The sequence below is a fragment of the Solenopsis invicta genome, chromosome 14 (assembly GCF_016802725.1).
Source record: "Solenopsis invicta isolate M01_SB chromosome 14, UNIL_Sinv_3.0, whole genome shotgun sequence".
In the NCBI taxonomy this organism is placed as follows: domain Eukaryota; kingdom Metazoa; phylum Arthropoda; class Insecta; order Hymenoptera; family Formicidae; genus Solenopsis; species Solenopsis invicta.
In genome coordinates, this window is record NC_052677.1 from 3,465,646 (window position 1) to 3,609,824 (window position 144,179).

General features: G+C 35.0%; 4 protein-coding genes and 1 pseudogene across 7 annotated transcripts; 3 read left to right on the forward strand and 2 right to left on the reverse strand.

The window, feature by feature from the left end:
* The first annotated feature begins 11,572 nt into the window (after positions 1–11,572).
* Positions 11,573–73,287, forward strand: LOC105199758 (probable serine/threonine-protein kinase DDB_G0282963). Of its 4 annotated transcripts, none has more exons than XM_026139144.2 (7): positions 11,573–12,120; positions 23,878–28,016; positions 32,908–33,009; positions 62,459–62,595; positions 68,462–68,956; positions 71,668–71,922; positions 72,174–73,287. In XM_026139144.2, exons 1-7 carry the CDS (start codon positions 12,041–12,043, stop codon positions 72,378–72,380), a joined length of 5,415 nt encoding a protein of 1,804 aa, XP_025994929.1. In that variant the 5' UTR covers positions 11,573–12,040; the 3' UTR covers positions 72,381–73,287. The 4 variants fall into 4 exon arrangements, with proteins under 4 accessions (XP_025994929.1, XP_039313613.1, XP_025994931.1 ...); XM_039457679.1 differs by having other exon boundaries at positions 23,878–27,998; XM_026139146.2 differs by lacking the exon at positions 32,908–33,009 and having other exon boundaries at positions 11,574–12,120; positions 23,878–27,998.
* Positions 73,288–93,010: 19,723 nt separating this feature from the next.
* Positions 93,011–100,714, forward strand: LOC120359472. The gene is made up of 3 exons (XM_039457050.1): positions 93,011–93,182; positions 93,933–94,190; positions 100,365–100,714. Exons 1-3 carry the CDS (start codon positions 93,011–93,013, stop codon positions 100,712–100,714), a joined length of 780 nt encoding a protein of 259 aa, XP_039312984.1.
* A 15,268-nt stretch (positions 100,715–115,982) lies between these two features.
* On the reverse strand, positions 115,983–117,893 carry LOC120359591 (annotated as a pseudogene).
* A 14,534-nt stretch (positions 117,894–132,427) lies between these two features.
* On the forward strand, positions 132,428–134,507 carry LOC120359473 (mucin-2-like). The gene is made up of 2 exons (XM_039457051.1): positions 132,428–132,434; positions 133,121–134,507. Exons 1-2 carry the CDS (start codon positions 132,428–132,430, stop codon positions 134,182–134,184), a joined length of 1,071 nt encoding a protein of 356 aa, XP_039312985.1. The 3' UTR covers positions 134,185–134,507.
* A 3,292-nt stretch (positions 134,508–137,799) lies between these two features.
* Positions 137,800–140,327, reverse strand: LOC105200644 (myelin transcription factor 1-like protein). Its single transcript, XM_039457052.1, has 6 exons — positions 140,180–140,327; positions 140,082–140,102; positions 139,919–139,996; positions 139,458–139,691; positions 138,302–138,423; positions 137,800–138,249 (listed from the first exon to the last, which is right to left on the reverse strand). The coding sequence occupies exons 1-6, from the start codon at positions 140,325–140,327 to the stop codon at positions 137,800–137,802; spliced, it is 1,053 nt and encodes a 350-aa protein (XP_039312986.1).
* Between the last annotated feature and the right edge of the window lie 3,852 nt (positions 140,328–144,179).

A 144,179-nucleotide genomic window follows, 5' to 3' on the forward strand; every position in this document is an offset into this window, starting at 1 on the left:
ATATTTATAAATGCTCACCGTCTTCACACGATTCTTTACAATGACGCGGATTTCTTTCATCTACTTGTCTACGTAAAAAAAATGTTAAAGGCAAATCAGTACAATAAATATTAAAGTAAAAATTTTACAAGAATAATAGTCAGTTTAGAGGAAAAACGAAGGTCGTGAGATGCGTGTGAGCAAGTGGTAACATATTTAGTATAATTCGTGTTGAAGTCTAACAGCAAACTTTAAAATTACTCCGTTAGAGTCTATTTAGATATTGTAACATGATTACTGCAGGTTTTTAGTTTTCATTGCCCTTTTATAAAAACAGAGAATTTTAGTTTTGCACGTAGTAACGATTTTTACAGGTGTATATTCTTTGTGTCATTTTGAAAAGAAAGTTAGATATTAATTTTTTTTAAATTAAATGAGAGAAGGCTCTGAACACGAAAGTTAAAGTATAAATAGATGCTGTGAGAGCCAACACAAGATGTTTGTGTGTAATTAATATATATATATATATATATATATATATATATATATATATATATATATAGACAATCAATTAATACAAGTATAGACGTTTCGATCCTCAATGTGAGTCATTTTTAATATAATGTTACAAAAATCTTGATAGGTTTATTCAAATTAGGGATGCACCGGCTACCGGATATGTATCCGGTTATCCGGTATTATCCAGTAGAGACTGGATAATACCAGAGAGTCGGATATTTTCTTTTATTTGGCTGGATAATCTGATGTTAACATCAGATTAACACCATTGCTTGTTTCAATCAAAGAGAAGCCTAAGAGTGGCCATCCTGGTCTTTTCCGACCATTAGTATTGTTACGACCGAAGAGGTCGTGACGTGCTATCGCACTCGTACACTACTATTACAAGCGCGTTTGCAAATAAAGAGCAGACTTATATTTTAAGAATGACTTTATTGATTTGACCAGCTGTCAAACCGAAAGTCAGAACACAACAACAACCCGTCGCTAACAAACGACAGTTTCTTTTCTCAATCAATCGTAGCCCCACAACATTCAAATATACACGCGATATTCAAATATATACAGTCGTAACACTGCCCCCCTTTTTCAAGTTGTCGTCTCGACAATCCAGGGAGCTCTCGTAAGGCTTCCATGACTTCTTGCTCTTCCCAAGCTGCTGTATAGGGATTTCTGAGCTGCGTAATTTTGTTTATAAATAGCTCGATCTCACTCTTAATCTTGAGTCTTGAGCACTTTCTTAATTTTTCGGATAAGGGGGGGGGGGGGGATAAACTCTTGAGAACCCAATGCCTGTAAGGTACCCCAAGTCTCCGCCTCGGTATTTGCCTTACGGCCCACGGGAAAACCTCAAATCGAAAACTGGGGCGAGGCGGTCTTCTTAAAATAAATAAAATTACAGCAATCTTCCACACAAAAATTGTCGTCTTAAAACTAAAATAAAAAACAAAATCCGACGAGTATTTCACTCGAACTAATTAAACCCTGTAAGAGAAAAACTTTTTAAATTAAATTTTTTACTCTCTTTTATCCAAAACAAAACTTTTGCACACAAGATTCTAATACAACGACCTCCTGCTCTACCCCGGACCACAGTCTCAAGTTACCGAGCGTCGTCTTCTGTGATTCAGATTAAAATGACGACTTCCAGCTCTACCCTCCTGCCACAGGTTACCGAGCGTCGTCCATTTCTGCAATCACAACCTGCTCAATGACTTTCTGCTCTACCCTGGGCCTCTGCCACAGGTTACCGAGCATCGTCCACTTCTGTAGTCACAATCTACTTAACGACTTTCTGCTCTATCCTGAGTTTCTGCTCACTGAGCGTTCACTTTTACAATTACAATCTACTCGACGACCTTCTACTCTACCCTGGGCTCCTGTCTAAGGTTACTGAGCGTCATCTTGAATAATCTCAAATAAAATGACGACCTTCTATTCTTTTCACAACTTTACTTTTGCTTTCTACGGGCTCTTGATTGTTGGTACAGAAATTCCCTAAAGCGATTATTTTTCAAGAAAAGTAGCTATCTAAATAAATTATCTTATTTTTATGTCTATTAGATTTTCGAATGCAATAAACAACATCATTTAATTTTCTAATGATTTGATAGGGACTTTCCCAATTATTCTAAAGTTTAGGAGCTTTTCCCAGTTTTCTTCGAGAATTAAACCAGATTTTTGTCTAACTTTAAAATTTAATTGCCTAACTTTCCGATCGTATAACATTTTAACTCTCTGAGATTTCATTTCTATACGTTCTTTTGCTAAATTATGAGATAAATTCGTGTTTTTTCTAAGATTATTGTAATAATTTGTAACTGAAAATGTTTTTTGAAAATCCGGAGGACAACCTTGAAGAAGATCTAAAGGTAATCTGAATTCTCGACCTAAACATAATTCTGAAGGAGTGAAACCGGTGGTTTCATGTTTAGAAGATTTATATGCTAATAAACCTAAAAGAACCCAACGATCCAATCTCTTCGATTTTCAGAAACAAATTTTGCTAAATAATCCAACATTGTTTGATGTTGGCGTTCTACTTGACTATTCGATTGTGGATGAAGTGGAGTAGTTCTTGTCTTTCTGATTCCCAACAATTGAGTTAGTTCCAAGAACATTCGTGATTCAAAATTCCTTCCTTGTCTGTATGCAATTCTAATGGAACACCAAGTCAGAACACAACAACAACCCGTCGCTAACGAACGACAGTTCCTTTTCTTAATCAATAACATTCACGCAATATTCAAATATACACGGTCGTAACAGTATCAACAATGTTCATTTTCACGTATAGGATTATAAATCAATTTTGCGACACTGTCGATAAAAAATTTTTATCAGCATTGTTGCAAATTTGATGTGATTTAAGCCTACAGCACATGAAATATTTGGTATTATTTTTATCTGGTATACTTTTAATAAAAAGAACAGACAATCCTATATCGTAGTGGAGAAAACATTATTCCAAATTTCCAAATTTAGAAAATCTTGTTTTAAAATACACTAGGCAACAAAATTATCGTAACACTCATTTATATCAAAATTTCACACAACTTCAAATTATCATAACTTCGTTAAAAATTATAGTATTTAAAATTTTTTTTATTTTAAAGCATAAAGTCTCCACTTTAAGATGCATTTGGCCAATTTTGAATTTCTGCTTTTTTCTTTGCACCGTTTTTTTAAAAGTAAAAATGTGTTTTGTTTCCAAACATTTGCATAGTTTGACGCACTCCACGGGGTAGGATAAATTTTTTTCGCAAATGTCACGATAGCCATTGTAAAATTTAGAGTTTTCTTGCAAATTAAAAAAAAATCAAGTTTATATGATGTTTTTTGAGGAGTTAGAATGTACCAAAATTATGTATGTATTTTTGTCAGTTACCACTACTATTACCCGGATTTTGATTTGTCTCATGATGAAGTAATCTTCTCTAACTGACGTTATGCGAAATTCAACAAAATCTGTCTGTTTCTTGATAACGAGCCCAAACTCGAGGAATAGAGGATCGAACACCTATTTTCCTTGCAACATAACTTTGATTCAATCCTTCTTCCAAAAGAGCAATTATTGGCGCACATTGAATTTTGTTCAAACGAGGCATTGTTACGACTTTATCGTTTGTTTTTTGAATGATACAGTAAAGAATAAGTACGCTTGTATAGAGTTTTGGGGTTTACAGTTTTTGCATGATTCAGAGAAACGCTGTGAAATGTAGTGATTTATATTGATTCCCATAAAAACTGTGAACACCAAAACTCTATATAAGCATAAACTTATTCTTTACTGTACAATTCAAAAAGCAAACAATGAATAATGTCGTAATAATGACTAGTTTGAATGAAATTTAATGTGCGCAAATCATTGTTCTTCTGGAAGAAAGATTGAATCAAAGTTATTTTGCAAGGAGAATAGGTGTTCATCGATCCTCTACCTCTCAAGTTTGAGCTCTTCATCAAGAAATAGGCGGATTTCGTCGAATTTCATATAACGTTAGAGAAGATCGCCTCATCAATGAGACAAATCGAAATTCGGGTAAAGCTGGCGATAACTGACAAAAATGCATACATAACTTTGATACATTCTAACTCCTCGAAAAAAAATCATACAAACTTAATTTTTTTTTATTTGCAGGGAAAACTCTAAATTTTACGATGGTTAACGTTATATGACGAGTTGCAATCTACTGGTAGTTTAATCTCAAAAAATATTTATCATCCATTGAATGTTCTTAAATTCATAAATCGAAACAATCTGCAATCGGTTTTGCCAAATCTTTGAACGGCATTGCGAATATTACTGACTATACCTATCACAGTTGCAAATGGGGAACGCAGCTTTAGCAAAGTAAAATTAATTAAAACCTATTTGCGTACATCCACAAGTGATGACCGTTTAAGTGCACTAGCGATATTATCAATTGAGAACGAGATTACTCAAAAAATAGATCTAGCTAAAGTTATAAAAGTCTATCGGATTTAAAAGCACAAAAAAAATCATTTTGAATATCAACAGATCGAAGCATTCATTTAGATATAAGATATAAATTTACTTTATAAAAATGCATAAAATGAGAGACAAAACATTTGTTAATTAAAAATTGAAAATATAAATAATTCATCCAAAAAAAAAAACAAAATATAAAAAATATAAGAAATATAAATTACAAAAAAAAAGAAAAAAAACCTTCTCATCAACCTTGACGCGGTGAGAGGGTTTTAAACCAATAGATGTAATATATGAAATAAATTGGTTGGTTAGAAGTAAAAACAATAAAAACATATAATGTTAAATTATAATATTAATCATTGTAATAATTACTATAAATATATATATATACAATATATATATATATATATATATATATATATATATATACAGGGTGTTTCAGACCACCCGTACACCCCTTTTCTCTTCGCAGGATTAGGACCAATCAAAAATATGTTCAGACGAAAGTTGTAGGGTTTCAAAAGATCTATTCAACGATCTTATCAGTTTGACCTTGGATGGCGTCGCCAAGGTCAGATCGAAATCACATTAAATTTTTTAAATGAAACACCCTATTTTTGATTCCAGAATCTAATAGCTGGTGTCAAGACCTTTCCAAAACACTACAAGAAAGTTTATTTTCGTTGACTACTTTCCGAGTTGTGCGGCTTGAAAGTTACACTACCGCCAACACCATGTAAATAACAATATAAAATCACGCGTTACGCAGAAAGCCGTGCAGCCGACACAAAGAAAGTAAACACGCGAGCCGGGCCAACAAAAACAGATCATGAAAAATCGTGAAAGTTAGCTGTCGCGACCGTAGATAGTCACATACATATGTATGTCATAATATTATGTAATTACATTATTACTTTAACGGTAGCACACGAGCAATAACGAGCGCGGCTTTCTGCGTAACGATGTCTAACTCGTGATTTTATACATATTGTTATTTGCATAGGATGTAGTAGAGATGTATTCACCACAACGCTATTGTGACTCAACTCAACACGAGTGACAATAACTCTCTCAAACTTGTCACCTACGTCTTCAATAACCGTCATATCAGTATCAATCGCGCAACAAAAATCCGACCCTCTTTATTAGTCTAGGTTTATTTAGCCATATCCTATTCCAATGAAGAAGCATATGATATGCTGCTAATTTTAGGTGAGTGTCGAGGTACATTCATTGCAGCGGAAAGATTGTGGCGGGAACGTTATCCTGATCGGACTCCTCACTCGCGAAATGTTTTTTCACGTTTGGCTAAACGAATCAAAATTAAAGGTGTCGTTCAGCCTCAACATAACAAAGGTACACAAATTCATCGTCCGATTATGGATGAAAGAACAGTGGAAATTCTTGCATCGACAGAATTGAACCCTTATGATTCTTTAAGACGACGAGAACAAGATTCTGGTGTTAGTAAAATCAGTGTTTGGCGCATTCTAAAAAATAACAAATTTCACCCTTACAGAATGTCTGTTCATCAAGCGTTGAATTATAACGATATTAGACAGAGACTTGTATTTTGCAACTTTATAAGACAGCAACCACTTGATTTCCACTTGAAAATTTTATTTTCTGACGAATGTACACTTAAAAGTGATGGATCTGTTAATACTTGGAACTCTCGTTATTGGGCACAAAATAATCCTCACTGGTTGAGAGAAGTAGATCATCAAACCATTTGGAAAGTCAATGTTTGGTGTGGAATTATTGGAAGTCAAATCATAGGTCCTGTTTTCTTTGACGAAAATCTAAACGGTGATAGATATTCCGCCTTGATAATGACAGATCTTCCTGTCTTACTAGAAAATATTCCTCTGCAATTGCGCCTGAACATGTGGTTCCAACAAGATGCATGTCCGTCTCATACATCGAGAGTTGCTCGTGCGGCATTAAATACTATGTTCCCCGACAAGTGGATAGGCAAATACGGTCCAATCAATTATCCACCCCGATCACCAGATCTCACCGTCCTTGATTATTATTTCTGGGGAAGGATAAAAAACTTGGTCTATCATGAACGTCCGACTACGAGGGATAATATGATTCGTAGAATAAGTGAAGCAATTCAATCCTTACGTGCCGAGGAAATTCTTCGAGCAACCAATGATTTTCAAAATAGAGTTGATGCTTGCATCGCAGAGAATGGTGCTCACTTTGAACATTTAGTCGCTTAACAAAACATACACTCATTCATTCCCGAACGTGAGAGGCAAGGGGACTCACGTGAATCAAGCACCCCAAACGTGAGAGGCAAGGGGACTCACGTGAATCAAGGACCCCAAACGTGAGAGGCAAGGGGACTCACGTGAATCAAGCACCTCAAACGAGAGAGGCAAGGGGACTCATGTGAATCAAGCACCCCAAACGTGAGAGGCAAGGGGACTCACGTGAATCAAGCACCCCAAACGTGAGAGGCAAGGGGACTCACGTGAATCAAGCACCCCAAACGTGAGAGGCAAGGGGACTCACGTGAATCAAGCACCCCAAACGTGAGAGGCAAGGGGACTCACGTGAATCAAGCACCCCAATGGGATGAAATTCTCGTCACGTCCACGTCGTTCATTCTGGATAATGCTAAGCACAGGAAAATGCATACAGTCAATCTGGACATGATTGATCATCAAACATAATCAATCCAGTTAATAAACAAAAGCAGAGTACATAAAACTTTGACTCCCCTTTTCCTCCCCCATACACATACGCATGCACGTATGCACACACCCACACACAAGATTAAATCCGACTAAGTAACCACCACATGGTACATCTTGAGTAATGCTGATGCTGGCGGTAGTGTAACTTTCAAGCCGCACAACTCGGAAAGTAGTCAACGAAAATAAACATTCTTATAGTGTTTTGGAAAGGTCTTGACACCAGCTATTAGATTCTGGAATCAAAAATAGGGTGTTCCATTTAAAAAACTTAATGTGATTTCGATCTGACCTTGGCGACGCCATCCAAGGTCAAACTGATCAGATCATTGAATAGATCTTTTGAAACCCTACAACTTTCGTCTGAACATATTTTTGATTGGTCCTAATCCTGCGAAGAGAAAAGGGGTGTACGGGTGGTCTGAAACACCCTGTATATAAGTTACGATTTTAGAATTATATCATACAAAGAATATGTTTGTATTTATAGGACACCATATTTTATTACTTGCCTGGGGCGTTTGCTTAACTCGCACCGGTCCTACGCGTATAGGAAACGACAAATCAATCAAGAAAATTGTAGACTATTGACTTCAACTGCCTTTATATTTATATTTGAATTTTGTGGCGTCCCAAAAGTGTTTGTGTTCAAACCTCGAAAAAATGAATACCGTTGTACATAGCGGGTTGTTGATATAATAATATTGTTGCATATTGAAAAAAACTCTGTAGAGTCAAAACGTTTGTGTTAAATTGATAAATTAAAGAAATACGATTTATATAAACCAAATCCAAATTTTTGCTTGTTTTGTTAGCCTCATTTTACTTTAAAATATTTGTATTATTTTTCAATTTGTTTTAGAGTTTTTTTGGCTGCAAAATTAGATTACTTAGATTAAAATTTTTAAAAACTAACTACACTATTCAACATACACTACTCAACAAAATTAAATCATCATTAAAAGTCAACAATACAAGAGATTAAATTTAAAGTAATGTATCTCTGTGAAAATGGTCGCATAGCAAACATTGACTGTGTTTAAAAACATTTTAAAGTTCATCTTTTGAATACTTGAAATCCCGTTTTTCTACAACGATTTTTCTAGAAACTTTTAAAGTAAAATTTTGAAAAATTAAAGAAAAAAGTTTTACCTTTAATGACGTTCAAAAGGAGAACAAACTTTTTCTCTAAATTTCTTTATCATCATAAAACAATCTTTTTTTTTTAAAATGTTTTATTAATCATTTTGCTACGATTTTTTCTACTGAAAAGGAGAATCTCACTCAGAAGTGATATCCGTATTTTTTTAATGATTTTTGGTGAGCCGAAAGAGATATACATGTGGTAGCGTTTATCAACATGCGGCTTCATTTTTGAGTTATGAATTTTTTAAAATTTGAAAAATTAAACAATCGGTAAATTGAATTCGCATTTGCAGTTTGGCATTTTTTTTTTCTTTAATATGTGTTTTGTAATTTCGTATTCCATTTAAACTCTATAATACAATAGATAACAAATATAATAATATTACAATTGCCTATATTACAATATTCAAAAATTAAAATAAATCTATAAAATCACAAACTTTTCAAATCTACAGTGATTCAACATCAAAATCTGTTTGCAAATAATTTTGTATCATATTATTTTATTTAATGATTATTCATATGGAGCAATGACTCGGATAATAAAGGAGAAGAGGGTAATATAACAACCATTTTCATTTTATTGAATAACTTTGTTTATAATCAATATTTTATGTTGACACTTGAATGATTTTATTCATCAAAGTGTTGTTTAATAGATTCTAGACAAAAGTGTTGTCTAACAGATTCTAGACAAAATAATGAAATATTTATTATTTAGGACGTGATTTATAAAAATGTGACGCACTGCATAATCAGAAAAAAAAGTAGTAATATGGCTAGCCCAAAAGTAATTTCTTTTTAAATTGGTTTAGTTAAAAAAAACTCACAGTGTTTTGTTATAAAATTATAGATTTTTAATTTTCTATCGTTCAGAATTTTCCTGATTTAAAATTTTCCTATATTCAAATACTTTAGAGATATTAGAAATATCATTTTATCCTTATTTTTAACAACAAACATAAAATGACGTCTAATATTTTTAAGCACCGCCCTTTAGAGTAACAATCGATTTATCGAAGAAACATTTTGATATAAAAATTTTGTTTAAAAAATTATATTAATAAAATCCCATGTTGTTTAAATTTGCATCACTCGAAGTATGTAGCCGAATAAAAAGTTAAATAAAAAAAAAAAACACTCGAGTGTACATACATTTATGAGATAATACGCTCAAGTTTAAAAACAATAAGGAAGTATGTATAATTAAGTACTAAAATGTACTTTAAAAAAATTTAAAAATGCTGTATAATAATTATTAGCTATTGGCATATGAGCTAAAAAACGACGAGCTATTAATTGAATAATTTCAAAAGCAATTGTTAGAATTCGTGACCTAATAACGAAAATAATGGGGGTAGCCATAATGCTCACAGTAGCTATAATATCTTCTTTTCTTCTACATGTTGTAAAAACACGGACAAGAGAAAAATTCACGACAATTTGCACATCGAATAAATGATATAAGTACTGCACACACATTTGTTATTTCTGATTTCTTGCGGTAAACATATTTGATTCACATTTGAAAAAATGTGCCTTTTTGGAATTAATTTTGACGTATACCACGCACATTCAATCATGTCTTTGAAAATGTTTGACGGGAACTGTGAGTACATTATTTATTCGATGTCGCAAATTTCTGTTTTTGTGAGATGCATCATTCGAGCCATCACTTCACATGAAAAATTATTAAATAACAAAATATTATGCATCTCTAAATTTTTTGGAGTGGAATTTCATCTAAAAGAGTGGAATTCTATTCCAAAGAATTTAGAGAGCAAAATTATTTGCAAACAGATTTTGATGTTGGAGCACTGTAAATTCGGAAAGTTTATGATTTTATAAGGTTATTTTAATTTTTGAAGGTTTATTGTTGTTAGTATGTATTATAATATAATATTTATTATATATTATAATATTTGTTAAATCATTGCATTATAACGTTTAAATGGAATAAAAAATTATAAAACACGTTAAAGAAAAAGAAAAGTGCCGAACTGTAAATACGAATTCAATTCGTTAGAGTAGTTATTCAATTTTTGAATTTTTAAAAATTTATAACTTAAAAACAAAGTTGCATGTTGATAAACGCTGCGATACGTATATCATTTTTAAGAATCACTAAAAATATTGGCATCGAAAACTACAGGGATCACTTCTGGGGTTTCCCTTGTGAGTTACAACGATTAAAAATGAGTAGTGCATTTTCTGTTGTTTCCTCTAAAAATCTCTTTGTTGTTTTCTCTAAAAATATTTTGTTGCCACGCTAGTATTCTGCTACAATTTGAACTGCACTATGGGGTAAATGCACCGTTGGTGGCCACTGCGCCCGTTTTGGTCATCTTTGTCATTTATTAAGTTCTTCTAGTTTAAGGTCTAGAAGTGTGCAGCAGTCGCGACATATGCGACTACTTTCCTCGGTCACGTAATGCAACAAATTGCTTTACGTTTCTCTTTTTAGATTGAAAAAAAATTGTTTTTTTATGGAAACTTTTACCCACGACAGTTTTCCTATAACAAACGGTAAGAATCTTCAAATTACAACAAGTAGAATTTGTCTGTATTTTCTAATGTAAATGCGAACAGTATATGTATATTGTACATATATAAAGTTAAATTTCTTTTAAAATGAATTCTGTTAATTGCGATTTTATAAAATTAATTTGTTAGAAAGCTATGTCAGGTTATGCCAGTCTGCGGTTCTTAGTGCCAACTAATAATTTTTAATTTTTATAATCTGGATAAGTTGGAACTTATTCAAACTGCGCTTCACATATTCATCGGACTTGAAACACAGTCATGAAGTCGGAATATGTAATATTAATGCTTTAGAAGCGTATATAACCCCCTCCCCCGCCCCCAGGAGCGTTTTAAGTCCAACAAATATGCGGCGTTTGAGTTTGAAATTGCACATTTCAATTTTATGCTATAAAACCATTTGTTATATATAACCATAAAATTGAAAAACTTATTCAAAGCATCTCTATTCGTATTTTATATATATATAAAGATTTTGATACTTTTCTCTTTGATAAATACATTTCCATGTAGCACAAAACATTCCAACAATGTTGTTGCAATGTTACTGAAATGTTGTATTATGTTCCGTATTGTATGGGATGTTTTTTGTATTCTTGATACAGTTAATTATAAATGCAGACACATAAAATATAAATAAACACTGTTTTTATATTAACCATTCACGATTAATTACTTCATTTCTTTCGCTTGTGTTGCTTGTATTTTCTTTCTCTTAAAGAAAATCCTAATAATCTTGTTAGTATGAATGAGTAATATTATATGCATGATGCATCAAGGAAGATGCGGATAATCTTATTCCGCATTCCTGTCGCCGTTGCAACTACCAGCCATAATAGCCGGCTGTATAGGAGCGGGTTATTAGAAGCCGGATAGTATAGTTAGCGCTTGGAAGCTTCATATACTAGAATTCTATTATTATCCTGGGTCGCCGGCTTAAACTCAGTTGGTCTTGGCTCTCTGAACCGTGAGAACAGTTTCGCTTTTCGCACACCTGAGAGCTACCGAGCTGATGCTACGTTTATCGTGATTGATCCACCGCTCCGCTAAGAGCACAACGCAGTTGCTCAGTCGTTCTTGCGACCAGCATGCCGATTGTTTCTTTCGCGAACTCGGTCATTCTTTATCGTTGCTTTCCGTATTATATCATCGTGACTAATATTGTTTAGTGTAAACAGAGAATAAGGTGTAAAAGAAAATGCCATACTATAACGACGTTCCCTACTATTATGGGGGAGCTTACTCTAATCACAGCTCGCTAATGACGGGCACACCACGGTAAGAGCAAAATGATTTTCAGTTAATGCAAAAACATATTTTGTATCCAATATTTACCCAAGTAGCATGCATATCCAAAATATAGAAATAAGATGTTTTAAAGACCTTTTAAAGGTGTTTTTAAAACATTATAATACCATAAAGACGATTTTAAGACATTTTATGTTTCAGTTTTGAATATACTATCTGAATAGTTTAACAAAGAAGTTGGAATTTTTTTATATCTTCATATTTTCGTTGGAACAAAATTTGTTCTTATTTTTTTTATTTGAGCGGACATTTATTGGTGGAAATTTTTCTCAAGGTTTTTAACGTGTATATGTTGCCTAAAATATTTTGAGAAAAATATTTAAACAAAAAAAATTATTTAAAATGGACAATAATTGATATATCTATAGACAAATTATAAAAATTCAAATCAATGATCAATACAAAAAAAATATACATGATTTTATATGGTATTGATTATATTTGATTTAAACTTTTATAGTTTTGAAAAAAGTCATTGTAAAACGTATTTCAAAAAATTTCTAAAACATGATTGTAAAATATATGCGCGAGCACACATTGCTTTATAATTAGCGGGTAAAATTTTGTATTGTTTATCTTTAATAAGACAAATAAATTCGCAATTGGCGCAAATTTATATCGGTTAAATTCATCATATTATGACAGTAATGATGAATTTGAGAATTAACTATAAATCGATTTGATTGTGACATAGAAAATACAAACATTATAGATTGATGTAAGCCTATTTAAATCGTGCGTATCTGTTATAAAACATTAGAAATATGTTTCTAATATTTTTGAATCACGTTCTATTCAATTTTTATTATGTAACAGAAATATACTTATTTTTAACATATGTCAATTAAAAATATTTCTATGCTTTATTGTTTGATGATTTTATTGCACATAAGTATAAAAGAATAACATATAAAATTTATGTCAGAATATATCATTTTTATTTTATCATTTTATTTTAGTATATATGTATATTGAAAATAATGTATCTTTTTTATAGCAACAATTTTTTGAAAGATTTTTTATTTTAATAAAATTTTAAGAAGTATGGGATAGATTTATTTATTTTTTCGATTTTTTTGAAAATTTTATACATATATATACACGTAACTCAAATATATAAATACTTGAACTGAAGACATTTAATCAAGTTAACAACTTTTCTCAGTGTATATAAATAATAAAAATAAAAGTGATAAAATATACGGAACTTCTTTTTTCAATTCTTCCTCTAATAAAAAAAGATTTCTGAAGACATGCGTAATTATACAAAAAATAACACGAATTTACCCACCAATCAATCGGATACGTCAAACAGATCACATTTACTTTTTGCACATGTGTCTAACAAGTGTTCGTAAAACGTTTCCGTTCTGCAACATAACAAGGAACAAAAATAAGCATTTGGAAATGGAGTGAATAATGTGATAGCCGATCAAAGGATTTGTTAATTAATACACATTGCAATGCATTCTTCTCATGATATTACGTTAGATGAATGACACTTAGAATTCTGCTGTATTTCATATTCATCGCTTCATCGCGTAAGAATTGTTTTTGTGCTCTTAAAATGCAAATAAAATCTTAAGAAACTTGTGCAGAGATTTCGTGTATTTTCTAAGCTGATAACATTATCTCACGTGATGATGCTTAGAGGAGTTATAGAAGTAGGATAGACCGGAACTAGTTGAACTTAGGGGCAAGTTGAGACGTGTAAACATTTCGTTAATCATAGCACGTATGAACATGTCGATGCCTGTATAAGAAAGCGCAAAAACGGAGACCACTGCACTGCATACGCTAAATCTGTGCTCGGCCGTGGACCATCAACGGGCGAATGAGATTATTATAGATTTTCATTTTCGGCGGCGAAAGTAAAGTTATCAGGTAATTATTCTTTTTATGAGGTCCATGAAGTCTATGAAGTCTATGAGGTTAATAAAATTATTATATTAATAAAAACGAAATATTTTTTTATATAAGTCATTAGCATAGTTTTTAATTAGAATGCTCAAGTAGCTACTTTATTTATGGCTTTTTAGTTATAAATAAATGTTTCAGTCGACATCGCTTTGTAACTAGTATATTATATATAATATATTTATGTATTTTATATATATATATATATATATATATATATATATATATATGTATATGTATATGTAACTATGTATGTACGTATGTATGCACGTATGTATGTACATATGTGTATTATGTTAACAATTACAGATTTAATTTTTTTCTTATTTGCGTGAAGCTTTCAAATTCTTTTTCATTGTATTAATAAAGTATTTAGAAAAAAAATGTTATAAAATTATTATAAAGAGAGACAAAAACTTTAATAAAAATTTAATCAATCCTTTAGTACTGAGATAAAAATAGTGACATTTTTACTGAGACTGGTCTCTAGAACATGATTAAAAAAAGTGGAATAGAAACACAGGAATCTTATAAATCTATGTTTTAATCATTCAAAGGTATAACGGTTATTATATTTTGATATGCTTGAAAAAAAGATGTATTTTTTAAATTTTCAAAAATTTTGGTGAGTTGTGAGCCATGACTTAAAATGGAAAATAATGACATATTTTGGTAATGACTATTCTTTATTTAAGTTGTAGGAAAAAGAAAATTAAAAGAATTCTGATAAAAAAACAAAGTCCATATAATCTGATTAGTCCGATTCGCAGTGAACATAGGTATAATAGCCGGTTTATAAATTGGAACATTTCAAGTGCACAACTCGATCGCATTCATTGCAATGTATGGAATTATTTTTGTTCAATTTCTTCGGCCAGTTAGCAATGAAACAAAATCGCCCAATTTTTCATTCGAAGCGGTTGATGGATCTACGTTTGCTTCATTTAGTATCGAAATTTAGCAAGTCACTTTGCACCTATCGATGTTATCGATATCGATGCTTGACCAACAGACATCATCGCTTTCTTCTCAATCGTCACCTTTTTGATGGCAGCCAGCATGGCATTAATATCGATCGCTGACTTACTAGATTTACTTGTATACTTATAACGCGGCATGATTACTATCTACAATCAAAACACGACAAAATCACGAAAACTACTAAATTTGCAAAGAAATTGCATGAAACATCCAAATTATGCATGAATATTGCAAAATACACATGAAAGATGCCAACTTAAGTTGAAAAATGTGTGGCTCACAATTCCCCAAATGCTACATTATCAAAATGGCTGTATAGTAATTAACACCTCGAATGTTCATGCAAAATTCCTTTTGTGCATCAAAATGGTAGGTCACCGGTAATATATTTATTTTTACAATCAGTTAAAAAAAAACAAGTAAAATTACGAATACAAATGGTCGAAAAAACTTTTTGAAGAAAATTAAAAATCAAAGTCTGGAGAGACACTTAAATTGTGTGCTGACGCGACAAGTGCTAGTCAAAAAGTAAGATCGCATGAAGAGAAACATTTTATCGTAGTTAGAACATGTTAAAATTTTAAATATGGCCGACTTTGAATGTTAACTCACAACTTCCCATGGCTTACAACTCCTCAAACTCCCTTAAACAAAACGGTGTAATTTATCATAACATTCAATTAAATATCTATAATTTCATCCTAGAATACAATTCATAATAGAAATAGAAAGGAATAAAATCAACTTTTTGCCTGTCACAATTATTAATAATAGTTTTATTGAATTTGATTGGTATTTTATTTGGCATGTATTCTTTCATAGTAAACAAGTACTGTTATCGATTTAGTTGACAACATTTTTGTAATCACATTCAAGATTCCACAAAAAGAACATTGACTTTATAGTTAATACTTTTAGACAATGACTATCCAGCTGAATTCATTTTAAACGCAATAAACACACATCTTAAAATGCTATTTTATAAACGCATGCTTAGACAAAGATATTAATAAAGAACATATCTCATAATTTATTCTACTATATCCCTGTAATATCGAATAAATTTAAGGTCTTCATACATAGTAAAAATTTTAAATGTTGACATTTTTTAATAAACAAATTTAGCAAATACATCAAACTCTACAAGGATATTTTCTCAGGTAATTTACAGAAAAAGTAGTATATAAAATCTCTTGTAAAAAATGTGATACGTTTTATATAAGTCAGACTGGAAAAATTTAAAGTCTAGAATATCTGAGCACCACAACTTGATACTACCAAATTTTCAGCGATTATGGAACACGTGATTAATTTAATCATGATTTTGATTGGAAAAATATTCAGAGATTCTTAATAATGTTTCTTAAGTCGACAATTGATATAAAAAATACACCAAATGCAAAACAATAGTCCATACATTAATTGTTGCGAGAAGCTTTCAGAAAGATTTCAATTTCTCACGTATATAATACAACATTTTTGAAAAGACTCTGCAAAATGTTATCATACTTTTATGTTTTAAATTAATAAAGTAAACATTAAATTTTGTTTCGTTTTGCAATCAAAAATTAAAAAATTGATTAATTTTTATTTTTAAAAGATGTTTGTTTATTTTCCTCATTTCTTCTTATTATTAAAAATACATTTTTAATCAATTTAATTGAAAGTAGAAATAACCTATTTTCTTTTTCTGGATTAAAAGCATTAACAAGTTTAACCTGAGGCCTGAGGATGACATTAAAATATAAAGAAAATATAAAAAATTATAAAGAATTAGAATAAATGATTGAAATATGATTTCAAAAATTTTTTATTAAAATAAAGAATTTTGACGTAAGCTACTCAATGATAAAATCTGGGATAATATTTTTTAGGAAGGAAAAATACAAGGAAAATTCAAGATAGAATGTGAGAAAAAAAGAAAAATTTAAGAAGAAAACAAGGGAAATTTCAGACCACTTTAGTGGAAACATTGGTTATAAATCAATCTTTATGAAAGTACTTTAACAAAAATATATTTTATTTTGCTTTAAGACTAACAGTAACACTAATGGAATACCTTTTATGTATTCATTTAAACAAAAATCTAAATAACTTTGAAAACTACATTTTTTTCAAAACTAAAGATAAAAATTATATAATATGGTTCTACGGACCAATCTTTGTATTATTTGAGGATTGATACATAAGTCATTTACTCTTTTTAGTATTATAATATATGACTTTATTAGATATTTATCTTCGTGGCTTAACTTACCCGTTAGTATGGTTCCATATGCCACATAAGTACATTGAACAACTCTGACTTTGTATTTAACATCAATTTTTCTTATTTATAAAATAAGAATATTTATAAATTAAGAATCTAGTGCTTAATTATTAATCTAGATAAGCATGCAAAGTTTAAAGTAGTTTTACTCTATCATAATTGTCTAAAAAGTTATAACAGTTTAAATAAAAAGTGGTTTATTTAGCCCTAGTTTACTCTATAGCAAAAAATAAGGTATTATTCAACATTATATAAAACTTTTACATTGTTTAAAAAAATAGATTAATAGTATTGTTTTAAATTAAAGGAATTTTTAATGATAAAAGTAAAAGTGTGTTTTTGAGTCTAAAAAAATTGATTATTATACTTTTGATATTTTTTATAGTTTAAACCGAGAGAGAGAAAAAAAGAGATTGATTGATTAAGCTTTATTTGTAACGCGCTCTAGGATACTTCCTCTCATTTCTGTCCTCAAAGGACAAGCAGGTACAGAGTTAGGCACAGTGAGGAATACCATGTATTCTTATAGTCTAATAATACATTGAAATAACAAAGTTAATATACGCAATAGGAAAATGTAAACTTCCTAGCTAATAACAAAAATAAAAATATAAGTAACAGAGTACAGAGTAAACAAAACAGATTGGAAATACATAATAAAAAAAAAAATTAAAGTACACAATGGAAGCCATGCTTTCGCAAATAAAATAAACGTAATATATTAATATAGTAATATAATGATAAGGCAAGCAAAACATGCCGAACAAAAATAAAAATAAGTGCGAAAATAATGGTAAGCGCATGCATGCATATATGTATGAAATAATATAATAAAATAATCTAAGAAAAAAAATAAGCAAAAGAAAGAAAAATGAAAGAGAGAGAGAGAGAGAGAGAGAGAGAGAGAGAGAGAGAGAATAGATTAAAGATAAGGGATTTGGAAAAGTTTTTATTAAGTTTAATATATTTTTTTTAAATAACTTTTGTCTTAAAAAATTTTTTAAATAAAACTTAAAACTTTTAAAATAATTTCTTTGCTTCTAATAAATATTGTACAATGTCTACAATGACATTGTAAAATCCCAATGTTCGTGATGCACATGATGACCGAACATATTTCAAACCACAGTCCATATGTAACATGACTTTATTTGCAGAATTTATACACACATTAAATTTAACAATATTATTTGACATTTACATTTAAGGCCTTCAAGTTAGACCAAAGTTAAAAAATTAATATGGAACTTCTTAAAATTAGGTAGATAATGTTCACCTGTAAAAATTTCTATGATCTGCAAAACTGAAATTAAGCTTTTATAAAAACACAGCGAACACTAATAATCAGTAATCATCTTACAATGTCTAAATAAACTGTAACAAAGTAATTTTCACGGTTGCTCTTAGAATTCAATAATTGTACAAGATATTCCATCATCCTTGATATATTCCACGATCGTCATTTATCCTTTATAAAAAAAAGAATAAAAAAAGTAATAGAAATAGTGATAATCACGTTGTCGCATTTGTCTCTGAATTTAATTGAGAGTAGTCAAATAGGTCGTTTTCATCGTCTAAAACAAACGAAACTTACATCGGTTGTTTAGTATCCATTTCTTCGGAAGATTTTTATTTTGAATTTTTTCTTAATTCTATTTTAGCAATGCACAATCTATTAAATATATTAAATACACTCGTTAACAAAAAATAGGGAACACTTTCCAGACACCAAAAATCAGGCTATTTTCAAATGGCTGTGACTCGGCGAAAAATCATCGCAGATGAAAAATAAAAAAAGCATTTTTAAGCTTGAAGTTTAACGCTGAATCGACAGATTTTTAAAGTTCTTTTAACTTCCTTGTCTTATGCAGTAAAAAAGCTCACCTTGTTTTGTTCCTTAAAATTTTGACACTTTGCAGCTCGATAAAAGAATTTTTTTCGAACAATTTAAACAAAGCTTCATAAACTACAACATTTTACCTACAGAATGCTTTTCTTAAAATTTCTCTACGATTTTTTCTGACCGAGTTACGCAATTTTGAAGCTAAACCTGCATTTTTTACAAATGATATTCGTATTCCGTGAAAAATCATTGTAGATAAAAAATGAAAAAAGCATTTTAAAGCTCAAAGTTTCAGCTTTAACGTGCTATCGATAGTTTTCAAAAATTTTGGTAATTTCTCAGTGCTATGTTTTAAAAAAGATACATTGTTTTTTTTCTTAAAATTACGTATCTTTGACAGCTTATAGCACAATAAAAAAATTTTTTCTTGACAAATGTAATGCAAGTGCCATACAATATGACATTTTCTGCATAAAATGATTTTTTTTTAATTCTATGATTTTTTTTGACCGAGTTACAAAAGTTAGAAGAAATACATTTTATACAGTACATTTTTCCGAAAACTGACGTTTACCGCCGACATTAGCATTACTCAATGTACACCACGTAGGGGTGCCGGTCAAATTTTTACACATCGGGTGTGTGTGTGTGTGTGTGTGTGTGTGTGTGTACGCGTGCGTGCGTGTGTGCGTGCGTGTGTGCGTGCGTGTGTGCGTGTGTGTGTATGCCACAGCGGACATAAGGAACCCGCAGTTCGTCACTTCTACAGTATTTAATGACTCCAAATCCTCTCTGCTGTGTGTACGCGCGCGCGCGCGCGTGTGTGTGCGGATGGGTGTGGGTATGTGTGTGTGTGTGCGCGCGCGCGTGTGTATGTTTTCAGGATAAATACTTGCAATTAGTAATATATAATTTGTGTGCAAATATTAAATGCTACAGAAGTGACAAACTACGGGGTCCTTATGTCTGCTGTGACACACACACATACACGATATGCAAAAATGTACTGTAAAAAACGTGTTTCTTCAAAGTTTTGTAACTCGGTCAAAAAAAAAAAGTCGTAAAAAAATAAAAAAAAAGTATTTTGTAGAGAAAATGTTATACTTTATAGCACTTGCATTGCATTTGTCAAGAAAAAATTTGTTTATTAAGCTACAGGCTGTCAAAGATACGTAACGTTTTAAGTAAAAAAACAGTGTTCCTTTTTTGGAGCATAGCACTGAGAAATTGAGAAAAATTTTGAAAACTATTAATAGCACGTTAAAGCTGAAACTTTGAGCTTTAAAATGCTTTTCTTCATTTTTTGTCTACGATGAATTTTTACAGAATACGAATATTATTTATAAAAAATGCAGGTATAGTTTCAAAATTGCGTAACTTGGTCAAAAAAAAAAATTGTAGAGAAATTTTAAAAAAAGCATTTTGTAAGTAAAATGTTGTAGTTTATAAAGCTTTGTTTGAATTGTTTGAAAAAACTTCTTTTGTCGAGCTGCAAAGTGTTAAAAATACAAAATTTCAAGGAACAAAACAAGGTTTTTTTTTTTACTGCATGAGACAAGGAAGTTAACCCTTAAATACATAAGTGGGTCTGAGAGATCCCATATGAAGTTTTGAACGCTTGTTGTGTGAAGACGGAATGAGATAGAAGGTTCGGACCAGGACGTAAAAAAAGTTTGAAATTTCCTCTTTTGATTGATACGGTTGATCAACTTTTTTGGTCAACTAGAATTTGGACGGCACGGTAGCAAATTTTGTTAGGGTCAATAGGACCCATATAGTGTGTGAGTGAAACGTTTTTGTGTGTAATCTTATGTAAAAAAACTGGACCAAACACGTTCAAATAGATCCGTACGCGTATGTTACTCTGTCTAAAGTTAAAATATTATAGTGCTGTGAAAAAGAGGACTTTTGCATAGGATCCAACATATATTATCAAACACATCAATTTTCAACTTTAGACATCTTGAGTTAATCAAAAATACCTCATATTCGCTTTGTTACGTAAGTATATTTTTCAATAGAAATGGCAATGACATAATTTTTTTTGAAAGTATGATTCTTTGAGCTTTAAAACGCCATATTGTAAAGTTTTTAAAAGTTTTTTTGTTGCAAAGATATGATTTTTAGAAAAAAAGTAGCTTTTTAGACACCCAAAAATACCTCATTTTCTCCTTGTTATATAATTATACTTTTTAAAAGAAATGACAATAACATAATTTTTTTAAAGTATGACTTTTTAGCTTTAAAATGCCGTATTTGAAAGTTCTTAAAAGTTTTTTGTTGCGGAGATATGATTTTTTAAAGGAAAAGTGGATTTTTGAACAATTTTTAATTTTTGCTTAATGGTTTATAACTTAACAACATATCATTTTTTGGCAAAGCCGATTATGTAGTCATATTTCTGAGATTTTGAACTTTCATGTGAAAAAAAAGTTTGTTGAAAAATGTTGATTAGAACCAAAGTTATAACTTTCCAAAGTTGAGAAAGTCTCTCAAACCCGAAAATGTGTTTACATATTTTATGGGATCGGTGTGTTTAAGGATTAAAAGAACTTTAAAAATCTGTCAATTTAGCGTTAAAGTTGAAACCTCAAGCTTCAAAATGCTTTTTTTATTTTTTATGTGCGATGATTTTTCGCCGAGCTACAGCCATTTGAAAATAGCTTAATTTTTGGTGTCTGAAATGTATTCCCTATTTCTTGTTGACGAGTGTATATGACTTTAATCGGGCACAAACATTTTGGATCGACGATTTTGAATCCGTCATCATTGATTTTCCCATTTAATTAATAGATTCGTATTCAGTGTTTTACAATTAGATTAATTTTCATAAAAAGTTTAACTACTATAACCTTATAACTGCGTTTTAAGAGCGCTAATTTGGATTCCCTATTTCCATAATTTGCCATTTTTAATAACAGATTCGTGATTAGCGACTTTTATAACCTGACGTACCAATTATCATAAGATACTTTTACAATATATCTGATTTATAATCAATTTTATTGTGGTATACACGAAAACTCGACTTGCAAAAGAAAATATGATACTTATAACTTTAAAAAAAATATATGTTCTGGTATGTAAAATAGTTTTTACAATTTCGTGTGGCTGCCAAACAATAACTTCTTATCATTCATTAAAATTTCGCAGGAGATCCAAAAGTCGGATTTTTTAACATCCTCCTTGAAAGTACAGAAGTAATATTTAAATTTATTGTATTCAGAGGATTACAATCAGCAATATATCAGAAAGTTTTTAGTAACTTTTTGGTATAATAATATTCAGATTATTTACAGACACATTGAAATCTTTTTGAAATGTTCCTGAGACATTTTTGAAAAATTTCGAAACTGTATGGGTTTGTATTAGCAATGTAAGAAATTCTCTAAAACCGAGATTTTATGATAATTAGATAATTTTTTTTCAAATTTTATCCGTCATATTAGAACTACACATTTTGAATGTTTATTTTTGATATGAAAGTTAAATAAATATCAAATTACTCCATAAGTAAAGGTTGATAAAAATCGAGTAGGAGAAAGGGAGATGAAATGACAAATTGTTAATTTTTCCAATTGAATAATAAATAATGAAAGCCGTGGTGCTTAATTCATTAGAAACTTTAGATGGTAATAAATAATCTGAGGTGGTTTGATAATAAGTAATATGTTTTGGAAGCATCTATATATAATTTTTTAGTGTTTATTCGTAAGAAATAACATAATTATAATAACTATTTGCATTTTCTCTATAAAATCACAATATTGTATAGCTAAAAATGAATACAATAATGTATTTATATTTTTCAATCTTCGTATTGCAATATTTTATATTTCATAAACAAATAAACACGGCGAGTGTGGATAAGATGACGAAAATTATGCATAGGCAAGGTAATGCATTTGTGCATTAGTTTTTTCGGTCTTAACAGCATTCTGATTGTCAGAATGCTATATATAACGCAATTTTAATTGCAATATGTGTCGTAATGTATATCATAATTATAATAATTTTATTTTTACAGATTACATACAAATATTTTTTGTTTTACTTACAATTTTCTTTAACTACGTTGTAATATCAAAATAGTATAAGATTATTATATTATAATAAATCTTATATTCATAAGAGTACATTTTTAACTTTATTTGACCATTTTTCACCTTACTCCGTATTAAAAGTCATCTTACCCGCACATGGGGGCAAGATGATGAAATTTACATGTCCTAAAAAAATTTAATTTAAAAAGGTTGTAATTTATTTAGCAACTTTTAATTTTTACTGATGATAAACAAGATTTTAGTAAATCTAAAAAATAATAGATTGTTATTTTTACATTATCAGAAATTAGTAAAAATCGACAAACTTTAAAATCTTTATCTCTCTATCTCCTCTCCTTCTCTCCTAAGCAGTTTACAAAATAAAAGGAATGACTTCAAAAAAGTCAATTTACATCGGCTTGATTTTTATGATTTCAAATTAATAGAAGATAAAATTTCGTTTTATTTCTTCAAGTTTCTAAAATTCTATAACCTTTGAAGGCACAAGCTTCTAACAATTGATTTCATATGCGACATAAACTAAACGTTTGTATCATTTACGAAAGAATACGTTAAACGCTCCATGAGAAAAATATCCGCCAAAATAAAAGTCAGCTTTTATGAAATCTAGTTTACAACTAATTCTCTAAATGAGATTATAATATTTCGTACAGACCCTTTCATACTCCGCTGTCGCGTTTCTCGCCTCATCTGTCGACGATCTCGGAATCTCCGCTCTGCCATTTGCATCGGTTTTCGCCAATTACTGTGAGATCAACGAGACGAGTAATCGATACGGCAGATATTGATGTTTCGTCGCCGAGAATACTCTCGCACAATGGAAATCCTCCTCGAAATCGGTTGCGTCGCGATCGGCCGACTATTAAAATCAGATCGCAGGCTTTAAAAGATAATCCGGCATTACGCGAGCATCATGAAAAGCATGAGAAATCAGTGGGCGAACTATTAATGGAAAAGTTCTTTATCAAGGACAAGAAATCGGATGGTGACGGGAGTCAACAAGGAATACGTTTATATCATCAAATTAATTTAGATCGTTTAGAAGATTCTCAGGAGCGAGAAGCTATGCAGAAGCGAGTCACTCGCAGATTCACTCGACGAAGATCCTCCGCCGATTTGCAGCTCGATCCCGAGCAGATACAACGAGAGGCTGCGTACGCGCAGGTGGAGGCAAAGGTTCTGGATAGTCTCGTGGCTGAGGAGCAAGCTCAGATTGAGAACGAGGCACGGCGAGGTACTCTTGTGTTTCGAAAAGGATCGACGGCGAGAGGGCCAATCATCCCAGAGCACCCTTATTATACGAGTAATGTTGATTCTGATACGATGACACAGGAGGAGGAAGAAGCAGCCGCGACGAGGATAAGGAAAGCCATGAAGAAAGCTAAAAAGAAAAAAAGACAGTCCGTTGACAAACTGTCATCGACTGACAATATCGATAATAAGCGATCGAGCACTTCCAGTGAGGTTTCCACTGATTCGCAGATTCTTGAGAGTGGTGAATCAAAATCTCAAATGTATAAGATAGAGGCATGTAACAGTGTTGGAGATTTCTCTACGATCTGGGTAAATACAAACGCTGAGAATGAGAGGCGCAAACAATCGACAGTTGAACAGCTCAAAGAGGAGGCGAAGGTCTCCATTCCCAAGAGACTTGAAAATGGCATGGATGTTTCCTTGAACAATACGGATGAGATGGAAACGCAGATTGTATTAGCAGTGCGAAAACCTTACATAAAGGATCAATCAAGAAATAGTGTGTATTTGACGGTGAAAAAGCCTACAGAAAACTTTAATAAAAAGCTCGCGGAAATTAAAAAACTCGAGGTTGATGAAGATCAATCGAGCCTGACGAACAGCTTTGATGACACCAAAAATATTTTTAAAAACAACGCATTAAAAAGTTCAACAAATATAGATTCAACGGAATCGAGTTGTAAGCTTCAAATGACAGATAAAAACTTTAAAACGTCAAAGAAAACAGAGTATAAATCTAAAAATACAAAATCTTCAACGAAAAAAGATATTTATTCTATGTCGAACGATGATTCGTTGAATAAACAAAACAGCATTGTTAACGAGGCAATAAAGAGTGATACACTAGAACTCAATACTAAAGATCTATCATTGTCGAAGAAAGCCGAGACAACTTCAAGTTCCGTACAATCAAATGTTTCAAGTTTTGTGTCGACATACGTACCGGAAAACAATTCACAAATGGATCATTTTCAAGGAACATGTAAAGAAACTTTTATTGCAGATGTAAAGAATGACGAGAGTCAAAAGAACAATCATAATGCAATCGACGCTACTGAGAAGATATTTAACCACTTAGAAGCCGATTCGGTTGTCAAAACACCAGAAGCTCATGTCATAAAAAATTCTGTCATTTCCGTTGAAAATAAGTTTCTAGCAGAGAAAGACAGGCCAAAGATCTCGCACGATGAAAACGCGATAAAGGGAAGTGTTGTCGAGACCGAAGCCAGCGGCAATGTTGGTGAAAACAGTGCCAACGATGCAACGCTCACGACAAATAGCGCGACCTGTCGTTTGCCAAAACTGTCTAAAATTAATACGGATAGAAATAATGCCGTAGAAGTGCCAAAGCTTTCGTTACGAGAGACCACAGAGTATCTGGCGGACTCACCGAAAAGCGATCGAGACGTCGTCAGAGCTACTGCTGTCGCATTACCGGAAAAGAAGGTGAATAAAACGTCAAACTTGGCGCAAGTTTCCGTCGATGCTTCAAAGAGAACCAATGGCGTAGACACGGATAAATCGACTTTCAAAATCAACATGACTCGTTACAATGATACCATCAAATCGGAGGTTAAAGAAACGACCTTGTCCAAGGAAACAAACGACGAAGTGTGTAGTAATGAGTATTTTGAGAAGACAAAATTGACGACGAATATTAAGCCGGCAGAGGATGTGGATCTGGTGAAAATGTTAAGGAAGAATGCCCAAAAAATTGACAGAAATGCGTTAGCCTTGGAAACGACTGATTCATCTAAAACCGATACGAAAGTAATCGTCACCGAAGCAACAGCTGATGCATCAAAAGAAGTTGAAATATTAAAGACTAATACGATCAAAAAAATTAATCATATGGATGTAGGAAAGGATTCCTCGAGAGATTTATCTAGTGTCAAAGTCAAGGTACCGAAATTTAATACCAAAGCGTTGACGCTGTTAAAAAACGACGTGAATGAAAACGGCGTTGCGAATTCGTCAAAAATTGGAAAAGATTCAGGTATATTTAAAATTACAAAAACTAGAGATGACAAATCCCTTTTTCGAAACGATACTGATAGCGAGACAAGAGTTTTGAAGAAAAGTATCTCTGTTGATTCTTCGAAATTAATAAATGATTGTTCAACAAATAATATTTCCAAAGTTTTCCAACAGTCCATGTCTATTGATGGAAATACTACAGACAAGAGTACATCTATTAAGAAGATGTCAGAGCCAAAAAATTCTTCAAGTAAAGTAACAGAAAAGAAACCAACGAAAATCGACTTTTTACCTCAACCTTTTATCTCAATTTTGAGTTGTGATCCTCAAGATGAAAGTGCAGTGTTAGTGAGAAGCGCCTCTACCGAATCCATTGATTTTTGGAGTGAGATCAAAGCGCCGGGTAGTCCCGAAACGACGAGGTCGAAACAACAAATTGAATTTCCTCTTCGCGAAGCAATAGTCACTTCTAAGGTTGAGGAAAAACCCAATTCGATGAATTTAAAATGGAAAGATGTAAAGAAAATTGAGATTGACGTTAAAGCGAGCACCGCAGCGTTCGAAGATTCGACAATTGGATTCAACAATACAGTCCTCGAAGAAGAAAAAGAAAAGGAGAGAACTGTTTCGGAATCTTTAAAAGAGGAAGCAACGGAAATAGAAAAAAATGTGCAAAAGTTACCGCTGAAAAAGAAGAAGAATCTTTCGATAGCGATCGATACTAAGGACACGAACTCGATCGTGAAGAAAGTTTCATTGAAGCGCAACGATTCTGATACATCAATTTCCATAACTACTCCAGTTGAGGCTGCCATACCGGTAATAAATATAGTTGAAGCACCCAATTTATCCGAAGAGTCCGATAATCGAAAAGTCGATGAGGAGTTCGAGGATCCCTGCACTCCGACGAACGAACTTTCACCCGATCCTTCTTTGATCAGAAAGATTTCGAGATGGAGTAATCAAAACGATCTGACAAACACTGATGATGTGCACACTCCGATCGCATCGGAGGATACCAGCCTGACCGCCAGTCCTAGTATCAGTCCTCCGCAATCTTCTAAGACGAAGCGTGTGATTAAGAAAAAGAAATTGGCCAAAAGAACACCGTCGGAAAAAAGCGAGAGAGGGTTGAAGGAAACTCGTAGCAATGAATCGACAGCAACGAATCAACAAAACACCGCTAAATGCATGCCCGGAAAACAGCTTTTGGCAAAAATTTCACCAAAAACGTCTCCTAAGTCCAGTCCTAGGAACACACCCTTACAACGGCCGCTCGATCTTATAAAGATGTTTTACACGACACCGTCCGCATTGCTCACAGCCACGCCGCGAGATCTTTCCAAAGTCAGACGAGCGAAGATCAAGAGAAGACGGCATCATTCACGTACACCGTCCATCAGTAGCGACAGTACCGGAAGTACGACGAGTACCGCCACGATAGGGAGCACAGACGAAAATAGATCGACTCGTGTCGAACTGGACGATGATTCCGAACACAAAAGAACAAATTCGACGAGGAGTAATGATTCCGGATTTGATGGTTCGCCGAGAATCTCGAGTACTTACTTTGCAATTGTTTGTGCATCAGTTTTGGCATCGGGTATCGCATATCAAGACAATTTCCAAATATTTTTTTTAGAAAAAATTTAATAATTTTGACAATGCGACGGATGATAAGATTGATTTTCGTAATAGTTGGAAATACTGCAAATGATGATAAAAATTAAACCAAACATTGATTAATAATTTTCGAATTATTAATAATTAATTTTTAAAAATAGAAGTAGTGGAACGCAAACATCAAATCAAAATTTATATTAATTATTATTCATAATATTAAAATTAAAGGAAAATGATTTTTATCCAAAATCTCAAAATTTTTAAAAATGAATCATGTACGCTTTGTCTAATTGTGAAATTGTGAATTTTTATTTTCGAAAGGAGGAAATTTAATGTCCAGTCCATAATCATTTCCTTATAATTAGGAAATGATTATGGACCGGACATTAAATTCTTTTAAATGTAACATAGTACTTTTTAATTAAAATTGCAGATTCGGATTGCAGTTAAAAAAGAAAAGTTTTGTCTCAAACATTTGTTTTTTGAAAACGATTCTATTAGTTTCGAAATAATTTTAAAAGTGTGATAAAAAAATGAACTTTAATAAAAGGTTAATGAAAAAATTTCTAGTGAAAATGTTTGACAAAAGTTTTTTTTTACTTTTTTTGTGTGTAAAGCGAGTTTACAAAAAAAAGTATGATGTTCCCTTTGTTTTAAAAGAGATGTATCGGTTTTTGATATCCCATAAGTTATAAATAGTTAAGTATAAGTTTGGTTAAATTTGAAATTGAATTTAAAGTTGAAAATTTTTAAATTTGAATCAATAATATATATTGTATGTAATTTTAATGAGTGATACATATTTCTGTGTACAAATAGTTTTTAAATATGTATTTCTAATAATGATCATAGTTAAAGAGTTAGACATAATTCAAAAACAAAAATTTCTCTAGAATACTTTTTGCATTTATTATAAATACATTATGATTTAAAAAAACAATATTAAAATCGCATTGCCAAAGTTATTGCACAAGAGAATTATATATTAACATCATTTTTAATTATATAATTTTTTTAATATCTAAGTTAATATTATTAAAAATATTATTTTATTTTAATGCCTTAGCAAAACAAAAAAAAATATCTGGAAAACGGTAATACTAATTTAATAACATGATATATTAATTAATTAATATTAATTTATTGGTTTATGTTATGTTTGATACGCTTCAAGTGTTTGTTAACACTCTTCATTTTCTAGGAATAATTTTGCATGTAGGAGTGTGTATTTCGGAATTAGACAAAATCTAGGTAAATTATAAATTATAGTCTTGTCCCGTTAATAATTGCATGAGTGTTCTAGCATGAATAGTTTTATAATTTACATTTCTTAATACTAACATTCATCTGCATTTTAATGATGATACTTATTTCAGAATTACCGTCACCTATGTTAACTTTTAAATACAAATAATACGCACAGACAAAGCATTTGTAAAAGAGATGGTTTGTCGAAAGTGCATATCAAAAATATTTATACGCTGAGAAAATAATAAACTTGAATTTTTTAATTTGATAAATTTCTTTAGTTTAAGTATTTATATATTTAAATTAAATATATTAATAAAATTAATATATATATATATATATATATATATATATATATATATATATATATACAGGGTGATTATTAATAAATGTTTCCATTTTTTACCATCGGAGCACGCATTTGTAATTTCTAATATAATAATATGTTAGAAATACATATCCGTCGGTAAATCATGCTCCGATGTTAAAAAGTGGGAACATTCATTAATAATCACCCTGTATATATATATAGAATCTCGGTTTAGGTATTTTATGTATTCAAACTGAATATACAACCCAGTAAACTTATTGTTAGTAATTAAAGTGAATTAAAATGGATTCAAATTTTCAGAAGCACGCATTCGTGAACGTTAAAATGAATTTATTTCAATGCCCAATGCTTTTGTATCCATTTATAGGAATTGAATGACAATTTTACCTTAATCACAATGAAAAAATAAGTTCAGTTTTAAAAAGTAGATTATGAATATTGCTTAAATTAAGTCTGAATAGAGAATGTAGTTTTTTAATCCAATTTAACTTAAATTTTTAATCCAGTTCAATCCAATTGAATCTTAAAATGTTTTTTCTTGCGTATGCGTATGCGTATGCGTGTGCGTGTGCGTGTGTGTGTAATATTGCATATTGTATATATATACATACACGGATATAAAAGCAGTGTATTCATTTTAACGTTCAGGAATGCGTACTTCTGAAAATCTGAAACTATTTTAATCCATTTTAATCAATTTTTGTTTACTGTGAAATATTTTAGTTAACTTCAAATATTATTTATATTAAATATATATTTGAACTAAAGAAAATTGAAATTTAGTCAAGTTAACAATTTTTTTCTCAGTGTACTAAACGCACACTTATGTACATAGATGTACTGTAAGCCCAAAAGACCAAGTCACGTTTTCGTTCGACGCGACATTTTCGAACTCATAAAGCTCGTTCTTTACGGCAGTTGTTTTTTACGGTGCGTTTCGTTAAATTGGTATCGCGTGTTGACGTTCAGGCAAATAGTAGAAACGACAGACGCAAATTTCCGCGCACACTATTAGTGCTGACGTAAAGTCGTTGCTGTGATGTCAACGACACTTGCATCTGGCCTTCTGTTATGTAGGAAGATGTTATATGGGATATTTTTAAAATGTTTGTCCAAACTTTGTCGGTGTATTTTAAATCTAGCTGATAAAAAATATACAAGGTGTCTGAAAAATTGCCCGTAGTACTTCGGGAAATAATTTGGAACCCATCAAAAAAAGGAAAAAGCTATATAAACATTTGGATCGGGAAAAAGTTGTTTCTGAGTTACAGCCATTTTTATGTTAAAAAATCGCAATTTTTTTTTATTATAATCATAATTTATTTTATGTTTTTTAACATAAATAACTTTATTTTAAATTATTTTGGCGACAAATTGCGATTTTTAAATAAAATAAGTTGTGATCTTTTTGATATAAAAGTGGCTATAATGTATGTTTATAAAAAATGATTTATTTAGAGACTTATGTTTATATTTTTGGGTTCCGTACTTCTTGAAGTATTGTAAACGATTTTCTGCACACACTATAAATATAAATCGTAAGTGCATTTTTTTGTATTAAGGGAGGAAATTAAAAGTTATTTAAAAACACTTAATTAAATCAATTAAGTTAGTTACTAAAGTATTTCGACGAGATACAATAATACGAAAAATTGCATTTTAATTAAAAACATGAAAAACTATACATTTATTAATATCCCTATACTAAATTATGCAATTTAATGTTTATTGTATTAGAATATGAATATGTCAATTTATTTATGTACTTTTTGTTAGGCATTTTCGTGGTTGTCATCGCCATTTTGCTTCAATTATGATGCTTACAAGGAAAGGTTTCGAAGTGTCCCCCGCGATTTTGACGAGCCTTTAATATGTTGTTGTACAGATAAAAATAAGAGACACGTATTTTTTTACATGCCCGTTTTCACTTTTGGGAGTAAAACACCCCTTTGAAGAAAATCGGTTTTTTTCTTTCGAAGCGTATATTGTCGAAACTGTAAGAGATAGAGAAAAATGTTCTAATTGAAAGTTAAATGGCTTGAAGAGTACTTTATAACAGTGATAAAAAAAAACTAAAAATAAATGTTTTTTAATACTTTTCCCAATTACCTACCTACTTGTTTTAAAATTTTTATTTCTTTTTATAGGCGAAATAAAGCTTATTTTATTACAAATTCAATGGTATATGACAAAGTTATGTTGTGACATTTACATAACACTTAAATGTATACATATTAAAGTCAATACTGCCAAGACGTAAAAATTAAATTTCAAGATAAGACATAATCCAAAGTGCATGCGCCAAATGGCGTCGTTATGTATATTTCTACACTAACCAAATTTTGTATATAATAAACACATAAATTGAATTGTATAAATGCAGTATAAAAGGTGAAACTTCTAACTAATTTTTAAATTAGTTTTATGTTAGATCTCTTGTTGTTAGTTGATCAACTGGTTAGCACGTGTCTTTTATTTTGATCTCTAAGACAACGTATTAAAGACTCGTCAAAATCGATGGGGGACCCTTCCATAGTGCGAGTACCATGCGTTATGGAATGGTTTTTAGTTATTTTTGGAAAATGGGAATGTCGGAACATAACTTTATCATGCATCTTTGAATTCGCAATAAAATAAGCTTTATTTCGCTTATAAGAAGAAATAAAAATTTTGAAAAAGTGATAAGTGGTGGGGAAAAGTATAAAAAATAATAATAAAAAAAAAATTTTATCACTGTTATAAAGTACTCTTAAAACTATTTAACTCTTAATTAGAATATTTTTCTCTACCTCTTATAGTTTTGACGATATACGCTTTGAAAGAAAAAAACCGATTTTCTTCAAAGGGATGTTTCACCCCCTTAAAGTGCGTATGGGTACGTATAAAAAAATATTTGTCTCTTATTTTTATTTGTACAACAACATGAAGTCAAAATCGAAGGGAAACACCTCGAAACTTTTCCTTGTTAAACCACAAATATAATTACAGTATAATATAGATGTAAAAGTACCATCTTTACATATATGTTATATCAGTTATACCTGTACTTTCTTTATAGTATCGTATAGACACAATAATATATATGATATACATATAATATGAAATACTATTTTAATACTGTAAATCACGTAATATACATTGATTTTCTTTTTTATGCCGATTCAAGATGCATCAAAGAAAGAATTTTATATTTATTGATTTATAAATATATCTTTATTCTTAATTGGTTCTCGATAAAACGTTCCCATAGATTGTGATATGGCTTGCCACAAGAAGTGCGAGAAACTCACAGGAAACCTATGTGGATTGAATCAAAAGCTAGTCGCTGAAGCATTGCAATCTTTAAAAAGAAGTGAGTAATGATCTGTAGATCTCTCTCTCGCGTTATTATTTAACTGAAATATTGATGTAGTAATGCAGTCTTACTAAAGTAACACGTAATCTTATTTGTGAATATTCTTCGTTCCTTCCCCAATTTCACAATACAAATATGAATTATGCAAGTAATAGTCGAGCTGTCAAAGTTATTCTTAAAAAAATGTTTCACGGTTAATTCGCATGATTATTTGTTATATACATAGTAATTAAAAATAAATTAGTAAGTAATTAAATATAATAGTGAGAAATTTACAATTAAAATAATTACAATTAAAAAACTCTTGGTACATTATACACATGCAATATGTATGTGTATATATACATATATACACAAATTATAACACACACACACACACACACACACACACACACACACACACACACACACACACGTATAATACTTACGTGTCCGAGTAGAAATTGATATACCCATCTAATCATGAGACAGAAGAGTTGTGTCTTATGTATCTAGTATATATTTAATTTTTTAGCTAAGTGTTAGTCAGAAGTGTGCTCATTGCTTGTAGTAGTAACAAAATACAGTGACTAGACAAACATAATAGTTTAAAGTATATATAGAAACCAAATAAATATAGAGGAAAAATGCAATTGAATCAACAACATCAGTCTAATTGGAAATATTTTGTTACTTTAATAAAAGAATTAACGAAAATAAAAAGATTAAAAGTAAAAACAATAAAAAACTAATTAAATGAATAAAATTTAGTTGAATTAACTATATATATTTCTGATAGCTCGTGATTAGATGTTTAATTGAATCTAACTACGTTTTAATTTATATTACAACATTCTTTTCTAGTGTAATTATGATATAAAAAATCATAATTTTTATTTAAATTGTACTTATTATTAAAAAAAAATCTTTTACAATTCATTAGACTTAAATCTGGGTTTCTTGGTATTTGAATTGCTTATCTACATACTGTGTCACTGTTTCGTTGATTGATACAGATGTGTGCAAGTTGTTCTCGCATTTTTTGAATTTTGTTTTTTTTTCTTTTTTGTTAATTATGCTACATACATGTGTTAATTTATCCCGCAAATCGCAGTTTATATAATAACATAAAGCATTAAACAAAATTGAAAAATCAAATTTCTGCCAGCCCCGCACTTTTTGAATTTTGTATTTTTTTGAATTGTGCTGCGTTGGGCTATGTTTGTGCCGATTTATGCCATAAAAAATCGATAACTTAAACAAAAATTGCAAAAAAAATAAAAAATATTTATTTGCTATTAAGATCAAATTTTTTTTTTAATTGACATTAATTTGTACAGTGTTGTGGCGTCGAAAAATGTTAATATTTTATTCCGTTTTGATAAAAAAAAATTTACAAATTAAAATGAGAAAAATATATAAAACTTGTACTCAGGGTTGGAAAGTAACATGTTACTTGTAACGCCGTTACTGTTTTCGTTACTTTTTGCGGTAACGAGCGTTACTATTTTATGCCTGTAACGGTAACGGTAACGTCGTTACATTTTCACAATAACGGTAACGAATTCAGCCGTTACTTTATCGTTACTTTAGCTGGCAGTAGCTATGTTTGATGAAACTTATGATGCGTCATTTTATGATCGTTTTACATTCAATAACCAACATGCGTTTTATAGAACTCGGCCCATGATTAGTAATTGCTATTGTAGATTAAACAAGTACAAACTTGTTTCTTCATACAGCGCGCCAGCGATAAAATCATATTCTTGAATGTACATATGGAGATATGGTATTCATAGTCCGTTCTTATATTTAAGATCATCTTAAGATGCCGTCAACCAATCAGAGAGACATTACTTAAGATGATCTTGAAAGAAGAATCGACTATGAATACCGGCCATAAATGCTTTAACAGCTGAAGTTGCACGTGTATCGGAGACGAAATAAGAAAGGAGAGATAAAGACATGAAAAGACATGAGAATGTACAATATTTATGTCCCCATGTGCGGATTTTGTAAAAAAAAAACATGAAATATTTCTTTTTATCACGTATTAAATAAATTTTTCTTAGTGATGTTAAAGAATCCCCACTTTAACATCACTAAAAAATAACAAAAAAGTAACAAATCGTTTCTTTCTAAGTAACGGTAACGATAACGAATAACTTTTTACAAAAAATAACGGTAACGGTAACGCGTTACTTTTTTAAGGTAACGTTCCCAACCCTGCTTGTACTGTATATATGTATAACTTAAATAAATATAGAATTTTTCAAGTGTTCTTATACTACGCAAAGTATAAAATAAAAACAAAAGATAATGATCTTAAAAAAGAATTGATGAAAGTTTATCAAAAAGTAGTGGAAGTGAATAAAAAATGTAATATTTTCGAATTTTTTTTAATTGTACCGTATTATGCTAGAGTAGCTTAACAACTTCTTCTAATGACAAAATGTACGCAAATTGACGTTATAAAGACTTGATGTTCATAATTCTTAAAAATATAAAAAAATGGATAGAGGTATATAAAAATATAACAATTTCGAATTTTTTTTAGTTGTGATAGATTCTACTAGAATAACTCAACAACTTTTTCTAATGATAAAATTTCTGTAGATTTCGTAGTTATGCAGACAAAGTTATGAAACAGAGGCTACAAATTTTTAGATATAGAAATCTTCAAACTTATGTAACTTGCGAACGCGGCAACAGATAATCGAATTCTACTAGTTGTGCTGATTTGTGCTAAGTAAAATCTACAAAGCACATGCATGAAAAATAAGAATTATTATAATTTGAGAGACCATAAAATTTCTGAAAAAAGGGATGTTGACTAAAAAAATTTAACATTTTCGAATTTTTTTCAATTATGCTCGATGAATACAATTTTTTCATTGACTTGACAGTGTGTCGCCAAATTAGCCGTACAGTCAAATTTATAACAGCAAATTTTAAAAATTATGAACATCAAGTCTTTGTAACGTCAATTTGCGTAAATTTTGTCATTACAAAAAGTTATTGGGCTACTCTAGCACAATACGGTACAATTGAAGAAAATTCGAAAATATTACATTTTTTATTCACTTCCAGTACTTTTTAATAAACTTTTATCTATCCCTTCTCAAGATTATTATTTCTTAGTTTTACTTTATATTTTGTGCAGTACAAAAGCACAACTTAATTACAAATTTTATATTTAAGTTTTATATGCAAGTTATAAATTATGTTTTTCTCATCTATATTTGTGAATATTTTTATCATAACGGAATAAGATATTAACATTTCTTCGACGGTACAACATGGCACAAATTAATGTCAATTTAAGAGAAAAATTTGGATCGCGGGTCTAGTAAACATTCTTTCTTCTTTTTTTACAATTTTTGTTTCAGTTATCGACTTTTTCTTTGTATTGTGGTATAAATTAGTACAGACGTGACCTAACAGTATAAAAGTACAATTAAAAAACAAAATTTAAAAAAATGCAAAACTGATAAAAATTTTGTTTCTCAATTTTTTTTTATGTTGTTGAACTGCGGTTTACGGCACAATTAGCACAAACGTAGCACTCTGCAGCACAATTAAAAAAAATTACGGGACCAACTTCACATCTGTAATACAAAGCTTCGTATTGTCTACATAGGGTAAACTCGGATATTATGGTCATACGGAAAAATGGCCGTAATCTATGATTTCTTGAATAATTGCTAAACAGTGCATTTTTATATCATTCTAAAAGATAATCAATATTTACAGTAATTTATATGCGTATAATATTTGAATCTTATTCTGAATATTAAATAATACTTTTACTTTTGCTTGCAAAGTTTTACACGTGTTCTTTTAAAGATAACATCGAAGAAATTACAGTTAAGCTGTAATCAACGTTACATACATAATAAGGCATATAAATTGTAATGCGACTTATAATTTAAACTTTTGTTTTCATTATTTATTTATATGTACTACGACCATCTTTCCCTTGCAATTTGGGCAAGATGAGTTACTTTTTTCTCATGCATTGTTTTTCTTTTAATTACAGAAATCTGTTTCGTTTCCTTGCCATAAAAGAATTATAATTGTTATGTTTATATGTATTGTTGCACTCAGCAAAATAAACACACTCGACATTTGCACGAGAAGGATCAGACGCGTGACAAAATAAATCAACACTCTCTTTTAAAAAGGAAACGCTGACTTTAATGTTAGAGCTCGGTACAATTAATTCGTTTGTAGAGATATCACAATCTCAGCTGACAGCTCCGCGTCCCGAAAACTCCAAGACCGTTGGTAGGGAACGATCTTTTCTTGTCGCGCTCGCGCGAATCGATAGACGCTTCCACAGAGGGCGGACACCAACAGTATATACATATATGTATATACATACATATATAGATGGTTGTACTAAATATATTATATAAAGTTATAAGTTTTTATTTATCATTTTACAAAATGTTACATTTTTAACATAAAAGATGTATAGTTAATTATCCCGCATAAAATGATCATCTTTCTTTAAAAGTCAGGTAAGATAGTCAATGCACGTTATAATATTAAATTTCTATTAAATGTTTTTTTTTTAATTCTATAGTATTATTAACTTTAAGCTTCAATGAAGTGATATATCAAACATCAAAAAATAACAAAAATATATTTTTTGCATTTTAAAAAACTATGTCCAACTTATTCGAGTTTACCCTATGTTGCACTCAGTACAGTTATATTTCTTTTCTTGAATAATAAGTTATATTTTTCAGCTTACTTTATTGTTAATTTTTATTAAAAACTATAATACAAAATTACATATATTTTTATCTAAAACTATTAAGTGTACAACTTTGCTTCGGCCGTTCTTTTTTCGACATTCGAGGCTTTATTGTAAAAAGCTGCTTATACATTTACGATTCAAAATATTGTCCATCGCTGGCCACTATTTTCTGTCACCTGTCGGGCAGCATATGAATCTCGCGTTGAAAAAACTGCTCATTTTTTGAGGCAATCCACGTATTGATCCAATTTTTTACTTCTTCATAAGAACAAAAGTTCTGGTCAACCAGACCGTGTGCCATTGATCGAAACAAGTAATAGTCAGAGGGAGATGTCTGAAGAATACGGTGGGGTAGGACTTCCCATTTCAACGTTTCCAAGTATGTTTTGACCAACTTTGCGACATGGAGTCGAGCATTGTCTTGCTACAAAATCACTTTATTGTGTCTTTCGTTGTATTGCGGCCGTTTATCTTTCAATGCTCGGTTTAAACGCATTAATAGCTTTCGATACAGATCGCCTGTGTTTGTTTCAGACGGTTTTAGCATCTCATAATACACTACGCCGAGCTGGTCTCACCAAATACAGAACATGACCTTTGAACTGTGAATATTCGGTTTGACCGTCGATGTGGAAGTATGGGAAGTTCCAATGACTTTCTGCGCTTGGAGTTATCGTAATGAACCCATTTTTCGTCCCCAGTCACAATGCGATGCAGAAATCTCTTCCGTTCTTTATCTTTCAAGCAGCTGTTCACAAGCAAACAAACGCCGTTCAACATCTCTCGGCTTCAAGTGCGGCATCCAATTTTCTTGTTTCTGAATCATTCCCATGGCTTTCAGGCGTTTTGAAATGGCTTGTTGAGTCACTCCCCAATGATCCTGTCAATTCTTCTTGCGTTTGACATAATTCTTCATGAAGCAATGCCTTCAATTCTGTATTTTTGAAAACCTTTTCTTTTCCACCGGTCTTTGATGTCAAAATCACCGTTCTTGAAGCGTTGAAACCACTCACAATCCGTTCTTTCACTAATAGCGGTCTCGCCAAAAGTATTTGAGACCATTCGATGAGCCTCAGACGCAGATTTTTTTATATTGAAACAAAAAACTAAAACCTCCCGCAAATGACGAGAATTTGGCTTGTAAACTGATATTTTCAATTGGGAATAACTTTACGATGTAGACACAAATCGACTAATGTTTCCATGGAGTTATGTTGACAAATGCCCAAGCTTATTATGATGTCTACATCTGTTTATTTTTACCACCACATAACACTAAAGCTATTTATTGGAAAACGGCGGAAGCAAAGTCGTACACCTAATAATTAAACTAAAAGAGCGCTACACTAAAAATTTTGGAAAAATTTATCAAACTTTAAATGCTTATAACGCCTTAAATAATTATGATACAGAAATGTTTAAAAAACAAAATTAAATCTTAAAGAAAGAAACTTTCTATGCCAATTGAGTGGCATGAGTGTTTTTCTAATAGTCGATGACAGCAAAGACTTGCAAAATCGATAAGTAAAACGTACAGTTTTTAGAGTTATACGGAATGAAGTATTTAATGTAACTCAAAAGCGCGTGAAAGTTTGAAATTTTCCCTTCAAAATGCACTTCTGCGAAATTCAATACGATAATTTTTTGCTAAGTTATGCCAATCTAAAGAAAAATTGTTTATTATATGAAATAATGATAAATTATGAATTGCAATGCCGCCGTTATCAATTCGAATCACTACAGTTCTGTCCAAGACATATTGTGTTGTTTGCTTGAAAACATATATCTGTGTGTGTGTGTTTGTGTGTGTATGTATGTGTGTGTGTGTGTGTGTTTGTGTGCACGCGTGCGTGTGTGCAGCTTTCATTAGGCAATTGTTTAATTATTATATTATAATTGACAAATTAGAAAGCGCAACGTAAACAATCGATACCTACTCATTGTTGGATATTACGTAATAAAAAAGATAAAAAAGCAACTGATAGACATTTTAGAAACTAAATTTCTACTTTGAGTCTCCTATCTGAAAAAATGCATGTTAAATCGATACTTGCAACTCTCGAAGTTCATTGTTGACGCTTTCCCGTAATGCTGATTGGTTCTCTTGCTGTGCTTACTTCGTAAGTTGCTGTCATCGCAGAGATCGCTTTTTGAAAATTATAAATATTGGTTAATAGTAAATTTGTAATTTGTAAATCATGTAATATCAAAGGCTATGTAGCGCGCACCTGTTTTGTTATTATCTATAATGTTTCATTATATGTATAACCGTGTTATTTTTTCAAAATTAGCCATTAACTAATTTATTTATACTCGCTATATGAACATCTCTACTAATAAAGAAATCTTTTAAACTTAAATATATTTATTTTAATGAAACTTTGTACATACATATGTATACGTCGAGTGGTAAATATAAATAAACTTAGAAATTATTGTTCATAATAAAAACTAAAAAAGAAAACAGTTTTAAAAGATAAAAATTTTGAAATATACAATAAATTTTGACTTAAACTTTTAACTTTTTTTGATATATTTCATAAACAATATACATAAAAAAGTGTTTTGTACAAAAATTTTATCGTAGAAAGACTTTAATTTAATTACATCCCACACAGCACACTTTATCCTAGGGATGTCCAACTGATTGATGACATATTTTTAGGATAAAGCAATAAGATATTTTTGGATGGTCCAGTTATCCAATGGATATCCCAGAGGTGTACAAATGTCCGCATATGTGAGCTCCTACGGATATTTTGATCGACATTTAAGGAATGTTTAAGAACTTCGTGTGATATCGCAAATATATCATTATTTTATAAAGCATTCAATATCGTACACATATATTCGTATAATATGGTATTTAAAACTTTATGTAAATATGTATAAATATCTATTGTATAAATATTCTGGCGGAAAAAATTCTATAAAATTCTGAAAAAAGTAAAAATTACTAAATACTAAACAAAAATGAATATCAGAATCTATAAAATTTTATAAACTTTTTACCACAATCTATAAATTTTTATAGAATTTTAAAAAATTATACAAAAGTGTATACAACAATGTATAAAAATATAAAGAATTGGAAAACTTGTCTTAAGAATAGATTTTTAGTGCATTTTTTTACAAATTTTTTAATGAAATTATATCAAACTACAACTAATCGTAAAAAAATTTTTTTCTCAAAAGTGGTCATCCATCCATGTCGTTATCATTGTCAAAGTTCAATTTCAAAGAAAAATTGTCCTTTTGTGATCCATAAATATTTGATGTTATTAAATATATATTTATGACAGATCAACTTAATAGATGTCAGAAAAATAAAACATTTATAAAACATAATACATTTCTTTAATAAATAAACATAAACATAAAATTTATAAATAAAATTTTTATAAATAAATATGAAGTTAATTTTTATTAATTTTCACATATACGAAATAATATGTGACAGTAACTGATCAGTGAAAGCCAGTTTTTGAAATAAACATTTAATGTTTATGGATGCTCATTTATAAAAAATCAATTCAAGAAGTGAAATTTTTTCCGTCAATATATTAAATATTATATAATAGTATAATTGGTTATATATATAAAATAATATTTATTAGATATGTGTTATGTGCGAGAAATAATCTTTTGATATTGTGTAAAATCGTGTTATTTGGTACTATAAAAAGCTGAAGATATGGTAGGATATCATACGATATTAATAGGATATCTTATGATATCTCATGATATAATATTTTACGATATCTTAGATTATCTCGGATGCTACCTATTGGGATATCAGTGGGATATCTATGCACCTTTATCAACTTTGCTAAAAAAGGCGATTAAAATTAGAAACAATTAATTTAGATTAAAATCTAATCTACTTTAATTCACTGTAATCCGTTTTAATAGATGTAATCCATCGCCCCGATTAAAAGGTTATAATCTGTTTTAATATTGAATAAATTGTAAAAATGTTTATAATACATCATGCAACGATTAGTTTTAATCCGAATTAATTCTTTTCTAATATATATTTTTGTTCATCCAGATAAATCTTTAATAAGTAGATAAATAAATATGCATCCGCTTGAATCTGTAACAGTTTTTAATCATTTTTAATTATCAAAATATAAATCAAATATAATCGATATGAAAGCTTTTGAAATATATCTAATGGATTTAATCTATTGTAATAAAAGAGAAGGAATTATTTATTAATACAATTAATACAATTAATGTAATCTGTAATAGCAGAATGTAAAGAAATTTATTTTAATTTGCATTTATACAAACCAAATACATTAACAAATACATATTATACATGTGAGTAAATACAACTCAATTAGCGTTTTTGTTATAAACTGGTTTGTTCTTGGGACGAAAAAATAGTCATTTTTTATTTTGGTTTTAATAAAATCAAGTTCTGAAAAATTGAGTTGTGTGTGCACGCGAGGTTGTATATGCATTAATGTGATATTTTACGATTACGCGTATGGCACTGAAATATAATAGATTCGTATAATCCATTTTTATCCCTTGTTCTACAATTGTACGTTTCAAATGGAATTTCTATTGTAATCCATTTTAATTCAATATTTTAAAATTACGCACGTAAAACTGAAATTGTCTTATAAAAATACCACATTTAATTATAAAAGTACTACTTAATAACACTTAAATAGTATCATATATATTTCAAATTGAAATGAATTATTATTTTGTTTCCTAGTCAACCAGATTAAAATCGATGACAACTGTCATTTCAGTTCTTTTTACTGCAAAGACGAAAGTTTGCTTCAAAGTGGACTGGTTTTAAGGTTTAAAGAAAAATTTGATTAGTATTATATTATAACTGTTTTAATTTTCATGTGTACCATCGTGGAATTTATAATTGAAATGGATTTCTCTTTTGTTCCCTAGTTAAACGAATTAAAAATGGATTATCATTGATTAGTTTTGTGTACTGCAATTCTAAAATTCCAATTTAAAATAGATTGATTTTGATGTTGACAATAAAATGCGATTAGCATTACATTAGAAACAATTTCATTAGTACGTATAATCGTCGAATTTTGGATTGAAATAATTTTCTCTTTCGTTTTCTTGCCAGATAGGTAGAAATGAATTACCGATTCGAGTTTTTCTTCCTGCAATGCTGAAATTTCGATTTGAAGTGGATTAGTTTTGACGTTGATAGGAAAATGCGATTAGCATTGTATTAAAATCAATTTCATTATCATACGCGCTATCATATTTCTGATTCGAATGGATGTCTTTTTTTGGTTTTTTATCAACAGAATTCAAGTAAAATCGATTTAAATTTATTATAATTACAATCGATTTAAATTTATTATAATGACGAAATTTTTATTTGAAATGGACTGTTTTTATCGTTTACAAAGAAATCAGATTTACATTGCATTAAATGCATTTTTCATACGTGCAATCATCGAAGTTCAAATTAATATAGAGTTCTATAACCCAATACTAGTTCGTCTAAGGTATATACAATCTGAATGATTTTAATCCTTTCTGATACCGAAATTTCTGGATATAAATCCCGATTGAAATAGATAACTTTTTTTCTAATAAGTTATTAATCGTTTATTCTTAGCAAGATATCTGAAACAATTTAGAACATTCTTAGGGTAAAGGGTACTGGGATGTTTTAAAACTTTAAAAAAATAAATTTTAGAAACCTGGAAAAAATTGGTTTTTTTTTTTTTTTATCGGCATAATTACAAATTTTAAAAGTTATTCTGCTGGTAAAAATAGTTTCATTCCTTAGAATTCTTTCTTGGAACAAATTAATAATTTCTAAATTCACTTATTCACTTTGTCTTTCTGTGTACGAAGTTTCATTAAAATTAGAATCTTTGAATTTGCAAATTTTTCTTTATGCATCAACTTATTAATCAGTTGCTAGGTTTATTATTAAAAAGATAAAACCTAACCTCAATCTGATCAATTTAAAATTGCTAGTGACTAGATAGTAGCTAGATTATATGTATATTTCAAACCGATAGCGCCAACTGGTACTATTCTTTTGTTTAACAACAGCAATTATAACAAAAATTGATATAAATATATTGCTAGTAGCTAATTAATAGTAGTAAGCTGAAAAACTTAATTTAATCAATATGCTATCTAGTTATTATAAAATCAGATTGACTAGATGAATTTATATTTGGATGCGTGCACATACACACGTAATGGTGGACCGAAAAACCCAAAAGTTCTTTCAACAGAACTGGGTAATGTGAGAAAGTTGTCTTTCAACCTCAAAATGAAATGCCCAAAAGCGCTTTTTTGTAAGTATATTGATATCTTTGGTTTAAAATATTAAGCTTATACAGAAACGATTTTATTTATATCGATTACGATTTTTACGGCTGCCTGCTGCCAACCTTTGGTGGACAAAAAGCGGAGAGAGTATGCGTTCCACATGCAAAACCGTACCTTTGTTAACTTAGTTCTCAGTAAACGGTCAACTACAACATGATATGATATCAACTCTCGCACATAAACTTCTTACCGTAATAGCACAAGACGTTTTAGGGATGATCCTGAATTTGTCCTAAATGTCCTGGGACAATAATGCGATGGATTTAGAACATTATACTAGGGTGAAAATTTTGGGACTTCCCGAGGAATATTAAATAAAGGAATTCTATATAAAACCTACATTATACACACTGGGCGTAAGTTTAAGTCGCTTACACAGCACACTGTATCCAAAGGCTACTTGGGATGTCTAAATCCTAAGCCGAGCCGAAGGACGTCTTCAGGTCGTCCAAGTTCCAAGTCGATCCTAAGGACATCCTTGGGATGTCTAAGTCCTAAGCCGAGCTTAAGGACGTCTTTAAGTTGTCAATCCTAAGAACGTACTTGAGACGTTTAAGTCCTAAGCCGAACCTAAGGACATCCTTAGGTTGTCCAAATCCTAAGTCGATCTTAAGGACGTCCTTTGATCGTCTCTCAGTGTTATATGGCACAAACTAGGAAAGCTAAGGGAAAATAAAAAAATTCATGATTTTAATATTTTTCCACATTCCTATATTATCAAATAACTAATTCCTTTGATGTTAAAACTTTTATTTAATAAAAATTTGAATTTAAATAAAAAAATTTGAGATTAAAAATTTTGCTTCAAACAAAAAAGACCGTCGAGATTTAAAACAAAAAATATTGTCAAGGCTAGTGAGAGTCAGCGCTGTTATCAGTGCGCACAAAAAAAGTTTATTCTATATGTCAATTACAAACAAAATGAACGTTTCGACTCCCTTTGGAGTCATTCTTAACATAATACAAGATTCGACTAATATAATAATTGTCCGACCAGCGTCGTTCCGGAGCTACACCACGGCTTGTGCAAATCGTGAGTGACTCAGCTGAATACCGGAGAATGTGCACTATTTCAGCAATAAAAAAGGCCTATAATACATATGACAGCTGCTCTGAATCATAAAGATCAACTTAAAATTACATTGATTTTAAATAATTAATCACATATTTAATTCCTTATGAATAAAAATAAAATAGAAAAATTTCTTTGACATATAATAATTAAATTCTAATTTCACAATTTCAAACATATAAAGATTTAAAGCCGCTGCTCATATATCATCAAAAACTGGCTGCGTTTAACGCAAAGTATAGCTTTGCAATTGTTGTAAAATTCTTTAATATAAATGGTTATACATTTAGACAGGAAAAGTAAGGGCAAATATTAATTATATCAAAGAATTTTACAATGGTATCAATAGACAACCTAGACAGCACAGGGCATCCATTGGACGTTCCAGTTTTGGTTTTTAAAGCATATAATTATCATTAATTGTTCTATTAAAAAAAAATTGATAAATGATATTATTCGTCAACATGTACTCTTATCTGTTATCAATAAAATTAGGTAGCGCAAATCGATTAACCAATAATGTGCGTTGTAAGAGTCCGCGTGAGGAATTTTAGTAATTTACAGTTGTAAGACATGCTGAAATGACAAGCAATAGACCAATTTTGACGAAATTAGGTTCGTCAAAATTGGTTTATTGCTTGTCATTTGACGCGTTTTTGCACGAAATGAACAAATCTGACAGAAAAAAGTGTCGAATTGCTCCGCGAACCGAGATATCAATTGTTAAAGTTAGTGAATGTACATGTTAGAAAATCAATTATCTCGGTAATGTAACAAACTGAACATGCGTTGTGAGAGAAATGTGCGCGAAATTTGAAATGTTTCATTATTAATAATTATATTATTATATAAAACATTTTGTGTTTAATGTTATAAAGAATTAGTTTTATATAATTTAACAATTTATAACAATCAACAGTTATCTTTTTTCTTTATATATTATTATTATTATATAAAGCATTTTGCGTTTCAGTTTATATTTGTTCAACAAATTTGGTTAAAAACCAATAATAAAATAAAAAAAGACTTCCAACAATAATATTTGTGTTTAATATAGCACATTCTATATGCGTATACTTACGTATAAATACATACATATGACATATATGTGCATATATGCTTGTACACAGTATTACAAGATTATTCAGCTTTTAAAAACTTGAAATAAATATTTTTTAATAAAAAAAACTCTCGACTGCTGTTAAAAGTTTATTTATTAATAAGAATGAAAAAAATTGCTTTAAAAAATTTGAAATAAAAATTAAACTAGTTATTGAATTAAATAAATAAAATAATACACTAAATTAAATACAAATACTCAACATTAAAAATTTTTTTATTTTTTATTATTTAATAATAAATTAAACTGGGCTAACAGTCGGGAGACGCCACGATGAATGACAGATTATTATACAATGATTATACAATATTATCATGAATAGTTGTAACATTCAGCGTGGTTTCTCCCGACTGCTAGTTAAGTCTAATTTATTATTACATAATAAAAAATAAAAAATTTTTAATGTCAAGTATTTGTATTTGATTTAGTTTATAGTTTTATTCATGATATAAATACAAAGGTGCTCTTTTGATGGACGAGTTTAGAATATTCTTGCGCAGCAGCCTGCTTACGTCACATTTGTACAGCTTCGGCTACGTTCAGATCCCTTCGGCGCGATAAAATATGGCTGCTGCAGGCATGTAATGACACATGGGTTATCATTGACATCATAGAAGATGAAGGTTTAAAATACATCGTTGGCTACGTAGCCTATAAATTTAAACATAAATATCCTTATTTAGGTACAGAAACATGCCTCTTGCCAGTTAATGTAGCCAGTCTAAATCATTTAGACTGGCTACAGTTTATTTCACGTGGCAATTGTATATATCCCTCTAAAGAACTATTAGAAACTGCGCGCGTTATGAATATAGAGTTCAGTAAATTCCACGGTTTGTCACTTTGTAAAGATAAATTTATTTTTAATACATTGGCTGGAAAAATAATAGGTTTAATACATCCTATTGAAATACCTAAAGAGGTAATATTGTGTTTGGTAAGAACGCGAACGTACATTCGTGTACGTAAAATAAATCGTACGATTTCTACACAAAATAGAAATAGACATAAGAAAAAAAAATTGTCAAAATTTGTCAATAATAAAATTACATAGAGAGATATTAATATATATGTAAACAATGGTTTTCCTTTCCATTCATAAATCTCCAATTTGTCAAATAAAGTACTAAAATTTCATTGATTTTTATTTCAGCTAATTTTCACTTTATTTCACTTAATGTGTTTTGCAACAAATACACATACATAAACAATAAAATTGCTATATTAATGCTATTTTAATTATATTAATGCTACTTAAAAATAGTACAATTTATTAACAATTAATTCATTTTTAATTAATAATTTCCATGTATCCAATATTGTTCATAATTCCAATGTATCCAAAATATTTCAATGTATTCCATGGATTCCGATATTAATTTTAGCTTAGCTAATTTATAAATTGATGTGACATACATCTTATTCATCACTCTGGTGAGAGTCTCGTTTATTCTGTAATAACATTGTCATTATTCACTTAATTATTTATTATATACTTTATTTTACTGATTATCCCAAGTGACAGCGATCATTTTTCAGCTTTCTATACGTGTATTCGACAAATTAAGCATAAGCGCTTTGAATTTGCCGCCTAATGATGACGTAGTCAGGCTGCAGTTCTCATTGGTTGGCTGGCGTTACCATGCGCAAGAGCATACCCTTGTATTTATATCATGGTTTTATTTAATTAATTCAATAATTAGTTTAAGTTTTATTTTAAACTTTTTAAAATAATTTTTTTATTCGTATTATTAAATAAATTTTTGGCAACAGTCGCAAGTTTTTTTTTATTAATTATTAATTAATTTTTGCTTGCTGATATATTAGGTTATCGGAAAAGTCATGACGCATTTTTGCAAGAGAAAGGGCTCTAGTTTATTTTTAGAAGTACTAGAGTCATTCACATCTATGTTATTATGTTATTTGACAGTATGCAGTTCTAGTTTTATTGTAAAAAAAAATTGAGCGATTTAGTTGATTTTGGAGATTTTATTTCAAGTTGAAGGTGGAAAACCAAATGTGCATTTTTGCCATATATTATATTACTGTTTGTACTTCCGTAACGGGAAAAACGCGCGTTAAGCTTGTGAAAAGTTGCGTAAAGTTTATGGTGACAATACTGTACATATTATACAATAATGTGTACCAATGGTTCATGAAATTTTGTGCTGGTGATTTTGAACTTGATATAAAATCTCCAAAATCAACTAAATTGCTCAATTTTTTTTTAGAACAAAACTAGAACTGTAAATTGTCAAATGACATAATAATAACATAGATGTGAATGATTCTAGTACTTCTAAAAATAAATTAGAGCTCTCTGTTGCAAAAATGTGTCATGACTTTTCCGACAACCCAATATTTAAACTGCAAACAATTGTATACCATAGCAGATGATAATGAACCGGAAAATAAGCTGAAACTAAGCATATTTTCATTGAAAGAGTACATTTATGCCTTAAATATCATTATCTTAAAGACGTTTTTTCTTCGTAGTTGGGATACCCTTATAAAAATTATACCCAACTAGTGTCCAAAATGACACTCCATTGAGTATCTTTAGTTGAAGTTTTATTTGAGAGTTAACACTCATTTAAATGTTATTTTGGACACTACTTGGGCATAAGAAAGTATAAGAAAGAATAGTAGGTCGACTCGGTGTAGGCACTTTTGATCTGATAACTACAAGATCGCCATGTTGCTGGTTGGGCGTAGATCCAATAGCGTTTGCAAGCGCAGTGATTTAACTTAATCTGATTCGAGTTAATAACGTCATATGCTGGAATTGTCTAATCAAAACTTAACCACCATATTGCTGGTTATGCGATTCGGTCATGCGCAAAGGACAACTTCGCCGTGCTTTGTGACGGAGTCGACTTACTGTTCTTTCTTATACTGACTTGAGTGTATTTTTTGTAAGGATATGTTATCAACATGATGAATTAATTGCAATTTATGAAAATGCAGCTTTTCGTCTATTTGGATTTAGCAAATAATTCAGAAGTCATTCACGTCGGTGATATTAACTCACAGAAAACCGCTTTTGGGGATTTTATTCTGAGGTTGAAAGACAACTTCCTCACACTACTCTGTTCTAATCAGAGAACTTTGGATTTTTTGGTCTATCTTAGTACACCTATGCGCATATCGTTCATAAGTTTATTTATTTTTACCCTACCTGCAACGGACGAAACAGAGACGTGCTCTTTTGGTCACAAAGTCGCAGAAAATCTGATACGTCTTTTGCACGTTGTTGCGACGTAACCAAATAATTTGAAGTTTCAATTAATTAGCTCTTTGTTGAATTTTCACTTGTATTTTGATTTATATTTTAAAAATAAATAATATTTTACTTATTAAAGAATGATGTTTTCATTTAATGTAATTAAATTTAAAACATAATTGTGAAGACGTTACGTAGAATAATGTATTACAGTTGGGCAATACTATCGCGGTATCCGACTATCTGGTAAAAATCACTATCTGATACATCTCTAATAGTTATTTTCTTAACTATGCAATTATAGCCACAAATATCACATATTTTTTTCTCTGTGTATAGTAATACACAAAACCATCACTAGATGGCATTCTTTTTCTCGTAAGAACGAAAACACATAAATGGTGTAAAAGGCGGAGCATTATGAGATTTTTCACCAAAGTTCTATTGTAGTAGAATAATTTTTCTAATAAATTCTTTTGAAAATAAAATCAAGTGGAAGATGTTTTGATTTACTATATGATGAAAACTATGATGAAAACTTTTTAAACTTCCAATATTTAGAACTATATAAACATAATAGATGTAACTATATCTACATAAAAGGTAGAATATTATATTTCAGAATCACTATAATTCATAGTTTGTACGAAAACTACTATAAATTACAGTGAATTATGCTAATTGCAACCATTCTCTTCTCTCAGTGCACAACTATTATACATTTTATCTATCAAGTATTTCATGTACATAATGCAGTAAAAACCAATCTTAATTTTTCAAAATTGGTCAATAATTTTCAGGTTGCAATTAGTGCATAAGTCATAAAATACACGTTATTAAAACGTCGTTGTCACCAGAAATTTGGGTGTTAGTTACGTGTTAGCGACGTGGCAATCACGTTTCGAACAGTTGAGACGTTGCTGAAACATAACATGCGACGAGTTAGCACGTCACAATGATGTGCTTGTTTCGTTTGGTGCAAGCAGGGTAGTGTATTCATCCATTCTGTTTGTTGCACTGAAAAGTTGAAATTAAAGTATCAGCACTAAGTAAGGCCCGTTTTTACATTTACTGCTTAAGAAACGCGCGTTTCGAGTATGTGCTTAAAAGACGCGACATAGGAAATAAGTAAATAGGAGCTGGTAAATTAAAACCGGCAGCGCCTATTCAGTATAACAAAAACGTGTGATAAAATGAGTGCTTTTATAAACATTTTCATAAAAATTCGCTAAATGGCTTTATAAACGTTTTTATAAAAATTTGCTAAATGGTTTTATTAAGTATATATTATAACTTTTATGATTTATTATAACTTATTATAATATAATAAAAAATAAGATTGCCGTAAGAGTTATTTGTGTAATTATTGTGGAACAAATTTATATACATATATACATGTATATATATATATATATATATATACAATAAATATATATATATATATTTTTTTTTAAACGCAGTTTTTTAACATGTGCCACCCTTTCAGACAATAATGTAACATCAACGGAAAAATATTATTAACAAACCGCAAACGTTTTGATCCTCGATTTAGGTCCTCTTCAGTGCGAAAATATTCTTATAGTCCAACTCTGCATTATATAGGTACAGGATTTTCCTGTTGTCTAGCTCGCTCATTCGCTTCACAATTATAAGTCATTTAATGTAAAAAATTGAGCTATCGCATCTTTACCGTCAATAATTAAGTATTTGATGTGAAAAAAGCAAAGTGGAAGGAAAAAAGCGAACTGTATACGATGTGATAAGTCTCCATGCTTTTACAAGAGTAAAAGACAGTGTTTAAAGATATAATAAATACGTTCCTCAATAATTAAGCAAGAGACTTTTACGGTAATCTTATATGTATTTTATTTAATTTAGTTAATTACTCTCAGCTTCTCTTTTTAATTTTACTATAATATTATTTACCTTTATAACATTATATAGTAAATAACAGATACAAATATGAATATGAATGTATTGATTTTTTGGAATAAGTATACTTTTTTTAGTAACTTTTGAAACTCATTAAATAAGGTCACTTATGTGGCCTTTGTTATGGTCATTGTTAGAGACTCTTTAATAAGAGTCGCAACACGAGTCGACTTTTGTAGGCTTAGTAGTAATAAATCGATTTCCAAGACAGAGAGGAAAATATATTAGACAGAGAAGAAAATATATTGTATTTCTCTATTTAATATACACATCTCTGTCTATATTCACATCTCTCAATCAAATATTTTACATCAATCAAAAGTGTCCCCTTGTGTCGCGACTCTTATTAGAGGGTCTCTAGTTATTACTATTTGTTTGTTATGTGTGAAGCTTGCACTAAAGAATAATGATTTTCAATGCTGCTAACTTTTAATGTGTTAAAATTATCCAAAAATTTAGAAATTTCCGAAGATTAAAAGATTGATTAAATTATAAATAATTAAAGATAATTAAAGGTAAAAATAAATTAATTGTTTAACAGTAGAGTAAAGCTTAAGAAATTTCATTTTTGTGATTGATAATCACTTTAAAAGTGATTAAAATGATAATATTTGATTATTTTGTCATTTATAATTTATTTTTAATTCAAGCTTTATTATATTCATAAGCATATAATAAAGACCAACATTGAAATTTTAAACAATTTTTGTTTACAAATATTTTTTACAGAAAATATTTTATTTCTGTGAGTAATTGAAATAAAGATTTTACTCTCATTTAGTTTATTTCAATATCTTTATAAATTAAATTTGTTAAAAAATAAAATAAGTCAAATAGGACTTATTTTTCATGCAAATAATGTTTTTAAAAATATTTTCAAAGCATATGAAAACATTTTTAAAAATGTTAAAAATAATAGATTAAGTTCCTTTTATTTTATTAATAAAACTTTTATTTTAATTTTTAACATTTTGAAAATGTTACTTCAACATTTGAAAAAAATATTTGTTTTTAATTTTAAAACATTTTATTATTTTCTTTATTTTTTAATGCTAGACTAGGATACAAAAATATCCCATTCTTTGCGTAAAATTATATGTCCGTTAAAAAGTTCAACAATAGATTAATCTTCTAATAAAGAAGAGAATAATTTTTAGTTAAATTCAATTAACCGGAATGTTAATTCATAAAAAAAGGTTTAAATAAAAAAACTATCATAAAAATGCAAAAATAATTGAATTCTTATATAAATTAGGTATTTCTTTTTAATTAATCAATTTTAAAATTTCCAAGTTTTAAAGAAGATATATTGTAGAGGAGAAGAAGGTAATATGGCACCCATTTTCATTTTATTAAATAACTTTGTTTATAATTAATATTTTCTATTGTAACTTGAACGATTACACTTGTCAGAATGTTGTTTGACAGATTCTAGACTCAAAACAAAGAATAATAATGAGAAGAAGAATGGAAGGTTCCATATGAAACGTTAAAAAGCGACCCTCACTTTAGGCTAAAGCTTAACTTCTGAAATGTCAGATGGCGCTCTAATAGCGCGCGCACGCGCGCGCAGACAGCTGCTACCATGCAAATGCACACACGCAAGCGCATAATTAAAAGATGATTTTTACCAAGATACAACGTAACACAATGAATTTAAATAAAGATAAATTTAAATAAAGATATATTTTAAAACAACATAGTTATACATTATATTTAACTGCAATGAACATAATTGTCACAACATTATTATACAAATGTATATTATAAAATTTCAATGAAAACCTATACATGCACATACAATTAATATAAAATAATTATAATTATCATTAAAATAAAAAATTAATAACATTAATAAGAATTAATAACATCATAACGGATGATCGAAACACAAATTTACAATAATGCATTAAAATAAAGAATTAATAACATTAATAAAAATTAATAACATTATAACGGATGATCAAAACACAAATTTACGAAAATGCAGAATCAAAACCTTAATAGAATTTAATGACAACTGACGGTTAATATAATAAACAAAATGAAAATAAAACATGCGCTTTCATCAAAAACTTTCATGAAAAATTTTATCACTACTCATGCATGATATGTCTAAGCTTCTGAATTTTTTAATTTTTAATTTTGCTGGATTTATTTTTGAATGAACGAACAGCCCAAAAATTCCTAATTTTTAAAAATAATTTGAGAAATAATTTGCTTGATTCATCTGAACACAATTTGATTTGTACGTTATATTTATTTTGTACAATAAAAAGCAAATCTTTTGTTAAACTTCTACTTTTCAAAAATTTGTTATATGAACTATTATGTATAGCCTCAAGTAACTGAATAACATCAAACACTTTTTGTATTACAAATTTTAATCTTTCATTATTTTTGAAATTATCACACTGCTTAAAGACGGTAAATAACTGATGGTTGCCAATAAACAATTTATTATTATTAAAAATAATTTTTTGACATTCGGCGCATTTGCGAATTTTTAAAAATTTCTTGCCAAAGTACCCTGCAATATAATAAATACTGTTTCTATCGATATCTGTTTTCGAATGTATAACTAATATATCGGGTAAATCTTTTAGTTCTTTAATTTGATCTTCTAAATGTTTTTTAGTATCTAAATGTTTCTTAACTGGCTCGATTAACTTTTTCTTATTAAACTTGGTCAATTTCGTTAATGTGAATGTATTGTCGTCTTCACAATTACTACTCTCTGATAATTTTGAAATTGTAGTGATGTATGTGTGTCGCAAGTCATTTTGAAATTGATATGGATTAGGATTTTTTACATTTCCATGTTGTTGTCGAACAGTGGCAAAAAAATTTTTGATCGGATCCTGATTCAAATGTCTTGTGAGTAGTTTTTCAACGCCATGATTACCACGCAAGTCTTTGGACAAATCTAAAATACTACTAATACTTATGACCCAGCCTTTTAAACATACTGGTTTACTAGATCCAATAAATTTACTATTTTGTAAATTATGTTTCATATTTAATAAAATTTTTTCATGAAGTGAGTCTTTACTCATAACGTATCTTTTATTTAAATTTAATTTTGTCTTTTTTAAGACGATTGCTGTTAAGATTATCAAATAAATTAACCATATCTTTAACAAATTTTGATGTATGTTCTGATTCAGGCCCAACAATTTCAAAATGTTCTGTAATAAGAAGTGCTACATTCATAGTATCACTAAACACTTGTGCAGCATATTTAACTCTCATAGCTTTAAAATTGCTAACATTTATGTGCTGCGGTGTTATCTTTGGTAATATTCGTACAGTGAGTGGATTTTGAGCTAACAAACAGATAAAATATGTTTCCAATTTATAATTTGACCTTTGCACATAAAATCATATTTTATTAGGTTATTTCTAAGAGATTTTAAAAGATGAGGTACATCATAAATAAAATAAATTTTAGTTCCCCGAAATTCAAAATAAGTTTTTTTTTCACCAATTAAAAATTTTTTAGCTAAAGTTCTATTACTAGGTCCCTGATTGCAAACTAATGATTTTACTATTACACCTATGTTATATAAACTTGTTATACATTGCATTATAATTGTATCTATATTTAAACTGATATCGGAATTACCAAGAAACCAAAACCCAATCACATGTTTCTAATTTGAAATAATGTCTCGTACCATGCACACAAATGCAGAATTTGCTGGTATATTTTTTTGTATTTCTCCATTATCCATAACTCCAATAACTTTATCTTTACTAGCATCGTAAAACAATTCTTCTTTTAAACTAATTTCATCAAAGATGAGAGAACAGATCTGTTCGTGCTCATTTTGAACTATTGTAAAATAATCTTTTATTGACTGTAGAACTAAATGATTAATTCCTGTATCAACCTGCATCATAGATTGCCAAGTTCTCAAGGTTCTCGGTGTTGGTAAACTTAAAATATTTCTCAATGCATTGTAACCTTTTAAGGAACTGTAATACTAAGTTAAACAAATCTGTTTCATAGAGTCATTATATTGTCTACTATATTTAGATTTTAAAGCATGCCTTAATTGAAATGAAAATAAGGCATGTGACTCTTTTGACATAAATGGTTTTGATTCTGCAATTAACGCATTAATTTTTCGATCAACCAATGTTTGACTACCAAAACTACAAATACATTTTTTTTTACGTATCAATTTACATTTTAATATATTATTTACTCTTTTATAATGTTCTAGTTGCTTTTTACATTTTAGTGTTACGCTGCTAGATTTTCTACTCTTTAACGTCATTGTTGGCATTGCACGGTTATTCATACCAAATTTTCTAAAAGATAAGTTTGTTGGAAAAAAGAATTACGATTAGGATTAGGAGTAGGATTAGGATTAGGTACAGACTAAGTATAGATAAGTGACAATAATTTGAATATGGAAAAACCAATAAAAATTTTTTATTAAATCACTATTTTTTATTAAATTAATGTGCAATAAGCAACGTGTATAAATGGGATTAACTTGTCACCCAACCCTCTTAGAACAACATTTGTAAAAGTACATGTAAAAGTATAATTGACCCTTCATAAAATATTGATAATTGTTTTGCTCAATTATTTTCAAAATAGTATTTCGGTAAAATTATAACAATATGACGAATCATTTCAGTGATATATTTGCACAATTAAATTTGGAAAGGAATTGTTCAATAATTAAGAAAAATATTTTTAGCTGCGTTATATGTAAAACATTTACATATATAATTAATTAATCCAAATAAATATTTACAAAAATGCACAATTATTTCTAAATTTTAATGTAGAAATATTGCTGTATGAAATGTTACACATTTAGCATTGTAATATTTTAAATAAAGAATTAAACAGTTTTTGAAATAATTGTAAAATATTTATATCTCAAATTTAGATTTATCTAATTTTTAGCAAATATTATTTAGAAAATTTCTTTCGACAAAACTGCTTTGTATTAATATTATTGTATAATATTCGCTCTATCGGGGAAGAATTAAATATATAACTTACTATTGGAAATATTACAACTTGTTGATTCAGTGATAAAATCTTGACAGACATTACCTGATTGTGCTTTCTCAACATCAGTGTACTCACTAGCTTTCCTCTTAATGCTAGAGTGCAGATCCGTCATATTATTTTCTGAAAATAAACGATTAATTAAAATAATTTATGAAAACTAATGAACTTCTTGAATATTTTTGTAACTGCCTGGTAAACAATTTTTTATATATAATTATATATAATAGTTATATATAATTTACATGTTATATATAATTGTTATACATATATAATTTAAATGTATATCAAATATGTCTATATATATTGAAATATATATAATATATAATTATATACAATTATGCATGATTTTTATATATAATTATATCTCACATAGCACGTAATATTGCAGTAATATCACAGTAATATTACAATATCTCAGAAATATTACTTATCACTTGAAAAAGTGGGATACAATTATATGTAATCGTACATAATTAAATATAATATATATGATTTTCATATAAAATTTTATAAAATTGCATATAATTTTATATAATTTTATATGCAAATCATGCATAATTATATATAATTATATTTATTTTAATGTATGTAAAGATGTTTTGATACATAATTACGTATAACTATATAATTATATAATTAACTATATATAATCATATATAAAAAATTTTTTACCGATTGAATTTCTTAATATTCCACTAGTTTGCAAATTTATATTATGAGACAGAAGATTATAAATGTTGAAAGTTATATACCTGCTATATTTATGGCTGAATAATTATAATGTGCAAGATTTACATTACATTGGGAAGATAATAAATCTATAGAGTTCTAATAATAGATTATATTTTTTGTAATTTCCAGTAAGTCCTTAATTATGTCATATTATCATACTTATTTGGCATATTTAATGATGGAATTGAATTTGGCCACAGCAATATTCGTGGATTAACTGATTTAAAATCTTTTTCTGAGAAGTGGTTGCTACACACTCTGTAGTTTTTTTTATATATAATTTATCTTCTAATAAATCTAAGCGACTTGCTAACTGCACCCATTTTCTAGATCTTTAAAATGTTGAAAATGTAATAAAGATATATTAGTTATACATATTATAGCTATTACACTTTAAAAAAAAAATTAATGTTAATTAATTTATAACTTACGTAGAAGGATCTTTTGGCAAACTTAGAAATGATAAATTTGAATTATTGAATTTATTAGAGTGACAGTTTTTTACAATGCAATATGCACCACTCATTTTTTTTTTATATTTGCAATATATTGCAAAACGATGATCTACAAAAATTCATCGAACAAGATACATTTGAATATGTATACAAACTCAATGAGCCCCATAGTTGTCCACGCAACATAAGGACGTCCCTTGGACGTCCATGGGCGTCGCGGTCCGACATGTCTTAACATCCAGTGACATACCAATTGTGTCTTGTAGACGTCTAGTCCTTCGGAAGTACAATAAACCGCCTTCGGACGCCAAATGGACGTCATTAGGACGTCTCGGCAGGACATAAAAATGACTTTTATGGACGTTGTTTGGACATTATTTTATATTGCGCGATTAGGGCTTCATTTAGTAAAAAATGATATTTGTTAGTAAAAATAGTATTAACCCTGCCAAAAATGTGCGATTAAAACAGATTAAAAAAAAAAGTAATCCGAATCGATCGGGATTTCTGCACCAAAAATACAGTGTTAAAACGGATTAAAAATAAAATCGAAACCCAGATAGGTTTATTAAAACAGAATACATTAATGTAAAACGTAATAAATGTTTAATTTACAAAAAAATATTTCTTGTATCCTTTTCGTTAAAAAAGATTTAAAAAAGATTAAATTTGAATTAAACATTTAATTTTTGTACAAGGTTAAATAACAATACAAATTGTTATTTACATGTAAAAATTATAAAAATATATGTGGAACAGCGTTCCACACATGTCACATTTGAAAAGAATGAGAGCGAGTATTCGTCTCGAGGTTACAACAAGCAGGTCCTAAAAGTCTCACTGAAGTTACGAGCTGGGGAGTCGGCCGCGGTGGCGCCTAGATATAACGCCTGTGGCCGCATTCGACTCACGAGAAGATCTTCCGCGGCGTAGCCGCCTAGCGGTGATGCCAGCATTCACTTATTAAATTTATTTTAATCCGAAATTACAGGATTTCATAAATTTTAATTAATTTAAATTTAATGTATTCATGTATTTAATTCACAGAATCATGTAAACAGATATGATTTTGTAAATCAAATATATATACCTTGCTGCTAGATGTATAATTACATTCTTTATATTTTAAGTTTTTTCCAAAATGTTTTTTCCGAGAAAAATTTTACTCGATATAATATACGTTGTTATTTATTTATATTTTGAGTAGAATTTTTTTCGCAAATAAAATGGCCATTACATAGCATATTAAATTAATCAATATAGTATTATACATATGTATTAAATATAACATAATTTAAATATTATATATAATAAAATATTAAATATTAACGAATAATATATTTTATTAAAAAATTATATACTGTATATTAAAGCTTATCATATTATTAAAATTTATAGTTTATGTTTATGTATTGTTAAATATATTTTTTGTTAAATATTTTTTAACACAAAAAATTATCTTTATAATTTTATAATTTATGAAATCCTTGTGTTATAATGATAATGATGATAATAATAAAAATACTCAACTTCGTTGACATATATATATATATATATATAGCGGATCTTTTTGGAACTTACCACCGATATTTTCTGAACATTTAATGGACGTTTTTAGAACATCTTCAAAATGTTTTATTTAATATAAAGAACAACGCTCGCAATTTTCAAATGTATATTTATTATGTATGTTGGAAACATGTTTAATATACATAATATGTTAAATATTACAAATTTGTCCTGCGGACGTCTTACAAACGTCATACTGCAACTATGATAAACCAGGATGTTCTTCGGACGTTTTTGGAATGTCCTATGGACGTACGAGATACTGGGACATTACAAGGACTTTGTGAACATGTATCGGACGTTCGGGGACGTCCATGTGTTGTGTGGGTGGTTAGCAACCATGTTCTGTGTTAGCAATTCTCACCTCTTACGTTTCATATCTAAGATGGCCGATCAAATAGTTAACATCTAAAATGTTAGATGACGCGCAGTTAAACGGGTCGTAAACTTTCCATTCTTCTTCTCATTATTCTTTGACTCAAAGCAGAGAGGAACCTGAGAGGTGCCATGCCGGCTTTTTTCTTATAACGTTAAAATTTCCGGCTCACTAACAACGCACGTCCATTTAGGTTGAAATATAAGCTAAAATTACATCCATTTTGCGACATTGTCGATAAAAATGGTTCAAGTCTGTGCTAAAATCATGTAGTGAAGGTATCTCTACTACGGAATTTTAGCGTTATAAGAAAAAGGCCGGCATGGCACCTCTCAGGTTCCTCTCTGCTCAAAGTAATGAAATATTTATTATTTAGGATGTGATTTATAAAAATCTAATGCACTGCATAATCGCTGAAAGAAAAAAAGTGGTTGTAATATAGCTATCCATAAAAATAATTAAAAAAAAATTGGTTTAGTTTAAGAGGATGCTAAAGTAACCGAAGAACTTCTTTGATATCGGCTCTACAGATTATTGTTCGAGGAAGACCAGGCTATCGCTCTTTGTCTAACGCATAGATCTGTCTTTTCGATTATTTCGCCATCTGCGAAAAGACTTATCAACTACAGTTGGGCTCTGTTTATTTGCGCTAAGCAAAATTTGTACACGTACAGCTGTTTATTAAACTTTCTTGTTAAGTTTTTGACTTGAATGACACATAGTCAGTATTGTTTGTAAAAGTTTTCTAAAGTCCGGACTGGTCTCATTTCATACATACGAGCTACAGAATGTCAGTAAATGACAAAAGTTAACCTCGGTTGACAGATCCACAAGCTGAAAATAAATAAATTTTTAACTTTTTGTACTACTTTTTCGTAAAATTTACTAGCCCGGTCTTTATTTTGATGCATACTTTTATTCTGCAAAAGGATTTTGTGATCTGTAGAGTCAATTAAAAAATTAATGAACTGTAACGTGTTGGTAATTTCCGTCAGTATAGCATCCTCTTAAAAGAAACACAGTACCTTGTTACAAAATTACATATTTTTAATTTTCCATTGTTTAGAATTTTCTTGATTTAGAATTTTCCTGCGTTCAGAAGCTTTAGAAATACCATTAGAAGTTTCATTAAAAATATTATTTTATTCTTGTTTAACATTAAACAACAAACATAAAATAATGTCTATAATGTTTCCAAACACCGCTCTTTAGAATGACAATCGATTTATCGAAGAAATATTTTGATATAAAAATTTCGCTTAAAAATTCATATTAACAAATTTCCATGTTATTGTTTTAACTTTGTATAACTCGAAATGTATACGACCAAATAAAAAGTTAAATAATAAAAAAAAACACTTGAGTGTATGTACCTTCGTATGATAATACACTCAAGTTTAAGAATAATGAGGAAGTGTATGTAATTAAAGGTTAAAGTGTATCTTGAAAAAGTTTAGAAGTGTTCAAAAGTAAAAATGCCTTATAACAATTGTCAGTCATTATGTATTGGTATATTAGCACCACTGAAAACGACGGGTTACTAAACGAATAATTTCATAAGCAATTGTTAGAATGCGTCACTTAATAACGGAAAAAATAGGGGTAGCCATATTGTCAAGAGTAACCATAATAACCTCTTCTCCTACTATGAAAAAAATAGTCATTGTTGTGATCTCTTAAAAAAGTAATTATTTGGCTACATAAATGTCGATTATTATTAAAAATTAAAGAAACAATTATAAATTTCTTTACATCTCACTAAGTATGCTTTTAATTAAAATATTCCACAGATGATCTATTATATTGTTTTTTGCATACAAAAATATTATCTTTAAAATAATATAACTATTCCATTAATTTTATCCTTTCGACAATTGAAATTTCAAATCGCAAATTATAGCATAAATCAATTTATAAGGCTTGAAAATTTTTAATTATTCTAGTAATTCTTTTTAGTAATTCTATGTGAAATATGCTACTTTTAACAGAGTAAAATTGATTTACACAAAACACTGATATTAATGCTAAACTATTATAATAGCAAATTCGATTGGACGCATTAGTACGCATTAAAATCGCCATACACTAATCAACGAAAGATAGGTATTTAAGGGAGGAAATATATTTAAAAGGCTAGAAAAGAGGCAATTTTCAAGAATTTGTTAAATTAAAACTATTTAATCGATTATTTCAAAATTTGTTATATTTGTTACTCTAACTTTTTAGTATATAAATAATTTTTTTGTTATAAAATATGAAAATTGTAGCGTTGCAAACAAGAGAGGTAATGATGTGAGTTGTCAATCGGCGTACAACCTAGCTCCTGTTGTATTGATAGACAGAAAAATTTTTTTTAATTTAAACATTCAAATTTTGAATTTTTTTTGTAAGAATTAAACCACAGTTTAAAATTCGTGAATTCGTGTATTCGTACTCTATTTTACGGTTCCAGGGTTAATATCAAATAAATGTTTTTAAAACATTTATTTGATGTTAAAGAACATATTTTTTTCAAGTGTTGAAATAAACATTTTTCAAACATTAAAAATTATTATTTTATTAAAATAAAACATTTTTTTAAATACAATAAAAGGACTTAAAACATTATTTTTAACGTTTTTAAAAATGTTTGTCAAATGTTTTAAAAAATATTTTTAAGAACATTGTTTGCTGCTTGATTCGACTCAAGTACCTGTTCCAATTTTCTGTCCAGCAAATTGCATTGAATTAAATCGGAAAAAAACATATGCTTACATTCTAACAAAAAGATAAGTGTTTAATTTTATTTTTGTTTTACTATAAAAATAAGCGAGTTATTAATTATTATTTATCTCTAGCTCCTTCACAATCGTCGTCGGACACTCAACGGAATTCCGATTCTTCAGATCATTTTTCGAGTGGTCGGATAACACCTCCGGCGACAAATTTGCCCAGATTCAAGAAATATACCGTAACGGATTTTAATTTTCTTAAAGTAAGTATAAATATATCGAAAGTATTGTCAACATTTTTTTAATTAATAAAACGCGTTTAAATTATTTTAGACAAAATCTATATATGCTATTTGAATGCAAACGTTTACTTTATTAATTTGTAATATATCTCTTGTGTGTTTATATAACTTTTTGTTTGCTGCAATGCGCGTCATGTACGTCTGTTCAGTCAGTTCCAAAAACCAACCGACTATTCCTAGACTACATTACGTACGTTATGCATATAATTATGTACGCCTACGTATGCGTACGTATATCTCACAAAGAAGTGGATTAAAGCAACTTGGCATTCTAGTTGTCATTATGTTTCAAATATTGAGATCTACTTTTCATAAAATCAATAAATGTGCGAGACAATAAAATTTGGCATTAGCTTTCTAGATAATACACATATTTTAAAGACGTTTTAAAGATATCTTTAAAATATCTTGTGTTTTGATTTTACATATGGTAATGTCTCATAAACACAGATATCCAAAAGACGTTCTCAGAATGTCCTTTGAATAAAGTGTGTTGTATAGGACATAGAGCTCTATTCGATATACATTAAAATAAGGTGTTTTACGGATATTGTTTTAATCAGACTATCGTTGAAAGAAAACATCTAATTCTAGTGGTGTGTAAGAGAAAGGCGAAGAAAAAAAATGGGATAAAGAAAGAGTGAGATTGAGAAAGATGAGACAAAAGAAAGAAGTAGGGAAAGAAAGAAAGAAAACGGTAAAAGAAGAGAGAGAGAGAGAGAGAGAGAGAGAGAGAGAGAGACAGCTTTATGCGTTATAATTCTTCACCACTATATCAATCTAAAAAAAATAATGGTTGTTGTGTTGTTATGTGTCGAATTTTGGACTATCTCCAAAGAAATTATTATAATACGTTGTGAAGATTTCATGCATTGCGCGTATAAAAACTCTTTTGTCGATGAAAGCAACATTTATTTTTGTTAATTTCTGAAAAATTTATTTTCTCAGTGAATTCACGTAATGTAAATTTTTGTGATTAATTATATATTAATGATTTATCTTTGAACAATCATTTAATACCTATAAACATTTGAAGTAATTGATATCAATTATCACATTATCTTTATTAATGAATATAAATTCCGAGAGATTTACAGTTCATTTTACCTAGGTCAACTTGGCTTAGAGTTGGATCAAAATTAATCGGAATCACGTGTATTTACATCACGTGAATTGGTTGACTCACGCGGTGTTTTCTACGAAAATCTTCCAGTAAACGAAGTGCCAATGTCCAATTTCCAAGCTTGCAATCGGCAAGCGAATAAAACCGTGAATGTACTTCATCTCGCTTTTGTGGAGAAACGGTTGTGCATTATCAGGAATTTATTTGCATGTGAGGATACTTGAAACAGAATTTGTACGGAATAGCTATGTAAATATAGATTACCAGAATTAGCACATGCGCAACACATTATTTTTAACGTCCAGATGCGCGTGACGAGACTTAAGCCGCTCGGTTTAAAGTTGGAGCATCTATCTAAATTCAATTATACATTATTTTAAATCTAATCGAGTAACATAATAGTGACGTAGCTTTAAAATTTCTATTTTATTGTAATTACTCTGAATTATGACATCAAAAATAAAAACAATTATGTTAAAATAATGTCTTTTTACATGTGACGACACTTTTCACAATATAACAAAATTTACAATATTGACAAAAATATCTTTTGCTAATAAATTGATAAATAGTTAATTAAATTTTTATGAATTATAAATAAAACTTAGTTTTGTTGAAAATGTATGATACACGTTCATTAAATTGTTTTTAATCCTAGAACGACATTAGATGTGGCAGACTAGACTTTTTTTGAAGACTGACATTTCTATAATTTTAATAGTTGATTAATTTATATGATAGATTAGGATCCTTTTTTCTTTGCAAAAAATAATATTATTCAATGAATAATCTTTAAATAATAATCATTGAATATTTATACTGAATATGTACCCAAATGTTTTTAAGAGATTTGTTTTTGAAAGATATTACCATAGCATGTTCTTTTCCGTTAATTTCAAAATTGTTAATTTAGAAACGTATTACTGTTTTTGGATTTGTTTTTGGATTATACACAAAAGAAATTGGCTGATCTCCACAAACGCCAGATTGTTATTCCTTATAGAATAGAATTTGAATGTTAAATAGTGCATGTGAATGAACCGACCAAAAAATGAAATAATGCTCTTTTACGTTCTAAAAATTGTCTGGAAAGCTATTCCAGTAGATATACTATTTAAACTAATAAAAAAGATACTAAAAGTTTGTGCTGCTGTGATAAAAACCAGAGGAGGATACATCGATGAAAATAAACTGTGACTGTGCCAAAGTTTAAAAATTAGGTTACTAGCAAATATTTATTTTTGTTACATGTTTTTCTTAGAGAAAAATTGAACTTATGTTCAAATATAGTTTTTACGTAATTTTCTAAATTCTCTTCGCAAATTTTCTTACTATATTTTCATGTCATTTTTATGAATTTTATACAGGTGTGTTCAAACTTTTGATAGGTACTGTAAACTAAAATGTATCATTTATCAAATGATACAGCAATTTTTATAGTGCCATTTCAAATTTTGTAATTAATTTTTTTGTAAAATAAGCAAAAATGAGTATCTGATAAAATAAACCCAAAATCAATGGATAGTAATGATTCATTTTTCTTTTCTTTTTCTTTTACATCTGCAAAATATTTACACAAATTACCATAGCAAAAAAGTCACCGTGAGGTAGCAATGATGTGTGACAATTAATTATGGCACAACATCACAGCGAAGTTATGGTGAAATGCGAAATACTCGCTTTGTCACAGATATGATATCGCTATGACATTATAATAGAAGAGAAGGCAATATTACGGCTATTATAAATAATCATGACAATATCTTATTTTTCTTAGTATTTGCGTTATTAAATAACGAGTCCTAACAATTGAATTTTAACTTATAGAATTGTTTAATAGCCTGTCATTTTATAATGATGCTAAATATGACAATATGCTTACAATAGTTATAAGGTAATTGTCATAAAGCATTTATACTTTTGAACATTTTAAAACTTTTTGACGGTATATTTTAACTTTTAATTACACCTACTTCCCTCTCTCATTGTTTTTAAACTTGAGCATATTATCACGCGAATATATCAAGTATTTTTCTTGTTGTTTAATTTTTTATTTGACTGTACACATTTTAAATTATACAAAATTATTCAATAGCATTTAATATAAATGCCTAGTGTGCTAGTAAGATTGGCTATTTTCATATCGAAATATAACATATTTTCAAGATTGATAGTTACTCTAGAAGGAATATCATAATCAACAGTTAATGTTTTTACAAGTTTTTTTAAAAACATTTGTAAAAACGTTCAAAATAATGAATTAAGTATCTTTTTCTCATAAAAAAAAATATTTATTTTAACGTTAAGAAGAAATGTTTTTATACATATTACTAAAAGTTTTTTAAAGATTTAAAGAAAATGTTCATTAAAGAAACGTTAAAGAAACATTTTTTTAACTTAATAAGCAAAACAATATTTTTTAAAAAACGTTTTAGAAACATTTTTCACAATAAGAAAATTTGATAAATGTGCATAATAGGGGAGCAGCCTCTGACAATCTTGACTTTGAAACATGTTATCAAGTAAAGGGTCCTGGACAACTTTTCCTTATAAATCAATCGGTGCTCTCGTACAGTTTTCGAGATATACTTAGTGAAAGAAAAACCAGTTTTTCTTAATTATTTCAAAAAAATATTTATTTTACAAAAAAAAGCGCCACTCTGTGTCGAAAATGTGAAAGGGAGAGTTTCTGAAGGGCGACGACAACGACGACGAGCAAGGCGTATCTTATTGTTACTTTTTGTTTAAAAAATATAATTCAAAAACACAAGTGATATATCAGTATTGACGTCATACCATTATCTTAATATAAAAATGTAGAGATTTAGACTTTGCATTGCGATGTCTCCGCTGGTAGGGCACGGAGAGAAAAAATAAAAACACTTTAATTATGCAATTTTCCCCAAGCTATCGATTGAGACTACTCAGAACTTGATCAGTTTAGCCGTTACTGAGATCTAATAATCTCGTTATACTTGAACTTGCTCACTCGCGTAAAAAAGGCTCGATCTTTTCTCGCTTCGTTCATTCAAAAAAAAAAAAAGGGGGGGGGGGCACGGGACACGAGCGCGCCTCGTGATACTTTTTCGTTGAGTTATTGCTATTTGAAAATATTAAAAAATTGTAATAAAATTTGATGGCCCTTTTTTGCGGATGAGTGTACTTACTATTATTTCAACTGTGCAGTTTAAAAGAGAAATTGTAGAAATTTTATTTTTATTTTTGAAGAATTTATTTTTAATAGATTTTATATAGAAGAAAACCATGAATGTATAATGTATGAATTTTTATTTCTAAATATCTAACATTAGTAACATCATGATACATACATGTGATATGGAATTTGTATAATTGTAATATCATATTTCATATTATGGTGATGTCACAGTAGTATTGCGAATGTGATAAAAGTTGCATCTCACAGCAACATGGCTGTGATATAAACTTGACATCACAAAATAAGGTAACAGTGATATTATGATTATCTTCTGATGATCTTACAGCGACATGACAATTTACCTGTGATCTTGTGAGCCCGTTGTGATATCATTGATGTTTTTGGGGGTATTGGCATCTTCAGATATTATTTAAGATATTATTTAAGACTTGAAATAAGAATCAACTACGAATACCAACCAAAGACACTCCGTGTATGCGGTGAGCTCTGTAGTAAACGTATATGGAAGGCGATTCAAATTATACGTTAACTTGTCTTTATTAATAAATATTCAATAGTTTTGATTAAACTCTGAAATTTTCCGACAATTCTCGATTATAGCCAAACAATATGCGGTAATGCGAAAAATGGAAACACATTGATCTCAACGCAAGTGTAGCATATCGGAGCTTGCTGAGGACCGACTTATACCTAATTTTTGATTAGTCATCGTAATATTTGCTACAGTTTACCGCACATATGGAGTCTATAGTCTAACTTCCTTTTCAAAGTACTCTCCTCTCTTCTGTAAAGCAGGATTTTGATAATAGTGCCCTTTTTTATGTTAGTTTATAGTTCAATTTCTCAGCTCATTTTTATTTATATTACAAAAACATTTATTACTGCAAAATATGAAACAGTATTATAAAACTGCTATACTATCTGATAGAAGAACTTTCTAATTTGAATTTTTGTTTCTAAAGATTTAAAGATTAGTTTTTGTTTAAAAAATATAATTCAAAAACATAAAGTGATATATCAGTATTGACGCTATTATTTTTTATTTTTCTAATTATAACGATTTAATCTACTCAAAAAAGTAAAGAAAACTAATTAGCTGAATATTTGTAAATAAAAAAGCTATTTTTTAAAATATTTTAAGTAAAACGTGTCACTTTTTTATTTCAACTTTTTATTATTTATATTTATTTTTTCAAACATCCCTGTTACTTTATTTCCGAAAAAAATAACTTTTTATTTTTAAATACATAGTCTAATAGCGTTTGCCATATGGGACAACTATTTAATTAGAACCTAAAATAGAGCATCGCTAAAATAGTAACGTCATTAACCTGGCTCGGGTTGAATTCAAATTCACTGTAGTCGCTATAATAATTTTGATTGAAGCCCAACTTTCAAAAATTTAATGCAAGAAAATATCTAGAACTCAAGTTATTGGAGTATCAGATTATTTTGTCAATTACATCTTTGTCAAAAATTTGTGCGATAAATTGGACCGTTACTTTAATTCTGTTTCTATTCTATAGGTTTTGGGTAAAGGCAGTTTCGGCAAAGTGTTGCTGGCAGAATTACGCGGCACAGAATGCGTATACGCGGTGAAGTGTTTGAAGAAAGACGTTGTTCTTGAAGACGACGATGTCGAATGCACATTAATCGAGAGGAAGGTTCTTACGCTAGCGACAAGGCATCCGTATCTTTGTCACCTGTTTTGCACCTTTCAGACTGACTCACATCTCTTCTTCGTTATGGAATACCTCAATGGGGGTGATCTAATGTTCCACATACAGAAATCCGGTCGATTCCCCGAAACGCGCGCGCGTTTTTATGCTGCAGAAATCTGGTCCGGATTGAACTTTCTACACAAGAAAGGTATTGTTTACCGGGACCTCAAGCTCGACAATGTGCTACTTGACTTCGAAGGTCACATTAGAATTGCAGACTTCGGCATGTGTAAACTTCAAATTTTTTTGGACAGAACAGCCGATACGTTTTGCGGTACGCCAGATTACATGGCACCAGAGGTATGTTATCATTTATTATTAAGGAAAAGGAAAGAGTTGGGATAGAGGGGGAAGAGGGTTATGGAATACTACGCTATCTTCTCTAGCCTGCACTATACTTTGCTGTTTGGTAATCAAAACTAATTCTTTACAGTCTGTTTAGACGTTATAACATAGTAACTAATTGTTAATGTTTGCTGTGTGTCGTAGAAACGGAAATTTAATTACAGAAATTGTAGAATGTATGTATTCTTTATGTTTTAATTTTTAGCAATATAAGTTATGTATTTTTTACGTTTTAATTTTTATAAATATTAGATTGATGGAAAAGTGCTCTTGCCAACTTCTTGAAATTTTTTTTACAAAAAAAAACCAGTAAAATATAAATTAATCGAAATAATTTTTTTTCTTATCTTTCTGGCTCATATCACATTGAAAAAGGGAATCATCTTTTGAGGCAATTCATTAATCGACTAATTTTTGTATATTATTCGTAACATTTAAGACACAAACGTAGCGTTTACCACACAAACTATGCCACATCGATCTGAATAAATGACAATTAAAAGGGGTAATGTCTGGTGAGTAAGTTGAATGTGAAAGAATTTCCTATTCCAACAATGCTTTCATGGCTTCCTTAGCAACATGTGGCTTAGTATTATCATGCAGCAGGTTGACCTTGCGACATTTGCTGGCTATTTGCGGGCGTTTTTTTAATTGATTCTCTATGCAGTTATCTTACAATTAGTTACTAGTGGTCTCTCGCAATGGCTTGTTCCGATGATAACTCATAAAAAAGAAGGCTTTGCTGCCCTTACGGAAATGAACTATTGGAAAACCAATAATCACCATTGAAGAACTATTAGTAAAACTATTCGATTATTTATTGTAGTTTTTTTGCGGATTATTGGAACAAACTATTAGTTCAATAATAAAACTATTAGATGTAACTATTAAAGAATTATTTGAGCCCAATAATCAATACACGATTACAAAGTGACTATTGATTATTAATAATCACTTTTGTATTGATGTAGTGATTATTGGACGTATTAAATAAAGTAAAAATAAAAATTTGTTTTAAATCAAAAAAGAATTTTTTTCTCTGTCAAACTAGAATTTTATTCCCAATTTTTTAAATTGTAAAAATGCTAGCTTCGCAGATGTTTTTTACAAATATACTTTTTCGGAAATTTCCAAGCGGTCAGCTATCCAAATCAAATATTGACCATATCAAATATTGCTTAACTTCTGCGACTTTTGCGAACTGATCTCTATAGCGATGATCTGTGAACACTTAACACATGTATTTCACTTATACATCTTGATTAATATATGTTATCGAAACGGTGAAACATATATAATTAAACTATTTTATTTATCTAAACATATATAAAATTATAGTTTTTTACAAATTGTTTTTTACAAATTTTTTACAAATAAATAGCTGCTGGAATAATTTTTCTAATATTTATTTAAATAAGAACACAACTAGAATAAAATCTGTATGGTACAATAATTAAATTAAATATGAAAAAAATTTCAGTTTATTTTAAATCTCTATTCCAAATAACTATGTAAAATAAGTTAAAACTTAAACGTTTTTTAAATAGAATTTATAATAAATATTAAAATAAATAAACAGTTTCAATGTTAAAAATATATTAAAGAACATTAAATAAATATTAAATAAATTTATTAATGAAGACTAAGTATTGAATAAAATATTAAGTAAAGGTTATACACATGTTGACTAAAATCATTTTCTCAAATAAATAATGAAACATAAATACTTAAGCAATATTAAATAAACGTTTGAAAAAATTGTTGTAAATTGTATGAAATTATGTAATATTATTGTAGAAACTTTTAGTAGTGCTGCCTGTAGTGCGTGCCTGTTTTGTCTAGTAATATAAAAATTGATATTTTTTATCATTTAATAAAGCAACAATAACATTTTGCTAATTTTTTTTAATAATATTTTTATTATATATTATAAATGACAATAAGTTTGTAACTAATGTTAAATAAATTTAAATAATAGGTGTGTTTTTACTTTCTACAAAGGACTAATTCTTCCCATTATTTTTGGAATGTAACAAAAAATGATGTTTTGGCCTTAAATGATTACCAAATAATTTTACTAGTAACTCTAAATAGTCATTTATTAACAATTTTAAGACAATACAAGTCCTGTCACAGATGATTAAACTATACAAACTGTTATATTAATAATAATTTTTAATGTTAATAAAATTTTCCAATATTCATCATTGTCATGTTCGTCATTGTCATCGCCAACACTGCATTCTACAATAATTATTCCAAACTTCATATCTCGGGGCTTGTGCAATAAATGATTTATTAATGAATCATATACATGCGGACATCCGCGATTCTACCTATAACCATTACTGAGCCAACAGTAACAGTTATAGAATCACACATGATTCAATAATAAAACTTATCAGTAATTATATAGTTTTTTAGACAATATTGTTTACATCCTTAGTCTTAGATATTATTGTGTTTTTCAGTAAACATTACTTCTTTTTTTAGTAAGCATCTGATGTGTATTAAGACTAAAAGTTTAGAGTGAACGAAAACAAAAACTATTACTGTTATTCGATTCTCACTGTAGTTATTTCTAAAAAACGAAATAGTATTCCGTAACCCCTTGCTTTCTCTTAATTATTTAGTTGATGGAACCATTTCATGATTCACATTTGCAGATAATAAAAGGACTGAAATATAATCAAGCGGTAGACTGGTGGTCGTATGGGGTTCTGCTGTACGAGATGTTAACTGGTCAATCGCCGTTCTCTGGATGCGACGAAGACGAGCTGTTCTGGAGCATTTGTAACGAACGACCGTTTATACCACGGTATCTGAGTCAAGAGGCTACCGATATACTCATCTCCGTATTGGAGAAAGACTCTGGGAAAAGGTTACCCGCTCACGAAATCGCTGTGCACGCTTTTTTTCAGGTATAATTGGATATCATAATTTGATACGTAACAATAATATAAAATATTGATATTGCAACAAATTTGTATATATTTTTACGTATCATTGCATTAAAATTTTAAAAAGATTGGAAATATTGCATTGTCGTGTATTAAAATTTAATACGAGTGATAATCATAATATGATACATAACAAATCTATGCGCATCCTTGGATGACAAAAATGTATTGTACATGTAGTTTGTTAATCAAATGATATTCCAATTTCGCAGCATTTGCCCTGGGATCGATTGGAAAGGAGACAATTGGAACCTCCATTCAAGCCTGCGCTAGATCACACTCTGGATACGAAGTACTTTGATACGGCATTCACAACTGAACGTCCGAGGCTCACGCCAGTACCCGAGCAAATCTTGACCTCGATGGATCAGGGTGTTTTCCGTGGATTCTCCTACACAAATCCGAACGCGACAGATTGATTATGACAGCTAAATAGAATATGTATTAACGGAACGATATCTGTCATCTCTATTTTTTCATGGCATGCGATAACAGGACAATAGGATACATTAAAATTCTTATTGGCTTGCATAAAAATAAATTTCTATTTTTAGAGAATAGCGTGGAATATTGTACAACGTTAACATAATATGCATAAATCGTTAAAAAAATATATTCATGTGAATGATGTAAACTGCGAAGAAGAAATCAAGACACGTAATGTCTTTTTTCTCACAATATAAAATATAAATTTTAAATGAATAATATGTATCTTAGGCACTATCGATATAGTAATATATATTTATATAGCAATGTATATGAATATATCAATATACATAAGTAGATAGATAAAAGTTAAAAGACAAAGCGATTACTCATAAATTATACTTTTTTTATACATATACAATACGATTTATTCTATCAAATTAAAAAAAAATAAATATTTGTTATTCTATAAAATATATTTTTTATGATATGGGTTATATGTATATACAGGTATGCATTCATAAAATGCATTAAACAATTCATGAGTAATTGCTTTACTTTTCAACTTTTTAAAATATGTAAATACGATTGGAAAATTAAGTAATGACACGCAAATTGCATATGATTCGCGTTTAACGTAAAGTTTCTATTATTAATGTTCCTTGAATTATAATTATCCGTGCGCACAGACTATAACCGATAAGTGGGAAAGTACATTGATTTTTATATTGTAGAGAAATAGAATAATAGATTGATGAATAATCAAAATATGCAATTGACAATGTTTATTTAATTTAGTTAATTACTTTCATAGTTGCGGCAGAATTATGTATGTTCTAGTTTTTTCAAAAATGAATGATTTGTAATTATTACAAAAATATTATTAAATGTTAAACTTAGTTTTTGCTGTTTTTTTCTGTTCAAAAAAACGATTTTGTTTCAATAATATAAATTAATACATCAATTTAAATATTTTCGATCGTTTTCTATTACTTTTTACCTTTTTTTATCGTTCTGTTAAAAGTTAGATTCTGCGATGCTAGAACGAGCTGTTTTTCAAAGTAAGCCATTCATGTACCTATTTTCAGATTTTTTCATAATTGAAGAAGTGTGTTGAGCGCGTGTTGTATCGATGGGAAAAGCTGGAAATCCGATAAGGCCAAGTTTGGAGAATAGGTTGTGTGGAAAGAACTTCCTATTCAAACACCAACAGTGCTTTTTCATGGTTCTTGCAACATATTGTTATACTCGACGAGATGAGCACACAAAACACTCGCGAAGGAAGGAACAAACGCACGACACGAAATGACTAGACACTCTTTTATAAAAAAGAACACTAACTTTAATTCAATAACTTTGTACAATTAAATCGTGGCGGAATTATTCGAAATATCTGTTGACAGCTCCGCGTCCCAGAACAGAACAAAAGTTGGCCGCGCTTTTTCTGTCTAATCGAACGATGCTTCTTCGGCCAGCTTCTCAAGCTCAGCCGAAGAACGAGCATAACAATGGCTGCGTTTCGAAATTCACTGCCAGCATTGAAAAGTTATAGTGTACGTAACGTAAACTATAGATTTTCAATACTTACAGTAAATTTTGCAACACAGCCAATACAATCTTGCGTTGTTATGCAAAATAATCTTTGCGTCGATTGTTGATTACTGGCAATCGTTTTTGTATCAATTTATCATTCGTTTTTTAACATTTAACACTTTGACAATTTTTCAAGTGTTTGAGTTGGATTTTCACTCAATAATGTTTGTTATTAGCATTAGCATCCTTCTGTTTTAAACATTCTTTATTTTTTATACTGTAATCATCACTTTTGAATCGTTTAAGTTTAAACCAACCCCATCCGTTACAATAATACCCTAGTTTACATCAAGCACTTTAGTACGCGTACTAAACAAATTATTTATAGTGTCACATGTATGATAAAGATGCGTACTGTTTGAATTTGATACGTCTATTTGACATGTATCGTATCAGACTAATACGTCATCGTTCACACCATCAAATTAACAATAATTGTTAAAAAAAAAAAACAACGACTCTCGATATTTAAAACAGTAAATAAGAGTAAGTCCAGTAAAAGTCAGCGCGGATATAATTGCGCAATAAAGACTACATATAAAGTTAAATCAGTTTATTCATATCCTTGATGAAAGTTTACGAAAGATTTGGATAGAAAAATTTTAATCTGTCTGAATCCATTTCCTAAATCTGTATCCAAGTGAGTCAATTTTATACCAAGTGAATCTATGTTATACTAAGTGAATCCATGAAAGATAGAAATAGCATTCTATTGAATCTGTCGTAATCCAAAGTCGGTGAATAAAAGATTCTAATCCAACTAAATCCGATGTAAACCGGATGCTTAATGAGAATACTATATCATTACATAATCCTAATAAACAAAACAATATTTTTGTAACATTTTCAAAAACCTTTTTCGCAACGAAAAAAATTTCCAAAAAAGAATTTTTCTCAGAAACTTAACCTAACCTAACCTAACCATTTTTTTGGAAATTTTCAAGCGGTCACCCATTTAAGTCGACGCCGATGAACGTTGCTTAACTTATGTGATCGCCGTGAACTAATCCCTCATGATGACCTGTGAACATTTTATGTTGATGTCTGTATTTAATTGATAGATTAGGTCAATATATGTTATCAAAAAGATAAAACATGTATAATTAAAAGATATCATTTATATCAATATATATAAAATCATATATAATCTGGAATTATTTCGATTGAAAGTACGGATTAAAAAAGTTAGAAAGCTTGTTTTAGATCGCTGTTGGATTCATTCCAATTAAACCTCGAGAAACCGCACAGATTAAGAAGGATTGAAAACCTTGTCTGGACTAGCCTCAGATTTGGATTGAATTCACGGATTGAGAAGGCTGAAAGTTTTTCCGGCTGAGTTTTCGAATCATTCGGATTGGAAGTACGGATGGAAAAAGTTCGAAAGTTTGTTTTGTACTTATTCTGATTGAACCTCGAGAAACCGCATTAAGAAGAATTGAAAACTTTGTTCGGGCAAGCCTCGAATTCGTTTGGATTGGACTCACAAATTGAGAAGGATTGAAGAGATTATTAGAATAAGCCTCAGATTCATTTGCATTGTACTTAATGATTAAAAGGGATTGAATGACTGCTTTACATTTATTCGAATTAAAATGGTAAAAGATGTACAGATTGATTTTCTAATGTATTACGGATTCAGTAGAATAGAATTTGGAGTTGATGGACAGATTGAAAAGGGTTACAAATTTGATTCTGATGATCTCGGTTTAGAACGGACATAGATTTTGGAACTGTTCGTAAAAGTTCGGAAAAGCTTGTATTAAAATCCTATCCAAAACTTTTACCAGGGATAATAACAATAGACAAAAGTTTCGACTCTCTTTGGAGTTTTCCTCAGCGTGTTAATAACAGAAGAAAAAATAGCCGATATCAGTCCATAATGTTAAATGCGACTGGCTCATCATTAGTTTGCCAGGAAATGACAAATCTCTAATTGACCAAAATATTGTTTTAGATAGCAAACAATTGCATTGAAAGGTTAAAATTAAGATGTGACTCATCAATAGGATCTGATGACAACTTGTGAAGCTTTGAATAAAATAAATGTTTGATTGTCATGTGAAATATTCACTTGTAAAAAAATATACATTCGCGAGTTATCGCAAGTTATTCACTCCGCAGAGAAACGTGTATCTTGTCTCAACACAACGGGAATATTGATTTTTGTACTCCAAGTTTCAACGAATAATATTGACCGGACATCTTACTTTAACAAGGTCGGGCTGATCAATTACAGCATATAAATATAAATAGAAACAAAAAAATATGTAAAACAGAGAAACCAGTAAAATAACAAGTCTGTTAATAAAACTTTTTTAAACAATGAATTGTTAGAGACAGACATTAATAATTTTGCAGTTTTTTTTCATTTCTTTCAAATTTAAAAAAATTTAAAAAAAAAATACCAAAGCGGTCAGTAAATTAACAATTCAAAGTAATTATGGATGTCATTTCCTTATTTACGAACATTCCTATAGAACTGGCAATGGAAAGTAGTTGGGAGGGGGCACGTTGAGAGTTCTTGCAATATTCCAAGGTCTAAATTCTTGCAGGCTGTGAAGTTTGTTCTCAAATCTACTTACTTTAAATTTGGAAACGAATTTTTCAAACAAAAATTTGGCACCCCTATCTCAAATAGAACACGGAATCATAATAAGATTATGATAACATCAAGTAAGTCATTTTGGGAAAAATTATTATGACATCATTTGATACACTTTTTATGATTTTTAAGTGACTTTTTAACTATCCCTGCCAAAAATGTGCGATTAAAACCGTTTAAATAAAAAAAAGTAAACCGAATCGATCGGAATTTCTGCACCGAAAAAATGGTATTAAGACCGATTAAAAATAAAATCGCAACGCAGATAGATTTATTAACCCACAAAAATTGATCCCAGGGATATCCTGCAGAAGTAGTTCAAGGAATATCCTGACGATGTGCTTAGATGAACTTAAGAAGTCCTAAGAATATCCTGTGGATGTCTGTGAATGTCCGCTATGTTGAGCCCTAGAATATCGTAATTCAGATATCCTCAGGATGTTTTTGGATAATCAAATTTGATCCTGAGGATATCCAATGGATGTCTTAAAATTACTTTTAAGACTTTCTAATTTTATAAATTTTTCCAAAATATTTACATTAATATTATTACATCACATAATTCCAATAAACAAAAAAATGTTTTTGTAACATTTTAAAAAACGTTTTTCGCAAAAAAAAATTTGGGAATTTTCTTTCGGAATTTTCCAAGCGATCACCCATCCAAGTTGTGACCGCGGTGGACGATGCTTGACTTCTACGACTGCTGCGAACTGGATCCCTCGTGATGATCTGTGAACATTTTATGCTAATACGTTTATATAACTGATCGATTAGGTAAATATATATTATTAAAAAGGTGAACCATATAATTAAAGTATATTATTTGTATAAATATTGTTGAACGGCTAACGTATGAGGCGAGCCTAAGCTCGCGGACACCAGGAAATTCGAGGTCCGGCGAAGGAGGTTTAGAATAATAGAGTCTACTTGGCTTTAGATAATAGATGTATTTGCACTCACAGTCGATCACAACGAAGGTACACTTAATGTAGCTGCGGATACAACGCGACATCCGGTTGCTTGCACGACTTCACAAATTATTCTCCGTCGTTTGGTCGTTTGGGCGCTCCTTTTGTACAAGGGTGATTGCGCTAAGCCGTTGCTTGGCGCAATCGTTCGTCAGCATTTTCGTGACACGGTTAGTCTAAGTAGTCTACGGGTTTTCGGGATTTTGGGCTCCGTGTTGCGAAAATGCTTTACATTTGTGTCATGATAACCTTATTTGGTTGTCATGCTTCGCGTATTTCTTTATTTTAACATTTATGTGGCCTGGTAACCTTATTCGGTTGCCATGCCTTACGTTATTGCTAGGCTATAACAATATATATAAAGTTATAGTTTTTTTAGTGATTTTTACAAATGCGAAATAGCATCTGAAATAACTTCTGTTATTTGTTTAAATAAGAATGTAACTAGAAATATATGCCAATATAATACAATAATTAAATTAAATATAAAAAAATTGTTATTAAAAAAACATTTAAAAAACATTTAGAAATATTGCTTGTTCATTGGGATGTAAATCAAGATTTTTTTCATACATGGACTTTTTTTGTCTATCAATAATATTTACGTTTCTCAATAGTACTGTGTTTACGATAGAAATTTGGAACTTTAAAATCAAAAAAGTAAAAACACAACTTTTAAATAGTTAATATATGCTATTCAGAAACTTAAATATTTACAAATAGCTAAATAGAATAATCTCGCAGATGAAAAAATCATAGGAGTTATCTAAATCATACGCGTTTGACGTGTTTATAATCCAGAAGGTAAATCTTCTAAGGACATCTATGAGATGTTGCAACGCTCTAAACCCATGCCATTCACGTCCCTGGACATTCAGAACGGATTCAGGATCGTCCTGAGGACTTTTGTGCTGTTAGGATTTGTATATTGTTAGTAATATAAAAAACTTTTTTCTCAGATCAGAATAAGATATACTAAGAACTTTAATGGCAATTACAAATGTCCTAAGGACATCCTATGTATGATTTTACATTTTGGATCAAAATAGGATCAATTCGATCAAAATAGGAGATTCATTGCTATGTGGGAAAACAGAATACATTAATGTAAACGTAATAAATGTCTAGTTTACAAAAAAAAAAATATTTTTTATATTTTTTTCGTTAAAAAAGATTTAAAAAAATTAAACTTGATTTAAACATTTAATTTATGTATAAGGTTAAATAATAATACAAATTGTTAGTTACATGTATAAATATAAAATTTTATGTAGAACAGCGTTACACACACGTCATATTTGAAAAGAAAGAGAGCGAGTATTTGTCTCGAGGTTATAACATGTAGCTTTTATAAAGGCTCACTGAAGTACGAGCTAAGGAGTTGACCGTAGTAGCGCCCATATACATACAACGCCTGTGGCCGCACTCGACTCACAAGAAGATCCCCGTGGTCGTCTAGCGACGGCGCCAGCACTCATTTCAATCTCTCAATATGGCCAATATCTCATCCATCGGTCACAATAATGTCACATATTTTAATTTTTATTTATAATTGTATTTTCTATTGTTTACATTATTTTAAAAATATATTAAAATAATATAAGTATTTTGGAGACTATAAAGAATGATTTTGTCTATAATATAGGGCGGTATTCCTAGTCCAAACTTAAGACTGCACTTAAGATTAACTTCATCAAGATCGTCTTATTTTACCAAGATCGACAGTCAAGATCGACTTAAATTTAATATTATTTATAGATATGGCTTAAGACAAATTTGACGAAGAAGTTTTAGCCTGAGAAGTTCTTATTTAATTTGAGACTTTCTTCTCCAAGACGTGCTTAAGATCCTACTTATTGACCATTCGGTTATTTCCGTACATTTCTATTAGAATTAGCCAATAAAAAATCGCATCAGTTAAGTGTGTTTGAATGTGTATTTGTCCAGAAAATATTTTGAGGTTATTGTTGACCACCGTTGTTAGAGCTTGGCTAAAAGAGAGTTGGTGACAATAAAAAGGAAATTAGGAAGGACATAAGTAATTCCAAAATGTCTAAACAAATATTGGAAACCAAACACTATAGCGCGGTCAAAAAGAAAATCTTTTTAGAAATATTAAAAGATTTCAAACACGTTATCAAAATAAAAAAAAAAGTGATAGTTCAACACTTCGTGATAAAGAAGTTGCTTGGTCAGAAATTTGGGAGCGATACAATGATTGCACAATGATTTCGCAAAAGGTAAATATAAAAAAAATTGTTATAATGCATACGTCTATTCTCCATATGGTTTACAGGTTACAAATGTCCTCTCCGAGGAAAATTAATTCAAAATATATAGTAAACGTTGTATATACAGGGTGTCTAAAAAAAAGGTCACATATTTTGATAGCAGATAGTATTGATCAAAACAAGAAGAAAAGGTCTAATTAACATGGGTCCTAAAACTAATATCTTCAAAGATACAAGCTATTTTGTTATTTGAGCTCTTTGTCATTTTATTATTAGTCGTGTCATCTTTAGTGTGTTTTTAATGTGTCTCCTGATATTTACATTTAGTTCGCAATAGATACTACAAGTCAAACGACATTGCGTAGGCCTTGACGAATGTGAGCAGCACTAATAAACAAAAGAATGTTTACTACTGTTGCTATACGAAAGTTTGCCAGTACGAGATTAATATGGTTATGGGGACACTTAAAGACCTTGGTGTATTCAACACCCGTCGACGACATCCAAACACTGTAGGATCGCATTTTCAATGCGTGTCGGCAAATTTCTGACCAACCAGATGTATGTGAAAGAGTGCGTGATTCTCTAAGACGTTGGGCTGAAACATGTGCGAGAGTGAATGGCAATCACATAGAGCAACTCCTCTAATACTGATTGTGAGTCAGCATTTAAATTTTTTGTTTTTATTTTGTTATCATATGTACATACATTCAGTTTTTTTTTCAGTTTTTTTTTATAGAAGATTAATGATTACATTACACATTAAAATAAAAATTGTTTTTTTATCTCTCTTTGTTTATTTTTTATTTTTTAAGGCACTTAGAAAAAAGATATCCCCATTGTACCCCACTCTCCCTTACTCCTTTGTTCATTACATTTTAAAGATGACACGACTAATAAGAAAATGACAAAGAGCTCAAATAACAAAATAGCTTGTATCTTTGAAGATATTAGTTTTAGGACCCATGTTAATTAGACCTTTTCTTCTTGTTTTGATCACAACCTGCTATCAAAAAATGTGACCCTTTTTTTAGACACCCTGTACATACACACGCGCGCGCGCGCGCGCGCACACACACACACACACACACACACACACACACACACACATATATATATATATATACATATATATACATATACATATACATATATATACAGGGTGTTTCAGACCACCCGTACACCCCTTTTCTCTTCGCAGGATTAGGACCAATCAAAAATATGTTCAGACGAAAGTTGTTGGGTTTCAAAAGATCTATTCAATGATCTTATCAGTTTGACCTTGGATGGCGTCGCCAAGGTCAGATCGTAATCACATTAAGTTTTTTAAATGGAACACCCTATTTTTGATTCCAGAATCTAATAGCTGGTGTCAAGACCTTTCCAAAACACTATAAGAATGTTTATTTTCGTTGACTACTTTCCGAGTTGTGCGGCTTGAAAGTTACACTACCGCCAGCATCAGCATTACTCAAGATGTACCATGTGGTGGTTACTTAGTCGGATTTAATCTTGTGTGTGGGTGTGTGCATACGTGCATGCGTATGTATATGGAAGAGGAAAAGGGGAGTCAAAGTTTTATGTACTCTGCTTTTGTTTATTAACTGGATTGATAAGGTTTGATGATCAATCATGTCCAGATTGACTGTATGCATTTTCCCGTGCTTAACATTATCCAGAATGAACGACGTGGACGTGACCAGAATTTCATCCCATTGGGGTGCTTGATTCACGTGAGTCCCCTTGCCTCTCACGTTTGTGGTGCTTGATTCACGTGAGTCCCCTTGCCTCTCACGTTTGGGGTGCTTGATTCACGTGAGTCCCCTTGCCTCTCACGTTCGGGAATGAATGAGTGTATGTTTTGTTAAGCGACTAAATGTTCAAAGTGAGCACCATTCTCTGCGATGCAAGCATCAACTCTATTTTGAAAATCATTGGTTGCTCGAAGAATTTCCTCGGCACGTAAGGATCGAATTGCTTCACTTATTCTACGAATCATATTATCCCTCGTAGTCGGACGTTCATGATAGACCAAGTTTTTTATCCTTCCCCAGAAATAATAATCAAGGACGGTGAGATCTGGTGATCGGGGTGGATAATTGATTGGACCGTATTTGCCTATCCACTTGTCGGGGAACATAGTATTTAATGCCGCACGAGCAACTCTCGATGTATGAGACGGACATGCATCTTGTTGGAACCACATGTTCAGGCGCAATTGCAGAGGAATATTTTCTAGTAAGACAGGAAGATCTGTCATTATCAAGGCGGAATATCTATCACCGTTTAGATTTTCGTCAAAGAAAACAGGACCTATGATTTGACTTCCAATAATTCCACACCAAACATTGACTTTCCAAATGGTTTGATGATCTACTTCTCTCAACCAGTGAGGATTATTTTGTGCCCAATAACGAGAGTTCCAAGTATTAACAGATCCATCACTTTTAAGTGTACATTCGTCAGAAAATAAAATTTTCAAATGGAAATCAAGTGGTTGCTGTCTTATAAAGTTGCAAAATACAAGTCTCTGTCTAATATCGTTATAATTCAACGCTTGATGAACAGACATTCTGTAAGGGTGAAATTTGTTATTTTTTAGAATGCGCCAAACACTGATTTTACTAACACCAGAATCTTGTTCTCGTCGTCTTAAAGAATCATAAGGGTTCAATTCTGTCGATGCAAGAATTTCCACTGTTCTTTTATCCATAATCGGACGACGAATTTGTGTACCTTTGTTATGTTGAGGCTGAACGACACCTTTAATTTTGATTCGTTTAGCCAAACGTGAAAAAACATTTCGCGAGTGAGGAGTCCGATCAGGATAACGTTCCCGCCACAATCTTTCCGCTGCAATGAATGTACCTCGACACTCACCTAAAATTAGCAGCATATCATATGCTTCTTCATTGGAATAGGACATGGCTAAATAAACCTAGACTAATAAAGAGGGTCGGATTTTTGTTGCGCGATTGATACTGATATGACGGTTATTGAAGACGTAGGTGACAAGTTTGAGAGAGTTATTGTCACTCGTGTTGAGTTGAGTCACAATAGCGTTGTGGTGAATACATCTCTACTACATCCTATGCAAATAACAATATGTATAAAATCACGAGTTAGACATCGTTACGCAGAAAGCCGCGCTCGTTATTGCTCGTGTGCTACCGTTAAAGTAAAAATGTAATTACATAATATTATGACATACATATGTATGTGACTATCTACGGTCGCGACAGCTAACTTTCACGATTTTTCATGATCTGTTTTTGTTGGCCCGGCTCGCGTGTTTACTTTCTTTGTGTCGGCTGCACGGCTTTCTGCGTAACGCGTGATTTTATATTGTTATTTACATGGTGTTGGCGGTAGTGTAACTTTCAAGCCGCACAACTCGGAAAGTAGTCAACGAAAATAAATTTTCTTGTAGTGTTTTGGAAAGGTCTTGACACCAGCTATTAGATTCTGGAATCAAAAATAGGGTGTTTCATTTAAGAAACTTAATGTGATTTTGATCTGACCTTGGCGACGCCATCCAAGGTCAAACTGATAAGATCATTGAATAGATCTTTTGAAACCGTACAACTTTCGTCTGAACATATTTTTGATTGGTCCTAATCCTGCGAAGAGAAAAGGGGTGTACGGGTGGTCTGAAACACCCTGTATATACTATATATATATATATATATATATATATATATATATATATATATATATATTGTGACGTGACATCCCGTTTGGCTGTCAGTCACAGGGATCGTAAGATCTGGACGAGGAGCGCACGCTACGGCTTTACGTCCTCTCGGCTCGGAGACGGACGTGTCGGCGAGTGCGCTTACAATTTCGCGTCTTTGTTTTGTGTGCGTGGGTCCGTCCGTTAATTTTAGCGACGTTTTGCGGATCGGCGGCTAGCGGATATTCACTTTTGTATCGACGGAATCTCACCCGGCGAGCAGACTACAAGAAGGAGGACCTACCGCCACTTGAGTCCTTCCGGACCGTGCGCAGGATCGCAGTAGCGCGCACGACAGGTGATCTCTCTTCATTTAATTACGTATCTCTTACCGTCGCGCCTGTACGCAACAGTAAGGCCGCTGAAATTGCAGGACGCAAAGAGGGAAGGTCCGGCGCAGGGGATGTCGACACTCCACGCAGAGCATCGCGTAGGAGACCCCGGACGAGGAGCCGCGAGGGAAAGTTCCTGACGTGGTCCCGAGCGCGGGGGCACCGGACGTCGAAGAGTCCGTAGGGATAGCCGTCCGGCCTCGGGAAAACCGCGGGAAGAGTCGCGAGTTGCCCGAAGACACCGACCTACCTCGAATTGCGCGCCGCGGCGCGACAGCCTGATTAGAGGGTCGCGAGGACCGCGTTGTAAGGCGGAACCAATAGAGCAGCGCGACGAACCCCTGTGCGTGGGGCGAGAGATCCTGCGTGCCGCCTGCCGAATTTCCTCGCACTATCAATCACTTTGCTGTGGATCGTCGCGTGTGCACCACTCAGAGTCGGGACGCTTCGGGCACGCGTCACATCCCCGCACGAGGACGAGTTACGAGCCAAGCCAGCGTCGTGGTGAGACGAACGAGACTTGTGTAAAGCCACCGATTTCGCCGGTCGAATGGGTCGCGCGGGCGAGAGTTGCCATTAGAGTTAACGTTCGCCGTAAAATCCTCCGCCGGACTGGGAATACGCCAGTGATCGCGTGCTGTCCGCGTGCTCAACCGCCGTGCGCCTCATCCGATCAAGTCGCATCTTGATTTTTCCGGTTCCGTTTATTGAGAGCGTCGCCGACACCACAGTCAAGTCACGCTAATTGTGTCATATTCTTGTGTGTCGTCTGTAGTAGCGTATGTATGCGTTTCTGTTTGGCGATGTCCGTTTTGTTCCGCGTATTTCCGAATGCTTGCTTCGTACCGAATCGCCATATAATTTCGCGTGAACAGACAGTGCGTGTGCAGAGTTGCGAGTGTGCACGGCGTATTTTGTCCGCCGCTATTTAGAATGGAATTGTGACTCTTTCCGTTCGGTGAGCTCGTACCGACGACCGCGTAGTATTTTCCGACCGCGCCCGGGTCGCGAGACCTCGTCGTCGAACCCTGTGAGTAGTGCTAGATCTTGGAAATACATTGTCCGTTTCTTTATTAAATTGAAGTGTTTTCTTTAAGTTCCCTCGCTCTCCTCTACCACCCCGCCCGCCGCGGATCATCCTCTCTGCCAATCCCGTGGCTGAGTTGCCAGTTAAAAGAGCCCGTTATTGCCCGTGACGAGGTGTCTTTGCGTTTCCTTTTCCGGCATGAATCGAGAGATCGGTTACGTCCCAATCTAAGAGTGGCACGCTCGCTCGTGCCTGGCGCCCAATCGTACCGTCTAACTTCGCGCATTTGATGTGAGCGACTTCGCGATTACCGTGGCTGCCTAACTAGCGTCACGAGCAGTTAACGTAGTTGCACCACGCTCGTGAGTGCGGTCGCATATATATATATATATATATATATATATATATATATATATATATATATATATAATATTATGTAAGGGAGAGATAATTATCGTCGTCAGGATGAGAACACAAGCGGGAAAACACAGGTAAAAGGAAAGGGAGTTTATTGGAGATACGTCTTGCTCGGTTCTGCTCCGATTGCAACTGCCTTTGGGAGTTTCGCCCAGCAACAACAACAACAACCACCTAAACAATTGTACTCGCATAGCGACCGCAGTGTCGGTGCATTATCGAAATGAGCCCCGATACTCGGAGATACAATAATAATCTTAAGTACGGTTGACAACCCATTACGCCTTACATTCGGCCAATTCTGACCCTGCTTCGCCCTCGGAGCTATTAACATCCATCCACGGTCGCATATTCGCCGCCTCCCAGGTGCCCTCGTAAGGTTCTGAGTCGCCACTTACATTCTTTACTACGTACCGATCGTTCCGGAGTATTCGCGCAACTTCATATGGCCCCTTAAATTTAGGTATAATTTTATGGGAAGCCCCTTTCGTGGTGTCTATATTTCTAATCATTACAAAGTCACCGACATCATATTTTCGCTTCTTGTCGAAATACTCTTTGGTATATTTCTGCGTACGCTGTATTCGTTCGGCCGCTCTTTCTCACAAGCACTCCAGATCCCGATTGCATTTGTTATTTTTATTTGTTAGATATTCACGAACCGTGTCAACTACTACACCACGCTGATCCACCTCGAATAACAGCTTGCTTGGGGTTTCGTTAGTTGTCTTATGTTTAGAATTAGTGATAGCAAACTCAATATCCGATATAACCTTGTACCAATACAACTTAGCCTCGTTATCTATCAATTTACTGATCATAGGCCCTAACATTCTGTTTACCCGTTCGACTTGACCGTTGGCCTTAGATGAATGAGTCGCGGTACAGATGTGCTTGATATTGTTTTCACTACAAAATGACTCAAATTCACTAGACGTGAACGCCGCACCTCTGTCCGATATCAACATACGCGGTCTACTGTAATTGCTAAAATGACTCGTTAATTGACTGACTACTTCCCGAGTCGCAGTGGTCTTCGTGGAATACAGTTTTACAAATTTTGTGAACGAATCTATTACAACTAACAGGTATCGTTTAACCGCACAATCCTTATCAATGGGTCCGTAATGATCAATGTGATAAACTTCGAACAGAAGTTTACCCTTCGGTATAGGACGCAAATATCCTTCCCTTTTTCCTTCTGACGGCGCAAACGAAATGCATTTCAAGCAATTGGAGATGTATTGTTTTACTTTCTTCTTCATTTCTGAGAACCAATAACTTTTTACGATATTTTCATGCGTTTTTTTTACTGCTAAATGCCCTAGCTCGTCATAGTATTTATGCAACACTTGCATTTCCATGGCCTGTGGTACGTAGAACAATAATTCTCCCTCATGCTTTCTGTATATTATTCTATTACGCATTTCGAAATAAGAATCGTCTCCAACCCGTAATACTTCTCTCAATTCATATAGTTTTTGATTCTTATTTTGACTGAGTGTGAGATTTAGTTCAAATGAATTATCTTCTATAATTAATATCTCGCTTGGCAGCCGACTCAACGCGTCGACATGCCCCATTTTAACACCCGGGCGGTGTTCAGTTACGTATTCGTATTTCGATAACTCTAGGATCCATCGACTGATCCTCGGAGAAATTTTCTTTTTCTTAATTGCCAATGCCAAAGCATTACAGTCGGTTATTTTAAATTTAATACCACGCAAATAAACTTTGAACCGTCGTAGGGCATATATAATCGCGAGCATCTCCAACTCGAAGCTGTGATACCTGCTTTCTACATCAGTCGTACGCTTTGAAAAGAAGAAGATAGGACACTCCCGTTTCCGGTTTTGCGTGTCTCGACTCGCGCTTACGCGTACCAACGCTACCTCCTCGAGCAAGCAGCCGATCACCTCTCGAGTCCTCCGCGCATCGCGGCTTGCCCTTATGCGTACCGTCACTACCTCCTCGAGCAAGCAACCGATCAATTCTCGAGTCCTCCGCGCGTCGCACGACCGCGTCACTTTTCACTTCCTACCGTTTTAAATCTCGTTTTGTCCTTTCGCTCACGGACTTCCTCTCGATCCTCATCGTCCAGGGGCTTATTCTCGTGCACGACTGTAGATCCTTCGGTACCGATCTTCGAGAATCTCCGGTGTCTTCTCTCGCTACGATTCCCTCTGATCTTTCGTACGGTCTTGCTGTGATGAGACGTCGACGTCGCGCGCTGCCTATCTCCTCAATCCTTGATCCTTTATCCCACTTCTGATTATTGTAAGGGAGAGATAATTATCGTCGTCAGGATGGGAACACAAGCGAGAAAACACAGGTAAAAGGAAAGGGAGTTTATTGGAGATACGTCTTGCTCGGTTCTGCTCTGATTGCAACTGCCCTTGCAAGCTTCGCCCAGCAACAACAACAACAACCGCCTAAACAATTGTACTCGCATAGCGACCGCAGTGTCGGTGCATTATCGAAATGAACCTCGATACTTGGAGATACAATAATAATCTTAAGTACGGTTGACAACCCATTACGCATTACAATTATATTAAATAAAAGTTTTCTTGGAAAGGATGTTTTGTAGCTTAAATATAAATATAGAGTATAGAGATAGGTTACGTTTTCACATATGTTTTTTTTGCAGCGTACAGTTCAACAACTAAAAAGACTGTGGGCTAATTTGAAGCAAAATCAACGAGATGCATTAACAAAAGAGAAACAGCCTCGACTAGCTACTGGTAAAGGCCCATCTATTGCAGATGCAAACATAGATCCTGATATTGCTTTAATAATATCATATCTTATGGAAACAGCTCCTGTGTTATTTTCGTCAAATATGTCAGATAAAGAACTTGATGGTAAATAGTTTTCTATTTAATATTATTAATTAGCATGATTGTACAAAGTTCATAAACTGTTTGTTTATTATAATTTTAAAATATCTCATTACAATTATAAAATATCTCATACATGTATTTATAAACATATTGTTACGGCCGTGAATGTTGTAAAGTGTAGATCGATTAAATGAAGAGACTGTTGCTCGTTAGCGACGTGTTGTTGTTATGTTCGGACTTTTGGTTTTGACAGTTCGTCTTGCCAATAAAGTCGTTCTTTCTAATAAAAGCCTGTTCTTTTATTCATGTGCACGTGTGTTACTGAGGTGTGCGAGTGCGAGAGTACGAGGCGATTCACCCGGTCGTAACATTTTGGGGGCTTGTCCGGGATCGAGACGAACTATTTTTTCGTTTACGTGCAAACGAACTTCGAACCATGGCTTTTGCACATATTCCACGGAGCCCACGGAGGGGTATGTACAGGCGTTCCTCAACAATTTCTGGACGTCCTTTGGGAGATGAAGAACATCCATGCACGCGGCCTTCGGGTGATACTGTCGAGCGAACAATGGAAGATGTCATCGAACCGATGGTAGGTGATGAAACGACGGGAACTGCGGAGTTACTGCGTGCTGCTTTGGAGGAGCTCCGTAAGATGAAGGACTGTCTCCGTTTTCAGCAGCGTGAGGAGGAGTTTTGTAAACGGTTACAATGAGCAGAACAAGGTCAGTCGTTCACCAATTTTAACTTCGATTTAATTGTTGAAAATAATATTGGATTTAAATTAAAGCCGGATGTATATGATGGTGGTGCTCTGTTGCGCGAATTTCTCACGGAATTCCATTTACTCGCTCGTGTGAATAATTGGTCTGATTCAGTTAAAGTAGCGGTTTTGGCTTCATGTCTAAGAGGGAAGGCACGTTCGGTTTTGGATGGAACTTCAGATTTAGAAAATTTACAATTTTCCGAATTAGAATTGCGTTTAGAATCACGTTTTGGAGAAAGTCATTTAACTCAATCATTTTACACACAATTCGTTAATAGAAGGCAGCGTTTTGGTGAAGATATTCCCACTCTAGGAGCTGATCTCGAACGATTATCTCGTCTTGTTTATCCAGAATAATTGTTTATCCGCGATAGTTCAAGATAAAATTGCGTGCTCTCAATTTGTTGCTGCGCTTTCAGATAGTTTTGTTAAGCGGACCCTTTAATTGGAGGGAATTTCTTTACGTGCAGCCGTAGAAAGAGCAATGGCTATTAAAGTTGTAACAAACCGCCTTTACGCCCCCCCCCCCTCGGACCGTCCACCGCTCCAGGCTGTCCGGTCGAACAACCGCCGGACAGCGAGAAACCGGCGCACAGCGCCAATAAGATTGTAAAACCGGCGTAGCGCGCGTATACGCATCCGCGCGTCGAAAGATTTCCGCGCGCACGCGCTCGACCGGAATGGCGGCCGCTGGACCGATCTCGAGCGGCAAGGATTCCCCTTCCGATACCGTACCGTTCCGTATCTCCACACTGTTCCTGCCCTCGAGACTCGACTATATAAGCGCCGCCACTCCTGTAGTCGAGGCTTTTTTTCCGTCCGCCTTCCGTCCGAGAAAATAGTGTATCCCGAGCGCTCAGTGGAGTTAAGCGAACTTAGCTTCAGTCAAGTGATCTTGACACGAGCCATCCGTTTCCTAGACCGCCGGTTCACGGGCTCAAGTCCATCTTGGGCTCCACCAGGAGATCCTGGTAGTCGGCACTTTCCCGATCCGCCGTCCTGTCACGGTATCGACTCACGACTCGGGGTGTGGAGTTCCGCGCCTCCACCAAGTGATCTTGGCGTGAGTCAATTACCACCGCCGCATAACATCGTGGTACTAACCGCAGCCCGTCGCGATCGGATTTAAAAGTACAGCTGTACCGCGCGCGCGACGTCTCCGGCCGTGGCCACGGCCTTCGGCAAGGCACCAGCGCGTCAATAGAGATTCCGAATTCCGAGAATCTTGGCTCAGAATCTCGCGCCTGTAAATAAACACCGCCTGTAGATACCGCGGATAAATCCGGCCGTTCCGACTACCGCGTTATACGTTCCGTTTTTCCGACCGCGCGTTCTGATTCTCCGTTTGTCCGTCCGCGCGTAATTCTAAGCTTTTGTTACGTCTGTCCGAGCGTCACCGTCATTCGTCCGTCCGCGCGCCGCGTCCAGAACGCTGCGATATTGTACAGAACCGAGAACACGCGAAATAAAGTCTATTTTATTTACCAACCATCCACGTCTAGTTCTCTTGGCGATCTCATCCGCGTCCTCGCCCGCCAAACTCACGCCGCTCCGTGCGCGGAAAAGCCAGGTCGTTACAAAGTTATTAAAAAAAACAGTTTTTCCAGATTTTTAGAAAAATCAAAATTAATACAGAAAAGTACAGAAGGGAAAGATTCTGTTAATAAGTTTTTAAAAATTAAAAATTTTAAGTAAAGAAAAATTTTTTTGAAAAAATATTGAATGCTGGCAATGTGGTTCCAAAGGACATTTTCGTTCACAATGTCCATCACTTACGTTAGCAGGGAAGCAGGGAAACTCGGAGTAACCAAGCTTTGCAGTGTAATTTCGCATGGTTCGGCGGAAAAAAAAATTAAGAAAAAAATTTCTTTGAAGTCTAATTTTATGATAATTTTTGTTTCCCTAACTCTCTGGATGGTCAATCTTGTACTTTTAAAATAGATACAGATTCCGATGTTTCCGTTCTCAACAGAAAGTTCGTTAAGGAAAATAAACAGCGGATTTTTGTTAAACATTGTAATTTGAGGTATCCTACTGAAGAAAAGGTCCCATTGATTTTAAACTCAATGCAAAAATTGTCTTAGAAAAGCACTCTTTAGAGTTCCTTATGTTTGTTTCAGAGATTGGGGATGATTGTATTTTGGGTGCAGATTTCTTAATTAAAACCAGTCATGGGGAAATTTTTACTTTAGTTTTTGGAAAAAATCGTGAAAAATTTGAAAATTTTTCTTGTGCTCGGATTAATAATCTTGAAGTTTCATTTTTTTTAATGGATTGTTTTGAGAAAAATTCTTCTAAGCTCAATATTGCTGAAAAGAGACAGTTTGCGAATTTTTTGAAGGAATTTCAGGATATCTTTTCTGATGAAATCATTGCAGGAAATTGCACAGTCGTGGAACATTCTATTAATTTAGAGAAAAAAGATCCTATTAAACAGACACCTGTTCTCTGTTTGCTAAACCTTTGTATGTTTTAACCGAAAATCAAAGTAAATATATTTGGAATGAGCAATGTCAATCAGCTTTTGAAAAACTTAAACAATTTTTGTTGTCTTCATCAATCTTATGTTTTCTTTCTGAAATAGGAGAATTTGTTCTTGATATTGATGCTTCTAATCATGGCATTGGTGCAGTTTTGTCTTAAAAATAGGAGGAAAAAGAAAAGGTATCGCTTTTTATAGTCGAGTATTAAGTAAATCGGAGAGAAATTATTGTGTTACTCGTCGTGAACTTTTAGCAATTGTTGCTTTCTTAAAAAATTTTCATCATTATTTTTATGGACGGAAATTCACGATTAGAACGGATCATATTTCTTTACGTTGGTTGTAGTCTTTTAAAGAGCTTGATGGTTAATTGGCACGATGGTTGGAACGTCTCCAACAATATGATTTTAAAATTGTTCATCGAGCAGGAAAGTTACATGGCAATGCTGATGCATTGTCTAGGCTGTTGATCCTAGTGCTGAGTTTTCTTGCAGATATTGCGATAAGGTAGAATCTAGGGAGGAGGAGTTGAAAAATAATTCTTTGGGGAGATTTGTTTTTGAGGAAAGTGAATCTGAAAATTGGAAAAAGGCTCAGTTGGAGGATCAGTCTATTGTGAACATTTATCATGGAAAAGAGATTGGTGTTCGTCCTTCTCGTCAGGAGTTAGCTCCTAATGACTCTTCCTCGAAGGTTTATTGGACTTTGTGGGATTCTCTGGTCATCAAAGATGGAGTATTATTTAGAAAATGGATTTCTTCGGATTTTTATACGAAAGTTCTCCAGACAATAGTTCCAAAGAAGTTAATTCGACAGGTGTTGGAAAAAGCTCATGATTTTCCTTCTGGTGGACATTTTGGAGTGAACAAAACTTTAGTAAAAATTCAAAAACGATTTTATTGGGCTTCTTGTAAGCAAGATGTCGAACATTGGTGTAAAACTTGTAAGGTTTGTTTTTCTAAAAGGGGTCCTTCTAAAAAGGGGAAATCTCCTTTTCAGATCTATAATGTTGGAGTTCCTTTTGAAAGAGTCCAAATAGATATTCTTGGTCCTCTTCCTACCTCTTCGTCTGGGAAAAAATATTTATTAGTTATTACTGATTGTTTCTCTAAGTGGGTTGAAGCTTTTCCTGTTGGAAATATTAAAGCGAATACTGTAGCAGAAATTTTTGTTAACCAGGTAGTTTCTAAATTTGGCATTCCTTTAGAAATTCATACTGATCAGGACAGAAATTTTGAATCTTGGTTATTTCAGGAACTTTCTCGTTTGTTAGGAATCAAAAAAACTTGTAACAAACCGCCTCCGCGCGACCTCCCCCAACGGACCGGTCATCGTCCGCCAAACGCCGGCCGAACATCCGCCGAGCGGCGAACAAGGCGCTACGCGCCGATAAACAATTCCAAACGCGCCAATGCGCGCAGCGAGGCATCCGCGCGTCGCGGTGATCGCGCCGCGCACGCGCACCGGCCCAAACCGGCACGCGCTAGCGACGTGCTCGCTCGCCTCCGTCCGCCCACCACGCAACCGATCTCGAGCGGTGGGGACGCTGGCTCCGACGCGAACCGAACCGCCACCGAGCGTTCCCGACGTCTCGAGATGCGGGTATAAAAGCGCCGGAGCAGCGAGATGCTGGGCTTCTTCTCCGCCGACTGTTCGGACCATTATTCCGCCGACCGGTCTCCGAAGAAGTCTCCCGAGATAGTCCTAGGGTCTTGGCCTCTGCCGAGCGTTCTCGGTGGCTACCGCTCTCGCACCCGTCTCTCCTCGCCGAAGCTGGGCTCAAGCGTCTTGGGCTCAGGTAAGCATACTTGCCCGACCGGCTTTCCTCGAAACCGATCCGATCCTACCGCGGCGGCTACAGAAAAACGGGGTAAACCGTCTTTGCCTCCGTCGAGCGTACTCGACGTAGCCGTCGCATCCTGCCTACGAGCAATACCGCGGTATACCAGCAGCGGATTTAAAGGGACGCTCAGCCAAGCGCCGCCCCGCGCTCCGCTACCGCTCCGACGACCGCGAAAGCCGTGCACGCGACCTCGCAAGGCCGATAGCCACGGGGCTGCCCGGCGCACCGAAAAGAACGCCGACAACGTAAACAACGCACCTGTCGTGCGAATAAACGGCAAACGCGCCGAAGCCGGTACCCACCGGTATTCGCAATCGCCGCGACCGAGATAACCGTCACCCCCGCACGATACGGCCGACGACGTATCGGCGGTGACGCTCGCGCAACTTCTGTAAATAATAGCGTTAAGACATTTGTATTCGTCCGTGTGCTTCACTAAATAAAACCTGTACATATTTTATACGTCAAAACCACGAGTCTAATTCTCTCTTAACCCGGATCGTGCCCTGGAATTCCCGACGAGCTACGTCCGTGCGCGATATCTATTCAAGAAACACGGGTTGTTACAAACTCGTACTACTCCTCTTCATCCTCAATCTAATGGACAAATGGAGCGTCAGCATCGTACACTTTTGAATTTCTTAGCAAAATTTGTTTCAGAGAATCAAAAAGATTGAGATCGTTGGATTTTTCTGGGTTTGTTAGCTTATAGATCTTTGAAGCATGAAAGTACTGGTTTTACTCCTTCTGAATTATGTCAAGGTAGAAAGTTAAGGTTACCTTTAGATCTTCTTCGTGGACGTCCTCCAGAAGAAAATTCACAATCGGAGAGAGGATACGTCTTTAAACTTAGAGAAAAATTAGTTTCAATTCGTGATGTTGTCAGACAGCGTTTGGGAATCAAATCTCAAAAATTGAAGTTGTGGTATGATCAAAAAGATAAGCGTTTGTCTTTCGAACCAGGTCAGAAAGTTTGGTTGTATAACCCTCGAAAAATACTTGGTAGGGCTCCTAAATTACAAAGTAATTGGGAAGGGCCTTACGAGGTCATTAAAAAAAATTAATGAGGTAGTTTATTGCGTGCGGAAATCTAAAAGGCATAAAAACAAGGTTGTTTATTTAAATAGACTTGCTGTATTTCAAGACAAAAAATCTTTGTAGGGAAAGAAAGATTTGTTTAAAATATTGAGGAAGCCTAGAATATATTTTTTATTGTTTTTAAGTTCTTTAATGACTTAAAAAACACTCTTTGCTGTTGATTGTGTTCTTTTTTGCAGAAATTTGTTTTCTTCAAATCTTCGGATTGAAGCAAGAAACATCACGACAAAAAAGAGTTGATTATTTTAAGTCAATAACTCTTGAAAGAAGTCCGTCTTTTCCTCGGTTTTTTTGAACCGTGGTTTTTCCGAATGGACTTAGGGTAAATGCCGAGACGGGGATTTGGGGAGTCTCTCAGGAGACGCTGGGTCCATGGGAAAATTTATCCCCCCCCCCCCTTGTCCGAAGAATTAAGAAAGAAGTGCTCAAGACTCAAAATGAAGAGTGAGAACGAGCCACTCAAAGACGAAGATATGCAGCTCAGAAATCTCTTTGCAGCAGCTTGGGAAGAGCAAGAAGTCGTAAAAGTCTTTTGCGAGCTCCCTGGGTTGTCGGGACGACAACTTGAAAAAGGGGGGCAGTGTTACAGCAGTGAATGTTGTAAAGTGTAGATCGATTAAATGAAGAGACTGTCGTTTGTTAGCGACGTGTTGTTGTTATGTTCAGTCTTTTAGTTTTGACAGTTCGTTTTGCTAATAAATTCGTTCTTTCTAATAAAAAACCTGTTCTTTTATTAGTGTGCGCGTGTGTTACTGAGGTCTGCAAGTGCGAGAATACAAGGCGATTCACCCGGTCGTAACATATGTACAAAGTGAATCTTAATGGTTGTCCCAATGTTTCTAGGTACATAACTCGAAAAGTATGCAAAATATAAGAAAATGTTTCAAACAAAAGTTCTATGGCTCGGAGGGCTACATAAGATGATATCAAGTTATAATATACCGTAACATTCAGACTACAACAATGGTATTGTCTTATGTTCTCCTCCAAACTATACAACTTTTGTTTAAAACATTTTTTTCTTTTTGTATTTTGTATAGTTTCCGAGATATCTGCTTGGAAGCGTTGAGGCAACTATTAGAATTTACCCTGTAATAAATATACATATACAGGTTATCCCAATACAAGTGACCACCCCCCTTTATTTTGTAAACTAGCCGAGATAGACCCAATAAATATAATATTAAATTAAATGGTTTGAACTAAACTTTATTGTGAGTACAGTGGTCACTTAAAGAAATTATCTATGTTAAAGAACAAAGAGACATGCACAACTTTTGCATAGTAAAATGAATATTTTTATATGATAAAAGTTGTAGCGTTTTTTCTAATGAATACAACGATGTTATTAAAATTATTTTCCAAATTATAGAAGTTATGTCGGATTAAAGTTTTGCGAGTGACTAATATCATTTCAGTTTTGCCCCTGCGGTGTGGCTAACTTCCCGCTTTGGCGATTGACGTGTAACATGTTGATATTTGATTATAATATTTGGTGTAATAATTTTGTAACGATACGCCCCTCCAACGTCCGTGTGCCTCCGTTCCGTCCACTGAACACCGAACGCCGAGTGCGGCCAAGGACCACGTGCACGCCGAACACAACCGAACCTCGCCGTGCAACCACGCGGCGACACGCGCGCCGACCGTGGCGTTCCGTAACGCTCCCACTCCGGCTCAACCGACCGAGCGCGCGGATTGGCTTGCTCAGCCGCGCGTTCGGATATATAAGCCGGCAGTGGGAACGCACAAGTCAGATCCGTCCGACTATCCGACCCGTCCACAGACCGAGCATTCTCGATCGTTCCTTAAAGACGAGCATTCTCGTCGCCCTCCGACATCCTCGACGGGCATTCCCGTCGCTATCCGCTGCCGAGTATCCTCGATCAGTCGTCTCAGATACCCTCGACGAGCATTCTCATCATCATCACCGGCCGAGCATTCTCGACCAATCACGTCCGAGATCCTCGACGAGCATTCTCGTCATCATCACCGGCCGAGCATTCTCGACCAATCACGTCCGAGATCCTCGACGAGCATTCTCGTCACCATCACCGGCCGAGCATTCTCGACCAATCACCATCGTCCTCGAATGCCTCTACTGTCGAACCGACAAATTCCGTAACCCATACATCGGCAGGGCACAAGCAACCTGTCGATCGAGCGCCCCACTTGCACGGGGCGCGCTCGGGCGAGTCGCGGCGGCGACCGCGCCGGCAACGACCCGCATTTGCACACACTGACACGACCGCGTTAGCCAATCCCGCCGCGCCCCGCGACTCCCCGGCCATACGGGCAATCCGCCCGCATAACTTCCTAGTTTAGCCGAAAAACTTGTACATAGATAGTTCTAGCATTAGGTATAAAACCGCGCCGCGTAACTGGTAATCCAAGTACCAGCCATATTGCAATCTGTATACTACTGTTATCTCTATCATTGTCTCTTTTGCGATCTCCTTATCTGTGCTATCTCATGCATCTTGTCAACGCTTCCTCTTTGTCTTTTGCTCAACTCTTTTGTAATTATTATACCTTTAATAAATCATTCTCTATCTTTGGCTACTTAAAACGCTGGGTATAATCATTGCGGACACCTGACCAACCGACGAGCCTTATCCGGTCCGATCCCGCAGTTCCCGCACCGCACCGAACCGACCGAAACCGCGTACCGTTACAATTTTATAAATTTGTATTTTTGTATTCTTATTACTGACATTTTACGTACATCAAATATTATAATCAGACGTTAACATGTTACACGTTAATCGCTAAAGCGGGAGTCGGAAGTTAGCCACACCGCAGGAGCAAAACTGAAATGATATTAGTCGCTCGCAAAACTTTAAGCCGACATAACTTCTATAATTTTGAAAATAATTTTAATAAATCATACATCATTGTATTCATTAGAAAAAACGCTACAACTTTTATCATATAAAAATATTCATTTTACTATGTAAAAGTTGTGCATGTCTCTTTGATCTTTAACACAGATAATTTCTTTAAGTAACCACTGTGCTCACAATAAAGTTTAGTTCAAACTATTTAATTTGATGTTATATTTATTGGGTCTATCTCTGTTAGTTTACAAGATAAAAGAAGGTGGTCACTTATACTGAGACACCCTGTATAAGCTTTTGATGAAAAAGGAAAAACAAAATAAGAGGCTGTTTGTTCATTCTGCAAATGTATTTATTTTTGAATGTGAAATCCACTAGAACAAATGTCTTGGAAAATTTAATTTGACGTTGTCAAATAAAACAGAATTTGTAAAAACAATTTGTTTTGGTTGTGAGCAAGAGAATTGTAGAGTGTTAATGCGGATTTAAAATATAATTATACAAATAGTGCAACTACAGACTAGACGACGAGAAATAATTAAGCTTGTAACTCAAATTTTATATTTTCTAAAAATATATACAACAGATCTTGGACATAAATTTCGAATTCTATTCTAAAAGGAAAAAAGAAAAGGAATCAATTCTGACCTCTTCGACATTTAATTATACAACTGTATTTATATAAATTTATAAATATATTCTTTAATTATTTTAAAGAAGAAAGAAGAAAAAGAAAACGCACACGCACGCGCACGCGCACGCACACGCACGCACACTCGCACGCACGCACGCACGCACGCACGCACGCACGCACGCACGCACGCACGCACGCACACGCACGCACGCACGCACGCACGCACGCACGCACGCACACACACACACACACACACACACACAGCTAATATACTTTGGTTTTAAATTAATTTTAATTTGACATACCTTCATCTATTTCTATAACTGCTTCAACATTTTTAGTCTTTAAACTTTTATCATTATTTTTGCATAACTTGATTTCAGAAAGCTTGTAATAAATACTTTAGAAGATGGTAATGTGATGATATATTATGCAAAAATAATGATAAAACTTTAAAGACTAAAAATGTGTGTGTGCGCGCGTGTGTGTGCGCGCGCGCGCGCGTGTGTTTGGGTGTGTGGGTGTGCGAGCGTGCGGTTGTACGGGTGTGTGTGTGTGTGTGTGTGTGTGGGTGTGTGTGTGGGTGTGTGTGTGTGTGTGTGTGGATGGATGGATGGGTGGGTGGCTGGCTGGCTGGGTGTGTGGATGTGTGGGGGTGTGGGTGTGTGAGTGTGTGGATGTGGGTGTGAGTGTGGGTGTGGGTGTGGGTGTGTATGTGTATATATATTTCATAATCATTGTTTTTTAAACGTCCACTGTATGTAAAACATTGTGCATGTTTAAAAAACGTTGCTTATCAAATAATTGAGGTTGGATATTGTCATGGACATTGATATAATTTTCAGGTGATGCCACTGATACAAGCAACAAGGAGAATCAAAATACCAATAAATGTAATGTAGGTAATATAATCAATATTATAATTATATATTTTCGTACTATTCCTTACTGTTTAATAAAATAATATTGTATTTACAATGTTTCCTATAAAAAGAAAACAGAACTGAGGTATTATTGACATGCAAGCACCAAAAGTGGTAAAAGGAAAAGAAAGAAAAAAATTATACATACTTTTAGTAGTGAAGACGGTGTAAAGATTGAAAGAATTAAACGTATAATGGAACAAAAAAAAGAAATGGCTGAAATACGAAAAGATCATGAGATAAAAGTTCTCGCAATGAAAGAAGAGTTTTATATTAAATTACATACTCTAGAAATCCAAGCATCTCGTGCAAAAGTTGAACTTGTCGAGTTACAGTTGCAAAAAGAGAAGGAAAATACAAAAACGTTTATTTGAATTCTAAAGACTTACCATTTTCAAAGAACAGTACAAATATTTTATTTTTATTTTGTTTTTAATTTTAAAGGATGTAGTTACTTTAAAGTTATAAAAAATATATTTTTTGTTTAATTTTTATTTTATTTTTAATTTCAAGTACTTTAAAATAGAAAGTATTACTGACACGGAAAGTATTAATAAAGTAATAACTATTCTGGTAAGCTCGTATGCAATTTAACATTTAATTGAAAAGGCCAGTGAGACGAGCAAAAAGGTGTAGATGTTCGTATAGCTAATAATACATATTTATTCGTATATAAAGGACACAAACGTTTTGACTCTACGGAGTCTTCTTCAGTGTGTGTGTATTCTTACATTACAGACGCAGAGCGCAAACAAATCTTCATAGCAGCCTTTTAAGTACAGTTGTCCGGGATTTAAAGCCCATGGTCACGAAATTTCTATACTTGCTTCGTCGATTTCCAGTCCGCGATACAAATCGTGTCAACAATTCGGTCTACGTATCGCTTCTTGTACGACTCGTGCAAATCAATTAATCTCCGACCATTGATACTTTAAAAAAAATATAACACAAAAAAATTCACTAATAACTTCACTAATAGCCGTTTTTTTACAAGTTCTGTGTCAGTTGAATCGCATGTTTAGTGTAAATACTTAAACTTACGGTTCGTCGTTAGAGTCGTTATAAGGCATGTTCAAACGCTGATCGCTTACAATGTTAACGAATAACGATCGATCTGTATTGATCGGCGTGACAAGGGAGACTGAACGTTTCTGATGTTGCGAAGCGTGCGCAGCCCGCGTATGAGTCAAATCTTTCTATGTTTACAATTCTATTCCCTATACTTTCTTTGTTACATATCGACCAGTTTATTCAAAATAGTGTTGTAACATTCTACTCATTACGTGCAAGTGACTGCATGCTACCAAAAGCTTATGGGTTACCAAAAATACATAAGCCTAACGCGCCCTTAAGAATTATTGTGTCGTCGGTGGGTACTGCTCTTTGTCCATTGGCAGCCTTTTTGCAGAACACCATATCAGACAGCATTCCGCGAGCGGTGGGCCACGTCGATAACAGTTTTGAACTCTGTAAACTATTATCGAATAAGAGCGTACAAAACTCCGAGACCTTGCTATCTCTTGACGTGACATCCTTATTTACCAATGTGCTGTTAGACCTTGCGATCGAGGGGATTAATTCTAGATGGAAATTCATGGAAAAAAAGGAAAAAAGACCAACATCCCAAAAGACGAATTTATTACAGCGGTACAGTTTGTTTTAACGTCCACGTTTTTTACCTTTAATAATAAGATATACAAACAAACGTTCGGTGTCCCTATGGGCTCACCCTTGTCACCGGTAATTGCAGACATAGTGATGCAAGATCTGGAGTCCAAGGTTCTGAATAACATAAATGTGATTCTACCATTTTACGTACGCTACGTGGACGATATCGCTTTGGCAGCACCCACCGAAGTGGTTGATAATATCCTAAATGAATTTAACGGATACCATAACCGCTTACAGTTCACTATCGAACGTGAAACGAATCGCAGCCTCAATTTTTTAGATACCGTAATTAAAGTCGACAACAACACCCTACATAGTGACTGATTCCATAAAGAGACCTTCTCAGGCAGATACTTATCCTACTATTCACATCACCCAGTTAGCCAAAAAATAGGAACCATCTACAGCATGGTAGATCGGGCGTTGCTATTATCACCCCCAATACCACAAAAAGAATCTAGAATTTTGCGTTAACACCCTAATTAATAACGGCTACCCATTGGAATTGATTTTTAACAAGATCAACATAAGAATCAAAAAATTGATTAATACAAAATTAAATAGCGGAGTTCAAGACCTGGTCGACGTGCCGGACACGATCGTGGAAAGAAAAAAGTACTTGGTCTTCCCGTATTTAAGAGACGTATCTGAAAAAATATCTTCGTCCCTGAATAAAGACATAATTAGACTAGGTTTTAGATGTCGAAATAAGCTGGATAGGTTTATTAAGGCACACAAACACAAGAACATAAAAACAGAATGTAACAACGTCGTCTATAAATTAAACTGTAACGACTGCGATGCCTCGTACGTAGGACAAACAAAGAGAAAACTAAAAACAAGAATCAAGGAACATGTGAACAACATTAAACTTGAAACAGCGAAAATATCCGTCATTAGCGAACACAAACTCCAACAAAATCATTCGATCGATTGGGATAATGTAAAAATCCTTGATTTTGAACCAAATTATCAAAAACGCTTAATTTCCGAGATGATACACATTAACGAACAAAAAAATGGTCTTAATCAAAAAACGGATACGGAACTGTTAAACTGGTCGATATGTAACAAAGAAAGTAGAGGGAATAGAATTGTAAACATAGAAAGATTTGACTCATACGCGGGCTGCGCACGCTTCGCAACATCAGAAACGTTCAGTCTCCCTTGTCACGCTGATCAATACAGATCGATCGTTATTCGTTAACATTGTAAGCGATCAGCGTTTGAACATGCCTTACAACGACTCTAACGACGAACCGTAAGTTTAAGTATTTACACTAAACATGCGATTCAACTGACACAGAACTTGTAAAAAAACGGCTATTAGTGAAGTTATTAGTGAATTTTTTTGTGTTATATATTTTTTAAAGTATCAATGGTCGGAGATTAATTGATTTGCACGAGTCGTACAAGAAGCGATACATAGACCGAATTGTTGACACGATTTGTTTCGCGGACTGGAAATCGACGAAGCAAGTATAGAAATTTCGTGACCATGGGCTTTAAATCCCGGACAAATGTACTTAAAAGGCTGCTATGAAGATTTGTTTGCGCTCTGCGTCTGTAATGTAAGAATACACACACACTGAAGGAGACTCCGTAGAGTCGAAACGTTTGTGTCCTTTATATACGAATAAATATGTATTATTAGCTATACGAACATCTACACCTTTTTGCTCATCTTACTGGCCTTTTCAATTAAATGTTAATAAAATAATATTACAATATTTTTATTAAAGTATATAATTTTATTTTTGTGCAATGTATACAATAATTTCAATATGTGATATATAACACAACTATATGAAATATTAACTATTTTTAAATGTTATTGAAATTAAACTTAAGTTAGTATAAAAGACTGTAAAATGTATTAAACAAGTTAAAGAAAAATTAATTTGATTTATTGCGCTTTCTTTATATATGTCATCTATTATGCGATATTATCTATATAATTTATCTGAACAATCTTTCAATTAGTGCTGCTCTTATCGCAAAACCTTCACCTGGTTGCCAATGTGGTTCATTATCTGGTACATTATCGTGTTCTATTTCATTAACTTGATCTATTTTTTCTTCCTCTTCTAAAATTATATGTTAATGATAAATTATGTAGTACAGCACAAGCAACTACAATTGTAGTGGAACAAATTTATTGCTCAATCCTCTTAACAGACATGAAAATCTACGCTTCCAAATCCCAAATGTTTTTCCTTCGGTCGACGGTAGCTATTCGATGTCGGAGTCAGATTCGCTAACTTCCTCTTTGGCGTCCGGGGGAGGGGATGGTTTTAGCTCTTGAATGTGTATATGCCGGTACCACTTCCCCCCTATGCTCCGGAGATCTACTATTACCAGCGATACTATTGTACAGCCGTACTTATAATGGCCCAATGAATTTTGGTGCGAGCTTCGCATTGAATGCGTCCGCGCGGCGGGACAGGGGGTGGTCGCGTTTTTAGACCCACTCCCCTACTTGCGGTCGCCATTCGCGGCGCCGTAAATTATAATATCGCTCTTGGCGCTGGAAAGCATGCACAAGTGTGATTCGGACGATTTCAAATGCGTCTTGTAAGCGGCGCTGGAGCACGTGCGGTGCGCGTGATTTGCCGTGTCGCTCTTGCTCCTCGGGTCACCGTAGCTCGCGGCCGTGATTTAAGAACGCCGGCGTATGCTCCGTTGTGAGTTAGGTTAGGTTAGCAGCTATCCCATTTTTGATGGTCGTGGTTGACGTACTGACTAATCATGGTTTTAACGGTTCGATTCGTGCGTTCGACTGGTGGGACATACGTCGGCGTTAATCGGTGTTTTACGCGGAGTGCTTGCAATAGTTGCGTCAAGGACGCCGAGCGTAGCTGGGTGCCGTTGTCTGACCACACTTCTTCCGGGCAGCCGTGGCGCAAGATAACGGCTTCGGTCAGTGCAGAGGTCACGTACGCTACGGTCGTGCGGCGTAGTGCCCGCATTTCCAACCATTTTATAAATCGGTCCTGCATCGTAAGCAGCCACGTGTTGCCCTTGTTCGAGTGGGGCAGCGGACCTACTAAATCTATTGTAACGTGCTGCTACGATTGTGTCATCGCGGTCGGGTGGAGTAGACCAGCCGGTCTGCGCTGATCAGGTTTGCGCGAGGTACGTCCGGCATTGTCTGACGTAAAGGGCAATCTCCCGGAACATGCCGGGCCAATAGTAGTGGCGCGCGATCTGCGAGATCGTCTTCGCGATGCCGAGATGCCACGCGGTCGGCGCGCTGTAGTACCTCGCGAAGCTTTCGGCGCGGTTTTCTCGCAGGATGCATTCTTTCCACTAGTCTTCGCTGGATGTCTCGGCAAAGTCTAGGTCGTATAGTACGTGGCGGTATAGGCTGTCGTTTTCTATTCGGAAGTTGGGGGCATTGACGGGGGTGTTGCGCGCGATCTCCAGCTAGCGCTGGTACGTGCAGGCTGTTTGTGATGCGGTATTACAGCGGGATAGCATGTCCGCGACCTTGTTGAGCACCCCTTTGCGATACTGAACCTCAAAGTCGTACTGTCTGAGCTCAAACGCCCAGCGACCTATGCGACCGGTCGGCGAGTCCAGGATCTGCAGCCACTTCAAGGACTGGTGGTTGGTCACCACCTTGAAGTGGTATTCCTCTAAGTACTCTCTCATGCGCCGGATACCCCCCATAGTAGGCGAGACATTCCAGCTCGGTCGCGCTGTAGTTGCGCTCGGCGGGATTGAGCGTACGACTCGCGGAGGCGATGACGCGCTTGCCCTCAGGGAAGTATTGCGTCAGCACCGCCCCCAAGCCGGTTACGCTTGCGTCTGTCTGCAGCACGAACGGCCGACCAAAATCCGGGCAGGCGAGTACCGGTGCGGTAGTGAGCGTGCGTTTCAGCTGGTCGAACGCACTTCGTTCGGTCTCGTCCAGCGCGCGTTCTTCCGTGTCAGCGCGGTGAGCGGTGCAGCGACGGTCGCAAAATCTCGGATGAAGCGGCGGTACTACGACGCTAACCCAAGGAACTGGCGGACTTGTCGTACGGTCTGCGGTGCGGATCAGTTGACAATTGCGGACGTCTTATCGGGGTCGGTACGGAAACCTTTTCGATCGACGACGTGACCGATATATTTAATTCGGTCGGTGCAGAATCGGCACTTCTCCGGGTTTATCCGTAACTGCGCGTCTCGCAGCCGGCGAAAGACTTTGCGGAGAGTGGCTAAGTGCTCCTCGAAGGAGCGGCTGACGACGATAATGTCGTCTAAGTATACGAGGACGCGCGGTTCGAGTTCATGGTTGAGCACGGTGTCCAGCAAACGCTGGAACGTGGCGGGCGCGGAATGTAGACCAAACGGCATCACGGTGAACTGCATCGAACCCCGGCCCGGCACGGTGAACGCTGTAATGGGGCGGCTTGCTGGCGTCAGGGGTATCTGCCAGTACCCGCTTTTAAGGTCGAGCGTTGACAAATATTGTGCGCCTCTCAGCTTGTTTAGCGTAGCTGGTATCTGTGGCAGAGGGTACGCGTCGCGTTCGGTCACGTCGTTCACGCGCCGGAAGTTGATGCAGAACCGTGGTTTCCCGTCCTTCTTCTTAACGATGACGACGAGCGAGCTCCACGCGCTCTGTGAACGTTCGATGACCCCGTCGCGCAGCATCTCATCGACCTCGCGGTCGATTATCGGCTGCATGGCCGGATTTCGGGGGCAGTATCTCTGTTTAATCGGCGAGTGATTGTTTTTTACGCGGATCTCGTGCTGCATACGGTCGGTCGGTTCTTGTACGCGCTCGAAAAGCAGTAATTCCTCCGCGAGAAATGCCTATAGGCGCGCGGCTTTGTCGTGGCTTGTGGTCTGGCCGGTTGTGGCGACCGTCGTGCGGGGACGCGTAGGCGATCGTCGGACGCTTCTTTCGGATCAGCGGCGGCGGCGGGATCGTCATGCGGGCGCGTGCCATGACGTCGACACCGAAAATCATGTCGACGTCAAGCCCCGGCATGACCTAAAACCCGTGTTCGAATCCGTGCCCAGGTAATCGCATCGGTAGCACGAAGTACCCGCTGAACGGTTCGCTCGCTCCGTTGGCCAGATATATGCGTCCGGTCACTGGTCGCCGTTTGTAGCCGCTCGTGGCGGTCGGCGGCGGCTGAGTTGATGAAAGACGCCTCGGAGCCGGAGTCCAGCAGGACGGTCAGTTTGATGCCTCCGACGGCGAGGCGGATGTGCGGCCGCGGCGTGAAATTTATACGGAGAACCGGGGCGCGGCGGTCTTGTCCCCGATCCCGGACGCGTTTCCCGGCGGCGGATGACAGTCCCGCGTGAAGACACCGTCCTTGCCGCATTGCGAGCAGAACTTCTTCGCGGGCCGGCGGCAGTCGAAGCGAGTGTGTCCGCGCTACTTGTAGCGTCAGCAACACTCGTTTTTATTATACGCGGCGGCGACGTTAATTGCGGACGGCTTGAGTACAGGCTGGCGTTTGCGGGTCTATGCTTGAATCGCCTTGAACTCCTCGGCGTCGCGCAGGAGTTTGGCGGTGCGGCGTATTTGTTCGCGTCAGACATACAATTTGTAACGCGGGTGGAGGTTCTCGTAGAGGAGGTCAAGTTGTTTTTCCTCTGTATACCCCCCGGCGCGATGCATCATGATCAGCATGTCCGTGGCATACTTCCGGTACGGTTCCTCGGTTCCCTGCATGTGCAACTGAATGTCTCGCCGCAACTTAGCGTCGTGGCAAATAATAAGCGCGGAAGTCGCGAATGTGTCCCATTTCCCCCAGGCGGATCGGTTATTGCGGTACCAGAGCAGCGCGTCGCCGCGCAGCATCCCGGGCAGGCCGCGGAGTTGTTGAGGCCCCGTAAAGCCATATGCGCTTTGGAGCTCCTTAACGCGCTCGAGGAAAGCCACCGGATCTCTCCCGTCGAAGTGACATCCCCACTTCCTAATCTGATTAATTGTTTTCGCACGGTTTTCTTCGGTCGTGGCGGCGTCAGTCAGGTCAACGTGTACTTCGGGTAGGTTTGGCATGTCTAACTCGGAGCTAAGCTCAGGATGCAAGACACAGTATTCACTCACGCGGCGGCGGAGTGAATACTGCTCGACGGTACCGGTGGTATCGAGCTCGAGTCGAGTTAACTGGTTGATAATTGTTTTGCGGCCTAAACGGTAGATCCAGCTTTTCGGCATTCCTGGCGCAGTCTAATTTCTTCCGGTCGAGATCGGTCCCTGTTCGGGCGCCATGTAACAACCGTGCTTCGCGTACGGACGGTGATCGGTACGGAAACGGACGCGAAAGGTCGCCTGAAGGAATTAGACGTCGTTTTGGATGTTTGTGAAACAAAGAGTGTTTATTTGAAACTGAAAAGACGCGATGAGACCAACATACGTCTTGTGAACATACATTTGGTGGTACGCAATAGCGTCGGCGATGTAATTACAGAAAATACGGAGACGCAGTCGGACGGTAATTAATCGCGGAACTTAAACTGGTAAACGGAAACACGCGGACGGACGTGACAATAAACTCACGGAAGAAATACGGCTATTTATTTACAGGTTTTATGTACAGAGACACCTGTTTCGCGAGACGCGTTTCTTGGAATGGCGTCGAGCTCTTTTCCCGGGATTTGGGCGGCCTTGTTATTGTTGCCGTGAAAACGTGTCGGAAGACGCAGCGCGTGGCGCGGTACGGCGGATCGCGGCGCGTACACGGATCCGTGTCGCTGTGCGTGTTTTCGCGCGGCCCGTCGCAAAGCGGTTAATATCGCTTACTGTGATTCGCCGGATGGCACTACCCCGCGCCAAGTGCGCTTGGTGGAGGCACGGAACACCGTATTCCCTTACGCGTAGTAGCGCCGGACTCGGGATGATGTCGGAATCGCCCTGCGTCAAGTAACTTGACAGGGCCCAAGTTTACTTGAGCCCGTTGCGGCGAGCAAGGAACGGAGTCGGAGCGATATCGGGAGCGGTCGAGAGTTAAGTGTCTTGACAGAGATCGAGGCGCTCGATCCTTTTCTCAACCTGGGGAGTTTCCGTGCGTCAGACCGGCCAGAAGCAGACAAGGTGTTTTTTATCCGGCGAACGTCGCCTTATATACCCGAGAATCGAGGTGAGGGGATGTGCGACGTGTTGCGACGAAGCGGTCCGGAGGCAGCATCCCCGCCAATCGATCTCGAGTCTTTCGTTTCGGGCCACGCGCGTAGATCGTGGCTGCGGACGGCGACGGAACGAGAGCACGTGCGCACGGAGATGCGAAGTGCGCGGAAGCGCTCGTTCGCTCGCTTGGTCTTTGGTTATTCTATTAGGCGCTATGCGCCGATAATTGCCGTCCGGGGGTTGTTTGGCCGGACGGCTCGGATAGTTAAGCGATCCGGGGGCGTCGTCGGAAGGTGATTTGTTACAGTATTCTAAAATTTTAAAAAATCCAGTTGTCGTTTTGATTACCTGGCTATTCAGATACAATATCCAGAAATTCTGTTTTAGGGCCTACAATAGCCTGTATACAAACATATACAATAAAAAGATAAAAATTATTAAAGTATTAATTTATAACAAAATAATGTACATAATAACGTTATATTTTACAATAACAATATTATATTAGCATCAATTATATAACATAATTAACTATTTTTTCTTACATTTATAGTTACAATAATTTTAAATTTAAATCTTTGGAAACATACCTGTACATTTAATGAAAAATATCCTTTTCTATATGGTAAATTTCTTCTATGTTATGGAATCTGGTATTAGCTAAGCGTATCTGTGTGCAATCTATTGCTCCGTTAATACCAGGTAAACCAATACCTCTATTACCACATCCAATTTCTTTAAAAAGTCTGATTCTCTCGTATAGCATCTGGTGAAAAAAGCATCCTTATAACTTCATTTAAGTGTCTTGCTATAAGTATAGATACTCGAAAAACTGTTCTTGAAACAGTTGGCTGTGAAACAATGATAGTATCTCCAAGTATTTGCTGCAAAAATCTTAAATTGTATCAATTATTAAATTCAAAGTTGGGTAAATTAATATTTTTAAAAGTTAAATTAAAGTAAATGATTTGTAAAATTAATTTTTTTACGTCAAAAGTTATTTATTTACGTTAAAAATTACAGAAACCAAAAAAATGAATTAAAGTTACGTTAAGATTAAGTTAAATTAAAAATTAATTATGGAGAATGTTATTCATATTAAAATTAGAAGTTCATAAAGTTTTTAAAGTTAAATTACTCAAGACAATTGTAACATAAATTACACATGGAAACTAATCTAATATTCAATTTGCAAATTAGGTTTACATGAAATATGAAAAATGTTTTTTATATGAGAATGTATAATTTCTTCTTTTATAATGTTTTTCTTTAACGTAAATAAATTTTTAACTTAGGAATATAATAATTTAAAGTTTATGTATTTAAAAAATAATTAGTTTAAGTTAAAAGTTAAATCATTTACAATTAACTAAGTTTTGTAAAATTTATTATCTTTTTAACTTTGTTATTTAACTTAAAACTTTTTAAGTTAATACTCAACTATATGATAATAACGTAAAATAAATAACGCGAGTAAAACATTCTCTGAAACAATTATAAATATTTTTCTTATATATTTTATTTTAAATATACATTGTAATATAATTATGTTTTAAATATACATACTTGAAAATTGCCTGTTGCATAAAATTGTAGACAAATTAATAATTGACACAACGGGGGTATAGGAAGATCACGATTATCATCACGTTTAAGTTCATTTTCTATTTTTGGTAGAATTCTATATAAAATAAACTCTTTATTAAATCTAAAACGCCTTTTAAATTTTCGTTCATTGTAAACCTCAAATGGATTCATTTAGTTTCTTATGTAACTTTTCGGTGCTCGTACATAACCTTCATTATCGCTAGATTCGATTTTGTAAAGTTCTTCTATATCAATATTTCTTATATCTTCTATTTTTATTTTATATAAAAAATAAAATGTTTTACTATATTAATATTTGAAATAATAAATTGTCACTTAAAAAAGCTTGTACAAATTTACTCGTAAATTTAACAAGTTTATCGTAAGTCAACTTTTAACTCGTCTTGAAATTTGGCTTGCTCAAGAAATGTTTAAGATCATTTTAAACAACTATGAATTCGACAATAATAAGAAAATTTCATGATGATGCTTATGTGAAATAAGATACGTTCATGAATTATATGGGAACAACTTAAGATTGTCGTCAAATAAGCTAAACTTCAATAAGTCAAAGCTTGAACTTTTTCTTAAGTGCTATCTTATTCCCTATTCATGAATCTATAAAGCATCTTAAAATCAAGCTTGAAAAAATCTTAAATATAAGAAACGTCTATGAATATTACCGCTCATAGTGTATGATTTCTTTATTATTTTTAAATTATTTTTGAGTCATTTTTTATCAATGATTTTTAAATGAGAAATAAAGTCATGATGATATACTGATGATATCATTATGACTTTTGTGTTTTACCTGGGATAGGGGCCGCTCTCACCTGTAGCTGCAGATCTTGTTATGCAAGAATTTATATGAACGATCAGATTATGAACCCAAAAGCGGTCATCTGAATTAGTTTGAAATGGAGATGTTGCTTCCGTTCCACGACACCCGTCTTTACGTACACTTAAGGACTTTGATTCTGTCTATGGCGAAATTTTCCAAACTAAAAAATCGCTATCTTTCTACATACTTATTGCAGTATATACTACATATTTATTACAGTATATTACACACATATTTACAGTTCATGATTAACGTAACGACCAATAAGCTCTAGTCGTTTCATTAATCATGAACTGCAAGTATGTAAAAAGTGGTGACTTCTCAGTTTGGAAAATTTTCCCATGGACAGAATCAAAGTCCTTGGGTGTACACAGTTTACTTGATAGTGATGGCTGAGAGGAACTTGAGAGCGGTCATGCCGCCCTTTTTCTTATAACGCTAAAATTCCCGGCAAATTAACGACGCACATCCATTTAGGCCGGAATATAAACTAAAATTACATCTATTTTGCAACACTGTCGATAAAAATAGTTCATGTCTGTGCTAAAATTGTGTAGTGTGGGTACTCCCACCATATGATTTTAGCACAGACTTGAACCATTTTTATCGACAGTGTCGCAAAATAGATGTAATTTTAGTTCATATTCCGGCCTAAATGTGCCTCGTTTGTGTGCTGGGAATTTTAGCGTTATAAGAAATGGCCGCTCTCAGGTTCCTCTCTGGTGATGGTAAATAATAATTCAATTATTTCTTAATCACAGAAATGATGCGTGTTTGCTCGCTTTCTGGTTGCAAATCAGGAAATGTAAGCGAAAAGAAAATAAATAAATTACATGGTTGAAAGAATACAAAGATGTTTAAATTCCATCGAACGGTTTGTATTTACATCAATATAAAATTAATACAAGTATTTAGTTGTGCAACGTAAATATTCCTTCAAATTGTTTTGTACGTTGCCGTGCGCTTGAAAGAAATGCACGCCGTAACCCCACGTGTTTTTCGCGGAAAAAATGCGTCGAGGAATACGTGGTCGAGAATCACTGGACTTCTCTGAATTTCCTTTTATCTCACTTTATTTAGCAGTCACTGGGTTACAATTTTGCTAGGTTGAAACGGTGTGTGGAACGTGGACCTCCTTATACAAAAATCGATCGAGATCTAATAGTGTGAGGCGTGATTATGCAAGTCGAAGGCGTAATGCCGCAGAGAGCGCGCCCTGTCGAGCGCCACAGATGCGCTAGTTTTCTTTCCCTTTGGGGATAAGATGGCGAAACCCTAGCGCGACTTTCAAGTGGTTAATGTACGCAGTGAAACTATAGTATTGAACACAAATAAAAGAAATATATTGTTAAAACAGAACAACTAATTTATTTTTTACATTCCTGCCAGTACTTCCTTTGAATTAAAAAATTATTTGTTTAAATTAAATAAATAATTTGAACAAATAATTTATTTGTTAAAAAACGGCTAATAATGTCATTTCTTGAAATCAAATAAATTTTTATTTTTTAAAGATATTTTCATTTTAATTTAAAAAAAATTAAGTTAAAGAGGAAAATCTGATCAATTTAAACATAATTGTTCTTGCCAAAAATATGCAATTAAAATCGATTAAAAAAAAAGTAATCCAAATCGATCAAGGTTTCTATACCAAAAATACACTATTAAAACCGATTAAAAATAAGATTGGAATTAGTACAACTTGGATGAGGGATAATGTTTCGGAGGTGGTTGAGGAGGATTGGAGGAAATTGAAAAAGAGAGTGGAAGGAGCATTGGAAAGAGTAGAGAGAGACAAGAAAAAGGTGCGGAGAGGATGGTGGGATATAGAATGTAGGAAGATGAAAAGAGAAGTAAGGGAAGAGTTTAAAAAATGGAAGAAAAGAGGAGGGAATGGGGAGAAATATAAGGAGATGAGGAAGGGTTACAGAGAATATTGTAAGGAAAGGAAAAGAAGGGAAAGAGAAAGATGGGAGAAAGAATTGGAAGGTGTAAGAACGGAAGGGGATGTTTGGAGGGTAGTAAATAGGGGGAGGAGAAAGAGAAAGAGAGTCACGGAAGGGATCGAAATGAGGGAATGGGAGGGACACTTTAGAAAGGTGTTGGGGTTGAGTAGAGTGGAGGGTGAAAGGGGAGGTGAGGGGAAGAGAAGGAGTGGAAGATGATATCAGTAGGGAAGAAATAGCAAGGGCGGTAAGTAAACTGAAGGAGGGAAAAGCGGCGGGAGGGGATGGTATCGTAAATGAAGTATGGAAATATGGGGGAAAAGAAATAAAGGAATGGCTGTGGGAAATATGTGACAGAGTGTGGAGAGGAGAGGGGTGGCCGGAGGAGTGGAGGGAGGGGGTGGTAGTGCCGATAGTGAAAAAGGGGGAAGGGGAGAGGGTTGAAGATTATAGAGGGATCACGCTAACGCAGACGGCATACAAGGTGTACGCAGCGGTACTTGCGGAGAGATTGAGGGAGGAGGTGGAGAGGAAAGGGATACTCCCACCGAGTCAAACGGGGTTTAGGAGAGGGGTAGGCACAATTGATCAGATTTACGTGCTGAATTATATGATAAACAAGAGGGTGGCAGTAAGAAAAGGCAAGATGGTAGTGCTATATATAGACTTGAAAGTTACGTTTGACTCGGTGGATAGGGAAATCCTCATACAGATGATGAGGGACAGGGGAGTTAGAGAAAGCTTGGTCGTGAGGTGCGAGGAGGTACTGGAGGAGACCCTAAGTAGAGTGAGGGTGGGGGAAAAGGTAGGGGAAAACTTTTGGACGGGGAAAGGGGTGACACAGGGGTGCCCTCTGAGCCCATGCTTATTCACGATATTGCTGGCGGATTTGGATGAGGAGTTAGAGAGGGAGGGATGGGGAGGAGTGAGGGTAAAGGGAAGGAAAATATACTCGCTAGCGTATGCAGATGATGTGGCAGTGGTTGCAGAGGAGGAGACAGGGATGAAAGGGATGATTAAGGCATTAGAAAGCTACATAAAACGGAAGGGACTAGAGGTCAATGTAAAAAAGACGAAAATAATGAAGTGTAGAAGGGGAGGCGGAAGACAGAAAAAGATGGTGTGGAAATGGAAAGGAAGAGAGATAGAAGAGGTGAGAAAATACAAATACCTAGGGTATGTAATGATGGCAAATGGGGGTCAGAAAGAACATATAGAGGAGAGAGTTAACAAGGGAGCAGTGGTGATGAGAGAAGTATGGGGAATAGGAAAGAGGAGATTTGGAAAGAACTGGGCTAGAAGGATGTGGTTATTTGATAGGTTGGTATGGACGGTGGTTAGCTATGGGGCAGAAATTTGGGGGTGGAAAGAAAGGGAAAAGGTAGAGAGGATACAGGACAGGTTCTTGAAGTGGATTGTGGGGGTTGGGAGGTACACGCCGGGGTACATGGTGAGGGAGGAAATGCAGATGGAAAAGTTAAGGGGAGGGCAGGGTTGAGGGCATGGAGCTATGAAAAGAAACTGGGAGAAGGAGGGGGAGGAGAGCTGGCGAGGTTGTGTTTGGAGGAAATGAGAGACAGGGCGAAGGTAGGAAAAGTAGTGGGTAAATGGGAAGAGGAAAGGAGAGACTTTTACGAGGAGAAGAGCTGGAACCTAACTGAGATAGAAAAGATGAGAGAGGGGGGAGAGCTAAGGGGGGAAGAGGTAGTGGCAAGAGAGAGAAGGTGGCAGGAGGAGGAAAGATGGGAGAAAATTAGGGGCTCTAGATATAACTTATGGTATGGTAGGGTGAAAGGTAAGGGGGTGCCAGAGTACCTAAAGAAAGGATGGAAGGAACAAAGATGGCAGAGAGTGGCGAAGTTTAGGTTAGGAGACGGGATGATGGGGAATAGATATTGGGAAGGGGATGAAGAAAGAAAGTGTAGGATACGTGGAGGGGGAATGGAAACTTGGGAGCACGTATGGGAGGAATGCACGAATTGGGGGGTTGAAAAAGGATGGCAGGAGATGTTGGATGAGGTCTTGGGAGAAGACGGGGAGGGAGAGATTTGGATGAGGAGATTAGAGGAGATGAGGGAGGGAGGAGGGTGGTTGGGTGTGAATGAGCGTGTGGAAGGAAGAGAGGAAAATGCGGCGGAAACGGAGGTCCGGAGAATAAGTGTGGATGTATAGATGGATGAGTGATCTTTCTCTCTCTCTCAGGTGTTGGATAGGATGCGAGGAATAAAATTGCGAGGTTTAAATTTTGTAAGCGGAGCGGAGGTCCGCAGTGTACTCCGCAAGGAATAAAGTACCATATATATGTATATATATATATATATATATATATATATATATATATATATATATATATAGTACAACTTGGATGGATTAATATTATTGGGATAAATCGCGTAAGATCTGGATGAGAGAGAGAAAGGGCCTATTATGCCGCTTAGATAATTCGGTTACTTACTTTTTCAATTGTCGAGTCGGTTACTTACTTTTTCAATTGTCGGTCTTAGAAGATGGTCTTATTGGCTCAGATTCCAGATAGGCTAGTGGTACAGAAGATCAGGCTTGGCCTATTAATGACTCGGGATCAAGGTTAGAGTAACCGCGACTTCTAGGTGGTGTTGCAAAACTGATACTTACTCCGGGCTCTGTGCAGCCCTTTTTATATCAAAAAGCGTGGGTGAATCAAAACTTTTTGATCCCCCATCGGCTCGGCCAAGTCCAATCAGGATCTTTTTAGTTTGTCTAATCACATTATGATTGGTCAAAAGGTGTCAGTGTCATCAAGGGATGGGAGTAGAATATTTGGGTTATGACTTTCATATATGGTCTTGGCGGCAAGACTAATTATCGGATGGAGGATGTTGATCGCCAAATTTATGATTCTGCGAGTAAGAAGTGTTTGGTTCAATATGACAGTCTGCGTGACTACGTGTAACATTGAAGCCTCACTACCTTCGCTAGCCAGTGCGAAATTTTTGCATCGGGCCGTTGCAAGTTTCAAGACCCCGTGCCGACATCCACCGGCAACGGGGATCTTCAAAGACGTGAGCGTTTGTGGATAAAAAAGTGTTTACTTTAGCATGGCATCTGATATGACAGCTTTTCATATCGCACTTTTCGCTGCGCTTTTTAGATGGTACCCGTCGTAGGCTCCCGGTGCAAATTTCAGTTCGAGAACCTACGCGAGTTTTGCATCAAGCGCGACGAGCCATCCTGAGACTTTCTACCGACAATACAAGAGAAGGAAAAGAATTGTGGAGCTTGGATGTAACAGTACAAATATGTGTAATTAATATCCGGATTTTATTAATATATCACGATGAAATGGGATTAATTTAATTCATTTATGATTACTGAGGAAAGAGGAAAGAAATAGTAAAAGAAATCTGTAGGGACGAGGTGTTGGAAGGAATAATTAGGAACAAATACGAATATTTCATCTTGCAGGTCTAAGGAGCAAGGCATCTAAATTTACGTAGACATTTAAAGAAAATTCAGAGAAAAAATCGAGAATTGTTTTAAATAGAAATTGCTCTATTAATTCGAAGAAGGAATTTTGATATCCATAATATCCTGGGCGAGGAAATGGGATATGAACTCATTAGTAATCAATTTTTAGAGGAAGATGTAAAGGGAAGAAAGAAGGAAAGAATGAATGGTGACTTACTATTTTTCGTGTATCGCGGAACTCTCAAACAAATCCCGGACTTCTAGCTGTTCACAAGTATGGTAGTAGCCAACGGGTTGTTGATTGTCAGTCGTGTTAAGGTCCGCTTACAGTAGATGTCTAGGTCCAGTGCCGGTTTTAGCAATATTGGCGCCCTGGGCAAGACTATCGTGGCGCCCATTCAAAGACTTGAAATTTTGCTAATAAAGTCCTTCTACCTTTTGGGGGTTTTCGATATAACTAATTACGAATCTCAACGGAATCTGTAGTTAGATTGTAAAAATTTTTAGACTACATAGTAGCTTCACTAATCTAAACGGATATAAACGAATAAACGCATATAAAAATTCAGAGAACTTTCCTTTAGCTTTACCCAGAGCTAACGACGTGGTCGTAGAAAGTTTTGTAGCTCGTTTTTTGTTTTTGTTTGTTTATATTTATATATTTTTTTAAATTTTTATTTTTTGTTTTTTTCTGGTCTATTAAAGGACAGAGCTTAAACTAGAATTTTTGGGAGATTAGGGAAGTCTAATAAAATTTCACTTTTCGGTCCTTTTTATCGGCAAACACTCGAATCAAATCGGCGAAATTCAAGTTTGCGGCAATTTCATTTTCAATTGAAAGAGTAGCTAAGTTAGTAAGTCTTGTTTGTGAAATCGTTGATCGTAGATATGTCTTTATTAACTTGAGTTTCAAAAAACTGCGTTCTCCACTAGCTACCGTTACAGGTATAGTTACCAAAATGCGAAACGCAATCCATACATTTGGATACAGTTCGTAAATATTGCGCTGTTTAATAAAGTTTAAAACATAGATGGGAGTAATATTATCGTTATCTGGAAGAAAATTTTTAAGGCTTATGAGTTCATCACACAATAAATAACTATCTATATCGGAATCGGAACCAATAGTAAGTTTTAATTGGAGATCAGCACAAAATTTCAGAAGTTCATTTTTTTCAGGTATCTTTTCTACATTATACAAAAAAGACCATGTTTCTGAATAATCATGTAACTGTTTGAACCTTTTTGTCACTGGCATTAAAGAGGTGTCCAACAATTTATTAAAGAATTCAATTTCAAATTTTTTCTCTGGGGATTCGATTATAGGTTCGTTCGTGGCCATTTCATCAGCCTGGCGTTTTACACGTTGTACTTTTTTTATTGGCTTAAAAACAGCCTCGATTTGTAGTTCATTCGCCAGGTCACTAGCTATTGAAAGTGCTTTTTTGAAACCAGTTCTTTGGTATTCTTCTAAAAAATTACAACAGTTTTTCAGCATTTCTGTGCATTTACCAAGGTCCACGGTTTTTGATTGCATAGATTTACTTACGACATTGATTTGAAAAAAAATGTCGTACCAAACAACTAGGAAAACTATGAAACCAAAATCTTTCAAATGTTCTGCTAGAGTGATTGCCTCGTGCGAGATAGTAACATCACTTTTCTCAGTTGCGTTAGCCAAAGTAACTAAAACATGAACGTCACAAATTTGATAGCGGACTGCTTTTACACTGTTTATTTTTGCTTCCCAACATGTGTCACTCAGTTTTTTCAAACTGTAGAGTCCTAAGTGATCGGTTAAAATTTTCCATCGATTAACAGAAGCAGAAAAGAGTGTGAACAATCTCTGCAAAACCCCAAACAAAGTAACTGACTGACTCAACGTACCGACGATTTAGCAGCGTCACACAGTACAAGATTGTAGCTATGGCAGCCACACAAACAAAGCCAAAGAAAGCCAAGGGGTTTAAATCTAAGATTCTTTTTTGTACACTAATATTTTTTTCCAATGTTTGCTCCGTTATCGTACCCCTGACTCCTACAATTGTGCAGTTCAAGTCCGTGTTTATTTAGCACATTTAGAATTACTTCTGTAAGCCCTGCGCCACTAGAGTCACCTACAGGAACAAATTCTATGAAATGCTCTTTTATGCTTATATTGCCATTTAATAAGTCAGCGAATCGAATTGTTAAAAAAAGTTGTTCAATATGACTTATGTCTGAAGTGCAGTCAGCTATGATGGAATAATATTTGGAGTTTTTGGCTCTCGATACAATTTCAGAATTTACTTTTCCGCCCATCAGATCTATTAATTCATTTTGAATATACTTTCCGCAATAGTGGTCCAAAATATCATCCGCCATTGCCAACTTCAAGTGTTCTTCCATGATCGGATCAAACTTGCTACTAGTTGTACCAGTCCCAAAAACTTCCCATTGTTTGGTGTGTACAATTTGTCCGAGGTTCCTTTAAACGCTATATTATTTTCAGCGAGGTAAAGAACAATATTCATCAACCGAATCAAAACATTATTCCACCGCAATGTTTTTCTGCTAATCAATTTTTGTTCTTTGATCGTTCTTCCTCTCTTCAATCTCATTTCAACTTCAAACCACTGATGGTAAAATTTCTTATGGAATATGCTGTTTTTACGCATTTTCAGAATTTCAGACATATATTTCCACTTATTATATCCTTCAGACACTAAATTTGATGTCGATTGACTATCGAAAAGCCGAAAACAAAAAGAAAAAACCCGATCTTTAGAAATAGAGTAAACTAACCAACGACGTTGGATTGTTTCACTATTTGCAAGTTTTCTAGAGTAGTGAGAACTTGCGAAAAGACGACCGGTTTCATCTTTTGAAAAGTTATCTTGATCAATGTGAATCTGCGTTGGACCCATAGTTATCATATAGTCAATAGTTTTGCTATTCCGAATAGCCGGCCAAGTACCTACATCTGATAAATTTACTGTACTAAGCTCTAATGGTGCATTAGTAATTCCCGAAAATGACAATGGGTCATCAGGATTGTAAGGAAGCTTGGATATGGGAGTCAGGTCTGGTGAAATTTTACTTTCATTAGGGAGTTCATCAATTCTCGTTTCAGTTATGCTCTGAAGCTCAGTGCAGCGTTCTATTATTGACGTAGAGGCAGTAGAAGATGAAGCAACACCTTCTAAATTACCTTCATTTTCGTTTAGCTATTTTGTTTCAATATATTTATTGAGACTCATAAATTTTTTGGCTTGCTAAAACTTTTTTTCTTTTTCGGCCTTACGTTTTCGATATTCCAAACCAGATGGTTTTTTTTCAATCTATGGTCGGACATGTTAAAAAAAAATCTTTCTTACTAATTATAAAAGCAATCAAACGGTAAAAAAAACCGAAGCCTATAGACTTAGAGACCTTTAGAGGACCGTTCGAGTCCAAAATTCCAGATTCCAGACCGCATGCAAACAAGTAAACAAGTTCGTGCCGGTCGTGCCGCTCGAGCACCGGAGCTGCAGCGATCCCCACTACGCACGCTTTGCAGGTGATGGGAGCGTCCTACCAATCGTTCGCGTATACGCAGAGCGGTGAAAGGCGTCCGCGTGATAGGGAGCTGAGCATCAAGAGTGGCTACGAAGATCCGCACAAAGCGGAGAGCGCGATAGTCATGATAAATACAGATGTGAAATAAAAGAATCAAAAGATATATAAAGGTATAGAGAGCGCCCCGGCCCCCGAGGTATAACATAGTGAGGAGATATAGGTATTCTTGCATACTAGGGGGCACTAGAATCCTTCTAATAAGGCTGATATTCATAGTCTTCAAGACCGTTTAAATAATGTCTTAAGACGCTAATACGGCTCTGTGATTGGTTCATGACGTCTTAAGATTGAACTTAAAACGGTCTTAAATAACTATAAATACCGGCCTAAGAGTTGCGACATCTTCTTATTAGAGGGACTCTAGGGGGCACCGGGCAGCGGCGCCCCTACAGACCCGGCGCCCCAGGCAGTCGCCCAACCGCGCCCTACCCTAAAACCGGTACTGTCTAGGTCCGTGAGTAATATGTGGGCAGCTATGGGGCGTCAAAACAAATGACGTCACAGGGATAGGGGAAATGTGGGTCACACAGCAAGGGTCCTGGGTCCCAGACGGAGGAAGAGGGAAAAAGGTCTCACAACGGGGGTCCTGACCCTGACAAAAGGTAATAATTAGGTAATAATTAGGTGAAAATTAAGTGATAAGTAGGTGATAATTAGGTAAAATGGTGAGGAGGGGTGGGGCTCGGTTCTGTCTGGAGCGCTTTGAATGGTAGGCACGCGTGTGGCTGGGTGTCAGCCGGTGGGAGTAGAGCGTTCTGATTGGAAGTTCCCATGGCTGCCCAAGAGTTGATTGGTCGCTCCTATAGTTGCCCACGAGTTGATTGAAAGGAAATTGACATTTCGGGGGAAAAATTTGTTGGCTCCGCAAGGGTGGGGTAAGAAAAAAGATGAAGGAAAGTACTAGCGGGGGATTACGAATCAAAAATCGGTAACTCTTTCAAAGGTAAAAGAAAAACTTATTTTAAAAGAAAGGTAACAAAGAAATGCTATAAAGGAACAATACAAAATTTTTGTCATTACAGAATCTAATAAAACAAGAATAATTATATGTTTTGTAGATTCTGAGAGAATAATATATCTTTTCAAATAATTTCTTTTATATTAAATTTTGAAAAGCTACAAAAAGGAGAGTGATTTATGACAACTATAAACAATATAAAGTTTTTGTCTTTTTATGGATTTAACAAAACACGAATGAGTACGAGTTTCGATTTATAGTTTTAGAAAGTAAACTTTCTAAGGTTTCTTTTATATTAATTTTTGAATGTTACAAAAGGAGAATAATTTATGAGAACTAGGAACAATTTAAAGTTTTTGTCTTTTTATGGATTTAACAAAACATGAATGAGCATGAGTTTCGATTTATAGTTTTAGAAAATAAACTTTCAAAGGTTTCTTTTATATTAAATTTTGAATGTTACAAAAGGAAATTGATTTATTACTTTGCATTAGAATACATGGTAGGTGAAAGAAAATAAATTAGATTTGAAAGTAAAATATTTATTGTTACAATAAATTTTTATACATTTTTACTTTTTAAAAGTATAAGATTGAATACGTCGGCATATAATTGGTTTTTTCTCATATTTTCCTTTATTACAAAGAAAAAATTTATGAAATAATTTTACGATCAAACGATCGTTGTATGTGGATTCATTAGAAAATGATTTTAGAAATTGATTAAGATTATAACCGTTACACATAAAATATAGAAAAACGCAGCAGTATTGTCCGCAAGTTTGTGAAAGAATTCCTTATAGCCGAGTGATGTTCCATTGATACCGGACGGAGTTTCTTCGTAGTCGTTGGAGGAATCTTGAATCCAAGGGCGGTAATCCATAGCTATCGAAGTATGTTCCATTTCCGTGTTCGTCGACGTAAAAAGCGACTCAGTGTTCACCAGGTCGATTGTGATCGTCCGTGTTGGCGACGATAGCGCTCGACCTCGTCCACACTCTCGGTTTCTTGTCGGCTGGATGGACTCCTGCATATCCTACATCGAGTTGGCGTAAAGCATGTAAAATTTCCAACAAATTCATATGACGGATGTGAACGGTCGAACGAGATTACTCGAGTAATTTCTGAGTTTGCAATCTCATCTTGCTCCTTCTTTTCTTCGATTAATAGAATGTTTTTCTTCATCCACTCCTCGCAATTATGGGATATATTGAAACTCTGATTTATTGAAAAAATTTCACAATTTGATTGTTTTTCGATGTTACTTTTCTCGCGTTTGTCAGCAAAAAGATTTCTACGACTATTTTGCTCGTTTAACCAACATTTCAATTTATATGCATTACGTATCGCACAATGAAATTTCGCTTCTGCTCGAAATCCGTGACGAGTGCAACGATGACCGCTCTCCTTGGCATCGGGTAAATTTTTAAATGATGGAGAAATACCTTCCAGATTATATATGTTTCTGGAAAGTAGATTACTTAGGTATCGTACTTTTTCTTGTCCTCTGGTATAGATACGGGTTGCTTGACGTGTAATTTCTCGTAGATGTTGTTTAAAGTGCTCTAGACTAACTTCACCGTCGAGCCATTCGATGCCGTGATAATTTCGTGAAAGCCAAATGTTTTGTCGCTTTGAGCTCTCGGGTAAGTTGTCAAACGGATAAGTTGACATTATAATCTAGTGACCCAAGATTGGATTATTAATTGCTACAACTGCGATTTCTTTTGGAATAAACTTTTTCTCAGTATCACGAAAACTTTGAATGTCAATAATTATATTCATAGCTATATATGCTTCACTGACTCTTCAAGCAAATTTTCTACGGCAAAGTCTCATTTAAAACTGAATCTTTTTTTTGTCCCTTGAGTTTAAAAGAACATCGTATGGAAATAATATAAAAGGTAATGGTGGGGGAAATATTTTTCGTGCGCAGTTGTTGAATATTATCTTTGCACGTTATAAAGTTATCCGGAAAAATCGACGATAACTTGACGTGAAAAGTCGATTTCCAGAACATTATCGAATTCGGCATACACGATACAATTAACCGTCACATTAAGTGACTTTTCAAATCTCACTTCTAATTGCAAGCTTCCATGTTTCACGAGATTCCAATGCCCAGCGCAATTAGCTGATAAATTGGGAGTCAGATCAAACGCAAAGAGACAGTATCCGTTGGAGTAATCGTCTCTGCTTATAGAATTTCCCTCGTTCAAAAAATGTATGCCTGTTCCAGAAAAGAGTGTGTGATACACTTCGATGTAGAGTGGTTCCTCTATCGAAAAATTTGGCTGTAATGGTCTCCTTGGAATCTGCATTCCGTCAACGTACAACGAAAGGAAATTTATGCCATAATTTTTAAAGTTAAAAGGATTTAATTTTCTGTCTCTGTTAAATGCTTTGTTATCAATAAAGCCAATTATTATTCGTTTCGGTAGCTGACCAAGTATTACATTGTCTATTGATTCTCCCACGAGGCCAGAATGTATCGTAAATGTTTCGACCCTCGGGAGGGGATACTTTGCGGTAGTTTTACTCAACATTCTTGCATGCGCGAGTAATACTCCAGGGCTTATTTTTGCTCTTCTTACGAGTAAACTTGCGTCTAGAATAGGAATTTTTGACAAAGAATTATTTTCCATTAGACAAAATGAGTCTTTGGAACATACAAGTCTCATTCTAACTTCCACTTCGTTAATTAAGAATTTATCCTGATTGAAAACGTCGCAGTAAAGATGTCCTATGAGATCCAGAGCGCGCCCTCCCCTAATGTAACGTGCGCGTCTCAATAGAGCTTTATTTGGTGTTACGAAATCTACCAGTTGATCCAACCAGGAGAATCTGCGTCTCACAGACAAGACGTGAGATGGGAAGTTTTTGCAGGTGAAGCATAATTTAATAATGCCTCTATGTACGCGCGGTACGCGTAAGCGTTGTTTGGAGGCGATACGCGTTTTTGATTAAAATACACGTCGATTTGATTGAACATAGAATGCATCAAATGATTTACAGGTCCTAGATCGACCGTTGCGGGGGTAACGGGCGCGCCGGTACTGGTGGTGGCGGTGGTAACGTCTACCGTTTCTACGCGAATGCAAAGACTCAGCAATGTGTGTGTGAGATCCAGGTAGTCTTCGCCGTGACCGGGTATGACGAATTCTATTGGTGCATCGTCTGCGAGTGTTGTTACGGGTTTGTAATAAATCCATTGTGAGCTCTCAATACTAGTCTGGATAGGAGGTAAAATAAAAATATCAAGTTCACTTTTTAAGCACTCGCTTGAATGAGTATGGAGGAAGGACATGCTTGTCACACCTCGAACTATGAATTCTCAGTTTACACGAATATGTCAGATACAGTCCGCTTCTTCTTGCTGCTACGACGTTTTGTGGCAGATGATTTTTTAGTTTTTTGAGCTACTCCACGACTTTTCTTTTTCTTTGTCGTTAATCTTTTAACACACTTTCTGCGTACACTATTTTTCGATTTTCTTTTAACCTTACGTTTACGTTTACAAAGCGACGATCTTTCAGCGATGTAAAGATCGCGGTAACCAAGACGAAACTGAAGCGTTGGCGATTTTGCGGATATTTTATATCCCGACCCCCTCATCAAGTTTTTTATTTTTTCTTTGGCTTTTCTTTTGAGGTTATTCCGTGATTCTACAAAACGATTTTTGATCGACTCTTTCAACGGAGTATCGTTTTCGACATCCTCCATCACATTAATCCCCGCACGTAAAGCTTCCTTACCGACTGCGCGAGCATCACTTTTTAGATAAGGTAGAATTTTTCTAAATAATCCACCAAAAAAACTTTCAATTCCATGTCCACGTTGATAGGGTGAACCGACAAAAACTCGTGGATGTTCCCCACCACGTCCACTACCCCCTCCGCTCTGCGTCTCGTAATATTCTTCGTAGTCCATAGAAAATTAATTTTTGTCTCTCTCTCTCTCTCTCTCTCTCTCTTGTTTATCATAGAGTGACGTTTATTTTAGTTGTATTCAAATGTAAATTATCGAGCACGTCTAAAGTGCAATGTCATCGTCAGCATTCCCGATTCAAATGGTATTTTTTTCCCAAGCTGATCTCTTATATCTATTTCAATTCTTCAAAAACGTGTTTGACGCAACGGAATATAAAATGGAAGAGAGAAATGTTTCACCTGATTCGTCCCGTACGCGTAGTTACTCTCGCGTGACTCGACCGGGACTATTCGGAGAAGCGGAGTTTGTACGTCGCCTGTTATATAAGATTCACAGATATCACAATAGACGAACAGCTTATCCGGAATTCCGCGCCATAAGCTGCAAGGTTCTTTACTCTGGTAATATGCGATTCGTTCACTGTCTTCTTGTAATTTAAATCCGAGTTTTAGAAAAGTTGCGTTTTCTCCATTCTTTAGCATAATCTTATTAAAGAATAAATTATCTTTTATGCTTAATTCCGTTTCACATCTCAATATTCGTAAAAGATTATCTGAAAAGTTTATATAATGATTCATTCTACATTTTTTTACGTCGCAACTGAGACCTATTCCTAGTTTTCCACCATGTTCTTTTTGTATAAGTTCTTTTGTATCTCAAGGATAAGATCCTCGATATTTACGTAAATACCGCTGTGTATTGTTCTGTGATGCAACACATTTGTTGCATTCTGTATCTCATCGAACAAAATATCTTTCGGCCAACGGAAAAATGTGACCTCATTTTCAGGAAACTGACGTACGTGAAGAAAACTGCAGGGAAATTGAATCTCGCTTAGAGCGACTTCCCATTCCCCCTGCAATTCTACAGTTTGAGGTAATTCGGTGATGAAAGAAGAGGTAGTATTTTCCGGAAAATACTTCATACTGCTATTGCTTGGAAGAATCATGTGAAATTGCTCCGGTGGCGACATCTCGTAGTCGAGCTAAGCTCGAAGCTGGGATCCAAGAGTCGAATTTGCTAGGATAACCTCGCCAACTAACCAGTAGTTGTTTATTAGTTCCACGCCCCCTACTCTTTATCACACGATCGACGATAAACTCTTCCTCTTGTAGATCTTTATCAACTCTCCCCAATTCTTGCTCGTCAAAAATCCCGTCTATGACTTCTCCTGCTAAATCACTCAATTCGTACACACGTGGATTTCGCCATTCGAGAATACGGTGAATTCTAAATATCTCCTCACTCCAGTTTGCTTCGTATCTTTTCTCAAAGGTACCTTTCGCTCTACTGACGCGAACGAGATCACCGACGTGATATTTAGCCTTTTGCCTACGATTCTTGATTTTGTTAATGTCTTTCCATCGACGAGTTATATTTTCACGGGCGATACTTGCATTTTCTCTCGTAACAACAACAGGTTGCATTCTAGTGGTCGAATGACGAGTGTGATTGTACGCGTGCACGATATCTTGCAAAACATTAATATAACAGCGTGTGTTTTTATGAGTAAAATACCGCCACATCCGCTCCTTTAACGTTCTGTTGAAATGTTCGACGATGGCGGCTTTGATGTCAGGGTTGCGCGTTACTCTAAAACGTATATCGTTTTCTTCCAGAAACTTTTGCATCGCACGCCCAACAAATTCTTTACCCTTGTCGGTTTGCAGATATACGGGTACCCGTCCTTTGTTTCTCGAGAGTATACGCTGGAAAGCCTTTGTTACATATGTGCTCGTTTTGTCCCGTAATGGTTCCACCCAGACAAATTTACTGAGTACATCAATAATCACAAGAATATAAGAATATCCGTCATTGTAACTTTTCAGATTTCGTAGCTCAATCAAATCACCCTTCCACACATCATCGATATTCGTTACGTTGTAATGTAGCCGAGGAAACTTTCGTCGCAACGGACGATGCAGCGAGTATGCGTCTTGCTATTCCAACCAACGAACAACTTTGTCACGTGTGAAATTTGGTTTAGCGGCGCGCGTTAGATTTTCTACTGCTGAGAAACCTGCGTAATGTGAGGGATCGTAATACAGTTTTTCAAGTTCCGACATTATTAATTATTTCTTTAGTGTACTCCAATCTAGTAAACGTCTTTTTTTCGCTGGAAGCGAATCTACGTTTTTCATAAAAGTTGTAGGAGGATAAACTTTACGAAAACGAGGGGATAGAAACAATGAGTAATTAGGAGCTTTTTCTTCCTGCTCGCACTTCTTGCGTTTTCTCGTTCTTCGTTCTTTTTTCAACACCGTTGGACGTGATTTTGGCGTGGAGCTTGCGTTAGGTTGTAGTTTCTCAATAATCGGAGATGAAAAAGCGGAGGTTGCATTTAACAGACGTTTATTTCCTACCAGTGACGAACGCGTGTTTAAGCTGCGTAGTAATCGCGCAAACTGAGTTCTTCCTAGCGGTGGTTCTACTGTTTTTCTTTCTCGCATTGCGTCGTTTATCAGCTCGACGATATTCGAATCTTTTACAATGTTGCCATTTATAGTCACGACTCCATCCTCGTCAATTAATTTTATTAGGCACCGCGTTATCTAGCAAGTGTTTCATCAGTAAACGCGCTTGTGCACGATACGATTTTGGGACACTTTCTACTATTTTACTGGAGCTTTTTAGCAATTGAATGCTGTGATTTTTTTTTCAACACAGTGTTGTCGATATCGGGTAAATGAGAAAGTTTAGCAGAAGTTTGTGATTTTCGTGAGATATCATGAGAAACGAGTGTCGATTCATTGTCAATAGCATTATCAATCTCCTCCGGAAGTCGTGCTTCATTGTCTACGATTTCAGTTTCGTTGGCTACATTTTGTCTTCTCGCTTCACGGATATAGTGAAGATACCGCCAAAGCACCTCTCTGTACGTTTTCTATCTCTCGTCCTCGTTACGTGGATGGGTAGAATTAAGAATGCGGCTCATTTCCACATCGAGTCGTGTCAGAAAGGTACCTGGAGTTTGCACGGAATTATTTTCACCCTCATCATTCTCCGGATTTCTCGGTGAGGTATTGTCCTTTGACTCTACGCCAATCATTGCCGATTTTTGCTGTTGCTGCTACATTCTCTCAAGATTTTCCGGAGAAATTAAAACCATTTTTTTCGCTCTTTCCATTTTACTCACGAATTTGATTCTCCTCCGATGATTCGTGATAATAAGACCGACAATATGGGTCCAATAATATAGGGTAAAAATCCTCCACGTTGTACCAAAAGTTTTTTCTTTTCTTTCCAATTTCCTCGTTTTGCCGCAATTTGACGCAATGTTGTTTTATATTTACTTAATCGTTCTTTTTCTCGTCGTTCAAGTATAATGTTACCTTTGAGAGTATTAAAAACACATTCACAAATACATCGAATAAATTTATCGTCCGCGTTTCGAAGAAAGTTTACTCGCTGCTTATTGTTCAAATGGCACAGTGCTTTGAGAAGACAGGCGTTTCTCTTTCCGATCGAATGTCTAGCGATTTTCGATACGTTACTCGATCTCATGTTGTCCCCCTTCATTACGAGAGAACAGTATGACTGAGCTTTGCGAGCAGCACTATTCAGCTTTTATACGCTGGAAAACGATCTACGCGGTACGTAGACGTAATGTCTTATATCATCGGAAAAAATACACGTACAAAATCGATAATCATCAGGAGTTGATTGTTTCAGATCGAGTAGTAAATATCCTCGATGTGGCCTCGATGTAGTATCGTAATACGACTCTTCTAAAAACTTTGGATCGTCAGGATAGACTTGTCGTGCTAAAAGACGAATTTGTGCACGACCGCAAGGATTTTTGAAAACCACAATATAATTCGCGTTGAGAGATATGTCGCGTTGTCCGCGTCTTTGATGAAAGAGATTTTACGAAATAAGAATGACACTGAGATTCTTATGATGACTGCCTTTGGTAAAAAGATCTACGATAGCGTCGCTTGACGACGATTCTCTTATAAGGTCGTCGATTATCACCAACTTCGGGATAAGCGGATCGTTCGAATAATCATCCGGACGAGGCAATCCCTCGCGAAATTCAACTACATTTTTCTTCGTCGTCGTTGCACACACTCCATTCTTCTTTTCTTCTGACCCACGTACGCTTGTTTTGTATTGTAATTGACGATAAGCTTCTTGCCACTCTGCGTAATAAAATAAAACTCTCTCAAAACGTACATCGGACATGTATGATAGTTGTTTGAGAAAAGTCTTTACAAAGATCGTTTTCCCACATCCGGTGGGACCACATACAATCGACGTCCAGGGATGTTTCCAGCAGACATCCATTTTGCGAAATGATTGACTCGATTACCGTACGTTGCTTCTAAAGCAAAAAGAAGAAAAATGGCGACCGAAGATAATAATAATAATAATTTACGACAATGATATAATAATTCATCGCTATAGGTAGAGTTAAATTTTAGAAGGAGGGGATAAGCCCATCAACGTGGCGGCGGCGGCGGCGGCGGCGGCTCTCCCGTGCGCTTGCGCAAGCGTACCCCCGTGGGCTAGCCAGCAAAGAGCACCGCGGCCGACGAAAAGCTGATACTCGCCGCGGTGTGATGCAACCATAGGCTTATCCCACTCTTGAATCGGCATCGCTGCTAATAAGCTATTAGGCGATGCCGCGGGGGAAAAATTTATAACTAAGGAAAGAAACGTGATTAGGATTGGAAATAATAAAATCGCAAATTTCAAGTAAAAAAAAAATATTTTTTATTGCACATTTTTTTTAACAAAAAAAAGAAAATAAAAACGTTTTTTATTTTTCACATTTTTGTTTAAATTTTATATTACAAAAAAAATATTTACATTTTTTATATTGTACAATGCTAAAACTAATCAATGATTTATAATTAATACGTTTTTACAATATTATTTACAGAATTTTTTACAACGAAACGCTACGGACGGAATAATTGACGATTCGAAACCTTAAATTTGTGAAATAAGTGAAAAAAAAGTTTGAGCAAGAAAAAAGATGATTAATCAATAAAACCATATGGAAGAGAACAATGATTATTAATAAATATGCGTTTTACCAATACCGCCGGACAGTTTTTTTCTCTTCTCTTGTCACGATTTCGTGAAAAGCATTGCGACGAATTGCACTAAAACGCAGATTTATCGTGGGTTCCCTTCTTTGCTTTTCTTCACCTTCCTTTTGTCTTTATCTTTCTAATATTAAATTTCTTATGCTATGGAAATTTACAAACCTAGAATTATTATAATTTAATGTTATACCCTTAATTTTACAAGTTTCACGTGTGATTCCATCCGGCGTACGAACTACATACGCATAAAATTTCGGGCCGCCTGACACAAACGACTCGATGTAGCTACCGTTGCCATAGCTTTCGAGTTCGTCTGTCATGTCACCCAGAAAATTCCCAGTACGAGGTTCGTACTCGTTTGGATCACCGCTACTCAAATATATACAAGAATCTGTATCACAATATAATACACGCCTATCTAATTTTTCTAAATAACTATACAATTTTAATCTAGCTTGTGCCGTTGTGTAAGCCGCGATCACGACGTTGGTAATCGGAGAAGCTACGACCGGTTCTTCTCGTAGCCGCCACGAGACATATAGTACCTCGTCGTTGACAGGTAATATATCGGTTATCTCATGCTCGGGATTAGTGAGCAAAGTTGCGAAACGTTGCGGCGATTCAACGATCTCGGTAGTAGGAAGATTGGTTCGTTAGCCGAATTTTCCCCAAAACGAATTTAAGCAAAGCTTCGCAACCGAACGTAAGCCTGGATTACGAGAGATGTTGTTTCTATTAAGTACAATACCTTCGATTTCCTCGTATTCTCGAAGATATCGTGCTTTACTCTCGTCATCCACGCATTCGCTCGGCCATCCACTAGCTTCCTGCTTTAATTGTATATAATATATATTTATTGATCCCTTTAGGGCTACAATCTTTCAAATGCGATACAACCCTTAACCTATGCTTAAACGCTACCTTAAGACTACAAGCCAACTGTGCCATCTTGCCTTCCTTTCTTTTGACATTCTATAACAGCATTCTCAGGCTTCCCATTCATTCCCACTTTCATCCCTTACACACATCCATACTTCCGCCCCCCACACACTCCCTCTTATCCCTCCCCCTCCTTCGCTCCCTCTCGTTCCTCTCCCCCCTCCCCATATCCCCTGTCCGACCCCTCTTCCCTCCCTCCCGCCCCTCCCCTCTCCCTCTCCAACTCTCTCATCCATTTCTCTCCCTCTCCCTTCTCCCCCAGAATCCAACTAAATACCTCTTGCCAACTCTCCCCTTCCCTCTCCCTCCAGCTTCTGCATTCCTCCCACACATGCTCCCATGATTCTATCCCTCCTCCACACAGCCTGCATCCCTTCTCCTCCGCCCCTCCCCAATACATCCTTTCTCTTATCTCGTTCCCTAATCTGAACCTCGCTACCCTCCTCCATCTACTCTCTCCCCAGCCCTTCTTCAGGTATTCCGGCAGGCCTTTGCCCTTTACCTCCCCATACCACCTATTGTACCTGGAGCTTCTTATTCTCTCCCACCTCTCCCTCTCCTGCATCTCTCTCTCCTTCCTCTCAACTTCCTCCCACACCCCTTCCCCCTCCTCCTCCCATCCTCCCGCTCTTCCCGCCCCCACTCCTCTTTCCTGAAAGAACTCTCTTCTCTCCTCTTCCCAGTTTGACCAAACCCTCTGCTTTTCTGTTCTCCCTCTTATCTCCATCAAGCACCTCCTTGCCAAGTCCCCTCCCCTCCCTTCCTCTAACCTTTTCTCAAAGCTCCACGCCCTCCTTGCTGCCCTGCTCCTCATCATCTCCCTTTGTAGCTCCTCTCTCACCAAATAACCCGGCGTCCTCCCCTCCACCCCTAACACCCATCTCAAGAATCTCTCGTGCACCCTCTCTATTCCTTCTCTCTCTTTCCACCCCCACACCTCTGCTCCATAACCCATCACTGTCCATACCAACCTATCGAACAACCATACCCTCCTGCCCCAATCTTTACCAAATCTTCTCTTCCCAATCCCCCATACCTGTCCCATCGCGCTTGCTGCCTTTCTTATCCTTTCTCTTAAATGTGCTTCCTGCCCCCCGTTCGTCTGAAACCTGTATCCCAGATAATCAAACTCCTTCACTTCCTCTAACCCCCTTCCCTTTCATCTCCATCTCACTCTCTTCCATCTCCCTCCCCCTTTCCTAAATCTCATCACCTTCGTTTTTCCCGCGTTCACCTCCAGCCCCTTCCTGTCCATATAGCACTCTAACCTCTCTATCATACTCCTCATTTCTCCTTCCTCCTCCGCCAACAGGACGATATCGTCCGCGTACGATAAGGAGTATATCCTCTCTTCTCCCAATACTGCCCCTCCCCATCTCACCTTTCTCATCTCTTCTTCCAAGTCCGCCGACACTAGGTTGAACAGCATAGGACTGAGTGGACAACCCTGCCTCACCCCCCTCGCTGTCCAAAAACTTCCCCCTTCTTCGTCCCCCACCCTCACCCTACACCTTGTTTCCCTTAGTAACTCCTCCACTCTCTCCACCAGTCCCGCCCTCACTCCTCTCCCCTTCATTGCCCCTATAACCGTTTCCCTGTTTACGGAGTCAAATGCCGCCTTCAGGTCCACGAACAGAGCCACTAATCTATCCTTTTTTCCCAGTTGCCTGTTTATGAGAAAGTTCAGGACATATATATTGTCCACAGTCCCTTTTCCCTTCCTAAACCCTACCTGTCCCTTCTGGAGCATCTCCCCCTCTTCTGTTTCCACTTCCAACCTCCCCGCTAATACCGCCGCGTATATCTTATATAACGTCGGCATTAGTGTCACTCCTCTATACTCATTTACCCTTTCCCCTTCACCCCTCTTAACTATAGGGACTATTACCCCTTCTTTCCACACCTCCGGCCACCCCTCCCCCCTCCACACCCTATTGCATGTCCCCCATACCCAGTCTATTACCCTCTCCCCCCTGTACCTCCATACCTCATTGGGTATCCTGTCCATTCCCACCGCCTTCCCATCCTTCAGTTTTCCAATCACTCTCACTATTTCCTCCCTTCCTATGTCTTCTTCCCCTTCCGACCTGATCCCTCCCCCCCCTTTCCAACACCATCCTTCCTTCCACCCCTCCCAATAACTCCCTGAAATACTCCTCCCATTCTGCCATCTCTATATCCTTGCTCACCTGCTTCCTCCTCTTCCTTTCTCTCCTCACCACTTCCCAGACTTGCCCTTCCCTTTTCGCCTCCTCCACCACTCTTTCCCATCTCCTATTTTCCTCTGCCTTCTTCCTCTCACATAGTTCCTTGTACACTTTCTTCTTACCCCTATATTCTTCCCCACCTCCTCCTCTCCTTCTCCAGTCTCTCAACTCTCTCCTGACCTCTCTCTTCGCAGTCCTGCATTCCTCGTCCCACCACCCCTCCTTTCTCTCTCTTTCCTTCTCTCTCACCGTCTCCTCCACCTACCTCAGCGCCTCCCTCACTTTGCTCCCCACTGCCTCCAAATCCTCCTCAATTCCCCCCCTCCCCTCTCCACCTCCCCTAACCTTTCTTTAAACCTCTCTCTCCCCTCCTCGTTCCATACCCCCCTACTAATTCTATTCCTCTTCCCCCTACCCTTCCTTAACCCCCTTTCCTCTTCCTTCAACCATACTACCAATGGCTGGTGATCTGATTCTACGTCGTCCCCTACCTCCATCCTACTAATTTCTTCTTTATCCTCCTCCCTCACCATCACATAGTCGATCACCGTCTCTCCTCTTCCCCCGCGTATGTCCACTCCCCTCCCTCGTCTCCCTTTATCCCTCCGTTCAAGATAATCCAGCCCCTTTCTTCTATAAAATCTACCAGCTTCTTCCCTTCCCCATTTATTTTCTTATCCTTCGATCGCCTGCTTCCTTCCTCTCTGTCTTCTCCCTCCTAGTGTCTTCCCCCCCTGTCTTCTCCAGCCCTACCCCTCCCCCCCTCTCCCCTGTCCTTGCATTGAAATCCCCACCAATTATTACCCTCGTATCCTGACCTTTTTCTTCCATCCACTCCTTCAATTCCTCCAGCTTTCCCTCCATGTCTCCGTTCACATACACCCCCACCACTCTCCATCTCGTCTTTCCGAACTTCATCTCACCTACTACGATCCTCTCCCTCTCTTCTCCCCTTTCCTCCCCCCCTCCTACCACCAACTCCTTCCTGACCCCCATCAGCATTCCCCCCGTCGCCCTCCCCTTTTTTTTTCTTCTTCTCGCCTCTTGCCACTTCCACACATACCCCCTCGGCAGCTTACCCTTCACCCACCCCTGCGCCTTTCTTTCTACCCACGTCTCCATCAACACTATGACATCCCACCTCTCCAAGCCTCTCCAAAATTCCTCGTCCTTTCTCCGCAGCCCTGCCACGTTCCAAAACGCCATTTTCACCCCCTTGCCATCTCCCTCTCCCTGCTGCGCTCCCCCCTCTCCCAGCCTCTCGCCCTCTGCCTTTCTCATCCCTCTCCTAGGTCCTCCCCCCTTCTCCTCTACTTGACCCTCTCCTTTCCTTCCCCCGATCCTCCTATCTTTCCCTCGTTACCTCCCCACTTTCTTCCCGTCCTATCCTTCAACCCCCCTTCTTCCTCATCCCAGAACCACCATCCCCCGTTAACCGTCATTCTGTTATCTCCCGCTCATACTCTGGCCCCTCTCCTTTCCTCTTCCCTCGCCATCTCCCTGATCCTCCACCTCACTTGCCTTTCCTTCCACGTCAGGTCGTCCTCTATCCACACCTTGTCTCCCCTCAGTCCACCCTTCTTTTTCATTACCTCCCTTTTCTCGCCTTCTGTCCTGAAACTCACTACCGCAAACCCCCCCTGCTCCTCTCGCCCGGTTTTCACCTCCCTCACTTCCTCCACCTTAACCTCCGCCCCCACTCGCTTTAGTATCTCCTCTACTTTACATTTCACGTCCTTCCCCTCTACTTTGTATCCCTTTATCACCACTCTCCTCCTTCTTTCCTTCCTATCCCTCTCTTCCCACATCTCCTCCATCTTCCTTACTCTCTTTTCTAGCCCTCCATCTCCCCCTCCTCCCTCGCCTCCTCCTCTTCCGCCCTCCTCCAATTTCCCTACCCTCCGCTCTAGGTCTCCCACTCCTTTCCCTCCCTCTCCTAACCTCATGCCTTCTTCCAATTTCTTCTCTAAGTCTCCTACTCTTTTCTCCATCTTCTCCCTCTCTCTCCTCCACTCCTCCTCTCTCCTTTTCGCCTCCTCTAGCTCCCCCATAATCAGTTTCATTCTCTCCTCCATCCTCTCCTCTAGCCTCTCCTCCCATCTCTCCCACCTTCCCATCATCTCCTCCATCCATCTCTTCATTGCCCCCATCATCTCCGACTGTCTCCCGTCCCCCTCCCGCACCGGCGATCTCGACGTCTTTTTACTCCTCTGAAAAGCGTCCCCTACCTCCCTCCCGTCCTCCCCCTCCCGTCCTACCTCTATGTCTCTTTTCTTCTTCCACATCTCCAACCCCCCTGCCGTACTCCCGCTGCGTCCTCTCCCTCCACCTTTCAACAACATCCCCTTTCCTGTCGCCACGTCTTCCTTCACTCCTTTCTCCATTTTCCCTTCCCTCCTCCCTCTTCGTTCCAGTGATGAGCCTAATAGTTAATTATCTCCGTAGCTATTCGTGATGATTACACAATTTGTCTGTGCTTGCAGCCCGATTATCTGATACTTTAGGTAATATAATATAAATTATTTTGCAGAAAAAACGAAAATTAAAATAAAAATAAAAATAAACTGATTAACTATCCTCTCATTTGTTATTATTACTTATTACTTATTACTTATTATTTCATATAGTTATTTTGCTTTTATTACCTAATTTGTTCCAAACTGTATAGTCATAATTCTGCGATTTGCTTGTGTAACGGTCTGTTCAATGCTTCGACTCTTACCGCTTTCCGCTCTCTTCCTTCTCAAGTCGCCTCTCTCTCTCTCTACTGCCTACTCTCTGGCCGTGGCCGTGCGCGCGCGCACCTCTCCGTCCGTGCCACACCGTTCGCCTGCTCTCTCGCCTCTTCTGCCTCTGTGCCCCGCGCTCGCGCTCGCGCACTCCTTTCCCCCTTCCCCTCCCTCCTCTCCTCTTCACTATTCTCTCCACCACTCCTAACCTCACTCTTGCTGTTCTCTCGCTCTACACTCTCTCTCTCTCATTCACTCCACCCGATCTCTCTCCCTTCACTCACTCCACTTTTCTGTCCCTCTCACTTTCCTTCCACGCACTCCACTCTCTCCTTCCACTCCCCGCATACACTCCACGCCTGTAAACCCAAAACCTTCTAATCGCACTCTACTACTCTCGCTCGCTCCGGAAACGGAAGTCCTGCTTTAATTGTAAAAAGGAATTTATATATCCGGTAAACAATCCACCCTGCCTCGTATCGCGATCGTAGCGAGCGACATTGTAATGCCAAATTTCACTCACTTGCCTTACGAGATAACCTTTCTCTACGGCTTTACGTAATTCACAGGATACCCATGTACCCTCTAATTCACGTTCGTCGGGGTGTTCGTGAGTGCACACGGACTGTGAAAACGCTTCGCAGCAACTCCGACACAACGCAAACAGCAATTTTCCGCGTACGCGATATGGGAGTACCGGGTGAAAGAGATTGCGTGGGAGTACTCGACACCGTACGAGACCTTCGACCGAGTCGAAATTATACGCGGGTCCCTCACCGATTATCGACGAGCATTCCGCTCCAATATAAATTTTAGGGTGACCAAACGGAAAAGCACCTGTCTTTAATACGTAAGGATACAGAGAACACACGTCCACATATCGTATTTTCTCCGTACTCTCCGTTACTTCGACTCGTGTTACAATATTTTCCGTAAAACGCGTCGCGCGGATCGAGAGGTGCTGATTTTAATACAGGGTGATGTTCAAGAAAATCTCGCTGTTTGTTCGCATCTCTTGAGCAAAAGCGCACTCTCATTTTTCTATCACACGGTACCCTTGTTTGCGAAGATGACATGTCATTGCGATGGTTCTCTCGTAGCGTAAATCTATTGTATCGTCGGAATTGGTATTTAAAAGTTTTTTGTCACGGTTCACTTGGTAGCAAGTGGGGCAACCGTGCCAGAAGCACCCGTGAAATTGGAGAACAAAACAATGTGTTTCATCCCCCAATTTCGTTTCGTAATATCCGTCGACGCGACTACTGGCGATCAAACGCTCACGTCCTCGCCCTGCATGGATTATGGGATGTCCGAGCTCACGCTCCAGCCACTAACCATTGCAAGGCTTTACGCGATTGTCTATCGACGTTTCTGTATCCTCCCGGAGGAATGATTCCTATTTCCCCCTCGCGCAGAAAGTTTTTTCGAAAAACTTTCATACACGTGGAAGCGATAGTTGTGCATTTTTCGAAAGGACACACTCCGCCGCGCTCTAAAAATATTTTCTGAAAAGCTACACAAGCACGCCGTAAAATATCTACGTCATTTCGGCAATAACGTACGATTTCTTGCTGGAAGTCAAAAATGACATTTTTACTTGTCATTTCCGTATGCCATGCAAGAAATCGTTCGCGTTCATCGGGCTTCATTTGATCGGGGGAATAAAATCGTGCCTCAGGTAACGGACCGATATACGTTTGATTCTCCACAGTGTTAAATAAATGCGGAAAAGTGCCTTTATCCGCCGTATCCTTTAACCCAAAAGCTTTAGGTAGTTCGGATAATCGCATCGGCATATAATTAACACTGTCGATAAGCTTTGTATGCCCGACCGTCATCACGATAATCTTTGTCCCGTTCAAAGTTACCCTCGGCTTTTCCCTTATTGACGATTTTTCGACTAAATATTTTAAAATAAATTGCGCGTCGAACGCTTTTGCATTGTGAGCGATACAGATAATATTTTTAAAATGTTTCGTTGGACGTGTCACAAAATCTATAAATTGTTTTACCGGATCGATGTTGAATATAAATTCACGCGTTCCACACCAACGACACCGCACCGACATGCCGTCTATCGCCACGCAAGTTGCGCAAATTTGCTGTGCCAGAGAGTTGGAGCGTGTAACTTTACGTTCTCGGTTCCTTCGAGCGTCTCGTTCTGTCGCGTTTCAAAATCGTAAAACACGAATGCGACAGCTCCCTTGGCGACATTAACGTTCTCACCCTCGAGGTCATTAGCGTTTCTTTGTGCCTCTTCACGTATCGATGCAGCAGCACTCGTACCCTCGCCAGGGTCTTCTGCTACGACTCTACGTCGAAGAGGTTGCATGAAACACGAATGATTCACGGGTTGATGAGAACAACATGTCCTACAATAGGCACTGTCACATTCGTGTCGCGAGTTAATTTTTATAAATCTATTACACATATTACAAATTTTAATTGAGTTGCAAACCATTGATTTTCCCTCGTACGATTTTTCGGCACGATGACGCTCGAAACACGTATTACCGAAGAACGTACGGTTACACGTTTCACACCTGATTTTCTCAGCGTCGTGACGTTCACAGGAGGATATAGCGTAGCAGCGTGGATATTTTTTAGAGCAACGATGCCCTCTATCAGGACGGTAACTGATGTTACATGCTACGCAATACCCTCCTCGTGAACCCGCGGCAGCTTTTAAATTTAATATTGGATTGTAATAGTGTCTATTCTCATAATACATTATATTTAAGGTATACTGCGGTTCGCGACCGAGAGAGGCGAGTATCGCGCGTCCGTCGTAGATCGGATTTCCCCCGCGTCCGAAATCTTTGAAACCGTAAACCATTATAGCGATATTTTCATTGGTGAGATACCGTTGAAATTGTTGGATTTCGTGAATCCCACATCCTTCCTCCGGTATCACGTTGCCAGCGTTCCTCGTTAATTCTATCGTATAATCCCGTTGTAGCAAAGAACGTTGGAATCTTACGGCTTCCCACATTTCGTGACGCGGTCCCGTCCGTAGATTTCCACGCTCACAGTGGACTTTCGCGGCTACGAGTGAACGAGGAAAACACAAATTGTCATCGTTAATAATTTCTAATATAGATCATTTGGCGACGTCTTCCCGCGTTAACTGATTTGACATTCTTCCACGACCCATCGGTAGCGCGACGTTGAAAACTTGGATGGTGAAAGTTTCCGCGATATCAATTCCGCCTGCGCTTTGTGCTACCGAACTTACGAGGCCCCATATGTCCTCGTAAGTCAAGTCGCACACAGGACGAAACGATAAACCTGCCGGTCCGCGCGTCAAACCATCGGAAATAAAAGATAGGCCCACGTAATCCGTCGGTTCACTCGAGCCTACCGCGTATCTATAAATTTCACGGAACGCGTTTTCCAGCCGTTGCACGGTATTATTACCTTCCGGTACTGCCCGTATCGCGAAACTCGCCTCTCTCCCGAGTATTGCAAAATTTCTAAATCTACGCGCGTTTTCCGTCCGTAGCTCTATATAATAAAAGTCGTCGCCAACCTGATGCTGCTGCTGCTGCTGCTGTTGTTGTTGTTGTTGTTGTTGTTGTTGTTGTTGTTGTTGTTGTTGTTGCGGGTGTTGTTGCGACTGCTGCCGCTGCTGCAAACTGATGTTGCTGCTGAGATCTCTGCTCAGCAACATTCTCCCTAGAATTTTGTATTCTAGCCACTTCGTCAAGTCTAGCGCCGATTTGAACTGAAAGATTAAACATTCTTATTAATTATTACCGTCTTATATTGTGTTTATTTAATTTTTTATTATTAATACGAGAAAATGTCAACAAAAGTTATATCATACGAGGTGACTCACCGAGTTACCGATGGAGACCCTTTTTTATGTCACGCCGCCAGTAGATGGAGTATCACCAACTGACATTCGCGTCCATACTTTCCACCTACGTCGTAAAGCAAGATGGCGATGCGTTACAAAGTTTTCTTCTTTTCTCAAGCTGACTTTCTTCTTCTCATACTTAATAACCTCATATTGTGCAAATATTGTGTAATAATAGCATTAAAAATTGACAAAAATTTTGAATAATCATGCTAAGATAAAATTACGTAAAAAAAAAACAAAGTACTTTTATCGAAATAAAATTTCTAAGTAATATTTACCAATAATTAAATCTAAATGTAGGAAAATAAATATTTTACAGTTATTTAAAAAAATCAATAAATTTTTTATTTAAAATATTACCATAATAAAAATACAATATTTTTATATTATAAATAGGAATAATTACACAATTTTCAAATATTTACACAATAAAAGGTTAGAAAGTAAAAAAAGTTAGAAAAAAAGAAACAAAAGACACTCCATCTTGCTACCTGACGTAGCCCGAAAGGTTGGGGGACGTGTGGCATTGGGTGGTGCTCCTTCTGCTGTCGGCGCGAAGAAAAAAGTTTCTCCGAAGGTTACTCTGAAGAGTCCTCTATGTGATTTTTTCTTCCTCGGATTTTAATTATTCTATCCGAGAAAAAACCGGCGAACATGATATATATCGTTTAAAAATTATTTTACATCGAATAAAAATAAAAATAAAAATAAATAATAATATTTACCGTCGTACTCAGGCAAAGGAACTCTCTCGTTTTCTTCTTCCTCGTTTTCTTCTTCCTCTGGCTCCTCCTCCTCCTCCTCCTCCTCTTCCTGCTCTTCCTCCACTTCATCCGAGGCGGAGCCGGAGCCACCATATCCTTCGTCATCATCATCTTCCGCCGCGTCCCCCTCACCTTCCTCTTCATTATCGTCGCCGTCTTCCTCTTCATCAACACCGTTTTCGTCCTGCTCTTCTTCTTCATTTTCGTCTTCTTCGTCATCATCTTCCTCTCTATTTTCCCCTTCTATTATTTCCCTTGCTTCTTCTTCTTCCTCGTCTAAATTTTCATCTACCTGCTCCTCTTCCTGTGACGGTCTCTCCCATCTTTCTCTTTCTCTCCTCATCTCCTCCCTCTCGTGTACTTGCACTAGAAAAAAAACAAAAATTTGATGAAAACAAAGTCAGGTCAATATAAGATAGTTTTTGTCAAGCTCTTTTTTTTAATCTTATCTGGGGAATATAAATTTATATCGGATGGTGTTCCGTCATCTTCTACACCATCGTTCTCATCATCATCTAAAACATAATAATTCCAATTATTATTATTATTTTATTAATATTATAACATAATATTTTGTGATTTAAGAAATTTACCTGTTATATCGATGACAGGAATATTCCGTTGAGTGGGAATATCCTCTTCCGCATCCTCGACTTCAATTCGTGGTCTTCCTAGAAAATTTATATATTTTAAAATTTATAATTTACAACAAAAGTCGGCTTACGTCTCACGCCTAGTGAATGCTAAGCTACTTACGTGCGGGTACGGGTCTTTCGTCTGAAAAATAAATATAATTAAAAATAATATTTAAAAATTTTTACATTTTAATATGATTTGATTTTATATAGACTTACCTTGTCGATTTTCTGCTTGACGCAGGAAGTTTGCTATCAGACCTCCCACATCACTCTCGAAACGCCCGTTTGCGCGCCGCGTTTCAACATGATGCTGGAGAATATTCTCCAGCCTCGCGTCGCCATCACAGAACCCCGTTCTGTGCATAATGCACAGCAATGTGCTGGAGCACTCACCCGCGAATTTATTGAATAGCGCGTAATTTGAGGCATCATCGTCATATTTTAATTTATTAAAATATTGTTTTTTTACAATTTTGCTCTCCAAATTACACGCTATAACAAAAAATTTTGCAATAATGTCACGCACCATTTTCACTTTTTTATTTTACTTGCACACGCCTGGTAGACGAAAACGCGTCTTACAACTTGAGAGTACGAAAGACGAACTAACGCTAAGTTCTTGTACAGCTCATCTTATAGCTTTTAGTTTCTATTATTTGGAAAAAATGTAGAGGGAAAACTTACCTCAATAACTCCACCTTCTCTTGACCTGATTGGAAATTTTCAAAAAAAGTCAGGAAGGAAAGTGAAAACTTTGCTAGATAACTCCACCTTCTCTCGAGCTGATTGGAAATTTTCATAAAAGCCCAGGAAGAAAAGTGAAAACTTAGATAGCTCCACCTTCTATTGAACAGTTCCGAGAATTTTCTCGAAAAGTCAGGAAAGTTAGAGAAAAAAATAAATTTATCTTGTTTACGTCTCCGCTTTCTCCTGTCTTAAAATTCTTTACTCTAAGTAATATATCACCCTCACCTTCCTTTAAATTAAAAGATTTGTTTTCGACTATAAATTCAACAAAAGATAATGTATTTTTCTAGAATTGCATTTAAAATTTATGTAACTTTTTTTTTAGAATAGTAACCCGTACTTATATCAAAGTACCGGTATTTTAGAAATTTTGACTGACTGTATTGTTTCATTAAAAAATCCTAATGCACCCTGTTTTGAACAAGTTAGAACAGGCTCTCCGTTAGTGATACACAGTAGAAACTCACATAAAGTGAGAGACAAACTGCATTAAGAATTTATTCTCCAGAAAATCTAGAAAATTCGAGAAAAATCTAGAAAATTCTAGAAAAATCTAGAAAATTCTAGAAAAATATAAAAAATCCCAGAAAAATCTAGAAAAAAATTTTTAAATTTCACAGTTACATGCGCAGTCACGTTTTTTGTAATTCGAAGCAACAACCTCGTGGACAAGTAAGTCGGTATTTTTCCCGGTTAGCCAAGTGTCTTTTGTATTAATTTCATCACACGAAAAAACAAAGAAGATGGACAACCAAAAAGTTATTAACTCTGGGAAACGATCGGCGGATCTCGATACAGCCAGGACGAGCGTCGACGAGAGGAGAAGCGAGCAATTTCATATGTTGCTGACAAGATCATATGGACTTAACAACTCACATACGAAGAGGATTCATGTGGGTCTACAAACGACTAGCAAGGGGATCTTCGAGCCAGTGATGAAATTAAGCGGAAACAACGCTGACGGAGTATATTTCGATGTGGAGTCTTGGCAAGAATTTCAAGAAAACTTGGGGCTCATGAGCGAATATTTGAGTGCCAATAATAAATTCAAGCCAGATCCCATCGTGATGAAAAATAATATTTCCATCATCTTTACCATATCCTATGGTTCAAAGTCGCTATTGCTGACGTGCAAGGAGAATGAAAATACCAAAGTGGAGGTTGTAGATTCAGCACCGCCGGCGAAGAAGCAAAAAACCTATGCTGTAACAATCGTGATGCAGAAAACTACCTTCCAGGGCTTGGAGAATCTAGTGAAGTGTGTGAATTGTTATTTGGAACATTTAAAATCTTTAACTAATGTCGTTAATGAGTACGCACAACATTTAATTAAAGAAATAGAACTGAAACTTCCACGAAGCTACGTAGATCGTGACATTATAAAATTAACACTAAGAGGAAATTATAGCAAAATCGAGTATAATGTACGTACTCAAATTAAAGATTTAACTTTTCTCGACATGTTCTTTAATATAATATTTTTGGAACTAACTTCGCTTCGCTTTGATGAAATTGTTAATATAATTTTGACAAATTATAGATCATAACTCTGTACATAGTTTCATATTCAATAAAAACAATTGTGAAGCGACATATTCAATTGAGTACTTTTTTAAAGTAAGAATGTACGTAAAATTATTGTATAAATAAATGTTTTAGTTTTGTATTATATAACTTTTAAATTTATACTATTTCTTTTATTCAACCTATACCCTTAATGTTAAGAATTTTTTCGTACGATTTAAGCATTACTCGTCTTCGAAGCAGCGCAAAACGGATTTCTTTTGTTTTTTTGTTACGTCTAAATAAAATTAAATAAAAATTATTTGAAAGAATATTCTTAGAGAAACTATGAATCGTAGCTTGCATGTTCATTCCTGTTTTACTGATTCAATAACGGTAAAAATTCTGTTTTCTTAGCTGTCATAAATCAATCTCCTTTTGTAACATTCAAAAATTAATATAGAAGAAACCTTAGAAAGTTTACTTTCTAAAACTATAAATCGAAACTCATGCTCATTTATGTTTTGTTAAATCCATAAAAAGACAAAAACATTATATTGTTCCTAGTTGTCATAAATTATTCTCCTTTTGTAACATTCAAAAATTAATATAAAAGAAACCTTTGAAAGTTTACTTTCTAAAACTATAAATCGAAATTCATGCTCATTCATGTTTTGTTAAATCCATAAAAAGACAAAAACATTATATTGTTCCTAGTTGTCATAAATTATTCTCCTTTTGTAACATTCAAAAATTAATATAAAAGAAACCTTAGAAAGTTTACTTTCTAAAACTATAAATCGAAACTTGTGCTCATTCATGTTTTGTTAAATCCATAAAAAGACAAAAACTTTATATTGTTTATAGTTGTCATAAATCACTCTCCTTTTTGTAGCTTTTCAAAATTGAATATAAAAGAAATTATTTGAAAAGATATATTATTCTCTCAGAATCTACAAAACATTTAATTATTCTTGTTTTATTAGATTCTGTAATGAAAAAAATTTTGTATTGTTCCTTTATAGCATTTCTTTGTTACCTTTCTTTTAAGGGGTTACACTACCTTGGAAGCTTCAAAAAATCGAAAAATTTTTTTTTTGCTTAAATGATAGTTTATAGTCTTAAAAATAAGATCCTAAAGTTTCAATTAAAAATTCACATTTTTAAATAAGTTTGCTACTCTTACTGCATCGAAACGGATGCCCGACGCGTGAAGGCTGCTGAGCGTTCAATGTCATCTTCCGCTAAAGACGCTCGAAAATTAAGCAAAAGAAGCAAGAAAGAAGAAAATGAGGCAAACATCGACGTAGAAGGACAGCTATATGGCGCAGGTATTGCAGAATAAAGGTAACTTTGATATTTTCTACTAAACACACGAAATATCGTAAAGCAAAACTTTAAACGCGTTTTTCTCAAAACCATGTTTTCAAAGTTGGCGTTACGCGGATCTCAGAAACTATTTATCCGATCTATTTGAAATTTGCACGGAATCTTCTATTTTGTATAATCTAAAGAAACACGTACGGGTTTTACGAAATATTAAAAACTTCTCTTGTTATTAACATTTTTATACGAAATTTTTTTGGCTGAAAACGAGATCTTTTCTTTAAATGTTCGCCATTTTCATAAAAATCAATATTTCGAAAAATCCGTACGTGTTTCTTTAATAAATATTATGTAGAAAATAATAAAATTTTTATTTTTATTCCAGGTTCAACCGAGTGACAGATCCTCGCAACGCCGATTTGACAATTGTAGCAAAACGACATTTATTAAAACGGCTTTGACGTCGCCATTTTGTTTTTAAAATGGAAACAAAAAATCGAATTTTATTCCTAAAGATGTGTATTATAAAAGCCTTAAAATAAATTTTTCACTATTTTTATCGTTTTGCCAAAAAAAATTCCCAAAGTTACCTATGATTTTTAGGCTGTCAAGGTGGTGTAACCCCTTAAAATAAGATTTT

Excerpts from the sequence above, each read along its gene's own strand:
- LOC105200644 (XM_039457052.1), bottom strand. The coding sequence starts at position 140,327 with ATGCACAGAACGGGGTTCTGTGATGGCGACGCGAGGCTGGAGAATATT. Across the intron at positions 139,692-139,918 it reads TCCTGTCATCGATATAACAG|TGCAAGTACACGAGAGGGAG; the intron begins GTAAATTTCTTA and ends TTTTTTTTCTAG. Across the intron at positions 138,424-139,457 it reads CGACGATAATGAAGAGGAAG|TTCAAATCGGCGCTAGACTT; the intron begins GTGAGGGGGACG and ends TTAATCTTTCAG.
- LOC105199758 (XM_026139144.2), top strand. The coding sequence starts at position 12,041 with ATGCCATACTATAACGACGTTCCCTACTATTATGGGGGAGCTTACTCT. Across the intron at positions 62,596-68,461 it reads CGGATTTTAATTTTCTTAAA|GTTTTGGGTAAAGGCAGTTT; the intron begins GTAAGTATAAAT and ends TCTATTCTATAG. Across the intron at positions 68,957-71,667 it reads CAGATTACATGGCACCAGAG|ATAATAAAAGGACTGAAATA; the intron begins GTATGTTATCAT and ends TCACATTTGCAG.
- LOC120359472 (XM_039457050.1), top strand. The coding sequence starts at position 93,011 with ATGCTGGGCTTCTTCTCCGCCGACTGTTCGGACCATTATTCCGCCGAC. Across the intron at positions 93,183-93,932 it reads CTCAAGCGTCTTGGGCTCAG|CTTATAGATCTTTGAAGCAT; the intron begins GTAAGCATACTT and ends TGGGTTTGTTAG. Across the intron at positions 94,191-100,364 it reads GCGTTTGTCTTTCGAACCAG|CGGTACAGTTTGTTTTAACG; the intron begins GTCAGAAAGTTT and ends AATTTATTACAG.